This window comes from Ranitomeya variabilis, chromosome 1, assembly GCF_051348905.1.
Source record: "Ranitomeya variabilis isolate aRanVar5 chromosome 1, aRanVar5.hap1, whole genome shotgun sequence".
Classification (NCBI taxonomy): Eukaryota; Metazoa; Chordata; class Amphibia; order Anura; family Dendrobatidae; genus Ranitomeya; species Ranitomeya variabilis.
Genome location: NC_135232.1, coordinates 70,660,704 through 70,804,882, shown reverse-complemented (window position 1 = coordinate 70,804,882; position 144,179 = coordinate 70,660,704). Strand labels below are relative to the sequence as shown.

At 47.1% G+C, this 144,179-nt stretch overlaps 1 protein-coding gene across 1 annotated transcript; it reads left to right on the top strand.

The window, feature by feature from the left end:
• The first annotated feature begins 36,851 nt into the window (after nucleotides 1-36,851).
• On the top strand, nucleotides 36,852-117,927 carry LOC143793723 (granzyme A-like). Its single transcript, XM_077280741.1, has 5 exons — nucleotides 36,852-36,975; nucleotides 82,715-82,850; nucleotides 113,357-113,501; nucleotides 113,596-113,862; nucleotides 117,260-117,927. The coding sequence occupies exons 1-5, from the start codon at nucleotides 36,921-36,923 to the stop codon at nucleotides 117,416-117,418; spliced, it is 762 nt and encodes a 253-aa protein (XP_077136856.1). The 5' UTR covers nucleotides 36,852-36,920; the 3' UTR covers nucleotides 117,419-117,927.
• The last annotated feature ends 26,252 nt before the right edge of the window (nucleotides 117,928-144,179 follow it).

Genomic DNA, 144,179 nt, shown 5'->3' with positions numbered 1-144,179 from the left:
GACGGTTAAATGGTCACACAGAGGACACATTTCAGACGTGTTTTCAGTTCCACATGTGCGAGGAGAATACGTTTCTGAGCCACCTTGCACACATGCAGCATTACCGCTGTACAAGGTGGCTGGATAACGTAAAAACGCCTGGGGGAGGGGGGACAGGTTCCCTTCAATTTCAGTTCTTGTGTCTGCGTGGCTTTTGCAGGACACGTTGCCGGCTGCACAGCAGGGGAACAGCTGGCGGTGCTGGACCCCACTGACACATTGGCTGGTGTTTTTCTCTGTGCAGCTAGCACATCTGGGCCCCAACTGGCGGTGTGTTAGAGCCCAGGGACAGCAGGAGGAGGAGCAGGAGGAGGAGGAGCAGGGGGAGGGGAGTGTAGGCCGAAGCCTGCACTGGCGGCAGCTTTGGGTGTGTTGTGTCTGCGTGGCTTTTGCAGGACACGTTGCCGGCTACACAGCAGGGGAACAGCTGGCGGTGCTGGACCCCACTGACACATTGGCGAGGTGTTTGGCTCTGTGCAGCCAGCACTTCCGGACAGCAACTAGCGTTGTTGGAGCCCGGGCTCTGCAGGTGGAGCAGAGTGTAGGCCGAAGCCTAATTGAACCGATTTCAAAAGTCACCTTTAACCCCCCCTCAGGGGTTACAAAGTAGAAGAGCCACAGCTTATGCAGCAGCAGTGCTGCGCAAGTCAAAGGTTGCTCTTGTAATTTTTCTCCTTGCACACGCTGAATGGAACACGTATAACATTTAGCCCTTTATACAGTCAAACTGTGTAATGGAGGCGAGAGTTCCCTTTGTAATGAGACGCAGCACAGGTGTCAAGAATCCCACCTTGGTGCTGGGTGCAGCCTCCCGAGCGTTGTTATTTGCTGTACAGGAGTCTGCGCTGTCGTGTTATCCCCTGGCCTAGCGCCGTTAGCGCTGCCCATCTTCTGGCATCATGTAATGTCGGCCGGTGCGGTTCGCGATGACCATGAATCCCAGCCCCGCAGTGTCTTAACATTGTTAAAACACTGCGGGGCTGGGATTCAGGGCCTGGCGCAGCACATATGTTCGCCTCTCACACTCGGGTCCTTACACCCGCTTCAGACTGTGCGGCGTCATCTGATCCCTTATCGCATGCCACGGCCATGAAGCCGCACAGTCCGAAGAAGGCGGAAGGAGAGGAGGGACAGGCGAACTGATGCACTGATCCTGCCCATCAATCACACCCTCGCAGTCCCAATAAATAAGACACCGAGGGGCGTTGTGTGGGTCAGGGCGGCCGCAGAGGCGCAGCCAGCCAAACAATGATGCCAGAAGACGGGCAGCGCTACCAAGGGGGTTGCAGCGTGTCATTACAAAGGAAAGTCACACCACCGGGACGGTTAAATGGTCACACAGAGGACACATTTCAGACGTGTTTTCAGTTCCACATGTGCGAGGAGAATACGTTTCTGAGCCACCTTGCACACATGCAGCATTACCGCTGTACAAGGTGGCTGGATAACGTAAAAACGCCTGGGGGAGGGGGGACAGGTTCCCTTCAATTTCAGTTCTTGTGTCTGCGTGGCTTTTGCAGGACACGTTGCCGGCTGCACAGCAGGGGAACAGCTGGCGGTGCTGGACCCCACTGACACATTGGCTGGTGTTTTTCTCTGTGCAGCTAGCACATCTGGGCCCCAACTGGCGGTGTGTTAGAGCCCAGGGACAGCAGGAGGAGGAGCAGGAGGAGGAGGAGCAGGGGGAGGGGAGTGTAGGCCGAAGCCTGCACTGGCGGCAGCTTTGGGTGTGTTGTGTCTGCGTGGCTTTTGCAGGACACGTTGCCGGCTACACAGCAGGGGAACAGCTGGCGGTGCTGGACCCCACTGACACATTGGCGAGGTGTTTGGCTCTGTGCAGCCAGCACTTCCGGACAGCAACTAGCGTTGTTGGAGCCCGGGCTCTGCAGGTGGAGCAGAGTGTAGGCCGAAGCCTAATTGAACCGATTTCAAAAGTCACCTTTAACCCCCCCTCAGGGGTTACAAAGTAGAAGAGCCACAGCTTATGCAGCAGCAGTGCTGCGCAAGTCAAAGGTTGCTCTTGTAATTTTTCTCCTTGCACACGCTGAATGGAACACGTATAACATTTAGCCCTTTATACAGTCAAACTGTGTAATGGAGGCGAGAGTTCCCTTTGTAATGAGACGCAGCACAGGTGTCAAGAATCCCACCTTGGTGCTGGGTGCAGCCTCCCGAGCGTTGTTATTTGCTGTACAGGAGTCTGCGCTGTCGTGTTATCCCCTGGCCTAGCGCCGTTAGCGCTGCCCATCTTCTGGCATCATGTAATGTCGGCCGGTGCGGTTCGCGATGACCATGAATCCCAGCCCCGCAGTGTCTTAACATTGTTAAAACACTGCGGGGCTGGGATTCAGGGCCTGGCGCAGCACATATGTTCGCCTCTCACACTCGGGTCCTTACACCCGCTTCAGACTGTGCGGCGTCATCTGATCCCTTATCGCATGCCACGGCCATGAAGCCGCACAGTCCGAAGAAGGCGGAAGGAGAGGAGGGACAGGCGAACTGATGCACTGATCCTGCCCATGAATCACACCCTCGCAGTCCCAATAAATAAGACACCGAGGGGCGTTGTGTGGGTCAGGGCGGCCGCAGAGGCGCAGCCAGCCAAACAATGATGCCAGAAGACGGGCAGCGCTACCAAGGGGGTTGCAGCGTGTCATTACAAAGGAAAGTCACACCACCGGGACGGTTAAATGGTCACACAGAGGACACATTTCAGACGTGTTTTCAGTTCCACATGTGCGAGGAGAATACGTTTCTGAGCCACCTTGCACACATGCAGCATTACCGCTGTACAAGGTGGCTGGATAACGTAAAAACGCCTGGGGGAGGGGGGACAGGTTCCCTTCAATTTCAGTTCTTGTGTCTGCGTGGCTTTTGCAGGACACGTTGCCGGCTGCACAGCAGGGGAACAGCTGGCGGTGCTGGACCCCACTGACACATTGGCTGGTGTTTTTCTCTGTGCAGCTAGCACATCTGGGCCCCAACTGGCGGTGTGTTAGAGCCCAGGGACAGCAGGAGGAGGAGCAGGAGGAGGAGGAGCAGGGGGAGGGGAGTGTAGGCCGAAGCCTGCACTGGCGGCAGCTTTGGGTGTGTTGTGTCTGCGTGGCTTTTGCAGGACACGTTGCCGGCTACACAGCAGGGGAACAGCTGGCGGTGCTGGACCCCACTGACACATTGGCGAGGTGTTTGGCTCTGTGCAGCCAGCACTTCCGGACAGCAACTAGCGTTGTTGGAGCCCGGGCTCTGCAGGTGGAGCAGAGTGTAGGCCGAAGCCTAATTGAACCGATTTCAAAAGTCACCTTTAACCCCCCCTCAGGGGTTACAAAGTAGAAGAGCCACAGCTTATGCAGCAGCAGTGCTGCGCAAGTCAAAGGTTGCTCTTGTAATTTTTCTCCTTGCACACGCTGAATGGAACACGTATAACATTTAGCCCTTTATACAGTCAAACTGTGTAATGGAGGCGAGAGTTCCCTTTGTAATGAGACGCAGCACAGGTGTCAAGAATCCCACCTTGGTGCTGGGTGCAGCCTACCGAGCGTTGTTATTTGCTGTACAGGAGTCTGCGCTGTCGTGTTATCCCCTGGCCTAGCGCCGTTAGCGCTGCCCATCTTCTGGCATCATGTAATGTCGGCCGGTGCGGTTCGCGATGACCATGAATCCCAGCCCCGCAGTGTCTTAACATTGTTAAAACACTGCGGGGCTGGGATTCAGGGCCTGGCGCAGCACATATGTTCGCCTCTCACACTCGGGTCCTTACACCCGCTTCAGACTGTGCGGCGTCATCTGATCCCTTATCGCATGCCACGGCCATGAAGCCGCACAGTCCGAAGAAGGCGGAAGGAGAGGAGGGACAGGCGAACTGATTCACTGATCCTGCCCATGAATCACACCCTCGCAGTCCCAATAAATAAGACACCGAGGGGCGTTGTGTGGGTCAGGGCGGCCGCAGAGGCGCAGCCAGCCAAACAATGATGCCAGAAGACGGGCAGCGCTACCAAGGGGGTTGCAGCGTGTCATTACAAAGGAAAGTCACACCACCGGGACGGTTAAATGGTCACACAGAGGACACATTTCAGACGTGTTTTCAGTTCCACATGTGCGAGGAGAATACGTTTCTGAGCCACCTTGCACACATGCAGCATTACCGCTGTACAAGGTGGCTGGATAACGTAAAAACGCCTGGGGGAGGGGGGACAGGTTCCCTTCAATTTCAGTTCTTGTGTCTGCGTGGCTTTTGCAGGACACGTTGCCGGCTGCACAGCAGGGGAACAGCTGGCGGTGCTGGACCCCACTGACACATTGGCTGGTGTTTTTCTCTGTGCAGCTAGCACATCTGGGCCCCAACTGGCGGTGTGTTAGAGCCCAGGGACAGCAGGAGGAGGAGCAGGAGGAGGAGGAGCAGGGGGAGGGGAGTGTAGGCCGAAGCCTGCACTGGCGGCAGCTTTGGGTGTGTTGTGTCTGCGTGGCTTTTGCAGGACACGTTGCCGGCTACACAGCAGGGGAACAGCTGGCGGTGCTGGACCCCACTGACACATTGGCGAGGTGTTTGGCTCTGTGCAGCCAGCACTTCCGGACAGCAACTAGCGTTGTTGGAGCCCGGGCTCTGCAGGTGGAGCAGAGTGTAGGCCGAAGCCTAATTGAACCGATTTCAAAAGTCACCTTTAACCCCCCCTCAGGGGTTACAAAGTAGAAGAGCCACAGCTTATGCAGCAGCAGTGCTGCGCAAGTCAAAGGTTGCTCTTGTAATTTTTCTCCTTGCACACGCTGAATGGAACACGTATAACATTTAGCCCTTTATACAGTCAAACTGTGTAATGGAGGCGAGAGTTCCCTTTGTAATGAGACGCAGCACAGGTGTCAAGAATCCCACCTTGGTGCTGGGTGCAGCCTCCCGAGCGTTGTTATTTGCTGTACAGGAGTCTGCGCTGTCGTGTTATCCCCTGGCCTAGCGCCGTTAGCGCTGCCCATCTTCTGGCATCATGTAATGTCGGCCGGTGCGGTTCGCGATGACCATGAATCCCAGCCCCGCAGTGTCTTAACATTGTTAAAACACTGCGGGGCTGGGATTCAGGGCCTGGCGCAGCACATATGTTCGCCTCTCACACTCGGGTCCTTACACCCGCTTCAGACTGTGCGGCGTCATCTGATCCCTTATCGCATGCCACGGCCATGAAGCCGCACAGTCCGAAGAAGGCGGAAGGAGAGGAGGGACAGGCGAACTGATGCACTGATCCTGCCCATGAATCACACCCTCGCAGTCCCATTAAATAAGACAACGAGGGCTGTTGTGTGGGTCAGGGCGGCCGCAGAGGCGCAGCCAGCCAAACAATGATGCCAGAAGACGGGCAGCGTTACCAAGGAGCTTGTTGCGTGTGTCAATACAAAGTCAAATCACACCTGAGGGACGTTTTAATGGTCACAGAGGACACATTTTAGACGTGTTCACTTCAACATGGGCAAGGAGAATAAGTTTCTGAGCCACCTTGAACACATGCAGCATTACTGCTGTTCAAGGTAGCTGTAAAACATAGAAACACCTGGGGGAGGGGGGACAGGTTCCCTTCAATTTCAGTTCTTGTGTCTGCGTGGCGGTCGCAGGACACGTTGCCGGCTACACAGCAGGGGAACAGCTGGCGGTGCTGAACCCCACTGACACATTGGCTGGTGTTTTTCTCTGTGCAGCTAGCACATCTGGGCAAAAACTGGCGGTGTTAGAGCCCAGGGTCAGCAGGAGGAGCAGGGGGAGCGGAGTGTAGGCCGAAGCCTGCACTCGAGCAAGTTGAAAGGAAACCTTTAACCCCCCCCCCCCCCCCCCAGGCGTTTGTAGCTGAAAGAGCCATTGTGTACAGCACTAATGCTGGAAAAGGTAAACTTAGCTCTTTTAATTATGGTCCTTGTACATGCGGAACCTAACATTTATGAAATGTGTCTCCTCACAGCGTTAAACCGTCCGGTAGGTGGAACTTTCCTTTGTCGTGTGACGCAGCACAGCCATCATTTTTACCCCCTTGGCGCCGTGCGCCGCCTCCTCAGCGTTGTTTGAATCTGTCCCGGAGCCTGCGCTGTTAGGTTAGCCCTTGGCCATGCACACATGTTGCGCTGCCCGTCTTCTGACCTCATTTGGTGTCAGGCTGGCTGCGCCTGTGCGGGTGCGCTGGCCGAGATCCCGCCTCGCAGTGTCGTCTAATGTAATCCCACCGCGGGCCTGTGATCCGTGCCCGTGCGCAGTGCATATCCTCTCCTCTCACTCCCCTCCCTACGGCTTTTTCAGACTGTGCGGTGTCACGGCCGTGGCATGCTATTAGGGACCAGCTGACATCGCACAGTCTGAAGAAGCCGTAGGGAGGGGAGTGAGAGGAGAGGATATGCACTGCGCACGGGCACGGATCACAGGCCCGCGGTGGGATTACATTAGACGACACTGCGAGGCGGGATCTCGGCCAGCGCACCCGCACAGGCGCAGCCAGCCTGACACCAAATGAGGTCAGAAGACGGGCAGCGCAACATGTGTGCATGGCCAAGGGCTAACCTAACAGCGCAGGCTCCAGGACAGATTCAAACAACGCTGAGGAGGGGGCGCACGGCGCCAAGGGGGTAAAAATGATGGCTGTGCTGCGTCACACGACAAAGGAAAGTTCCACCTACCGGACGGTTTAACGCTGTGTGGGGACACATTTCATAAGTGTTTGGTTCAGCATGTGCAAGGAGCATCACGAAAAGAGGCACTTTTTCCCTTTGCATCATTACTGCTGCACAAGGTGGCTCCTTCAGTAACAAACGCCTGGGGGGGGGGGGGGTCAGGTTCCCTTACATTTAACTTGTTGTGCCTGCGTGGCGGTCGCAGTACACGTTGCCGTATACACAGCAGGGGAACAGCTGGCGGTGCTGAACCCCACTAACACATTGGCGAGGTGTTTGGCTCTGTGCGTACAGCACTTCTGGACGGCAACTAGCGGTGTTGGAGCCCAGGGACAGGTGGAGGAGGAGGAGGTTGGAGGAGGTTGGAGGGATTGCCACACACACAGCAGGGGAACAGCTGACGTTACTGAACCCCAATAACAGAGGAGGGACTGTTGACTGTGCGTACAGCACTTCTGGACGGCAACTGGCGGTGTTGGAGCCCAGGGACAGGTGGAGGAGGAGGAGGTTGGAGGAGGTTGGAGGAGGTAGGAGGGATTGCCACACACACAGCAGGGGAACAGCTGACGTTACTGAACCCCAATAACAGAGGAGGGACTGTTGACTGTGCGTACAGCACTTCTGGACGGCAACTGGCGGTGTTGGAGCCCAGGGACAGGTGGAGGAGGAGGAGGTTGGAGGAGGTAGGAGGAGGGATTGCCACACACACAGCAGGGGAACAGCTGACGTTACTGAACCCCAATAACAGAGGAGGGACTGTTGACTGTGCGTACAGCACTTCTGGACGGCAACTGGCGGTGTTGGAGCCCAGGGACAGGTGGAGGAGGAGGAGGTTGGAGGAGGTAGGAGTGATTGCCACACACACAGCAGGGGAACAGCTGACGTTACTGAACCCCAATAACAGAGGAGGGACTGTTGACTGTGCGTACAGCACTTCTGGACGGCAACTGGCGGTGTTGGAGCCCAGGGACAGGTGGAGGAGGAGGAGGTTGGAGGAGGTAGGAGTGATTGCCACACACACAGCAGGGGAACAGCTGACGTTACTGAACCCCAATAACAGAGGAGGGACTGTTGACTGTGCGTACAGCACTTCTGGACGGCAACTGGCGGTGTTGGAGCCCAGGGACAGGTGGAGGAGGAGGAGGTTGGAGGAGGTTGGAGGAGGTAGGAGGGATTGCCACACACACAGCAGGGGAACAGCTGACGTTACTGAACCCCAATAACAGAGGAGGGACTGTTGACTGTGCGTACAGCACTTCTGGACGGCAACTGGCGGTGTTGGAGCCCAGGGACAGGTGGAGGAGGAGGAGGTTGGAGGAGGTAGGAGGAGGGATTGCCACACACACAGCAGGGGAACAGCTGACGTTACTGAACCCCAATAACAGAGGAGGGACTGTTGACTGTGCGTACAGCACTTCTGGACGGCAACTGGCGGTGTTGGAGCCCAGGGACAGGTGGAGGAGGAGGAGGTTGGAGGAGGTAGGAGTGATTGCCACACACACAGCAGGGGAACAGCTGACGTTACTGAACCCCAATAACAGAGGAGGGACTGTTGACTGTGCGTACAGCACTTCTGGACGGCAACTGGCGGTGTTGGAGCCCAGGGACAGGTGGAGGAGGAGGAGGTTGGAGGAGGTTGGAGGAGGTAGGAGGGATTGCCACACACACAGCAGGGGAACAGCTGACGTTACTGAACCCCAATAACAGAGGAGGGACTGTTGACTGTGCGTACAGCACTTCTGGACGGCAACTGGCGGTGTTGGAGCCCAGGGACAGGTGGAGGAGGAGGAGGTTGGAGGAGGTAGGAGGAGGGATTGCCACACACACAGCAGGGGAACAGCTGACGTTACTGAACCCCAATAACAGAGGAGGGACTGTTGACTGTGCGTACAGCACTTCTGGACGGCAACTGGCGGTGTTGGAGCCCAGGGACAGGTGGAGGAGGAGGAGGTTGGAGGAGGTAGGAGTGATTGCTACACACACAGCAGGGGAACAGCTGACATTACTGAACCCCAATAACAGAGGAGGGACTGTTGACTGTGCGTACAGCACTTCTGGACGGCAACTGGCGGTGTTGGAGCCCAGGGACAGGTGGAGGAGGAGGAGGTTGGAGGAGGTTGGAGGAGGTAGGAGGGATTGCCACACACACAGCAGGGGAACAGCTGACGTTACTGAACCCCAATAACAGAGGAGGGACTGTTGACTGTGCGTACAGCACTTCTGGACGGCAACTGGCGGTGTTGGAGCCCAGGGACAGGTGGAGGAGGAGGAGGTTGGAGGAGGTAGGAGGAGGGATTGCCACACACACAGCAGGGGAACAGCTGACGTTACTGAACCCCAATAACAGAGGAGGGACTGTTGACTGTGCGTACAGCACTTCTGGACGGCAACTGGCGGTGTTGGAGCCCAGGGACAGGTGGAGGAGGAGGAGGTTGGAGGAGGTAGGAGGGATTGCCACACACACAGCAGGGGAACAGCTGACGTTACTGAACCCCAATAACAGAGGAGGGACTGTTGACTGTGCGTACAGCACTTCTGGACGGCAACTGGCGGTGTTGGAGCCCAGGGACAGGTGGAGGAGGAGGAGGTTGGAGGAGGTAGGAGGAGGGATTGCCACACACACAGCAGGGGAACAGCTGACGTTACTGAACCCCAATAACAGAGGAGGGACTGTTGACTGTGCGTACAGCACTTCTGGACGGCAACTGGCGGTGTTGGAGCCCAGGGACAGGTGGAGGAGGAGGAGGTTGGAGGAGGTAGGAGGAGGGATTGCCACACACACAGCAGGGGAACAGCTGACGTTACTGAACCCCAATAACAGAGGAGGGACTGTTGACTGTGCGTACAGCACTTCTGGACGGCAACTAGCGGTGTTGGAGCCCAGGGGCAGGTGGAAAAGCAGAGGAACACAATGTAGGCCGAAGCCTGAGAAAGTCGAAAGGGAACCTTTAACCCCCCCCCCAAGGCGTTTGTAGCTGAAAGAGCCAGCTTGTGCAGCACAAAAGATGCAAAAGGAAAAGGTGGCTCTTTTCATCATGCTCCTTGCAAACACAGAACCAAACACTTTTAAAATGTGTCCCCTGAAGCCGTGAAACCGTCCCGGAGGTGGGACTTTCCTTCGTAATATGACGCAGCACAGCCATCATTACTACCCCCCCGCCGCCGTGCCCCGGCTCCTCAGCGTTGTTTGATTCCGTCCCGGAGCCTGCGCTGTTATGTTATCCCGTGGCCAGGCACACTTAGCGCTGCCCATCTTCTGACATCATTTGGTGTCAGGCTGGCTGCGCCTGTGCGGCCGCGCTGGCCGAGAGCCCGCCTCGCAGTGTCTTCTGATGTAATCCCACTGGGGGCCTGGGATCCATGGCCATGCGCAGTGCATATCCTCGCCTCTCACTCCCCTCCCTACGGCTTCTTTTTCAGACTGTGCGGTGTCACGGCCGTGGCATGCTATTAGGGACCAGCTGACACCGAACAGTCTGAAGAAGCCATAGGGAGATGAGTGAGAGGTGGAGGTTCAGATATGCACTGCGCATGTCCATAGATCCCAGGCCCCCAGTGGGATTAAATCAGAAGACACTGCGAGGCGGGCTCTCGGCCAGCGTGGCCGCACAGGCGCAGCCAGCCTGACACCAAATGATGCCAGAAGACGGGCAGCGCTAAGTGTGCCTGGCCACGGGATAACATAACAGCGCAGGCTCCGGGACGGAATCAAACAACGCTGAGGAGCCGGGGCGCGGCGCCGGGGGGGTAGGAATGACGGCTGTGCTGCGTCATATTACGAAGGAAAGTCCCACCTCCGGGACGGTTTTACGGTATCAGTGGACACATTTTATAAGTGTTAAGTTTTGCGTGTGCAAGGAGCAAAACCAAAATAGCTACCTTTTTCCTTGTGCAGCATTACTGCTGCACAAGGTGGCTCTTTCAGTAACAAACGCCTTGGGGGGGGGGACAGATTCCCTTACATTTCAGTTGTTGTGTCAGCGTGGCGGTCGCATGACACATTGCCGGCTACACAGCTGGGGATCAGCTGACGTTACTGAAACCCAATAACACTGGGTCGTATGTTTTGACTGTGCAGACGGCACATCTGAGCCTCAACTGGCGGTGTTGGAGCCCAGGAATTTAAGTTCAGGTGGTAGAAAGATGAACACAACAGGAGACCTGGATAACGTATACAGTGACCTAATTATTTAATCAGGAGGAGGAGTGGCAAATTCCTGCGAGATCCAGGCCTTGTTCATTTTCAGGAAAGTAAGCCGGTCAACGTTATCGGAGGATAGTCGCATGCGACGGTCAGTTAGTACACCACCTGCAGCACTAAAGACACGTTCCGATAATACACTGGCCGCAGGGCAAGACAGCACCTCCAATGCATACTGGCTTAGCTCTGGCCATGTATCCAGCTTTGAGACCCAAAACTTGAAAGGGGAAGAGCCGTCTGGGAGTACAGCAAGAGGGCAAGACATGTAGTCTGTCACCATCTGACGGAACCGTTGCCTCCTGCTGACTGGAGCCGTCTGTGATGGTGTAGACTTTTGTGGGGGGCACAGAAAACTGTGCCACAGTTGGGCCATACTGGTCTTGCCTTGGGCAGAGGCACTGCTTCTGCTCCCTCTTTGTGCAGAGCCTCCACCACTGCCTGGACGCACTGAGCTGCTTTGGAATGCACTAGCAGCACTTCTCTCAGTTGGAATGGAGAAGATGATGGAACTGACCAGTGTGTCTTGGTACTCCCGCATTTTTCGCTCCCGGTTCAACGGTGTGATGAGGCTTTCTACGTTGTCCCGGTAGCGAGGATCGAGGAGGGTGAACACCCAATAATCAGACATGTTGAGAATGTGGTCGATGCGGCGGTCGTTTCTCAGGCACTGCAGCATGTAATCCACCATGTGCTGCAGACTGCCAACTGCCCAAGAAACGCTGTCCCCAGCTGGAGGCGTGATCTCTGCCCGCTCGTCATCACCCCACCCTCGCTGTACACACTGAGTACTGGACAATTCGGGAACTCCCTCCTCTGGACGGATGTCTTCCTCCTCCATTGACTCCTCCTCATCCTCCTCACAAACTGTCCCCTGCCTACGCGTTTGTGAGGAACCACGTGGCGCTGACTGTCCAGAAGATGATGGAAGTGGTGAATCCTCATCCTCCACCTCTTCCACAACATCATCCCTTAGCGCTTGCAGTGATTTTTCAAGCAGGCAGATAAGGGGGACAGTCATGCTGACTAGTGCATCATCTGCACTCGCCATCCGCGTGGAATAATCAAAGGGACGCAAAACCTGGCAGACATCCTTCATAGTGGCCCACTCTGTGGTTGTGAAGTCTGTACGGCGCTGACTGCGACTTTTTTGCGCCTGATACAGCTGGTACTCCATTACAGCTTGCTGCTGCTCACACAACCACTCCAACATATGTAACGTGGAATTCCACCTGGTAGGTAGGTCACATATGATGCGATGTTCCGGCAGGCGGTGTCGGCGCTGCAGAGCCGCAATGCGCGCTTTTGCCGTGCTGGAACGCCGCAAGTGAGCACACTCTAGGCGGACCTTGTGCAGCAGTGCATCAAGATCCGGATAGTCCCTCAAAAAACTCTGCACGACCAAATTGAGCACATGTGCCAGACATGGGATGTGAGTGAGGTTGCCGAGGCCCAGGGCTGCCACCAGATTTCGGCCATTATCACACACTACCATGCCTGGCTGGAGATTCGCTGGCTCAAACCACACATCGCTCTCCTGCTTGATGGCATTCCAGAGCTCCTGCGCTGTGTGGCTACGATTCCCCAAAAAAATTAATTTCAAGACGGCCTGTTGACGTTTGGCCACGGCTGTGCTCATGTCGGTCGTAACAGGTACACGTTCATCACGGGTCCATGTGGAGGTGGACTGTGACGGCTCCTGCAGCGATGATTCTGAGGAACTGGTGTAAGAGGAGGAGTCAATGCGTACAGAATGGATTCCTGCAATCCTTGGAGTGGGCAGGACACGTCCTGCGCCACTCGCACGGTCTGTACCCGGCTCAACTACATTAACCCAATGGGCAGTGAGGGAAAGGTATCGCCCCTGTCCATGTTGACTGGTCCACGCATCGGTGGTGAGGTGGACCTTGCTACTGACGGCGTTCAGTAGCGCGTGTTTTATGTGTCCCTCCACATGCTTGTGCAGGGCAGGGACGGCTTGCCTGCTGAAGTAAAAGCGGCTGGGCACACTGTACTGTGGGACTGCCAATGACATCAAGTCACGGAAGCTGTCAGTCTCCACCAGCCTGAATGACAGCATTTCCAGTGACAGAAGTTTGGCAATGCCTGCAGTCAGAGCCTGTGCTCGTGGGTGGTTTGACGAGAAAGGCCGCCTTTTCTCCCATGCCTGTACTACCGATGGCTGTAGACTGGGCTGGGAGTGTGTGGTTGACTGGGAAAGTGGTGCTGCGGGTGGAATGACAGCGGGTCTCTGGACAACAGGGCCAGAGGTTCTTCCACGGCGATCCTGGGAGGAAGCCGAACCAGCTGCGTGTGAGCTAGAGGAAGAGGCAACACGAGCTGAAGAGGTGGTAGCTGCCGCTGTTGGTTGGCCTAGCTCTTCAGTGTGTTTGTCTAACTCCGCCGGGTGCCTGTTGCGCACATGTTTCCACATGTTGGAGGTATTGAGGTTGGCGACTTTTTGACCTCTTTTGATTTTTTGATGACACACCTTGCATCTGACATAGCAAATGTCATCTGCAACTGTGTCAAAAAAGGACCAGGCACTGCAAGTCTTGGGAGCCCCCCTTTTGACTTTTGGAAGAGACATGCTCCTTACGGGTGCCAAAGCGGAGGCTGCAGGATCCGCAGTCTTCCCCCTCCCTCTCCCTCTTTGGGCCGTACGGGGAATCTCTTCCTCAGAGCTGCTCCCACCACCTTCCTGTCCCTGACGCCAAGATGGGTCAAGGACCTCATCATCTACACTACCCTCTGCCCCCAACTGCTCCTCCTGGGTAGTCTCAGCAGCAGAGCACGCACCAGTAAGTGGCACCTGAGTGTCATCATCAGCTGATGCGGCCTGCGAGGTGGTGACTGGAGCCACTGGCCCACCCGCCTCTTCAGAGGAAGACAGAAAAAGCTGTTGGGCATCACTGCACCCTGCCTCTTCTTCCATTTCTCCAATGCTGCTTGGCTGGCCCCCTGTTTCCAAGCCAAGAGATGATTCAGAGAACAGAAGTAGAGACTGCTCCTGTCCTGGGATCTCTGTCTGCCTGGGCAATTTTGCAGGTGGTGAAGAGACAGATGGCTGCTCTCCAGTGCTCTGTGTCTGAGAGGATGTGGCACTAATGGAAGTTGATGCATTAGCTGCCATCCATCCCACAACGGCTTCAATTTGGTCTTCACGCAGCAGCGGTGTACGGCGCTCGGCGACAAAGCTGCGCATGAACGACTGTTCCCTTGTGAAAGTGGGTGCTGATGACTCACCGGTGCCCGCAGCAGGCACAGAATCCCCACGTCCCCTCCCTGCTCCGCGCCCACGCCCACGCCCACGTGCCTTACTCACTGCCTTCTTCATCTTGGTTGACTGATAAAGATAAGCAGAAAAGTACTAACGGCTTTGTGTGCTTATTCCTGAGCAACTCCTCCTAACAGGTATAAGACACACTAATTTTCTAAAGTGTGGACTAGACTTGAATATGAGCTAATGTGGCCTACACAAATGTAAAGTGGTGTAACTGGTGTGTTTGGTGAACTTTATTATTTATTTATTTTTTTGGGGCTGAACTGACAACGGATAGAGCTGCAATCACAAGGAGACCGTGCAGACAGCCGTAAACGGCGCTGCAAGGCCCAAAAACCCTCCTCTACTTTATCCTATGTAGTGTTTTTCCACAAATTAGCTGGAGACGGGTGGAAAGACACTAATAGGATTTTTTAAAATAAATTAGCAGCAGACTACACTACTTTGAAAAAAAAGAAAATTGATTTGGCGGTATGACGCAGTGAAAAACCCTGAGCTGCAGACAACCAGGCTACGGCTGCTCACAGACTACAGGGCGAGCTGCAGTCACACGGAGACCGTGCAGACAGCCGTAAACGGCGCTGCAAGGCCCAAAAACCCTCCTCTACTTTATCCTATGTAGTGTTTTTCCACAAATTAGCTGGAGACGGGTGGAAAGACACTAATAGGATTTTTTAAAATAAATTAGCAGCAGACTACACTACTTTGAAAAAAAAGAAAATTGATTTGGCGGTATGACGCAGTGAAAAACCCTGAGCTGGAGACAACCAGGCTATAGCTGCTCACAGATTACAGGGCGAGCTGCAGTCACACGGAGACCGTGCAGACAGCCGTAAACGGCGCTGCAAGGCCCAAAAACCCTCCTCTACTTTATCCTATGTAGTGTTTTTCCACAAATTAGCTGGAGACGGGTGGAAAGACACTAATAGGAATTTTTGGAAAAAATGTGCAGCAGCCTGCACTACTTCAAAAAAAAAAAAAAAAAAGGACAGTATGAGGCAATGAACCACCCTCCCTGAACTGAATACAACCAGCTATGGATGGCCTATGTGGCTGCACTCAGACTAGAGAGTGGGCTGCACTCACACACACACACAGAGAGACCTTGCAGATCGCTGTGAAAACAGCGCTACAAGGCAAAAGGAAGGTGAATAGTAGGTGAACACAGCGGTTGCTAAATTAGCCTTTGGAAAGCACAAAGAAGCAAATCGCTATCTCTAAACTGTCCCTCAGTCAGCAAACAGCGTCCTGTCACTAACTGAATTCACAGCAGAGTGATCGCAAAATGGCGCCAGCGACTTTTAAACTGCATCATGACATCATTTCAGCAGCCAATCACAGCCTTGCCAGTAGTATCATGCCCTCCATGCTAAACAGGATGTGCCCACACTTGGAATCTTTCTCATTGGCTGAATTTCTGAATTTTGAATCATTGAACTTCCGATTCCGGTATCCGATACGCGCCAAGTATCGGAATCCCGGTATCGGAATTCCGATACCGCTAGTATCGGCCGATACCCGATACTTGCGGTATCGGAATGCTCAACACTAGTGATGATGTTATGGTGCTGTGCAGGTCGCAGTAAATAACAAGGACACCAGGTTGCAGTCTCTTTACCTCTTTACTGAAGGCTTCAGGATCCTCAGTCCGGAATACGGTTAACCAGGCTGCGCAAGTCCGGCCGGTCCGATGGCACCTCCAGAGTTCCCTTTGCAGGTGGAAATCTGTGCCTACCTTCTAGCGCTTGTGTGTTGTGGTCCTCCCCTGCTGTGCTTACGGGATAGTCCCCACAACTGTTGTGTCTGTTTCTGAAGTTCCCTCACAACTCGATTATGATGTTCTTCTTCGTCCCCCAGGTGATATGGCTAGGACGCACCCGCATGACGGGTAGGCTCGGAGCTCTTCCTGGACCCTAGTGTCGCCCTTCTCCTGTTGTTGCCCCCTGTGTCTTCGTAGGTGATTTGTGTGAGACAGCCCGCCTATAGCTGACTGTCCTGCCGTAGGTTTGAAGTATTGTTTGGAGCCTAATACTTCCTCAGCGTTCCGGCCACCGGCTACGCGCCTCAGTAGGATGTTGCCTCGTCTTACAGCACGACTCCTACTGGTATTTCTCCTTGTTGCGTTGATCTCGTTTCTCACTCAGCACAATATACCTCGCTTCTTGTCCTTTCTTAGGGCACTGCCGCTATCTCGTGCAGGCGTGGTCCCGTAACGTTCTCTCTGTTCGCTAGGCCTCTGTCAGGATCCCACCCCTGACAGGGACCCCCCTGAGTCTCTCCCCGCAACACCCTCTGCCACAGGATGTTGCATGTTCGATTCCCAGTCAGCTTCTCTCTAACTTCCTGCCTAACCCCCAGTTTTACCAGATTGTGAGGAGTGGCCTAATACATAGTACCCTTAGCTCCCCCTGGAGGCCAGACTGTGAAGTGTATTGGTGTCTGTGATACCTGGTCAGGTGAACTCCTTCAGTGCCATCAGACGTACCATAGCCCCCCTTAGCGGCGGAGCATCAGTACTGCAACGACCAGGACTCTGGTGCGCTGCACACTCATGCAGTGAAAAGAGACAGTTTATCAAGAATATTGCAGAGTATAAGACTGACCCAAGTTTTTCTTATGAAGAACCCAGCAGTCCTGGTTTATTTCCTCCTAAGTATGAGAGTCCACATTCTAACAACAGAAACCGCAGATTTCCAGTGCCAGTGTAAAAGATTGATATTCTTCCCACACCTACATCAGCTTTAGACAAGAGCAACAAAGGTGAAAAGGTTGAAATCCCAAATCATCTGTGTCCCATTCCTAAGAAGCCACATCCCCTCGGAAAGAAACCGCTCCAGGAATCAAAGGAGCTTCTAAATAAATTTTGGGTATGTTATAGATGTTGTGCTTCTACTGAACACTTGGCTAAAGCCTGTAAAATTACTATTAAATGTTTAGAGTTTGGCAGTGAGGACCACGTACAAGAGCTTCATCCAACCCAACCTAACTCTGCACCGTTTACGCCTTATCCCATCACAAAGCATGGTAGGGTGGATTAGGACCATGGTGCAAGTCCTACCACAATATCTTTTTCATTCTCAGAAGTCTGCGGGGACAAGTCCTGTGTAATATATTTCTGGTGAACATGTAAGGGGGTGAGAAGACGATGCCGTGTCAAGATGGAGTTGAATTGTGAAATAATTTATAGTAACGTTTGATAGTTATAGGTCTTGTATATAAAACTGTATTTTATCTTTATGTCCAGTTTGTGTCTTGGTTTCTTGGAGGTTTTACCTCACAGCCATCTCCGGGGATTGGAGAAGGCTGTTCTTAGAGGAACCATTTGGAGGCATAGGGCTATAGTTAGCAACATTCAGGGTAAGATATAGTTGACATCTTGGGAATAGCCCATATATTGGGAGGGGTTAGATCAGATAAAAAAGGGAAGCACTTCCTGACAGTATAGTTGAGTTCAGTCAGAAGTCTCAGAGAGAGTTAAGAGCAGAGACAGGTTCAGTGTCAGTGGCTGCTTAAGGCCTACCATGACTCTTTGTCCTCTAAGTGGAAGAGGTCGGTCAGGTCACAGCAAGATGGAAAGATGGTGTGCCTCAGAGACGCTGTACTGCAGGATAGAAAACTCCTGATACCAAGTCTGTTAAGGTGCTGGCAGGTCCAGCAGAGTGGAAGCAAGATCTGATAGTGCACCAGGCAAAGGGAACACCAGAGAGGCTCAGCCTCCTACTGTATGCTGCAGTCGAATGTATCCAAATTGCATAGTAAAGCCGAACCTGTTCAACCAGACCAAATGTCTCCCGTTATGTTGCAACCGTATCCGGTCCCAAGGACGGGGAGGTAACAAGAATTCCTGAATGACGTGAGTGCAGAATGAGTCCCGCAACACAACACACACGACAGTTTCCTGTTTAGAAGAGGTATTTCAGGGTGAAGAGAAGTCAGAACCGACCCATAGCACCGGCCCTGAGCCCCCAATTCAAATATGTTTCCCAAAGATCAACCAGAAAAAACTAAACGTGGATACCATCCTGGATGATCAAAGCAACCGATCACTTGCAGGGTCAGAACTCTTTGCTCTGTTCAACTTTAAAGGGGTTGTCTGGTTCAATTGGATAAGTCTGCAGTCAGTCTATGTGACTGCAGACTTATGAATTCCCCCAGTGAACGCACTGTGCGCAGCAGGGATTTGCTGGTTTCTGACCCGAGACTGGAGGGTAGCTATAAGTTATGCAAACTCCCAGCCAGTAGACGTGGCCTTGCTTCATACACTTTAAAGGAGAGATTCTTACCCCTACACTTTGGGCACTTGTAATGGTGTTATAGTGATCTCTGGCAGAAGAGCGAGAGGACTTATAGGAGCTTTTCTTGAAAAGTCTGTGAAGATACAAAACCCCCAAATGGTCATAAGCAAACATGCTCGGTGATAGTCGGATATCACTCGAGTATGTGGGTGCTTGGATATGCTTGGCACTCGCAGAGCATTAGCCGATGCTCAGATTTGAAGCTCGAATCTTCAACCCGCATGCTTGGCGCCTGTTACACAGCCAATAAACATGCTGAGAATGTCTGCCAGTCACTTTAATGTCGAATCCTTGGTAGTGGCATTACTGTGATTGGCTGTCCACATGACCTCATCACAGGTTATAAAAGGACAGGCGCTGCCACTCTCGGCACACTGACACCATTGCACCGCTCAGGGTCAATTTGTATTGGAGGGAGAGAGTGCTTGTCCAGGCCTGTGTGTGCACAGTTGAACTAATCAGAGTCCTCTAGCGTTGATACTGATGCTGATTCGGAACCATAATACCAACAGTCCTTCTTAGGGCTAATCCTGTTCTTTGTTGTTTGTATCAGATACATTCTGCATTAGCCTAAAGAGGGACAGTTGTGATTAGAGGGAGAGAGTTCTTGTCCATGTCTGTGTGTCCACAGTTTAAAGGGCCACTGTCACCCCCCTCCAGCCGTTATAAACTAAAAGAGCCACCTTGTGCAGCAGTAATGCTGCATTCTAACAAGGTGGCTCTTTTAGTTTTTGGTTCAAGTATTCCCAAAATAAAGCGTTTTGAAACTTTTCCAAAATACCTGTCTTTAGCCAGGGAGGCGGGTCCTCAATCCCCAGCTTGTACCGCTACTCTGCCGTCACTCCAATGTTCAGGGGCTTTCGGCGCCGCCCCCTCAGCGCTGTTTACGCTTCAAAACCGGCGCCTGCCTTGTGTACTACTGTGCTGCGCAGGCGCAGTAAGCTCTGGCCGTCTGACGTCCCAGCCAGGCTTGCAGACTGCGCCTGTGCGGGCAGTGCGGCCACCCACCTTTGGAATCCCAGCCCCGCACTGTGCATAATGCATAACACACAGTGCGGGGCTGGGATTCCAAAGGTGGGTGGCCGCACTGCCCGCACAGGCGCAGTCTGCAAGCCTGGCTGGGACGTCAGATGGCCAGAGCTTACTGTGCCTGCGCAGCACAGTAGTACACAGCGCAGGCGCCGGTTTTGAAGTGTAAACAGCGCTGAGGGGGCGGCGCCGAAAGCCCCTGAACATTGGAGTGACGGCAGAGTAGCGGTTCAAGCTGGGGAGTGAGGACCCGCCTCCCTGGCTAAAGACAGGTATTTTGGATAAGTTTCAAAACGCTTTATTTTGGGAATACTTGAACCAAAAACTAAAAGAGCCACCTTGTTAGAATGCAGCATTACTGCTGAACAAGGTGGCTCTTTTAGTTTATAATGACTGGAGGGGGGTGACAGTGGCCCTTTAACTAATCATAGTCCTCAAGTGTTCATACTGGTGCTGATGGTGAACTATCATACTAACAGTCCTTCTAAGGGCTAATCCTGTCCTTTTTATCTGATACATTCTGCATTTAGCCTAGGGACAGTTGCAGAAGCTGGGAGAGTGGTAGAATAAAGGCTGTAGGCAGGGCTGAGGGCTTCACAGTCTGTTGCAAAATATATAACAGCTGTACGCAGTGGCGGATTATAATGAGCTTAATCTGGGCGGTAGCCCAGGGCCCAGTGGTTTGGGGGGGCCCTGGGCTACCGCTCAGATTGACCGCCGCCATCAGGGCATTACTGCCCTGACTGGCGTATGGGCCCGGTGGGCAGAGGGGGCCCGCATCGGGCCCTGTCTCATCTGCTCACCGGGCCCCTACCGGCGCTGCGCCAGTTTAACGCTATTGACGTGCGGGAGCGTGCCCACACGTCAATAGTTAACAGCCACCAGCCAATTGGAGGCTGGCAGCTGACGTCAGCGGCAGCGCGCACATCTCCGGCGTCTGATGTCATTGTCAGTCGCCAGCGAGTGCTCGCTGCTGGAGGGAGCTTCGCCGAAGGAGCGCGGACAGGTGAGGAGAACTCTTTTTTTTTTTCTTTTTTTTCTAATTGCGAATGGCAATCCGGGGGGTCCCGGGCCAGAATGCTGGGCACTGGGGGCAGAGATGCTGGACACACTGGGGGCAATATGCTGGACACACTGGGGCAGAGATGCTGGACACACTGGGGGCAGAGATGCTGGACACACTGGGGGCAATATGCTGGACACACTGGGGGCAGAGATGCTGGACACACTGGGGGCAATATGCTGGACACAATGGGGGCAAGATGCTGGACACACTGGGGGCAGAGATGCTGGACACACTGGGGGCAATATGCTGGAAACACTAGGGGCAGGATGCTGGACACACTGGGGGCAGAAGAGATGCTGGACACATTGGGGGCAATATGCTGGACACACTGGGGGCAGAGATGCTGGACACACTGGGGGCAATATGCTGGACACACTGGGGGCAATATGCAGGACACACTGGGGGGCAGGATGCTGGACTCACTGGGGGCAACATGCTAGAGACACTGGCAATATGCTGGACATGCTGGGGGGGAAATATGCTGGAGACACTGGGGGCAATATGCTGGACACACTGGGAGCAATATGCTGGACACACTGGGGGCAATATGCTGGACACACTGGGGGCAATATGCTGGAGACACTGGGGGCAATATGCTGGACACACTGGGAGCAATATGCTGGAATCACTGGCGGCAATATGCTGGACACACTGGGGGCAATATGCTGGAGACACTGGGGGCAATATGCTGGACACACTGGGGCAGAATGCTGGACACACTGGGGGCAATATGCTGGACACACTGGGGGCAGGATGCTGGAGACACTGGGGGCAATATGCTGGACACACTGGGGGGCAATATGCTGGACACACTGGGGTCAATATGCTGGACACACTGGGGGCAATATGCTGGACACACTGGGGGCAATATGCTGGACACACTGGGGGCAGGATGCTGGACACACTGGGGGCAATATGCTGGACACACTGGGGCAGAATGCTGGACACACTGGGGGCAATATGCTGGACACACTGAGGCAGAATGCTGGACACACTGGGGGCAATATGCTGGAGACACTAGGGCAATATGCTGGATATACTGGGGGCAAAATGCTGGACACACTGGGGGCAATATGCTGGACACACTGGGGGCAATGTGCTGGACACACTGGGGGCAGGATGCTGAACACACTGGGGGCAATATGCTGGAGACACTGGGGGCAATATGCTGGACACACTGGGGGGGCAATATGCTGGACTCACTGGGGGCAGGATGCTGGAGACACTGGGGGCAATATGCTGGACACACTGGGGCAGAATGCTGGACACACTGGGGGCAATATGCTGGACACACTGGGGGCAGGATGCTGGAGACACTGGGGGCAATATGCTGGACACACTGGGGCAGGATGCTGGACACACGGGGGGACAATATGCTGGACACACTGGGGGGCAATATGCTGGACACACTGGGGTCAATATGCTGGACACACTGGGGGCAGGATGCTGGACACACTGGGGGCAATATGCTGGACACACTGAGGCAGAATGCTGGACACACTGGGGGCAATATGCTGGAGACACTAGGGCAATATGCTGGATACACTGGGGGCAAAATGCTGGACACACTGGGGGCAATATGCTGGACACACTGGGGGCAATGTGCTGGAAACACTGGGGGCAGGATGCTGGACACACTGGGGGCAGGATGCTGGACACACTGGGGGCAATATGCTGGACACACTGGGGGCAATATGCTGGGCACACTTGGGGGCAATATGCTGGACACACTGGGGGCAATATGCTGGAGACACTGGGGGCAATATGCTGGACACACTGGGGGCAATATGCTGGACACACTGGGGGCAGGATGCTGGACACACTGGGGGCAGGATGTTGGACACACTGGAGCAGAATGCTGGACACACTGGGGGCAATATGCTGGAGACACTGGGGCAGATTGCTGGACACACTGGGGGCAATATGCTGGAGACACTGGGGCAGATGGCTGGACACACTGGGGGCAATATGCTCGACACCCTGGGGCAGGATGCTGGACACACTGGGGGCAGGATGCTGGACATTGGGGGCAGAGATGCTGGACATTGGGGGCAGAGATGCTGAACATTTGGGGCAGAGATGCTGGACACACTGGGGGCAGGACTGGAGACAGATGGGTGTTGTGAAATTGGATTCTGGGCTCCCCCGGTGGCCACTTGTGGAATTGTACTCGTGTGCATCATCCCCTCTGTTCACCTGCTCCTATCAGGATGTGGGAGTCGCTATATAACCTTGCTCCTCTGTCAGTTTCATGCCGGTCAACAATGTAATCAGAAGCCTTTCTGTGCATGTTCCTGCTACTAGACAACTCCCAGCTAAGTTGGACTTTTGTCCTTGTGTGTTTTTGCATTTTGTTCCTGTTCACAGCTGCTGTTTCGTTACTGTGTCTGGAAAGCTCTTGTGAGCGGAAATTGCCACTCTGGTGTTATGAGTTAATGCTAGAGTCTTAAAGTAATTTCTGGATGGTGTTTTGATAGGGTTTTCTGCTGACCATGAAAGTGCCCTTTCTGTCTTCTTGCTATCTAGTAAGCGGACCTCGATTTTTGCTAAACCTATTTTCATACTACGTTTGTCATTTCATCTAAAATCACCGCCAATATATGTGGGGGCCTCTGTCTGCCTTTTGGGAAAATTTCTCTAGAGGTGAGCCAGGACTGTCTTTTCCTCTGCTAGGATTAGGTAGTTCTCCGGCTGGCGCTGGGCATCTAGGGATAAAAAAACGTAGGCATGCTACCCGGCCACTTCTAGTTGTGCGGCAGGTTTAGTTCATGGTCAGTATAGTTTCCATCTTCCAAGAGCTAGTTCTCATATATGCTGGGCTATGTTCTCTCGCCATTGAGAATCATGACAGTTTGACCGGCCAAAAAAAAGGTTAAATTACTGGCTGAGAAAGGAGAGAAAAAAGAAGTCTGCTACAATTTTTTTTTTTTTTTTTTTTTTTTTTTTTTTCCCTCTAGTTCTGAGTGTGCTCTTAATTGAATCACTTGCTAGTCTGCCTATACTGCAGCCTTCCTCTCTTTCTCTCCTTCTTATCCTTGAATGGCTCTGTGTTCACCTGTTTCAAATGGATCTTCAGAGTGTAGCTACAGGTTTGAATAATCTCGCCACAAAGGTACAAAATTTGCAAGATTTTGTTGTTCATGCACCTATGTCTGAGCCTAGAATTCCTTTGCCTGAATTCTTCTCGGGGAATAGATCTCACTTTCAAAATTTTAAAAATAATTGCAAATTGTTTTTGTCCCTGAAGTCTCGCTCTGCCGGAGACCCTGCACAGCAGGTCAGGATTGTAATTTCCTTGCTCCGGGGCGACCCTCAAGACTGGGCTTTTGCATTGGCACCAGGGGATCCTGCGTTGCTCAATGTGGATGCGTTTTTTCTGGCCTTGGGGTTGCTTTATGAGGAACCTCATTTAGAGCTTCAGGCGGAAAAGGCCTTGATGTCCTTGTCTCAGGGGCAAGATGAAGCTGAAATATACTGCCAAAAATTCCGCAAATGGTCTGTGCTTACTCAGTGGAATGAGTGCGCCCTGGCGGCGATTTTCAGAGAAGGTCTCTCTGATGCCATTAAGGATGTTATGGTGGGGTTCCCTGTGCCTGCGAGTCTGAATGAGTCCATGACGATGGCTATTCAGATCGATAGGCGTCTGCGGGAGCGCAAACCTGTGCACCATTTGGCGGTGTCTACTGAGAAAACGCCAGAAAATATGCAATGTGATAGAATTCTGTCCAGAAGCGAGCGGCAGAATTTTAGACGAAAAAATGGGTTGTGCTTCTATTGTGGTGATTCAACTCATGTTATATCAGCATGCTTTAAGCGTACTAAGAAGCCTGACAAGTCTGTTTCAATTAGCACTTTACAGTCTAAGTTTATTCTATCTGTGACCCTGATTTGTTCTTTGTCATCTATTACCGCGGACGCCTATGTCGACTCTGGCGCTGCTTTGAGTCTTATGGATTGGTCCTTTGCCAAACGCTGTGGGTATGATTTGGAGCCATTGGAGGCTCCGATACCTCTGAAAGGGATTGACTCCACCCCATTGGCTAGTAATAAACCACAATACTGGACACAAGTGACTATGCATGTTAATCCGGATCACCAGGAGGTTATTCGCTTTCTGGTGCTGTATAATCTACATGATGTTTTGGTGCTGGGATTGCCATGGCTGCAATCTCATAACCCAGTCCTCGACTGGAGAGCTATGTCTGTGTTAAGCTGGGGATGTAAAGGAACTCATGGGGACGTACCTTTGGTTTCCATTTCATCATCTATTCCCTCTGAGATTCCTGAATTCTTGTCTGACTTTCGTGACGTTTTTGAAGAACCCAAGGTTGGTTCACTACCTCCGCACCGGGAGTGCGATTGTGCCATAGACTTGATCCCGGGTAGTAAATACCCTAAGGGTCGTTTATTTAATCTGTCTGTGCCTGAACACGCGGCTATGCGAGAATATATAAAGGAGTCCTTGGAAAAGGGACATATTCGTCCTTCGTCATCTCCCTTAGGAGCCGGTTTTTTCTTTGTGTCTAAGAAAGACGGCTCTTTGAGGCCGTGTATTGATTATCGACTTTTGAATAAAATCACGGTTAAATATCAATATCCGTTACCACTGCTTACTGATTTGTTTGCTCGTATAAAGGGGGCCAAGTGGTTCTCTAAGATTGATCTCCGTGGGGCGTATAATTTGGTGCGAATCAAGCAGGGGGATGAGTGGAAAACCGCATTTAATACGCCCGAGGGCCATTTTGAGTATTTGGTGATGCCTTTTGGTCTTTCAAATGCCCCTTCAGTCTTCCAGTCCTTTATGCATGACATTTTCCGCGATTATTTGGACAAATTTATGATTGTGTATCTGGATGATATTCTGATTTTTTCGGATGACTGGGACTCTCATGTCCAGCAGGTCAGGAGGGTTTTTCAGGTTTTACGGTCTAATTCCTTGTGTGTGAAGGGTTCTAAGTGTGTTTTTGGGGTTCAAAAGATTTCCTTCTTGGGATACATTTTTTCCCCCTCTTCCATCGAGATGGATCCTGTCAAGGTTCAGGCTATTGGTGATTGGACGCAACCCTCTTCTCTTAAGAGTCTTCAGAAATTTTTGGGCTTTGCTAACTTTTATCGTCGATTTATTGCTGGTTTTTCTGATGTTGTAAAACCATTGACTGATTTGACTAAGAAGGGTGCTGATGTTGCTGATTGGTCCCCTGATGCTGTGGAGGCCTTTCGGGAGCTCAAGCGCCGCTTTTCTTCCGCCCCAGTGTTGCGTCAGCCTGATGTTGCTCTTCCTTTTCAGGTTGAGGTCGACGCTTCTGAAATCGGAGCTGGGGCGGTGTTGTCGCAGAGAAGTTCCGACTGCTCCGTGATGAGACCTTGTGCTTTTTTTTCCCGTAAATTTTCGCCCGCCGAGCGGAATTATGATATTGGGAATCGGGAGCTTTTGGCCATGAAGTGGGCTTTTGAGGAGTGGCGTCACTGGCTTGAGGGGGCCAGACATCAGGTGGTGGTATTGACTGACCTCAAAAATTTAATTTACCTTGAGTCTGCCAGGCGCCTGAATCCTAGACAGGCGCGCTGGTCGTTGTTTTTCTCTCGGTTTAATTTTGTGGTGTCTTACCTACCGGGTTCTAAGAATGTTAAGGCGGATGCCCTTTCTAGGAGTTTTGAGCCTGACTCCCCTGGTAATTCTGAGCCCACAGGTATCCTTAAAGATGGAGTGATATTGTCTGCCGTTTCTCCAGACCTGCGGCGGGCCTTGCAGGAGTTTCAGGCGGATAGACCTGATCGTTGCCCACCTGGTAGACTGTTTGTTCCTGATGATTGGACCAGTAGAGTCATCTCTGAGGTTCATTCTTCTGCGTTGGCAGGTCATCCTGGAATCTTTGGTACCAGGGATTTGGTGGCAAGGTCCTTCTGGTGGCCTTCCCTGTCACGAGATGTGCGAGGCTTTGTGCAGTCTTGTGACGTTTGTGCTCGGGCCAAGCCTTGTTGTTCTCGGGCTAGTGGATTGTTGTTACCCTTGCCTATCCCGAAGAGGCCTTGGACGCACATCTCGATGGATTTTATTTCGGATCTGCCTGTTTCTCATAAGATGTCTGTCATCTGGGTGGTGTGTGACCGTTTCTCTAAGATGGTCCATCTGGTTCCCTTGCCTAAGTTGCCTTCTTCTTCCGAGTTGGTTCCTCTGTTTTTTCAAAATGTTGTTCGTTTGCATGGTATTCCGGAGAATATCGTTTCTGACAGAGGGACCCAATTCGTGTCTAGATTTTGGCGGGCATTCTGTGCTAGGATGGGCATAGATTTGTCTTTTTCGTCTGCTTTCCATCCTCAGACTAATGGCCAGACCGAGCGGACTAATCAGACCTTGGAGACATATTTGAGGTGTTTTGTGTCTGCGGATCAGGATGATTGGGTTGCTTTTTTGCCTTTGGCGGAGTTCGCCCTCAATAATCGGGCCAGCTCTGCCACCTTGGTGTCCCCGTTTTTCTGTAATTCGGGGTTTCATCCTCGATTTTCCTCCGGTCAAGTGGAATCTTCGTATTGTCCTGGAGTGGATGCTGTGGTGGAGAGGTTGCATCAGATTTGGGGGCAGGTGGTGGACAATTTGAAGTTGTCCCAGGAGAAGACTCAGCTTTTTGCCAACCGCCGTCGTCGTGTTGGTCCTCGGCTTTGTGTTGGGGACTTGGTGTGGTTGTCTTCTCGTTTTGTCCCTATGAGGGTTTCTTCTCCTAAGTTTAAGCCTCGGTTCATCGGCCCGTACAAGATATTGGAGATTCTTAACCCTGTGTCCTTCCGTTTGGACCTCCCTGCATCCTTTTCGATTCATAATGTTTTTCATCGGTCATTGTTGCGCAGGTATGAGGTACCGGCTGTGCCTTCCGTTGAGCCTCCTGCTCCGGTGTTGGTTGAGGGTGAGTTGGAGTACGTTGTGGAAAAGATCTTGGACTCTCGTGTTTCCAGACGGAAACTCCAGTATCTGGTCAAATGGAAGGGATACGGTCAGGAGGATAATTCTTGGGTCACTGTCTCTGATGTTCATGCCTCCGATCTTGTCCGTGCCTTTCATAGGGCTCATCCTGATCGCCCTGGTGGTTCTGGTGAGGGTTCGGTGCCCCCTCCTTGAGGGGGGGGTACTGTTGTGAAATTGGATTCTGGGCTCCCCCGGTGGCCACTTGTGGAATTGTACTCGTGTGCATCATCCCCTCTGTTCACCTGCTCCTATCAGGATGTGGGAGTCGCTATATAACCTTGCTCCTCTGTCAGTTTCATGCCGGTCAACAATGTAATCAGAAGCCTTTCTGTGCATGTTCCTGCTACTAGACAACTCCCAGCTAAGTTGGACTTTTGTCCTTGTGTGTTTTTGCATTTTGTTCCTGTTCACAGCTGCTGTTTCGTTACTGTGTCTGGAAAGCTCTTGTGAGCGGAAATTGCCACTCTGGTGTTATGAGTTAATGCTAGAGTCTTAAAGTAATTTCTGGATGGTGTTTTGATAGGGTTTTCTGCTGACCATGAAAGTGCCCTTTCTGTCTTCTTGCTATCTAGTAAGTGGACCTCGATTTTTGCTAAACCTATTTTCATACTACGTTTGTCATTTCATCTAAAATCACCGCCAATATATGTGGGGGCCTCTGTCTGCCTTTTGGGAAAATTTCTCTAGAGGTGAGCCAGGACTGTCTTTTCCTCTGCTAGGATTAGGTAGTTCTCCGGCTGGCGCTGGGCATCTAGGGATAAAAAAACGTAGGCATGCTACCCGGCCACTTCTAGTTGTGCGGCAGGTTTAGTTCATGGTCAGTATAGTTTCCATCTTCCAAGAGCTAGTTCTCATATATGCTGGGCTATGTTCTCTCGCCATTGAGAATCATGACAGATGGGGCAGGATTGGAGACATGGGCAGAATGAAAGACAAGGGGCAGGATTGGAGACAGATCATGCAGGATCATGGGGCAGGAAGGATACGATGGAGACTGATGGGGCAGGATGGGGAGATCATATGGGGCAGGATGGATACTCATGAGGGCAGGATGGGAGAACATATGGCTGGAGCCAGGAATGAGATACACGGGGCCAGAATGGGGGATATTATTATTACCATAGGGGCTAATTAAGGGATATTATTACTGCAGTGATGTATTTATTTTATTTTTTGAGGACACTGTTTTAAATGGGGGGGCGGTCCTGTTACTGTGTAGAGTGCCACTATGTTGCCTCTTTTTCTTCATGTGGTGTAATGTAGAAGTTGGGAAAAATTAAGTAATGTGTTCTGCAAGCGGAGCTCGAGATAACTGTGTTATTTCCTGCAGAGACGAGTCCTGGCTGGATGAAGTGATGGCGGTCTGTGCTGGATGAAAGATGAAGGACTTCACCTAGAGACGTCACTGGTGAGTCAGTGTTACCTATACACTGACACTATACACTGTATACTATATACAGATGTCCTGTGTACAATGTCACCGGTGATCACTGTATTACCTCTACACAGACACTGCATACTAAGTACAGATCTCCTGTGAATACTGGCTCTTATGGTGATAGTATTGTGTTTTTTTTTGTTTTTTTCTTCCTAACTGAAGGGTAAATTGACTAGATCAATGGATGTTTGACAGGTTATAGTTTCACACAGCAACTATTTTTCTGGAATAACCTGGTTCAGGTATATGATGACCCCGTCACATGACCCCGTCACATGACCCCGTCACATGACCGGGGGGCCCACAGTGTCTGAACAGCCCGGGGCCCTGGCTACCCTTAATCCACCCCTGGCTGTACGTGACAGATTTTTTTTTTTGGGGGGGTGAAAAAATATACGTTATTGTCATCTACAGAATATTACGTGCTTTGTGGTACATTTCTGTGATATGTAACACTCCAAAAAAGCATAGAAATCTTTTTCTGAATTCAATTACTCACCCATAGATTATTATGTGATTTGTGGTACATAACGGTGGTATGAAGCTCCAAAAAAACGCTTTGACTGCTGTAGGTGAACAATTTTTTTTTATTAAAGATAAATTTGGTTTCAAGAGACCTCACATCTAGAAAATGCGTAAGACATGCGGTAACGGACAAGTAAGTAGAAGTGCTAATGATGGTGCATGCAGAAAACGAGTATGTGGGGTAGGTGCGGCTATGCTTGTTGCTGGAGCACAACAAACACGGCCATCCACGACACATAGGTTCCAGTCCCACTTTGCCAGGAGGCACAGTACACCACTTCCAAAGCCAAAGGCAGTGCGAACAGGTGGTCGGTTGGATAGCAAATAATTACCGTATATACTTGAGTATAAACCGACCCGAGTATAAGCCGACCCCCCTAATTTTGCAACAAAAAACTGGGAAAACTTATTGACTCGAGTATAAGCCTAGGGTGGAAAATGCAGCAGCTACCGGTAAATGTCAAAAATAAAAATAGATACCAATAAAAGTAAAATTAATTGAGACATCAGTAGGTTAAGTGTTTTTGAATATCCATATTGAATCAGGAGCCCCATATAATGCTCCATGCAGTTCTTTATAGCCCCATAAGATGCTGGGATCATCACGCACAGTTGCCATCAGGTCAGCCTAAAATTGCAACTGAGTTGAAGGATCAGATTGAGGAATTAGAAGATGACGTGGTCGATGGTGAGGCCACTGATCCAACCTGGCATGGTGGCACGCCTAGCAAGCACAGCAGTGCAGACAGGGATTGGTCTGTAGCACAAAAACAGGGAGAAAGAGGCACCACCAGCATGCAAAAGCACATGGCATCTAAGCTCCCCATGTAACTGTGCTTTTTTACATTTTTTAATTATTTCTCAATAAAATGGAAGTTTTATACAAATAAGACCTCTGAAGGTGCAGCGGATTCTTCATCACCAGGTCATACATTTTTTATCTGGATTTCGTTGTTGCGGCTGCCAAGCCACAATCCTGGCTGACGGACGGACCCCTGGAGTGAGACGAGGACGGTGAGCTAAAATATTTTTTTTCTTGTTATAAACATGCTGGGTGGGTTACTTGAATATACCGAGGCAAATACTTAATTACTCACCAAGTAACTAATAGCCCGAATACCGTACTATTTGTGTGGGTAACGAATAGTACCGAATGTACACTCACTGGCCACTTTATTAGGTACACCTGTCCAACTTCTTGTTAACACTTAATTTCTAATCAGCCAATCACATGGCGGCAACTCAGTGCATTTAGGCATGTAGACATGGTCAAGACAATCTCCTGCAGTTCAAACCGAGCATCAGTATGGGGAAGAAAGGTGATTTGAGTGCCTTTGAACGTGGCATGGTTGTTGGTGCCAGAAGGGCTGGTCTGAGTATTTCAGAAACTGCTGATCTACTGGGATTTTCACGCACAACCATCTCTAGGGTTTACAGAGAATGGTCCGAAAAAGAAAAAAAATTCAGTGAGCGGCTGTTCTGTGGGCGGAAATGCCTTGTTGATGCCAGAGGTCAGAGGAGAATGGGCAGACTGGTTCGAGCTGATAGAAAGGCAACAGTGACTCAAATCGCCACCCGTTACAACCAAGGTAGGCCTAAGAGCATCTCTGAACGCACAGTGCGTCGAACTTTGAGGCAGATGGGCTACAGCAGCAGAAGACCACACCGGGTACCACTCCTTTCAGCTAAGAACAGGAAACTGAGGCTACAATTTGTACAAGCTCATCGAAATTGGACAGTAGAAGATTGGAAAAACGTTGCTTGGTCTGATGAGTCTCGATTTCTGCTGCGACATTCGGATGGTAGGGTCAGAATTTGGCGTAAACAACATGAAAGCATGGATCCATCCTGCCTTGTATGGAGCATCTTTGGGATGTGCAGCCGACAAATCTGCGGCAACTGTGTGATGCCATCATGTCAATATGGACCAAAATCTCTGAGGAATGCTTCCAGCACCTTGTTGAATCTATGCCACGAAGAATTGAGGCAGTTCTGAAGGCAAAAGGGGGTCCAACCCGTTACTAGCATGGTGTACCTAATAAAGTGGCCGGTGAGTGTATTTACTCAATACTATTACAGTATATACCACCGAAATTTAACAGAAAGCACATAATACTCTAAGGATGACTAATTGAATCCAGAAAAATTTTTCAACTATTTTTGGAAGTAATATATACCACAGAAACTTAAAAGGAAGCAAGTAATACTCTATGAATGACTTATTGAATCTAGAAAAAAATTTCAATTCTTTTTTGAGTTTTTTATGCTCGCATAATATAACAAGAACTGCATTAAAGTGCATGGATGAATCATTGAATCCATCGAAAGTTTTGCAAGGTTTTTTCAGTTTTATATACCACCTTAATGTAACAAGAACCACTCTCCCTGCTCTTGCAACTGTCACTAGGCTAAATGCAGCAAAGCACAGGATTAGCTCTTAGAAAGATTGTTAGTATGATGGTTCACCATCAGCACCCGTATGAACACTAGAGGACTCTAATCAGTTACTGAACACACTGCCCTGGACAAGCACTTTCTCCCTCCAATCACAAATGTCCCTCCCTAGGCTAAATTCATGATCAGCATCAGTATCAACACTAGAGGACTCTGATTTGTTCAACTGTGCACACAGCCCTGGACAAGCACTCTCTCCATCCAATATAAACTGTCCCTGAGCTGTGCAATGGCATCAATGTTCTCAGTTCTCAGTTAGCACATAGCCCTCTCTTTGCATTTTAGACTGTTGTCCCTGCAGTGGCTAACTCCTCACTTGTTGTTAGGTCCCTGCTGGGTGGCATCTCTCCTAGCCTAGTCAGCTTCTCGTCCTTTCCTTCCAGGATGGTGTGGCCTCTCAGAAAATTCAGCCTCTGTAACTTATATTCACTCTACATGCTCTCTGCAACTGACCCAGAGTGGCAGGAAATCAGTCCCTAAATAACAGTGCCAGTACAGGGGTAGCACTGCTGCAGCCAGGCATGCCCTCTGAAAGCCGGAGGAGTGACTGTTCCAGTAAGGAGAGAAATAGGAGAGCAGGGCAGGCCAGACAGGTGCTGGTAGTGGGGGACTCAATTATTAGGGGAACAGATAGGGCAATCTGTCACAAAGACAGGGATCGTCGAACGGTGTGCTGCCTACCTGGAGCTCGAGTCCGACACATCGCTGATCGGGTGGACAGATTACTGGGAGGGGCTGGTGAGGACCCAGCGGTCATGGTGCACATTGGCACAAATGACAAAGTTAGAGGTAGGTGGAAGGTCCTTAAAGATGATTTCAGGGAATTAGGCTGCAAGCTGAAAGCAAGGACCTCCAACGTGGTATTTTCTGAAATACTGCCTGTACCACGTGCCACGCCAGAGAGGCAATGGGAGATTAGGGAGGTTAATAAGTGGCTCAAGAATTGGTGTAGGAAGGAGGGGTTTGGGTTCCTGCAGAACTGGGCCGACTTCTCAGTTGGCTACAGGCTCTACGCTAGGGATGGGCTGCACCTCAATGGGGAAGGTGCAGCTGTGCTGGGGGAGAAAATGGTTAGAAGGTTGGAGGAGTGTTTAAACTAGTGAATGGGGGGAGGGTATTCATTTTATAGGTGGGGAAGATAGTGTAGATAGAGACCTGTGCACAAATAAGGAAGTTGGGGGTGGCGGAGGCATGGGGGGTGGGGTTAGAACAGTTAGTAATTTAAGAAAGAATAGAGGTACAGAGAGGAACATCAAGTGCATGTATACTAATGCCAGAAGCCTCGCCAACAAAATGGACGAATTAGAACTAATGTTGTTGGAACATAATTATGACATGGTGGGGATATCTGAAACATGGCTGGATGAGAGCCATGACTGGGCTGTTAACTTGCAGGGCTATAGCCTTTTCAGAAATGACCGTACAGATAAGCGAGGGGGTGGGGTGTGTCTGTTTGTAAAATCGACCTTAAAACCCATCCTGCGTGATAATATAGGTGAATCTAATGAAAATGTAGAGTCCCTGTGGGTGGAGATAAGGGGAGGGGGAAAAAATAATAAATTACTGATAGGGGTTTGTTATAAATCTCCAAAAATAATGGAAGCAATGGAGAATATCCTTGTAAAGCAAATAGATGAAGCTGCGACTCAAGGAGAAGTCATTATTATGGGGGACTTCAACTACCCTGAAATAGATTGAGGAACAGAAACCTGCAGTTCCAGTAAAGGTAATCGGATTTTGACAACTATGAGAGACAATTACCTTTCACAACTGGTTCAGGACCCAACAAGAAGGGGGGCACTGCTAGACCTAATATTAACCAACAGGCCAGACCGCATATCAAATATAAGGGTTGGGGGTCACTTGGGGAATAGTGATCACAAAATAATAAGTTTTCATGTCTCCTTTAATAAGATGTGTAGTAGAGGGGTGACAAGGACACTAAACTTCAGGAGGGCAAATTTCCAACGGATGAGAGAGGATCTTGGTGCAATTAACTGGGACGATATCCTGAGACATAAAAGTACACAAAGAAAATGGGAGACATTTATTAGCATCCTGGATTGGACCTGTGCACAGTATATACCGTATGGGAATAAACATACTAGAAATAGGAGGAAACCAATATGGCTAAATAGAGCTGTAAGGGGCGCAATAAGGGACAAAAAGAAAGCATTTAGAGAATTAAAGGAAGTAGGTAGTGAGGAGGCATTAAATAAATACAAAAAATTAAATAAATTATGTAAAAAGCAAATCAAGGCAGCAAAGATTGAGACAGAGAGACTCATTGCTAGAGAGAGCAAAAATAACCCCAAAATATTCTTTAACTACATAAATAGTAAGAAACTAAAAAATGATAGTGTTGGCCCCCTTAAAAATAGTCTGGGTGAAATGGTGGATGAGGATGAGGAAAAAGCCAATATGCTAAATGACTTTTTTTCATCAGTATTTACAAAAGAAAATCCCATGGCAGCCAATATGACTAGTGATAATAATTCCCAATTTAATGTTACCTGCTTAACCCAGCAGGAAGTACGGCGGCGTCTAAAAATCACAAAAATTGACAAATCTCCGGGCCCGGATGGGATACACCCCCGAGTACTGCAGGAATTAAGTACAGTCATTGATAGACCATTATTTTTAATCTTTAAAGAGTCCATAATAACAGGGTCTGTACCACAGGACTGGCGTATAGCAAATGTGGTGCCAATATTCAAAAAGGGGACAAAAACTGAACTTGGAAATTATAGGCCAGTAAGTTTAACCTCTACTGTGGGTAAAATCCTGGAGGGCATTCTAAAGGATGCTATACTGGAGTATCTGAAGAGGAATAACCTCATGACCCAGTATCAGCACTGGTTTACTAGGGACCGTTCATGTCAGACTAATTTGATCAGCTTCTATGAAGAGGTAAGTTCCGGTCTGGACCAAGGGAACCCAGTAGATGTAGTGTATATGGACTTTTCAAAAGCTTTTGATACGGTGCCACACAAAAGGTTGATACATAAAATGAGAATAATGAGGATAGGGGAAAATATGTGCAAGTGGGTTGAGAGTTGGCACAGGGATAGGAAACAAAGGGTGGTTATTAATGGAGCACACTCGGACTGGGTCACGGTTAGTAGTGGGGTACCACAGGGGTCAGTATTGGGCCCTCTTCTTTTTAACATATTTATTAATGACCTTGTAGGGGGCATTCAGAGTAGAATTTCAATATTTGCAGATGACACTAAACTCTGCAGGGTAATCAATACAGGGGAGGACAATTTTATATTACAGGCTGATTTATGTAAACTAGAAGCTTGGGCTGATAAATGGCAAATGAGATTTAATGGGGATAAATGTAAGGTCATGCACTTGGGTAGAAGTAATAAGATGTATAACTATGTGCTTAATTCTAAAACTCTGGGCAAAACCGTCAATGAAAAAGACCTGGGTGTATGGGTGGATGACAAACTCATATTCAGTGGCCAGTGTCAGGCAGCTGCTACAAAGGCAAATAAAATAATGGGATGCATTAAAAGAGGCATAGATGCTCATGAGGAGAACATAATTTTACCTCTATACAAGTCACTAGTGCGACCACACTTAGAATACTGTGCACAGTTCTGGTCTCCGGTGTATAAGAAAGACATAGCTGAACTGGAGCGGGTGCAGAGAAGAGCGACCAAGGTTATTAGAGGACTGGGGGGTCTGCCATACCAAGATAGGTTATTACACTGACAGGGACAAGGGGGCATCCTCTACGTCTGGAGGAAAGAAGGTTTAAGCATAATAACAGACGCAGATTCTTTACTGTAAGAGCAGTGAGACTATGGAACTCTCTGCCATATGATGTTGTAATGAGTGAGTCATTACTTAAATTTAAGAGGGGACTGGATACCTTTCTGGAAAAGTATAATATTACAGGGTATATATATTAGATTCCTTGATAAGGCGTTGATCCAGGGAACTAGTCTGATTGCCGTATGTGGGGTCGGGAAGGAATTTTTTTCCCCATGATGGAGCTTACTCTTACCACATGGGTTTTTTTTGCCTTCCCCTGGATCAACATGTTAGGGCATGCTAGGCTATGGGTTGAACTAGATGGACTTAAAGTCTTCCTTCAACCTTAATAACTATGTAACTATGTAACATAGGCTGCACACGCTATTCAGGGACTGGAGTAAGGAATGCTGCTGCATGTGATAAATTTGATGAGCGGGCAGTTGCCACTCCCCGTCATGCCCCAGATCTACCCATTTTCTAAGAGCTGGGTGAAAATGGCAAGAAAACGCCAAAAGTCGCTAAACTTTTTTGCTGTCTCAAGTTGAATTCAGACTTAAAAGCTTTGAGAAATCATGGCCATAGAATTCAATGCAATAATTAAAAGAATCATATGATAAATGATATGTAGTGCACAAAACATAAGTCCAGGTGGGAGAGTTGAAAGCATACAAGTCATAGGGGCAGTCTCTTTTCTAAGAAAGTAACAGTCATTTTCAACCCTCTTACGTTCTGACCCCATACTTTACACCTACCAACAAAGTGCAGGTACATGTTACAAAACTCGTGCAGTATACCGGCAATAACAACTAGATTTGCCACAATATGGTGTCCTTTATTTTACTTGTATCCACAAGGTACTTTGCACAGACAATCGCCGATCCTTTTAATCATTAATAAACCTCCAGTGAATTTGGGAGAAAGGCAAATGCTTCGGCTTAGATATGAGTCCTCCAAACATTTTGGGAGAGTAAATGTATTAATAAATGTACAGTCACCAATTCAACCAACAAAGTGATTTAATACAATTTATCAAACTGGTAACACAAATGTAGTTTCCTGTACAAAACCTAAACCTAACAGCTTCTTATGCGCTAATATCCTGCCTGATGACAATGTGAAAGTGAAGGCTTCACCAAAATCACAACTCAGAAAACAATTGTATTCTTTTACCAAGAGGTCTCTTTCTCTACCACATTCTTCTGCAAAGTTTCGTGACTTCAGGACAATGCTTGCTTTTTGGAATTTTGTATTTCTAGCAGTCATTCTGCAGGATAAAAATTGTAAGTATCCTACACTTTCACCAGGTTTTCTAAGACTATGATCTGTTTTCTTTATGGTTTAAACTTAAAGGTGTAGTTTCATCTTATTAAATAGATACAATTGTAAAGTGCTTGTGTTAAAAGGTGGAGGTGTTGCCCTGTTTACCCATTTTGAAGAGCAATGTGTTTAGTGATGCATTTTTAAAAGTAACGTTATGCGTTACTTACATTACGCGTTTTTAAAAGTAGAGTTGTGTTCTGCCCAGCCACAGATAGTTAATAGGGACAAGTAAAGTTAATGGTTGGAACTAGCCCAGAGTGGGAGAGGTTAAAGTGAAAGGACAGAGGGAGTTTCCCATTAGGAAGGCAGATAAGGTCCAGCTTGCAGCTAAAGCAGACCTTCTGACCAGAGCCGCATGAATTGGGTGTCGATGAAGTGACAGGAGACCGAGATAACAGATAGTGTGATCGAGAATAGAGACAAGGAAAAGTAATAGAAGGAGTGAGTGATCTTCTGGGGGACAAGGTCTAGGGCAGGAAGCCTAGTGGGACGGTATGGAGTTATCTGACAGTCAAATGATGGAGCAGCTCTGAAAAGGAAAGCGGGACGAATAGAGAGTGCCTTTTGTAGTTGTTTCAAGGTGTCAGAGAAGCTACCCAACAGCCATAGTGGCATAAGTAGCTCCCCTAAGGGGAAAAGGATACGGAACCTCACGTTGAGAAATAGGACTCTCGCATACTGGTTAGTGGTGCTGCTGTTGGAGACTAGGGAAGCTCCTGAATTGTTGTGCTGGGTGGTGGTGAATATAGAGAGAGGTTAATGGACAGAGAGAGATGAACAAGTTCAGTAAGAAACAGCATGTGCATGAAAATGTTATATGCTCTAACATGAGGCTCCACATATTTGTGATCGAATACAAGTGAAGATAGGGTACATTCTTTCAGAAATACATCCTAGGGATACAGCCTGATGAAGCTGCTTTGCAGCCATACGCATGCAGCTCACACCCCTGTTACCCTGGAAAACCTTCCACCATGGTAACTCCTTCTTCCACTGATGTCCATGTGAAGTGGAGTCTGTCAACCTTGTCCCATAGTCTCTGCCCAGTAGATTAGATACCACACCATTGACCAGGTATTTTTGGCATACAGATTCTGGGTATTTTCCTTATACTCTCTATATGCATATTGTTTAGTGGTTGGTTACTCTCTAACAGCCATTTTCCGCATGCACAGTTGTATGCCTTGTTTTCATTACCATTAGTGCTATTATTGCACACTGTACATACCAAGGTTTTGATGGGGACATCCATTGACATGTACTGGTATTGATTTCATCAGGCACGGCTATATTTGCTTGTACTATTTTCATGTTTTCCTATATATATGCTCTGTTCTCATATATGTCTTCTCAACTGTAGTGGCATTAGAGCAAATCATATATGCATGTGTGGTACATGGGCCAGTTATTGTATTGGAGGGGAATGGGTTTGTAGACTTAATACAGTGTTCACGTTATAATTATTCTAAGGTTGCCCTGTCTATTGTAGGTCCAGTGGTGTTACTGCAATGTACATGTTTTCATGCTTTTAAAGGATTTTAGATTTTTCTTATATGTCTAACAGTGTCAGTGAAGTTTATTTTTTTATTTACTATCTGTATGTGCCCTTTTTCTTCTCTGTTTACATTTTGTTTCAATACATGATATAGCACTATTCTGTTTTTCAGATATAATTTAGGGTACTATTTGGTGCACCAAAATAATATATGCCATAGAGTTTAACATGCTTAGTGTTATATTACGGTTGTATATAAAAGGCAAAAAAAAGTTAAAAATTCTTTCTGGATTCAATTAGTCATCCATACAGTTTAATGCGGTTAGTGTTCCCTTATGGTGGTATATAAAACTTCACAAAACCACTTGACCATTTTTTTAATTAAAAATAAACTTGGTTTCCAGATACCCAGCAATAAGAAAATGCATAAGGCGGGCGGTAAGGGATTGGGAAGTGGAAGTGCTAATGATGGCGCACGTAGATGCCAAGGACGTGAGGTGAACAGGTGGTCGGTTGGATAGCAGATACTGCTTGCCAGCACCACCTGTTCTTCCACACCGTCCAGTCTCAACAGCCAACAGCCTGGAATGCTTAATCCTCACCCTGATCCTCCTTCCTCCCATGATGTTAGGTCCCAGGAGACCAGTGATCCCACACTAGGACTCTCAGAGGAGCTATATACAAAATCATTTCTTGATTGTGCCCTCCCACCCTGTATGTTCCAAGAGGGACAGGAGGAGATGCTATTTAGTGATGCACAAAACTCAAAACAGCCACGATCACAAGAAGATGATGGTGGGGAATGGCAAATTTTGTCTAATGAGGTAGATGATGATAAGACACAGTTGTCAATAAGTCAGGTTGTTAAGTTATCAAGTCAAGAAGACCAGGGTGGTGCAGTGAAAGACGAGGTGTGGATGATGAAGTTACCGACCCAACCTGGGAATCTGGCATGAAGTGCGAGGCCAGAGGCACTGAGAGGGAGGGTTCGGCTGGACCGAAGCAGGCAGGAAGAGGCAGTGGGGTCACCAAATGGAGAAGTGTCACACTGGGTGAGGGAGAAGCTAGGTGCACAATGACGGGAAGAGGGTGGGGAAGCCCAAACACTAGGAAAGGGGGGAGTGGAGATCCCTAGGCAGATCAGACAACACCCTGTATGCCCTTACATCCCTAAATAGGTTCCAAACCTATCGCCGAGCAGGAACCTAAATCCTGACTGCCCCTGGCGATAGTCCCTGGATAGGGAGGGGATGGGGTTACACTAGCCAGTTCCCACTACCACTAAAGACAAAGCAGGAAAACAGATGAGGAAATACACTTAGCTTGAGACAACACAAAAGAGCTCACACCAGCAATCCTCCAAGAGAACGCCAAGAAGACACTAGTCGACTACTAGTACTTCCAACCAGACAGACCAACTGTCGTATTATCGTGTAAAGGTTGGGGGCTTACTAAACCCAGGAATTATCTAAATTGACATTCTGGTCCACTGCTACCTAATTCAACAACTACCTAACTAATCATATGCTGATCCATTTATTAGAGGATCTCACAGTAATAACTGTAACTAATCTGAATCAGACACTGCTGCATGTGGCCACCGACCACATATTATTGCTTACTGTGTATTAGACCAGCACATTATTGCACCTGACCTTAAAAAGGGTCGGTGATGTCACTAAGTTCATCCAATCACTGCATGCTATGCAACTCCCAATCCTAAAATATGTTATTGCTTAAGTCAAAGGTACTGATAGGTCTATATACGACATGGATTCCCATAGGTGCCAGTGTTCACAGCATATTACCCTATCCATCCAATAACGGCCCTTATAATGCTAGAACTTACCAATCAAAATGCCCTTTCGTGTCATCCATTAAGACCTCATCTTAATATTTTTCTCAAGCTCCAATTGCCAGTAAATCAACAATTAACATCACTCTCAAGAACGATAGAAAATAATCATTAAACTCTAAAAATAAAAGGAGAGAAAGGAGCGTGTGTTATATCCTAACAGGACCTGTGAGGTCATATGACAGGAGGTGACGCACTGGTTAAGGTGGTAACAAAAAACGACCTGAGCGATACACACAAGAATATCGACTTTCACTTTTTAAGGGCATGTGACCATGTATCGCAACAGAACTTGCCAAGGTCATGTGACCAGAACTGACATCGCGAAAAGATTTTCTAAGCTAATTAGTTTACAAAAGAACCTGCTAAGTAGCCTAACAGGACCTGCCAGTATCTTATGCTTCTGCACAAATACGGATATCACTAACTACATTCAGCATGGATGGATTGCGCTATAGCTCATGTCACTGGCCACGTACTGCTATCACTACATACAAAAATAATAAATTACTTAATCAATTGATTTTATTCATAATAGCTGATATTTTATTGTTTCACTGGGGTTATTGATGATATCTTTAACATTATGAATATAATTTTTTTTCCTGCATCACGATCAGCCAAACAGTTAACAATCGTAGTTATATTATCTAGATAAAATATATTTCATCATTATTGACCCTTATATTTATTTAAGGTAAATAGAGCTAACATCAGCACCTTGCTGAAGGAACTCAGGGTATTTAAACATCCAGCAATGGTGGGTCAATAAGCAGCAGAAGGTGAAGGTTGCTTCTAAATCCTAAAGGGAGAAGGATATCCTTCCATGCAGAGATGAAAATCAAGAAGGTGCTTGCAAAGCCAAGTGCAATGATGTTCTACAGCCAGATCCAAAATGACAGTCTGTCGCACCTGACACACCCGTGACAAGAAGTAAGGCAACTGTTTTTCAGTGCTCCAACACTCGTTAATTTCTCCGTCAAGGAGTTACAGTAGGTGTTCTACACAGTGTAACTTTTTTAAAGAGAGTTCTGAGACAAAAAAACATGGTCATTTTTTACCTATGCCATGCCAAAATCAACAGGGCACTAACCACTAAGAGCCTAATCACCACCAGCATGATCGGGCACATGTCATTTAAGCACCCGACTTGGTTGGCTGAACGCCTGGGTCCGCGATTGGTACCAGCGGGTGACACCACTGACTCTTCCCCTGTGCTAGGTGCTTCCCAATCTACTGTCTATGACACTGTATGTGGAGCGGCCCCCAGGCGCAGGGCAGCGGGGTACTCGGTACCGGGTCTCTCTCTTGGTTCTGGGGATGTCACAGTGGCCTGACCCGGTCCGTGGCCCTGCTAAGGGGCGCCCAATTAAAGGTGTAGTTTGTCAAGGGTTCGTGACGCCACCTGTGGTGTTCGGTCAGGGTGACTGACGCTGCTTAGGGGTCCGCTGGGGTGATGTTATGGCAGCTAGATGGTATGAAAAAACAAAGTCCAGCTCACCATATCGACATTCCCGGAGGCTCGGAGCACGGAACCGCTGTGTCAGGGCGTAGGCAAACATAAAAGAAAAAGAATCCAGCTCAACGATGCAGTGAAAGATCCGTAGCTTTATTTCACTTCAAAATAGCGTGTGAGGACAAAACATCAGCACATTAAAACCAAGATCAACGCGTTTCCGGTGACTGAGCACCCTTAATCATGATTAAGGGTGCTCAGTCACCGGAAACGCGTTGATCTTGGTTTTAATGTGCTGATGTTTTGTCCTCACACGCTATTTTGAAGTGAAATAAAGCTACGGATCTTTCACTGCATCGTTGAGCTGGATTCTTTTTCTTTTAAGCTAGATGGTATACCTTCCCACAGGTGAAGTATGTCCCCAGGGCTTCCCAATAAAGTAGATGGTGATGGTGTAGGTCGCAGTAAATAACGAGGACACAGGGTTGCAGTCTCTTTACCTCTTTACTGAAGGCTTCGGCATCCGCAATCCAGAGCACTGCTAACTGGGCTGGCTGAGACCGGCCGGTCCGAAGGCACATCCAGAGTTCCCTTTGCAGGTGGAAATCAGTTGCCTACCTACTAGCGCCAGGGTGTTGTAGTACTTCCCTGCTGAGCACCATGGGATAGTCCTCACAACTGTCGTGTATGTTTCTGTTCTTTCTCTCTCCGTCCCCCAGATGATATGGATAGGACGCACCCGTATGACGGGGTAGGCCTGGAGTTATTTCATAGGGACCCTAGAGACGCCCCTCTCCCACAATTGCCTCCATTGTCTTCATTAGGTGTAAAAGGTGAGACAGCCAACCTAAAGTTAACTGCCCTGACGTTGGTTTCGTTCCGGCCACCAGCTACGCGCCTCAGTAGGATGTTGCCGATCTCAGGGCACGACTCCTACTGGTTCTATCGCCTTTGTGCTGTGATCTCGTTTCTGACTTCTCCACAATATCCTTCGCTTCATGTCCTTTCTTAAGATGCCGCCACAATGAGGTGCAGGCACGGCTCCATAACAATCTGTCCTTTCCCTAGGCCTCTGTCAGGATCCCACCCCTGACAGGGACCCCCCTGAATCTTCCCAAGCAACCTCTTCTCTCACTAGGTGCTACCTGGGCAAGACCCAGTCAGCTTCTCCTCTAACTTCCTATCCAACCCCCAGTTTTACCAAAGTGTGAGGAGTGGCCTAATACATAGAACCCTTTGCTCCCCCTGGTGGCCAGAGTGTGAAGTGTAATGTATGACTGTGATACCTGGTCAGGTGAACTCTTTCAGTGCAATTAGACGTAACATCACCCCCCTTAGTGGCAGAGCGACATTACTGCAACGACCAGGACTCTGGGGTGCTGCACTTGTATACTACACAAAAGATGATACTGAGGTCACTTATTCAATATAGAAAAAATACAAAAAACTTTATTGATAAAATACAGTGTATGGAGATACGAGAGGTACATACACATCATTGATCACACCATGAAATGCAATAGAAAATTGCCACGCCGGGGCCCGGTACCATATAAAGGGGATAACAATAATCACATATTTATAATAGAAATCTCTCCCTTATACTTAAACCTCCCAATCATGCCAAACAATACTGCTCTTATAGTGCCAATATATCCACAATCCTTACTACCTAGCCGTTGGGTGCTGCGTCATAAATAATGCGAAGCCACACTAATAGTGAGTTAGCTTAGTAACTACACAATATGCACAAGCAGAACAATCCCACGTTTGCGTCCCAGCCCAGCATGGTAGATGGCATTGGCAATAGTTGATAAATTTTACCGGCAGTTTACGAGGTAATGAGTGTGGACAGGTACCCAGCGCGTCCGCCCCGACGCGTGTTTCGGACCTTCCTTCTTCGGGGGGCCTGTGTTACTGAGTTCAAGCCTTTTTTATACTCCCACCGCGGCTGTAATCACCATCCCATAGATCGGAAGTGACGCGCCCGGCCTCTCATGACGTGCACATCCCCATGACAACCACAATGCCGGACGGCGTCGGCGTCACGTGACCGCAGGTCCTAACAGGACACTGCTGATCACGGTAAGACGCCGAAAGCCACTAGGGGCGGCGGAGGCAGAGGGAGATGCGCGTCTAGGCATGGGGCACGTCCGATCACTGCCTAGTAATCCACGGACTACAATGCCCTCACAGTGTTATAAAGAAAACAATATAATATAAGCAGACATATAATACAATAAACATAATATAACAGAACCTAACATGTGAAGCACTAAATAGCATAAATATCCAAGGTAGATATAATCTCTCCAGCAGGCCCTGCATTCATTAATTTCAGACTTCATCGCATAGACCAGAGATCCCTTTATGCTGGGAGGAGCAATTAACTCTTGATGCTCAGGGCTGAATAACGTGACATAACCAACAACATATTCACACAGTCACTGTAATTAAAAATAACATAAAAACAAGTTAGTACACAATTAAAATATTGCATTGGCATACAGATCACAACGATGTGAGCACCAAGCCCACAAAGTTGTTATAATAATCATGGCGTATTACCAGTCATATAAATGGGGTAAAACTTATATTTTCATTGAGTCCAGATGGATGGACCATGTCAAGGGTCCAAATCCATCTGGACTCCATTTGTGCCAATCTCTTAGACGCATCACCGCCCCGAATACCAACCTCCAACAAATCAATGGCACGAACCCTAAGGAGGTTCCCATCACAATTATGATACTCCTTAAAGTGATGTGGAAGCGTCTTCAACGTCGATATGTCTTCCTGGGTCGCTGCAGCTTCAATACCTCTAACATGCTCCCTGGTCCGTATTTTGAATTGTCTAGTGGTTAAGCCAACGTAAATTTTCTTGCAAGGGCACACCGCATAGTAGACGACATATCTATCGAAACAAGAAATCCTCTTCCTGATTTCGAATTGCCGGGAACCACTTGAATTTGTAAATGTACTACAGGAGTCCACATTAGGTCAAGCAATGCAGCGACCACAGGGAGCACATCCATTTCTCACGGCCGTCGCATCGAGGAAAGTGGTTCTGGGTTCCCCCACATAGTGGCTATGAACCAAATAATCAAGTAAATTTTTTGCTCATCTTGCTGTAATGGATGCTTTTTCTGGCAAAAACTTGGCAATGATGGGGTCAGCCCTTAAGATATGCCAGGACCTTTCTAGTGCTCCACGCATATGGGGAAAATGTGAGTGAAAGTTGGTCACAAACCGAACTATATCCTGATCCTTATTGTCCCTAGTTCCGTATAGGAGAGAACTCCTAGACGTATGTCTGGCCCTATTGAAAGCTTTCTTAATTTGCCGATTACTGTATCCACGTTCCACCAATCGATGTTTAAGATCCTCGGCCTGTATCATAAAGTCATTATCACTAGAGCATAATCTACGAAGCCGCAGAAATTGTCCAGTGGGGACTGACTGGATCATATGGCCAGGATGGGAGGAGGTAGCGTGCAGGAGTAAGTTAGTGGAGGTAGGCTTATGAAAGATATTCGTCTGTATTTCCCCCTGTCTGTCCCTTTCAAGTGTCACATCAAGAAATTCTATCTTTTCTTCATCGCATTTATAGGTCACAAATATATTGCGATCATTAGTGTTTAGAGATAACATAAAATCCTGAAGTTGTTTCCTTGAACCCTGCCAGATCAGCAAAATGTCGTCGATATACCTCGTCCATGACAGGACGCGGCCCACCGATGATGGCTGATCCGGCAGGGAGAGGTCCCTCTCCCACAGTCCCAGAAACAGGTTAGCATATGCAGTGGCAAAAGATGCCCCCATAGCTGACCTATATATGCGATGAAGAAAAGATAGAATTTCTTGTACCACCCGTGCTCTTATCAACGCGGTTACTGGGACTGCATACTTAACGACCGACATGTGGACATGCACTTGAGGCCAGGGATGCTACATTTCCCTGATGGCAAACTGGGTGAACAATATGGCCGAATCCCACCCTGGTATGACACATGTGCTACCGATGCAAAGGATTGCTGGCCCTACTTCTATCAGGGTTTACTCCACCTCCTACACCAGTTCCTGCACCCCCTCCTGTTTCTCCACATCCTCCATCTCTGATTTTTTATCTCAGAGCACATTGTTTACATTAGCCGAAAGCTGGAAGTTCTGCAACACTGCCTCAGCAAAGCAGCAACAGTCTCTGCTGAAGCTAATTTGTCTTAGAGACAAACCACACACTGCAGCAGAGAGATTGAAGGGAATAACAGAACAGACAGATAGGTGGCTCTCACCACTGAACCTACAACCAGGCATGGTTATGTGTGATAATGGCCTTAACCTGGTGGCAGCTGTGAAGTTTGGCAAGCTCACATCAGTTCTCCAAGTGCTAAACTCATTGGTTCAGTGGTTTCTGAAAACATATCCAAATTTCTCAGAGCTTCTGGCCATGGTACTCCACGTCAATGTCCATTTCCGCAAGTCAACTACGGCTGCTGCCGCTTTGGCAGTGCTGCTGCAGCACGTGCAAGTGCCAGCTCACTGGCTGATGTGTAACATGACCACGGGCTGGAACTCCACACTACCCATGCTGGCAAGGCTTTGCTAGCAGAAGCCAGTTTGGGAATACCAGCTCCAACATGCCCATTGGTGTTCTAGTCAGCCTCTGCACATAACAACTGAAGTGTGGACATGGATGTTTGACATTTGTGTGATTCTCCAAGGTTTTATGGACTCCTCAAACATGGTCAGCGGCAGAGGCGTAGCTAGGGTTTCGGTTCAGGGGGGGCGAAACTTCTGAGAGGGCCCCTAACTAGGTAACCTTGATTAGAGCTGGGTGACGCGCCCTAAGGCTGCCGTCACACTAGCAGTATTTGGTCAGTATTTTACATCAGTATTTGTAAGCCAAAACCAGGAGTGAAACAAATAGAGGAAAAGTATAATAGAAATATGTCACCACTTCTGCATTTATCACCCACTCCTGGTTTTGGCTTACATATACTGATGTAAAATACTGACCAAATACTGAACGTGTGACCCTGGCCTAATAGTTGAGGAGAACCTCAGCAGATAGCGGCACAGTTACTGAAGATAATCTCTATATAAAGACCAACATGGATATTACTGCCATATGGTCAGTGGTAGATACCAGTCCTACAGAACATATAAGAGATCACAGCACAGTTACAGATAATGTCTTACCGCTGATGTTCTTTATGATGGAATCGTTCACTTTTCCCGTCTTTTCCATCTGTTCCAGACCGACATGACAACTTCTTCCAGCAACGACACGTCTGCAGAGAATACAACAATGACACATTTCACTTCTCATATTCCAGCCATCACCATCTATTCCCAACCTGCACAAACTCCTCATCCTGCTGATACCCCAATACTGAGCCGCTGCTGCCGTATGTGTCCCTATTACTGCCCCTGATACCCCAATACTGAGCTGCTGCTGCCGTATGTGTCCCTATTACTCCACCTGATACCCCAATACTGAGCCGCTGCTGCTGTATGTGTCCCTATTACTCCACCTGATACCCCAATACTGAGCCACTGCTGCCGTATGTGTCCCTATTACTACACCTGATACCCCAATACTGAGCCGCTGCTGCCGTATGTGTCCCTATTACTTCACCTGATACCCCAATACTGAGCCGCTGCTGCCGTATGTGACCCTATTACTGCCCCTGATACCCCAATACTGATCCGCTGCTGCCGCATGTGTCCCTATTACTGCCCCTGATCCCCCAATTCTGAGCCACTGCTACTTTATGTGAACCTATTACTGCACCTGATACTCCAATACTGAGCCACTGCTGCCGTATGTGTCCCTATTACTGCCCCTGTTACCTCAATACTGAGCCGCTGCTGCCGTATGTGTCCCTATTACTGCCCCTGATACCCCAATACTGAGCCTCTGCTGCTATATGTGTCCCTATTACTGCACCTGATACCCCAATATTGAGCCGCTACAGCCGTATGTTTCCCTATTACTGCACCTGCTGTATGGTTCTCTGTGCCTTCTAAATTCTAAAGCACCCCTCTATAATATACAGTAGTAATGCCAGGTGCAAGTGCCCTTGAAAACAGTGCCCATATTTTGCCAGCTAGAAAGTAATAATGCCCTGTGTGCCCCTTTCATAGCCACAGTAACCTGAGTTCCCATATAGCAATAAGTGCCCACTTTACATTTAATAATGTCCCGAGTCTCCCCCTGTACAGCTCCCCTATACACAGTATAATGCCCCCTCACTGTTTAGTACCACCCACACAGAATACTGGCCCCTTAGTAGCCCCCAAACTGTTTGATGGCTCCAACACTGTAAGATGACTCCCTCACTGTAATCTCCACACTGTATGATGGCCTCCTAGATAGCCTCCATATACAGTAGCATAATGCGCCAAATAGTCCACAAAATAGTATAATGCACTCCCCATGGGCAGACTCTATAGCATACGGCAGGCCCCATAGGCAGACCCTGTAATAAGGCAGCACCCCCATATAGGCAGACCCTGTAATAAGGCAGTACCCCCATAGGCAGACTCTGTAGTATAAGGCAGCACCCCCAGAGGCAGACCCTGTAATAAGGCAGCAGACTCTGTAATAAGGCAGCACCCCCATAATCAGACTCTGTAATAAGGCAGCCCCCATAGTCAGACCCTGTAATAAGGCAGCACCCCCATAGTCAGACTCTGTAATAAGGCAGCCCCCATAGTCAGAACCTGTAATAAGGCAGCACCCCATAGTCAGACCCTGCCATAAAACAGCACCCCCATAGGCAGACCCTGTAATAAGGCGGCAGACCCTGTAATAAGGCAGCACCCCATTGTCAGACTCTGTAATAAGGCAGCACCCCATTGTCAGACCCTGTAATAAGGCAGCGCCCCCATAGTCAGACCTAATAATAAGGCAGCCCCCTTAGTCAGACCCTGTAATAAGGCAGTACCCCCATAGTCAGACCCTGAAAAAAGACAGCCCCCCCATAGTCAGACCAGTAATAAGGCAGCCTCCATAGTCAGACCGTGTAATAAGGCAGCACCCCCATAGGCAGACCCTGTAATAAGGCGGCAGATCCCCATAGGCAGACCCTGTAATAAGGCACAGACCCTGTAATAAGGCAGCCCCCCCCCCAATAGTCAGACCCTGTAAAAAGGCAGCCCCCCCATAGGCAGACCCTGTAATAAGGCAGCAGCACCCATAAAAATAAAAATAAATAAATACTCACCTCTCATCATCCTGGTTCCTGCGCTGCTCCTGCTGATCTCTTGATAGTGGGCGCCGGGCAGTGACGTTATCGCTCTCGCTGTCAGTGTCGGCGACATCAGACGCCGACACTGACAGGGGGATGATGGGAGAAGGAGTGTAGCGCTCCTTCTTCCATCAATGCGATCAGCTGTATAGGCTAAATGCAGGTACAGCTGATCTTCCGATAATGGCGGGGTCCCACTGCTGGCAACGGGCCCCTCCGCCTGCTCAGGGGCTGCACAGCAGCTGGGCGGCAGAGCAGGGAGATCGATTCTCCCTGCTCTTCCACAGATTGCTGCGTGCACCAATACAGTTACAGTAGCGTAGCTCTGGGTGGGCCCCCTCAGAGCACCGGGACCGGGGCGCCCGCACCCTCTGCCCCCCGGTAGCTACGCTACTGATCAGCAGCGATGACACCATAGTCAGCTCAACGATGCCGCTTTTGTTACTCAAACAGTTGCTGCTCACAAATAAAGCTGAAACTTTGCATGTGGACTAGGTTGAGATGGAGGAACACAAGAGACAGGGAGATACTACCCAGCCTCATCTTACCTGCTAAGTGCGGATTGGGTAACATGAGGAGGTAAAGGCTGAGGAGGAACAGGAGCTCGTTGATAGCATGACAGAGGCACGTAACCACACAAGCTTTGTCCCCTCTCTCCTATGTGGATGGGCTGAGGAGGGGAATAAGGAGGAATAGATGGAGGAGGAGAAGATGCAGAGTAGTCATCATGGTGGAGACAAGTGTTTGCTGTAGAGAGTTTGGCACGCATGGCACACTACGTACCTATGCCTTTCCCGTGACCCTCGCATTACATTCATCTTGGCCAAAAAAGAGTACTGGTTGTTCACCCTGCTAGACCCACGCTACAAGGAGAACCTTTCATCTTTCCTACCTGTGGTGGAGAGGTCTGCTAAAATGATGCTATGCCAGAAGGATATTGTGGAAAACATGTTGAACCAATCCCTTCCTTGCCCAACTAAGGAGGAGAGGCAGGGGAACACTGTCAAAAGCCTGTGCCAATTTCATGATACCCTTGCAGCATCCAGGTCTTGATGACCAGGTATTTTTGACAAGGAAGAAAAAAGTTTTTAAAGATGGTCAAGCAATACCTGGCCAACAGAACCTGCATACTCCCTAATTCTTCTGCGACCTTCAGCTATTGGGTCTCAAAGCTGGACACATTACATTAGTTGTCCCTCTATGCCTTGGAGGTGTTGTGCTACCCTGCTGCTAGCGTTTTGTCTGAGCAGATTTTTCTGGCTGCGGGGGGATATCATAACAGACAGTTGCTTTCGAAAGTCAACAGAAAATGCTAACAGGCTCACTCTGATAAAAATGTACAAAGCCTGGATTAGCCCCAACTTGTCCACACCTCCAGATGATAGCAGCACAAAAAGTGTTTTAATCTTAAATATTTTAATGAAGCCTACCAGTTGTTGGTAATATAATATATTTTATGATATGAAGGTTGGGGGCTTATTAAACCCAGAAATGATCTAAATTGACATTCAAGTCAACTGCTACCTAATTCAACAACTACCTAACTAATCATATGCTGTTCCATTTATTAGAAGATCTCACAGTAATAACTGTAACTAATCTGAGTCAGACACTGCTACATGAGGCCACGGACCACATATTATTGCTTACTGTGTATTAGACCAGCACATTATTGCACCTGACCTTATAAAGGGTCGGTTGTGATGTCACTAAGTTCATCCAATCGCTGCATGCTATACAACTCCCAATCCTAGAATTTGTCAAAGTCAAATGCACTGATAGGTCTATATACGACATGGATTCCCATAGGTGCCAGTGTTCCATCCAATAAAGGCCCTTATAATGCTAGAATTTACCAATCAAAATGCCCTTTCGGGTCATCCATTAAGACCTCATATTAATATTTTTCTCAAGCTCCAATTGCCAGTAAATCAACAATTAACATCACTTTCAAGAGTGATCCAAATAATCATTAAACTCTATAAATAAAAGGAGAGAAAGGAGTGTGTGTTATATCCTAACAGGACCTGTGAGGTCGCAAGATAGGAAGTGATGCGGGCACTGGTTAAGGTGGTAACAAAAAAGGAACTGGGTGTTACACACAAGAATATCAAAACAGGACTTTCCGCGGACATGTGCCCGGAACTCACAGCACTTTTTGAGGTCACGTGACCATGTATCGCAACAGGACTTGCCAAGGTCATGTGACCGGAACATAGTGACTGACATAGTGAAAGGATCTTCCGAGCTAAATAATTTACAAAAAGACCTGAGTGCCTGCTAACTAGCCTAACAGGACCTGCCAGTATCTTACACTTCTGCGCATATCACTAACTACAATCAGCATGGATGGATTGCGCTATAGCCCATGTCACTGGCCACGCTGTGGGATCAGAGTACATTAAAGCTGCTATCACTACATACAAAAATAATAAATTACTTAATCAATTGATTTTATTCCTAATAGCTGTTATTTTAATGTTTTTCTGGGGTTATTGATGATATCTTTAACATGATGAATATAATTTTTTTTCCTGGATCACGATCAGCCAAACAGTTAACAATCATAGTTATATTATCTAGATAAAATATATTTCATCATTATTGTCTCTTATATCACTGGCCAACAGTGAAAATGTTTCTGAAATGAAAATAGCTGGTTTGTAATAATTTTAGCATCCTAAAAACGAATATGTTACTTAAAAATCATTATTAGCTCTTGTTGCTGAGATACAGGTCATTTAAGATTATTATGCAGGAAAATAGGGAAATTTTGAATTTTCAACAAATGTGTATTGGTAAACCTGATTACAGACCTGTTGAACCAATGTCAGCCATTTTATTCATTGTGTCTGCATAGTTTGTACTAATTGAAGTCTCTTTCTCTTGTTGCAGTAATTTTGTGGAGAGAATTTACACTTTGAAAATGCCTCGTAAATGTGCAAATATTGTTAACAATTTTTGTTACGTGTGTGGTTATGTGACATTTGCCAACCAAAGAAGACCAATTACTCCACTTGTGAAGACTGCTTACCATCATTACTTTGCTTATACGTGGCACTTAAATACGTGGCACTTATACGTGGCACTTAAATACGTGGCACTTATATACGTTGCATTTTGAGACCTATAATTTTTCCACATTTTGGTCCACAGAGTCATGTGAGGTCTTGTTTTTTGCGGGACGAGTTGACGTTTTTATTGGTAACATTTTCGGACACGTGACCATTTTTTATCACTTTTTATTCCGATTTTTGTGAGGCAGAATAACCAAAAACCAGCTATTCATGAATTTCTTTATACCGTTCTGCGTTTGGTAAAATTGATAAAGCAGTATTATTCGTCGGGTCAGTACGATTACAGCGATACCTCATTTATATCATTTTTTAATGTTTTGGCGCTTTTATACGATAAAAACTATTTTATAGAAAAAATAATTATTTTGGCATCGCTTTATTCTGAGGACTATAACTTTTTTATTTTTTTGCTGATGATGCTGTATGGCGGCTCGTTTTTTGCGGGACAAGATGACGTTTTCAGCGGTACCATGGTTATTTATATCCATCTTTTTGATCGCGTGTTATTCCACTTTTTGTTCGGCGGTATGGTAATAAAGCGTTGTTTTTTGCCTCGTTTTTTTGTTTTTTTTCTTACGGTGTTTACTGAAGGGGTTAACTAGTGGGACAGTTTTATAGGTTGGGTCGTTACGGACGCGGCGATACTAAATATGTGTACTGTACTGTGCAATTTATACTCTTGTAATGAATTCTTATCGCTACCTACAGCACATACTTCCATGGCGTGTATCTAAAAAACGAGAGCTAATTAAACAATTCTGTGGGTATATTTGAGTTTCTCGACCCAAAATTAGTAATATTTGCCTATTTTCATCAAAGAAACATAAAAAAAGTTGTTTTTTGTTGGCCTGTGTATTTATTTAAGGTTATTAGTGATATCTCTTATGAAATCAAGATGAGAATATATTTATAATTTTAAAATGTCACCCCAGCCAACCAGTAGACAATCAATAAATATTGATTTGTTTACATATATCTCATCATCACTTGCCCCCTATCAGTATCAATCAAAAAGTCCCTTAAGATCATAGGTTAAAAAAATCATTGCACTTATTATTCCTAAGTAATTTTCTCAGTTACAGATTTTTATCTTTATTCCTTTTATGGCAGGTATGTGTAATTATGTCTCCCCTTATATACAGGAAAGATACAGGGCTGCCACTAGAAATTCCGGGGCCCAATACTGGCAAAATTTTCGGGGCCCCCTTGAGACTCTGCCCAGGCTCCACCCCAGCCCCGCCTCCACACTCCACCCCTCGGACTGTCCACAGTACCCCCTCTCTCTCTCTTGGAAAAACTCCACTTCTCACTATCACACATTAACAGTTCCCATCACCAGATCACATATATAGCCGGCAGCTTTTGATTTGGCCAAAAGATTTTTTAAGCCACCACCAAAACACGGTAGACACTTTTGGCCAGGCCCTACTCTACTGTAACCTACTAAATATTTGATAAAATATGCAATACAATTTAGGTATATTTTTATTTATTTTTCAATTTTTAAAATGACCAATAATATCAGATACAACGAACAAATACCACTGTACCATGTCCAGGCCACATATTACCACCAGTGACCGAATAATATCACATACAAGGAACAAATACCGCTACACCATGATCCGACACCAAACTACCACCACAGTGATCGAATAATATCAAATACAGGGAACAAATACCACCGCACCATGACCAGACCACATATTACCACCACAAAGTAACCAAATACCACATACAAGGGACTAATACAGTAACACTATGTCCAGACCACATATTACCACCACATAGTGACTGAATACTACAATACTGATCAGTAATAAAAAAAAACACAATACTAATATCATCAGTGCTATTATACACAGGAGATCTGTACTTAGTATGCAGTGTCTGTGTACAGGTAATAGTGATCACTGGTGATATTATACACAGGAGCTTTGTATATAATGTACAGGTAATACAGTGATCACTGGTGACATTATACAGAGGACCTCTGTATATAGTATACAGTGTATAGTGTCAGTGTATAGGTAACACACTGACTCACCAGTGACGTCTCTAGGTGAAGTCCTTCATCTTTGTTTTTCATCTTTCATCCAGCACAGGGCTCATCTCTGCAGGAAATGACAGTTATCTCGAGCTCCGTTTGCAGAACACATTACTTAATTTTTCCAAACGTCTACATTAAACCACATGAAGAAAAAAAGGCGACATAGTATCACTCTACACAGTAACAGGACCGCCCCCCCCATTTAAAACAGTGTCCTCAAAAAATAAAATAAATACATGACTGCAGTAATAATATCCCTTACTTAGCCCCTATGGTAATAATATCCTCCATCCTGGCCCCGTGTATCTCATTCCTGGCTCCAGCCATATGTTCTCCCATTCTGCCCTCATGAGTATCCATTCTGCCCCATATGATCTCCCCATCCTGACCCATCTGTCTCCATCGTATCCATCCTGCCCCATGATCCAATCAGGCCCCCATGTCTTTCATTCTGCCCCGTGTGTCCAATCATGCCCCATATCTCCATTCTTGCCCCACCTGTCTCCAGTCCTGCCCCCAGTGTGTCCTGCATTCTGCCTCAGTGTGTACAGCATTCTGCCTCAGTGTGTCCAGCATTCTGCCCCCAGCGTGTCCAGCATTCTGCCCCCAGTGTGTCCAGCATTCTGCCCCCAGTGTGTCCAGCATTCTGCCCCCAGTGAGTCCAGCATTCTGCCCCCAGTGTCTCCAGCATTCTCCCCCAGTGTGTCCAGCATTCTGCCCCCAGTGTGTCCAGCACTCTCTGTTATGATCCGGTGACCTTGGAGCCGCATGAGACTTTCTCAGGAGAGGTGGTACCTGTACTGACCGCAAACCCTAAACTGACACCGCAACTAGAAGTAGCCGTGGGGTGTACCTATCACATCCTAGACACCTCGACACAGCCGGAGGACTGTTGTGAACTATACTTCTCGGCTCCCTCTTGTGGTCACTAATGATTTGGCACTTGGATTGTCTTTTACCAGGTTGGTACTCACCTGCTTCGTTAGGCCTGGGGTGTTGCTATTTAAACTTCCTGGATTCTCAGTCCAGTGCCTGGCATCGTTGTAATCAGTTCATTTCTGTTTGCTCCTGTCTTCAGGTCCTGGTTCTTTGCAAGATAAGCTAAGTCCTGCTTTCTTATTTTTTGTTATTTTGCTTTGTTCATATTTTTGTCCAGCTTGTACAAAATGTGATTCCTGATATTGCTGGAAGCTCTAGGGGGCTGATATTCTCCCCCCTCACCGTTAGTCGGTTTGGGGGTTCTTGGATATTCAGCGTGGATATTTTGCAGGGTTTTTTGCTGACCATATAAGTCATCTTACTATTTTCTGCTATTAGTCAGTGGGCCTCTCTTTGCTAAAATCTAGTTCATTCTTACGTTTGTCTTTTCTTCTTACCTCACCGTTATTATTTGTTGGGGGCTTGTATTACTTTGGGGTCTTTTCTCTGGAGGCAAGAGAGGTCTTATTTTCCCTTATAGGGTTAGTTAGTTCTCCGGCTGGCGCGAGACGTCTAGGATCAACGTAGGCACGTTCCCCGGCTGCTGTTAGTGTTTGTGCTAGGATCAGGTATATGGTCAGCCTAGTTACCACGTCCCTATGAGCTGGTATTTATGTTTGCAGACTTTGCTGTAATCTCTGAGATCCTTTGCCATTGGGATCATAACAGTATGCCAGGCCATGAATAGTTAATGCATTGCAGAAGTGGGATTAAAAGAAAAGGAGTTCTGAGGGGTTTTTTTTTTCTCCTCTTTCTTCCTTCCCCTTTTTCTCAGAGTGGCTGTAAGCTTTGCTGCAGACATGAATGTTCAGACCTTGATTACTAGTGTGGATCAGCTTGCTGCACGAGTGCAGAGCATTCAGGATTTTGTTGTTAGCAGTCCTATGTCTGAGCCTAAGATACCTATTCCTGAGCTGTTCTCTGGAGATCGATTTAAATTTAGGAATTTTAGGAATAATTGTAAATTGTTTCTATCTTTGAAACCTCGTTCGTCTGGAGATTCAGCTCAGCAAGTTAAAATTGTTATCTCCTTTTTGCGTGGCGACCCTCAGGATTGGGCTTTCTCGTTAGCGCCAGGAGATCCGGCATTGGCGGATGTTGATGCGTTTTTTCTGGCGCTCGGATTGCTTTATGAGGAGCCTAATCTTGAAATTCAGGCAGAAAAAGCGCTACTGGCTATCTCTCAGGGCCAGGATGAAGCCGAAGTGTATTGCCAAAAATTTCGGAAATGGTCCGTGCTTACTCAATGGAATGAATGTGCTCTGGCCGCAAATTTCAGAAATGGCCTTTCTGAAGCCATTAAGAATGTGATGGTGGGTTTCACAATTCCTACAAGTCTGAATGATTCTATGGCGCTGGCTATTCAGATTGATCGGCGTTTGCGGGAGCGCAAATCCGCTAATCCTCTGGCGGTGTTGTCTGAACAGACACCTGTTTCAATGCAATGTGATAGAAACCCCGATCCAGCAATGCAATGTGATAGAATCCTGACTAGAACCGAACGACAAAATCATAGACGACAGAATGGGCTGTGTTTTTACTGTGGTGATTCTACACATGTTATATCAGCATGCTCTAAACGCCTAACCAAGGTTGTCAGTCCTGTCTCTATTGGTAATTTGCAGCCTAAATTTATTTTGTCTGTGACTTTAATTTGTTCATTGTCTTCCTACCCTGTTATGGCGTTTGTGGATTCAGGTGCTGCCCTGAGTCTTATGGACTTGTCGTTTGCCAAGCGCTGCGGTTTTGTCCTGGAGCCTTTAAAAATTCCTATTCCTCTCAGAGGAATTGATGCTACGCCACTGGCGGAAAATAAACCGCAGTTTTGGACACAAGTGACCATGTGCATGACTCCTGAACATCGGGAGGTGATTCGTTTTCTTGTTCTGCATAAGATGAATGATTTGGTCGTGTTAGGTCTGCCATGGTTACAGACCCATAATCCTGTTTTGGATTGGAAGGCTATGTCTGTGTCGAGTTGGGGTTGTCAGGGAATTCATTGCGATTCTCCGCCGGTGTCTATTGCTACTTCTACTCCTTCAGAGGTTCCTGAGTATTTGTGTGACTATCAGGATGTATTCAGTGAGTCCAGGTCCAGTGATCTTCCTGGACTCACTGAACTAGGACATGAACATAGGGACTGTGACTGCGCTATAGATTTGATTCCTGGCAGTAAATTTCCTAAGGGACGATTATTTAATTTGTCTGTACCCGAGCATGCCGCGATGCGTTCTTATGTCAAGGAGTCTTTGGAGAAGGGGCATATTCGTCCATCCTCTTCCCCTCTTGGTGCGGGATTCTTTTTTGTGGCCAAGAAGGACGGGTCTTTGAGACCTTGTATAGACTATCGGCTTCTGAATAAAATCACTGTTAAGTTTCAGTATCCTTTGCCACTATTGTCAGACTTGTTTGCTCGGATTAAGGGTGCCAAGTGGTTCACCAAGATAGATCTTCGTGGTGCGTACAACCTTGTGTGCATTAGGCAGGGAGATGAATGGAAAACTGCATTCAATACGCCCGAAGGTCATTTTGAATACTTGGTGATGCCCTTTGGGCTCTCTAATGCTCCTTCAGTGTTTCAGTCCTTTATGCATGATATCTTCCGGAAGTATCTGGATAAATTTATGATTGTTTATCTGGATGATATTCTGGTTTTCTCGGATGATTGGGATTCTCATGTAAAGCAGGTCAGGATGGTGTTTCAGGTTTTGCGTGATAATGCTTTGTTTGTGAAGGGCTCAAAGTGTCTCTTTGGAGTGTGCAGAAGGTTTCCTTTTTGGGTTTTATTTTCTCCCCTTCTGCTGTGGAGATGGACCCAGTCAAGGTCCGAGCTATTCATGATTGGACTCAGCCCACGTCTGTTAAGAGTCTTCAGAAGTTCTTGGGGTTTGCTAATTTCTACCGTCGCTTTATCGCTAATTTTTCTAGCGTTGTTAAACCTTTGACGGATATGACCAAGAAAGGTTCTGATGTGGCTAATTGGGCCCCTGCAGCCGTGGAGGCCTTCCAGGAGCTGAAGCGCCGGTTTACTTCGGCGCCTGTTTTGTGCCAGCCTGATGTCTCACTTCCCTTTCAGGTTGAAGTGGATGCTTCTGAGATCGGTGCTGGGGCTGTTTTGTCGCAGAGAGGCTCTGGTTGCTCTGTGATGAGACCATGTGCCTTTTTCTCTAGGAAGTTTTCGCCTGCTGAGCGGAACTATGATGTTGGTAATCGGGAGTTGTTGGCCATGAAGTGGGCATTTGAGGAGTGGCGTCATTGGCTCGAGGGTGCTAAGCATCGTGTGGTGGTCTTGACTGATCACAAAAATCTGATGTATCTCGAGTCTGCTAAGCGCCTGAATCCTAGACAGGCTCGTTGGTCATTGTTTTTCTCTCGTTTTGACTTTGTGGTCTCGTACCTGCCTGGTTCGAAGAATGTTAAGGCTGATGCTCTTTCTAGGAGCTTTGTGCCTGACTCTCCTGGAGTCTCGGAGCCAGCTGGTATTCTTAAAGAGGGAGTAATCGTGTCGGCCATATCTCCTGATTTGCGACGTGTGTTGCAGAGATTTCAGGCTGGTAGACCTGACTCTTGTCCACCCGACAGACTGTTTGTTCCTGATAAATGGACCAGCAAAGTCATTTCCGAGGTTCATTCCTCGGTGTTGGCAGGGCATCCAGGAATTTTTGGTACCCGAGATTTGGTGGCTAGGTCCTTTTGGTGGCCTTCCTTGTCACGGGATGTGTGGTCATTTGTGCAGTCCTGTGGGACTTGTGCTCGGGCTAAGCCTTGTTGTTCTCGTGCTAGCGGGTTGCTTCTGCCCTTGCCCGTCCCGAATAGAGGCCTTGGACACACATTTCCATGGATTTCATTTCTGATCTTCCGGTGTCTCAAGGAATGTCTGTCATCTGGGTGGTGTGTGATCGTTTTTCCAAGATGGTCCATTTGGTACCCTTGCCTAAGTTGCCTTCCTCTTCCGATCTGGTTCCTTTGTTTTTTCAGAATGTGGTTCGTTTACATGGCATTCCGGAGAATATCGTGTCCGACAGAGGATCCCAGTTTGTGTCCAGATTCTGGCGATCTTTTTGTGCTAAAATGGGCATTGATTTGTCGTTTTCATCTGCCTTCCATCCTCAGACTAATGGTCAAACGGAGCGAACTAATCAGACACTGGAGGCTTATTTGAGATGTTTTGTTTCTGCGGACCAGGATGATTGGGTGACCTTCTTGCCATTGGTGGAGTTTGCCCTTAATAATCGGGCTAGTTCCGCTACTTTGGTTTCGCCATTCTTCTGCAACTCTGGTTTTCATCCTCGTTTCTCCTCGGGTCATGTTGAGTCTTCTGACTGTCCTGGGGTGGATTCCGTGGTGGATAGGTTGCAGCGGATTTGGAATCATGTGGTGGACAACTTGAAGTTGTCACAGGAGAAGGCTCAGCGTTTTGCCAACCGCCGCCGCGGTGTGGGCCCCCGACTTCGTGTTGGGGATTTGGTTTGGTTGTCTTCTCGGTATGTCCCTCTGAAGGTTTCCTCTCCTAAGTTTAAGCCTCGCTTTATTGGTCCTTATAAAATTGTGGAAGTTCTTAACCCGGTTTCTTTTCGTTTGGATCTTCCGGTGTCGTTTGCCATTCACAACGTGTTCCATAGGTCTTTGTTGCGGCGGTACATTGTGCCTGTGGTTCCTGCTGTTGAGCCTCCTGCTCCGGTGTTGGTTGAGGGCGAGTTGGAGTACGTGGTAGAGAAGATCTTGGATTCTCGTCTCTCTAGACGGAGGCTTCAGTATTTGGTCAAATGGAAGGGCTATGGTCAGGAGGATAATTCCTGGGTGGCCGCCTCTGATGTTCATGCGGCCGATTTGGTTCGTGCCTTCCACGCTGCTCATCCTGGTCGCCCTGGTGGTCTTGGTGAGGGTTCGGTGACCTCTCCTTAAAGGGGGGGTACTGTTGTGAACTATACTTCTTGGCTCCCTCTTGTGGTCACTAGTGATTTGGCACTTGGATTGTCTTTTACCAGGTTGGTACTCACCTGCTTCGTTAGGCCTGGGGTGTTGCTATTTAAACTTCCTGGATTCTCAGTCCAGTGCCTGGCATCGTTGTAATCAGTTCATTTCTGTTTGCTCCTGTCTTCAGGTCCTGGTTCTTTGCAAGATAAGCTAAGTCCTGCTTTCTTATTTTTTGTTATTTTGCTTTGTTCATATTTTTGTCCAGCTTGTACAAAATGTGATTCCTGATATTGCTGGAAGCTCTAGGGGGCTGATATTCTCCCCCCTCACCGTTAGTCGGTTTGGGGGTTCTTGGATATTCAGCGTGGATATTTTGCAGGGTTTTTTGCTGACCATATAAGTCATCTTACTATTTTCTGCTATTAGTCAGTGGGCCTCTCTTTGCTAAAATCTAGTTCATTCTTACGTTTGTCTTTTCTTCTTACCTCACCGTTATTATTTGTTGGGGGCTTGTATTACTTTGGGGTCTTTTCTCTGGAGGCAAGAGAGGTCTTATTTTCCCTTATAGGGTTAGTTAGTTCTCCGGCTGGCGCGAGACGTCTAGGATCAACGTAGGCACGTTCCCCGGCTGCTGTTAGTGTTTGTGCTAGGATCAGGTATATGGTCAGCCTAGTTACCACGTCCCTATGAGCTGGTATTTATGTTTGCAGACTTTGCTGTAATCTCTGAGATCCTTTGCCATTGGGATTATAACAGTATGCCAGGCCATGAATAGTTAATGCATTGCAGAAGTGGGATTAAAAGAAAAGGAGTTCTGAGGTGTTTTTTTTTTCTCCTCTTTCTTCCTTCCCCTTTTTCTCAGAGTGGCTGTAAGCTTTGCTGCAGACATGAATGTTCAGACCTTGATTACTAGTGTGGATCAGCTTGCTGCACGAGTGCAGAGCATTCAGGATTTTGTTGTTAGCAGTCCTATGTCTGAGCCTAAGATACCTATTCCTGAGCTGTTCTCTGGAGATCGATTTAAATTTAGGAATTTTAGGAATAATTGTAAATTGTTTCTATCTTTGAAACCTCGTTCGTCTGGAGATTCAGCTCAGCAAGTTAAAATTGTTATCTCCTTTTTGCGTGGCGACCCTCAGGATTGGGCTTTCTCGTTAGCGCCAGGAGATCCGGCATTGGCGGATGTTGATGCGTTTTTTCTGGCGCTCGGATTGCTTTATGAGGAGCCTAATCTTGAAATTCAGGCAGAAAAAGCGCTACTGGCTATCTCTCAGGGCCAGGATGAAGCCGAAGTGTATTGCCAAAAATTTCGGAAATGGTCCGTGCTTACTCAATGGAATGAATGTGCTCTGGCCGCAAATTTCAGAAATGGCCTTTCTGAAGCCATTAAGAATGTGATGGTGGGTTTCACAATTCCTACAAGTCTGAATGATTCTATGGCGCTGGCTATTCAGATTGATCGGCGTTTGCGGGAGCGCAAATCCGCTAATCCTCTGGCGGTGTTGTCTGAACAGACACCTGTTTCAATGCAATGTGATAGAAACCCCGATCCAGCAATGCAATGTGATAGAATCCTGACTAGAACCGAACGACAAAATCATAGACGACAGAATGGGCTGTGTTTTTACTGTGGTGATTCTACACATGTTATATCAGCATGCTCTAAACGCCTAACCAAGGTTGTCAGTCCTGTCTCTATTGGTAATTTGCAGCCTAAATTTATTTTGTCTGTGACTTTAATTTGTTCATTGTCTTCCTACCCTGTTATGGCGTTTGTGGATTCAGGTGCTGCCCTGAGTCTTATGGACTTGTCGTTTGCCAAGCGCTGCGGTTTTGTCCTGGAGCCTTTAAAAATTCCTATTCCTCTCAGAGGAATTGATGCTACGCCACTGGCGGAAAATAAACCGCAGTTTTGGACACAAGTGACCATGTGCATGACTCCTGAACATCGGGAGGTGATTCGTTTTCTTGTTCTGCATAAGATGAATGATTTGGTCGTGTTAGGTCTGCCATGGTTACAGACCCATAATCCTGTTTTGGATTGGAAGGCTATGTCTGTGTCGAGTTGGGGTTGTCAGGGAATTCATTGCGATTCTCCGCCGGTGTCTATTGCTACTTCTACTCCTTCAGAGGTTCCTGAGTATTTGTGTGACTATCAGGATGTATTCAGTGAGTCCAGGTCCAGTGATCTTCCTGGACTCACTGAACTAGGACATGAACATAGGGACTGTGACTGCGCTATAGATTTGATTCCTGGCAGTAAATTTCCTAAGGGACGATTATTTAATTTGTCTGTACCCGAGCATGCCGCGATGCGTTCTTATGTCAAGGAGTCTTTGGAGAAGGGGCATATTCGTCCATCCTCTTCCCCTCTTGGTGCGGGATTCTTTTTTGTGGCCAAGAAGGACGGGTCTTTGAGACCTTGTATAGACTATCGGCTTCTGAATAAAATCACTGTTAAGTTTCAGTATCCTTTGCCACTATTGTCAGACTTGTTTGCTCGGATTAAGGGTGCCAAGTGGTTCACCAAGATAGATCTTCGTGGTGCGTACAACCTTGTGTGCATTAGGCAGGGAGATGAATGGAAAACTGCATTCAATACGCCCGAAGGTCATTTTGAATACTTGGTGATGCCCTTTGGGCTCTCTAATGCTCCTTCAGTGTTTCAGTCCTTTATGCATGATATCTTCCGGAAGTATCTGGATAAATTTATGATTGTTTATCTGGATGATATTCTGGTTTTCTCGGATGATTGGGATTCTCATGTAAAGCAGGTCAGGATGGTGTTTCAGGTTTTGCGTGATAATGCTTTGTTTGTGAAGGGCTCAAAGTGTCTCTTTGGAGTGTGCAGAAGGTTTCCTTTTTGGGTTTTATTTTCTCCCCTTCTGCTGTGGAGATGGACCCAGTCAAGGTCCGAGCTATTCATGATTGGACTCAGCCCACGTCTGTTAAGAGTCTTCAGAAGTTCTTGGGGTTTGCTAATTTCTACCGTCGCTTTATCGCTAATTTTTCTAGCGTTGTTAAACCTTTGACGGATATGACCAAGAAAGGTTCTGATGTGGCTAATTGGGCCCCTGCAGCCGTGGAGGCCTTCCAGGAGCTGAAGCGCCGGTTTACTTCGGCGCCTGTTTTGTGCCAGCCTGATGTCTCACTTCCCTTTCAGGTTGAAGTGGATGCTTCTGAGATCGGTGCTGGGGCTGTTTTGTCGCAGAGAGGCTCTGGTTGCTCTGTGATGAGACCATGTGCCTTTTTCTCTAGGAAGTTTTCGCCTGCTGAGCGGAACTATGATGTTGGTAATCGGGAGTTGTTGGCCATGAAGTGGGCATTTGAGGAGTGGCGTCATTGGCTCGAGGGTGCTAAGCATCGTGTGGTGGTCTTGACTGATCACAAAAATCTGATGTATCTCGAGTCTGCTAAGCGCCTGAATCCTAGACAGGCTCGTTGGTCATTGTTTTTCTCTCGTTTTGACTTTGTGGTCTCGTACCTGCCTGGTTCGAAGAATGTTAAGGCTGATGCTCTTTCTAGGAGCTTTGTGCCTGACTCTCCTGGAGTCTCGGAGCCAGCTGGTATTCTTAAAGAGGGAGTAATCGTGTCGGCCATATCTCCTGATTTGCGACGTGTGTTGCAGAGATTTCAGGCTGGTAGACCTGACTCTTGTCCACCCGACAGACTGTTTGTTCCTGATAAATGGACCAGCAAAGTCATTTCCGAGGTTCATTCCTCGGTGTTGGCAGGGCATCCAGGAATTTTTGGTACCCGAGATTTGGTGGCTAGGTCCTTTTGGTGGCCTTCCTTGTCACGGGATGTGTGGTCATTTGTGCAGTCCTGTGGGACTTGTGCTCGGGCTAAGCCTTGTTGTTCTCGTGCTAGCGGGTTGCTTCTGCCCTTGCCCGTCCCGAATAGAGGCCTTGGACACACATTTCCATGGATTTCATTTCTGATCTTCCGGTGTCTCAAGGAATGTCTGTCATCTGGGTGGTGTGTGATCGTTTTTCCAAGATGGTCCATTTGGTACCCTTGCCTAAGTTGCCTTCCTCTTCCGATCTGGTTCCTTTGTTTTTTCAGAATGTGGTTCGTTTACATGGCATTCCGGAGAATATCGTGCCCGACAGAGGATCCCAGTTTGTGTCCAGATTCTGGCGATCTTTTTGTGCTAAAATGGGCATTGATTTGTCGTTTTCATCTGCCTTCCATCCTCAGACTAATGGTCAAACGGAGCGAACTAATCAGACACTGGAGGCTTATTTGAGATGTTTTGTTTCTGCGGACCAGGATGATTGGGTGACCTTCTTGCCATTGGTGGAGTTTGCCCTTAATAATCGGGCTAGTTCCGCTACTTTGGTTTCGCCATTCTTCTGCAACTCTGGTTTTCATCCTCGTTTCTCCTCGGGTCATGTTGAGTCTTCTGACTGTCCTGGGGTGGATTCCGTGGTGGATAGGTTGCAGCGGATTTGGAATCATGTGGTGGACAACTTGAAGTTGTCACAAGAGAAGGCTCAGCGTTTTGCCAACCGCCGCCGCGGTGTGGGCCCCCGACTTCGTGTTGGGGATTTGGTTTGGTTGTCTTCTCGGTATGTCCCTCTGAAGGTTTCCTCTCCTAAGTTTAAGCCTCGCTTTATTGGTCCTTATAAAATTGTGGAAGTTCTTAACCCGGTTTCTTTTCGTTTGGATCTTCCGGTGTCGTTTGCCATTCACAACGTGTTCCATAGGTCTTTGTTGCGGCGGTACATTGTGCCTGTGGTTCCTGCTGTTGAGCCTCCTGCTCCGGTGTTGGTTGAGGGCGAGTTGGAGTACGTGGTAGAGAAGATCTTGGATTCTCGTCTCTCTAGACGGAGGCTTCAGTATTTGGTCAAATGGAAGGGCTATGGTCAGGAGGATAATTCCTGGGTGGCCGCCTCTGATGTTCATGCGGCCGATTTGGTTCGTGCCTTCCACGCTGCTCATCCTGGTCGCCCTGGTGGTCTTGGTGAGGGTTCGGTGACCCCTCCTTAAAGGGGGGGTACTGTTGTGAACTATACTTCTTGGCTCCCTCTTGTGGTCACTAGTGATTTGGCACTTGGATTGTCTTTTACCAGGTTGGTACTCACCTGCTTCGTTAGGCCTGGGGTGTTGCTATTTAAACTTCCTGGATTCTCAGTCCAGTGCCTGGCATCGTTGTAATCAGTTCATTTCTGTTTGCTCCTGTCTTCAGGTCCTGGTTCTTTGCAAGATAAGCTAAGTCCTGCTTTCTTATTTTTTGTTATTTTGCTTTGTTCATATTTTTGTCCAGCTTGTACAAAATGTGATTCCTGATATTGCTGGAAGCTCTAGGGGGCTGATATTCTCCCCCCTCACCGTTAGTCGGTTTGGGGGTTCTTGGATATTCAGCGTGGATATTTTGCAGGGTTTTTTGCTGACCATATAAGTCATCTTACTATTTTCTGCTATTAGTCAGTGGGCCTCTCTTTGCTAAAATCTAGTTCATTCTTACGTTTGTCTTTTCTTCTTACCTCACCGTTATTATTTGTTGGGGGCTTGTATTACTTTGGGGTCTTTTCTCTGGAGGCAAGAGAGGTCTTATTTTCCCTTATAGGGTTAGTTAGTTCTCCGGCTGGCGCGAGACGTCTAGGATCAACGTAGGCACGTTCCCCGGCTGCTGTTAGTGTTTGTGCTAGGATCAGGTATATGGTCAGCCTAGTTACCACGTCCCTATGAGCTGGTATTTATGTTTGCAGACTTTGCTGTAATCTCTGAGATCCTTTGCCATTGGGATCATAACAGAGGACTAAATATCCCTATAGATGGAAATGGGAAATCTATCTTGCCTCAGAGCAGAACCCCAAAGGATAGGCAGCCCCCCACAAATATTGACTGTGAGTATTAGAGGAAAGACATACGCAGGCAGAAAACAGGGTTCTGCAAAAGAGGCCACTCTAGCTAAATAGGAAAGGATAGGACAGAATGCTAAGCGGTCAGTATTAAAATCCTGAAAATATCCACAGCAGATAATACAAAAATTCCACCATCTAACTAAAGACATGGAACGTATATCTGCATCTCCTGAGAATCTAACTTGATTGAACAAATCCTAACACAGTCTGAGCTGGACAAGAAAAAACAATGAATAGCACTGATTATGAAGCACACAGCATGTGTGCTGAAGAAACAAAACCCAGACACTTATCTTTGGTGATTTGGCAGCAGGGCAGGAGGAACCAGACTGAGATCCATAACCTCCAAGAACAATGGGCAACTGGCAAGGACTAATGAATCCAGCAACCTTAAATAGCCCAGTCAGATCTGCAATCATCAGGAACACCTGCCCAGGATTGCAATCCAGAGACAACTGCATTACCACCAACAACCACCGGAGGGAACCCAAGAGCAGAATTCACAACAGTACCCCTCCTCCTTGAGGAGGGGTCACCGAACCATCACCAGAGCCCCCAGGCCGATCAGGACGAGCCAGATGACAGGCACGAACCAAATCAGCAGCATGGACATCAGAGGCAAAAACCCAAGAATTATCCTCCTGGCCATAACCCTTCCATTTAACAAGGTACTGAAGCCTCCGCCTCGAAAAGCGAGAATCCAAAATCTTCTCAACCACATACTCCAACTCCCCATCAACCAACACAGGGGCCGGAGGATCAACAGAGGGAACAACGGGCACCACATATTTCCGCAATAAAGATCTATGGAAGACATTATGGATAGCAAAAGAGGCCGGAAGGGCCAATCGAAAAGACACCGGATTAATAATCTCAGAAATCCTATAAGGACCAATAAACCGAGGCTTAAACTTAGGGGAAGAAACCTTCATAGGAACATGACGGGAAGACAACCAGACCAGATCCCCAACCCGAAGCTGGGAACCAACACACCGGCGACGGATAGCAAAACGTTGAGCCTCCTCCTGAGACAACACCAAAATGTCCACCACATGAGCCCAAATCTGCTGCAACCTGTCAACCACAGAATCCACACCAGGACAGTCAGAAGGCTCAACCTGCCCTGAAGAAATATGAGGAAGAAAACCAAAATTACAAAAGAAGGGCGAAACCAAAGTAGCCGAACTAGCCCGATTATTAAGGGCAAACTCGGCCAATGGCAAGAAAGCCACCCAATCATCCTGATCAGCAGACACAAAGCATCTCAAATAAGTCTCCAAGGTCTGATTAGTTCGCTCGGTTTGGCCATTTGTCTGAGGATGAAATGCGGAAGAAAAAGACAAATCAATGCCCAGCCTAGCACAAAAGGCCCGCCAAAACCTAGAAACAAACTGGGAACCTCTGTCGGACACAATATTCTCCGGAATACCATGCAGACGAACTACATGCTGAAAAAACAACGGAACCAAATCTGAAGAGGAAGGCAATTTAGGCAAAGGCACCAAATGAACCATCTTAGAGAACCGGTCACAAACCACCCAGATAACCGACATTCTCTGGGAAACCGGAAGATCAGAAATAAAATCCATAGAAATATGCGTCCAGGGCCTCTCAGGGACCGGCAATGGCAAAAGCAACCCACTAGCACGGGAACAACAAGGCTTGGCCCGCGCACACGTCCCACAGGACTGCACAAAAGAACGCACATCACGTGACAAAGAAGGCCACCAAAAAGACCTACCAACCAAATCTCTGGTACCAAAAATACCAGGATGGCCAGCCAACACAGAACAATGAACCTCAGAAATCACTCTACTAGTCCATCTGTCAGGAACAAACAGTTTCCCCACTGGACAGCGGTCAGGTTTGTCAGCCTGAAATTCCTGAAGAACCCGTCACAAATCAGGGGAGATGGCAGAAAGAACCACCCCTTCTTTCAGAATGCCAACCGGTTCAAGGACCTCAGGAGAATCAGGCAAAAAACTCCTAGAGAGGGCATCAGCCTTAATATTCTTAGAACCCGGAAGATACGAGACCACGAAATCAAAACGGGAAAAAAAACAAGGACCATCGAGCCTGTCTAGAATTCAGCCGTCTGGCAGACTCGAGGTAAATCAGATTCTTATGATCGGTCAAGATCACAATACGGTGCTTAGCTCCCTCAAGCCAATGTCGCCACTCCTCAAACGCCCACTTCATAGCCAACAATTCCCGATTGCCGACATCATAATTGCGTTCAGCAGGTGAAAACTTACGGGAAAAGAAAGCACATGGTTTCATTAAGGAACCAACAGGATCCCTCTGGGACAAAACGGCCCCTACGCCAATCTCAGAAGCGTCAACCTCAACCTGAAACGGAAGAGAAACATCCGGTTGATGCAACACCGGGGCAGAAGTAAATCGGCGTTTAAGCTCCTGAAAGGCAGAGACAGCCGCAGAGGACCAATTCGCCACATCAACACCCTTTTTCGTCAAATCGGTCAAGGGTTTAACCACGCTGGAGAAGTTAGCAATGAAACGGCGATAAAAATTAGCAAAGCCCAAAAATTTCTGAAGGCTCTTCACGGATGTGGGCTGAATCCAATCATGAATGGCCTGAACCTTAACCGGATCCATCTCTATAGATGAAGGAGAAAAAATGAAGCCCAAAAAAGAAACCTTCTGCACTCCAAAGAGACACTTAGACCCCTTCACAAACAAAGCATTATCACGAAGGATCTGAAATACCATCCTGACCTGCTTCACATGAGACTCCCAATCATCAGAAAAAATCAAAATGTCATCCAAATATATAATCAAGAATTTATCAAGATAAGTCCGGAAGATATCATGCATGAAGGACTGAAAAACAGATGGAGCATTAGAGAGCCCGAATGGCATCACAAGATATTCAAAATGGCCTTCGGGCGTATTAAACGCAGTTTTCCATTCATCACCCTGTTTAATACGAACAAGATTATATACCCCCCGAAGGTCAAACTTAGTAAACCAACTAGCCCCCCTAATCCTAGCAAACAAATTGGAAAGCAGAGGCAAAGGGTATTGAAACTTGACCGTGATCTTATTCAAGAGGCGATAATCAATACAGGGTCTCAAGGAGCCATCCTTCTTAGCAACAAAAAAAATCCCGCTCCCAACGGTGAAGAAGATGGCCGAATATGCCCCTTCTCCAAAGACTCCTTAACATAGCTCCGCATAGCGGTATGTTCAGGCACAGACAGGTTGAAAAGTCGGCCCTTAGGAAACTTACAGCCTGGAATCAAGTCAATAGCACAATCACAGTCCCTGTGCGGTGGAAGGGAACTGGACTTGGGCTCATCGAATACATCCTGAAAATCAGACAAAAACTCTGGAATTTCAGAAGAGGAAGAAGAAGAGATTGACATTAAAGGAACGTCATTATGAACCCCCTGACAACCCCAACTAGTCACAGACATAGACTTCCAATCCAACACAGGATTATGTACCTGCAACCACAGAAAACCCAGCACGATAGCATCATGCAAATTATGCAACACCAGAAATCGACACTCTTTCTGATGGGCTGGCGCCATGCACATGGTCACCTGTGTCCAAAACTGAGGCTTATTTTTAGCCAAAGGTGTAGCATCAATGCCCCTTAAAGGAATAGGGTTCTGCAAAGACTGCAAGGGAAAACCACAACGCCTGGCAAACTCAAAGTCCATTAAGTTCAAGGCGGCGCCTGAATCCACAAACGCCATGATAGAGAATGATGACAATGAGCAAATCTAGGACACAGATAACAGAAATTTAGGTTGTACAGTACTGATGGTAAATGAACTAGCGATCCTCTTTGTACGCTTAGGGCAGACTGAAATGACATGAGAAGCATCGCCACAATAAAAACACAACCTATTCTGACGTCTGAATCCTTGTTGTTCCGTTCTAGACAGAATCCTATCACACTGCATTGACTCAGGCATCCGCTCTGAGGACAACGCCACAGCGTGCACAGTTATGCACTCCCGCAAACGCCGATCAATCTGAATGGCCAGAGACATAGAATCATTCAGAACGAAAGGCATGGGAAACCCCACCATAACATCTTTAACGGATTCAGAAAGACCCTTTCTGAAAATTGCTGCCAAAGCATCATCATTCCATTTAGTCAACACAGACCATTTTCTAAATTTCTGACAATACAATTCTGCCGCTTCTTGACCCTGAGACAGGGCCAACAAGGTCTTCTCCGCTTGATCCACAGAGTCTGGTTCATCATATAATAATCAAAAAGGTGTCTACATTAAGCAAGGCCGGATTCCCAGATTCCAGGGAAAATGCCCAATCTTGAGGATCACCACGCAGCAGGGAGATGACAATTTTAACCTGCTGAATGGAATCACGAGAGGATCGAGGTCTCGGAGCAAAAAACAGTTTACAGTTGTTTTTAAAACTCAAAAATTTGGACCTGTCACCAAAAAACAAATCAGGAATAGGAATCTTAGGCTCTAAAACCGGAGTCTGGACAATATAATCAGAAATACCCTGTACCCTAGCAGCAAGCTGGTCCACACGAGAAGCCAATCCCTGAACATCCATGCTAGCACCAGACTCCTCAGCCACCCAGAGAAAAAGAGGGAAGAAAAGACAAAGCAGGATACAGAAAAAAATGGCTCAACACCTTTCTTCCCTTCTTCTGAGATGCATTTAACTCATTGTTGGCCAGTTGTACTGTTATGATCCGGTGACCTTGGAGCCGCATGAGACTTTCTCAGGAGAGGTGGTACCTGTACTGACTGCAAACCCTAAACTGACACCGCAACTAGAAGTAGCCGTGGGGTGTACCTATCACATCCTAGACACCTCGACACAGCCGGAGGACTAAATATCCCTATAGATGGAAATGGGAAATCTATCTTGCCTCAGAGCAGAACCTGTTGTGAACTCTATTTTTAGGCTCCCTCTAGTGGTCACAAGCGGTACTGTGTAGTGTTGTCTTCTGCAGGTTGGCTGCATCAGCTGGTTCGTTATCCTTGGTTCGTTTCCTATTTGACTCACCTGGATACTCAGTTCCTTGCCTGCTATCAATGTATTCAGTGCTCTTCAGATTCCTTGTGATTACCTTGCTCCCATACTCTCCAAGACAAGCTAAGTTTTTTGTCCGTTCATTTTTTGATTATCAGCATTCATCATGTTTCTTGTCCAGCTTGCTAAGATGTGATCTCCTCGCTGGCTGGTTGCTCTAGGGGACTGAGTTTCTCCCCCCACACCGTTAGTTGGTGCGGGGGTTCTTGAAATCTCAGTGTGGATATTTTGTTAGGGTTTTTTACTGACCGCACAGACTATTTTCTGCTGTCTAGTATTAGTGGGCCTCATTTGCTGAATCTGTTTTCACCCCTGTGTATGTGCCTTCCTCTTACCTCACCGTTATTATTTGTTGGGGGCTTCTATATCTTTGGGGATTATTTCTCTGGAGGCAAGAGAGGTCTTTCTTTCTCTCTAGGGGTAGTTAGTTCCTCAGGCTGGCTCGAGACATCTAGGATTTTTTAGGCACGTTCACCGGCTACTTCTAGTGTGTTTGGATAGGTTCAGATTTGCGGTCAGTCCAGTTTGCCACCTCCCTAGAGCTTGTCCTATGTTTGTTACTTAGCTGGAGTAATTCGTGATCCTCAACCACTAAGGATCATAACAAGAACCCCAAAGGATAGGCAGCCCCCCACAAATATTGACTGTGAGTATTAGAGGAAAGACATACGCAGGCAGAAAACAGGGTTTAGCAAAAGAGGCCACTCTAGCTAAATAGGAAAGGATAGGACAGAATGCTAAGCGGTCAGTATTAAAATCCTGAAAATATCCACAGCAGATAATACAAACATTCCACCATCTAACTAAAGACATGGAACGTATATCTGCATCTCCTGAGAATCTAACTTGATTGAACAAATCCTAACACAGTCTGAGCTGGACAAGAAAAAACAATGAATAGCACTGATTATGAAGCACACAGCATGTGTGCTGAAGAATCAAAACCCAGACACTTATCTTTGGTGATTTGGCAGCAGGGCAGGAGGAACCAGACTGAGATCCATAACCTCCAAGAACAATGGGCAACTGGCAAGGACTAATGAATCCAGCAACCTTAAATAGCCCAGTCAGAACTGCAATCAGCAGGAACACCTGCCCAGGATTGCAATCCAGAGACAACTGCATTACCACCAACAACTACCGGAGGGAACCCAAGAGCAGAATTCACAACAACTCTGCCTCCAGTGTCTCCAGTCCTGCCTCCCAGTGCTCCAGCATTCTGCCTCAGTGTGTCCAGCATTCTGCCCCCAGTGTGTCTAGTATTCTACCCCCAGTGTTTCCAGCATTCTGCCCCCAGTGTCTCCAGTCCTGCCCCCAGTGTGTCCAGCATTCTACCCAGTGTCTCCAGCATTCTGCCCCAGTGTGTCCAGCATTCTGCCCCAGTGTGTACAGCATTCTACCCCCAGTGTCTCCAGCATTCTGCCCCCAGTGTCTCCAGCATTCTGCTCCAGTGTCTCCGGCATTCTGCCCCAAGTGTCTCCAGCATTCTGCCCCAGTGTCTCCAGCATTCTGCCCCCAGTGTCTCCAGCATTCTGCCCTAGTGTCTCCAGCATTCTGCCCTCAGTGTCTCCAGCATTCAGCCCCCAGTGCTCCAGCATTCTGCCCCCCCCAGTGCTCCAGCATTCTGCCCCCAGTGCTCCAGCATTCTGCCCCAAGTGTCTCCAGCATTCTGCCCCAGCGTCTCCAGCATTCGGCCCCCAGTGTCTCCAGCATTCTGCCCCCAGTGCTCCAGCATTCTGCCCCCAGTGCTCCAGCATTCTGCCCCCAGTGTCTCCAGCATTCTGCCCCCAGTGTCTCCAGCATTCTGCCCCCAGTATCTCCAGCATTCTGCCCCAGTGTCTCCAGCATTCTGCCCCAGTGTCTCCAGCATTCTGCCCCCAGTGCTCCAGCATTCTACCCCAGTGTCTCCAGCATTCTGCCCCAGTGTCTCCAGCATTCTGCCCCAGTGTCTCCAGCTTTCTGCCCCCAGTGCTCCAGCATTCTGCCCCAGTGTCTCCAGCATTCTGCCCCAGTGTCTCCAGCTTTCTGCCCCCAGTGCTCCAGCATTCTGCCCCAGTGTCTCCAGCATTCTGCCCCAGTGTCTTCAGCATTCTGCCCCCAGTGCTCCAGCATTCTGCCCCCAGTGCTCCAGCATTCTGCCCCAGTGTCTCCAGCATTCTGCCCCGTGTGCTCCAGCATTCTGCCCCAGTGTCTCCAGCATTCTGCCACCAGTGTGTCCAGCATTTTGCCCCAGTGCTCCAGCATTCTGCCCCTCGTGTCTCCAGCATTCTGCCCTAGTGTGTCCAGCATTCTGCCCCCAGTGCTCCAGCATTCTGCCCCAGTGTGTCCAGCATTCTGCCCCCAGTGCTCCAGCATTCTACCCCCAGTGTGTCCAGCATTCTGCCCCCAGTGCTCCAGCATTCTGCCCCCAGTGCTCCAGCATTCTACCCCCAGTGTTTAGCAAACAAAACCTTTAGGACAGTATTAGCATAAATGCAGGTGACCTCAGGCCTAAATAACCCAGCCACCACATGCATTAGCCATGGAACCACTCCCAGCAATGTTTTAAACAAAAAGAAATTGGAGTGCCAAAATCCACCAAAGAGTAAGATCATAATAGTTTTTTATTGAAAATATACTGTACATATAAGGCACCGAAACATTACAACATAATCATGTCAGGACACAAGCTCTTTTGAAATTGAGGACTCAGGTGCAGCAAACCACGTGCAGACAGACAAAAGCAGCGAGGCAAGATAAAATCCATTCTAATAAAGTGCGAGTGCTTCAAATACAATCTGTATACTCATACCCGTAATAGGGATAACCATGAGTGTGCTGGTATAGTCAAAGTGACATATAATAGCATGTAATATTAGTTACATCATCCCATGGCACCCACTCAGAGTATTATGTGCAATCAGTTTTTCTTACCCATAGCTGCAATGTCCGCCGCAAGTGTAACCCTACGCTCGTTTCACGTGGGCTTCATCAGGGGGCTGTGATCTCCAGCTTTCTGCCCCCAGTGCTCCAGAATTCTACCCCCAGTGTGTCCAGCATTCTGCCCCCAGTGCTCCAGCATTCTACCCCCAGTGTGTCCAGCATTCTGCCCCCAGTGCTCCAGCATTCTGCTCCAGTGTGTCCAGAATTCTGCCCCCAGTGCTCCAGCATTCTACCCCCAGTGTGTCCAGGATTCTGCCCCGGGCCCCCCCGGATTGCCGCTCTCAATAATAAAAAAAAAAGCTCTCACCTGACCGCGCTCCTGCAGCGAAGGCGAAGCCCCCTCCACTCAGCTGAAGTGCGCACTTGCTGGCAACTGACACTGACGTCAGACGTCGGCTACGTGCGCGTTGTGGCTGACGTGAGCTGCCAACCTCCGATTGGCTGGCGGCTGTTAACTATTGATGTGCGGGCAAGGGCCTGCACCCGCACGTAAATAGTGTTGCCGCAGCTCCGCTAAGGGCCCGGTTTAGCTTGCCGGTAGGGGCCCGGTGAGCAGATGAGACGGGGCCCGATGCGGGCCCCCTTTGCCCACCGGGCCCCATACGCTAGTCAGGGCAGTAATGCCCTGATGGCTGCCCTGGAAAGATATATATCTTGGTACCGTGTTAGCCAGTAGATAGAAAAATATTTAGAATTGAGAGTCCTCAGTGGTTGATACCTTTTAATGGCTAACTGAAAAGATGGTAACAAATTGCAAGCTTTCGAGGCTACACAGGTCTCTTCATCAGGCAAAGACTAAAAGAAATTCTGAAGAATCACATATGTTGTGCATAAATATGTGATTCTTCAGAATTTGTATTAGTCTATGCCTGATGAAGAGACCGGAGTAGTCTCGAAAGCTTGCAATTTGTTACCATCTTTTCAGTTAGCCATTAAAAGGTATCAACCACTGAGGACTCTCAATTCTAAATATTTTTCCCCTTGTATACACATTTTGTTCTTCTCATAAAAATGCTGTACATGTAAAGCCCTCATTCACACCAGTTGAGTCTGAAGATCCACTTCGATTCTTCTTGCGGAAGAAGCTTTTTCAAATCTCCTCTCCTTGGACCCAAACTCAAATGTCACATACCACAAAACAGGAGATTAAGGGATTTGTGGTATGATAAGTTTTCATGTGCAACGAAAGTGGTGTATTCACTCCCATATTTATTGTACTCAGATATGTTGAAATTCTTCACCTCAATTCTTGAATAGTCTTCCCTATATATAATTTAGGGTGTGGACACATGGCTCCATATATCACCCCCTTCATTTTACAATTTATTTGACCCTTTATAACGAACTTTCGATCATCAAAGGGGTTCACATAGTCTATCATATCTGTTGTGAATTTGCTTTTTGCTCCCTCTAGTGGTTACTAGTTTTTTGACTCTGGTTTTTCTGTCATTCCTTTTATCCGCACCTGGGTCGTTAGTTAGGGGTGTTGCTATATAAGCTCCCTGGACCTTCAGTTCAATGCCTGGCAACGTAGTTATCAGAGCTAGTCTGCTGTGCTCTTGTCTACTATCCTGGTTCCAGTTATATCAGCTAAGTCTGCCTTTTGCTTTTTGCTATTTGTTTTGGTTTTGTATTTTTGTCCAGCTTGTTCCAAATCTATATCCTGACCTTTGCTGGAAGCTCTAGGGGGCTGGTGTTCTCCCCCCGGACCGTTAGACGGTTCGGGGGTTCTTGAATTTCCAGTGTGGATTTTGATAGGGTTTTTGTTGACCATATAAGTTACCTTTCTTTATTCTGCTATCAGTAAGCGGGCCTCTCTGTGCTAAACCTGGTTCATTTCTGTGTTTGTCATTTCCTCTTACCTCACCGTCATTATTTGTGGGGGGCTTCTATCCAGCTTTGGGGTCCCCTTCTCTGGAGGCAAGAAAGGTCTTTGTTTTCCTCTACTAGGGGTAGCTAGATTCTCCGGCTGGCGCGTGTCATCTAGAATCAACGTAGGAATGATCCCCGGCTACTTCTAGTGTTGGCGTTAGGAGTAGATATATGGTCAACCCAGTTACCACTGCCCTATGAGCTGGATTTTTGTATTCTGCAGACTTCCACGTTCCTCTGAGACCCTCGCCATTGGGGTCATAACAGTTTGCCAGGCCCGTATTAAATGTTTAATGCATTGCAGAAGAGGGATTATAAGAAAGAAGATTCTGAGTTTTTTTTTTTCTTCTTCCCCTTTACCTCAGAGTGGCTATGCTTGCTGCAGACATGAATGTCCAGACCTTGATTACAAGTGTGGACCAGCTGGCTACTCGTGTGCAGGGCATACAAGACTATGTTATCAGAAATCCTAGGTCAGAACCTAAAATACCGATTCCTGAACTGTTTTCCGGAGACAGGTTTAAGTTTAGGAATTTCGTGAATAATTGTAAATTGTTTTTGTCCCTGAGACCCTGTTCATCTGGAGATTCTGCTCAGCAAGTAAAAATTGTTATTTCGTTCTTACGGGGCGACCCTCAGGATTGGGCTTTTTCGCTGGCGCCAGGAGATCCGGCATTGGCTGATCTTGATGCGTTTTTTCTGGCGCTCGGTTTACTTTATGAGGAACCCAATCTTGAGATTCAGGCAGAAAAGGCCTTGCTGGCTATGTCTCAGGGGCAGGACGAGGCTGAAGTGTATTGCCAAAAATTTCGGAAATGGTCCGTGCTGACACATTGGAACGAGTGTGCACTGGCCGCTAATTTTAGAAATGGCCTTTCTGAAGCCATTAAGAATGTTATGGTGGGTTTTCCCATTCCCACGGGTCTGAATGATACTATGGCACTGGCTATTCAAATTGACCGGCGGTTGCGGGAGCGCAAAACCGCAAATTCCCTCATGGTGTTGTCTGAACAGACACCTGATTTAATGCAATGTGATAGAATCCTGACTAGAAATGAGCGGAAAATTCATAGACGCCGGAATGGCTTGTGCTACTACTGTGGTGATTCTACACATGTTATCTCAGCATGCTCTAAACGTATAGCTAAGGTTGTTAGTCCTGTCACCGTTGGTAATTTGCAACCTAAATTTATTCTGTCTGTAACTTTGATTTGCTCACTGTCATCTTATCCTGTCATGGCGTTTGTAGATTCAGGTGCTGCCCTGAGTCTCATGGATCTCTCATTTGCTAAGCGCTGTGGTTTTACTCTTGAACCATTAGAAAATCCTATTCCTCTTAGGGGTATTGATGCTACGCCATTGGCAGCAAATAAACCGCAGTATTGGACACAGGTTACCATGTGCATGACTCCTGAACACCGCGAGGTGATACGTTTCCTGGTTTTACATAAAATGCATGATTTGGTTGTTTTAGGGCTGCCATGGTTACAGACCCATAATCCAGTCCTGGACTGGAAGGCTATGTCAGTCTCAAGTTGGGGCTGTCGTGGTATTCATGGGGATTCCCTGCCTGTGTCTATTGCTTCTTCTACGCCTTCGGAAGTTCCGGAGTATTTGTCTGATTATCAGGATGTCTTCAGTGAGTCTGAGTCCAGTGCACTGCCTCCTCATAGGGACTGTGACTGTGCTATAGATTTGATCCCAGGCAGTAAATTTCCTAAGGGAAGACTGTTTAATCTGTCGGTACCTGAACATACCGCTATGCGTTCATATATCAAGGAGTCTCTGGAGAAAGGACATATTCGTCCGTCTTCTTCCCCTCTTGGTGCGGGATTCTTTTTTGTGGCAAAAAAGGACGGATCTTTGAGACCGTGTATTGATTATCGGCTTTTAAATAAGATCACTGTCAAATTTCAGTATCCTTTACCGCTGTTGTCTGACTTGTTTGCCCGGATTAAGGCTGCCAAGTGGTTCACCAAGATAGACCTTCGTGGTGCGTACAACCTTGTGCGCATTAAGCAAGGTGATGAATGGAAAACCGCATTCAATACGCCCGAAGGTCATTTTGAGTACTTGGTGATGCCTTTTGGGCTCTCCAATGCGCCTTCAGTTTTTCAGTCCTTTATGCATGACATTTTCCGGAAGTATCTGGATAAATTTTTGATTGTTTATCTGGATGATATTTTGGTTTTTTCTGATAATTGGGATTCGCATGTGGAGCAGGTCAGGTTGGTCTTTAAAATTTTGCGTGAAAATTCTTTGTTTGTCAAGGGCTCAAAGTGTCTCTTTGGTGTACAGAAGATTCCCTTTTTGGGGTTCATTTTTTCCCCTTCTGCTGTGGAGATGGACCCAGTCAAGGTCCGAGCTATTCTTGATTGGACTCAGCCCTCGTCAGTTAAGAGTCTTCAGAAGTTCTTGGGCTTCGCTAACTTCTACCGTCGTTTTATCGCTAATTTTTCTAGCATTGTGAAACCTTTGACGGATATGACCAAGAAGGGCTCCGATGTAGCTAACTGGGCTCCTGCTGCCGTGGAGGCTTTCCAGGAGTTGAAACGCCGGTTTACTTCGGCGCCTGTTTTGTGCCAGCCTGACGTCTCACTTCCCTTTCAGGTTGAGGTGGATGCTTCGGAGATTGGGGCAGGGGCCGTTTTGTCGCAGAGAGGCCCTGGTTGCTCTGTTATGAAACCTTGTGCCTTTTTCTCTAGGAAGTTTTCGCCTGCCGAGCGAAATTATGATGTGGGCAATCGGGAGTTGTTGGCCATGAAATGGGCATTTGAGGAGTGGCGTCATTGGCTCGAGGGTGCTAAGCATCGTGTGGTGGTCTTGACTGATCACAAAAATCTGATGTATCTCGAGTCTGCTAAACGCCTTAATCCGAGACAGGCCCGCTTGTCATTGTTTTTCTCCCGCTTTGATTTTGTTGTCTCGTATTTACCAGGTTCAAAGAATGTGAAGGCCGATGCTCTTTCTAGGAGCTTTGTGCCTGATGCTCCTGGAGTCGCGGATCCTGTTGGTATTCTTAAAGATGGAGTTATCTTGTCAGCTATTTCTCCGGATCTGCGACGTGTGTTGCAGAGATTTCAGGCTGATAGGCCTGAGTCTTGTCCACCTGACAGACTGTTTGTCCCGGATAAGTGGACCAGCAGAGTCATTTCCGAGGTTCATTCCTCGGTGTTGGCAGGTCACCCGGGAATTTTTGGCACCAGAGATCTGGTGGCCAGGTCCTTTTGGTGGCCTTCCTTGTCAAGGGATGTGCGGTCATTTGTGCAGTCCTGTGGGACTTGTGCTCGAGCTAAGCCTTGCTGTTCTCGTGCCAGCGGTTTGCTCTTGCCCTTGCCTGTCCCGAAGAGACCTTGGACACATATCTCCATGGATTTCATTTCTGATCTTCCGCTATCTCAGGGCATGTCCGTTATCTGGGTGATATGTGATCGCTTCTCCAAGATGGTCCATTTGGTTCCTTTGCCTAAGCTGCCTTCCTCTTCCGATCTGGTTCCTGTGTTTTTCCAGAACGTGGTTCGTTTGCACGGCATCCCTGAGAATATTGTGTCAGACAGAGGATCCCAGTTCGTTTCCAGGTTCTGGCGATCCTTTTGTAGTAGGATGGGCATTGATTTGTCGTTTTCGTCTGCTTTCCATCCTCAGACTAATGGACAGACGGAGCGAACCAATCAGACTTTGGAGGCTTATTTGAGGTGTTTTGTCTCTGCTGATCAGGACGATTGGGTGACATTCTTGCCGTTGGCTGAGTTTGCCCTTAATAATCGGGCTAGTTCCGCCACCTTGGTTTCGCCTTTTTTCTGCAACTCCGGTTTCCATCCTCGCTTTTCTTCGGGTCATGTGGAGCCTTCTGACTGTCCTGGGGTGGATTCTGTGGTGGATAGGTTGCAGCAGATCTGGAATCATGTGGTGGACAACTTGAAGTTGTCACAGGAGAAGGCTCAGCGCTTTGCCAACCGCCGCCGCGGTGTGGGTCCCCGACTACGCGTTGGGGATTTGGTATGGCTTTCTTCCCGCTTTGTTCCTATGAAGGTCTCCTCTCCCAAATTTAAACCTCGTTTTATTGGGCCTTACAAGATATTGGAAATCCTTAATCCTGTATCTTTTCGTCTGGATCTTCCTGTGTCGTTTGCTATTTACAATGTATTTCATAGGTCCTTGTTGCGGCGGTACATTGTGCCTGTAGTTCCTTCTGCTGAGCCTCCTGCTCCGGTGTTGGTTGAGGGCGAGTTGGAGTACGTGGTGGAGAAGATCTTGGATTCTCGCCTCTCCAGGCGGAGGCTTCAGTACCTGGTCAAGTGGAAGGGCTATGGTCAGGAGGATAATTCCTGGGTGGTCGCCTCTGATGTTCATGCGGCCGATTTAGTTCGTGCCTTTCATGCCGCTCATCCTGATCGCCCTGGTGGTCGTGGTGAGGGTTCGGTGACCCCTCACTAAGGGGGGGGTACTGTTGTGAATTTGCTTTTTGCTCCCTCTAGTGGTTACTAGTTTTTTGACTCTGGTTTTTCTGTCATTCCTTTTATCCGCACCTGGGTCGTTAGTTAGGGGTGTTGCTATATAAGCTCCCTGGACCTTCAGTTCAATGCCTGGCAACGTAGTTATCAGAGCTAGTCTGCTGTGCTCTTGTCTACTATCCTGGTTCCAGTTATATCAGCTAAGTCTGCCTTTTGCTTTTTGCTATTTGTTTTGGTTTTGTATTTTTGTCCAGCTTGTTCCAAATCTATATCCTGACCTTTGCTGGAAGCTCTAGGGGGCTGGTGTTCTCCCCCCGGACCGTTAGACGGTTCGGGGGTTCTTGAATTTCCAGTGTGGATTTTGATAGGGTTTTTGTTGACCATATAAGTTACCTTTCTTTATTCTGCTATCAGTAAGCGGGCCTCTCTGTGCTAAACCTGGTTCATTTCTGTGTTTGTCATTTCCTCTTACCTCACCGTCATTATTTGTGGGGGGCTTCTATCCAGCTTTGGGGTCCCCTTCTCTGGAGGCAAGAAAGGTCTTTGTTTTCCTCTACTAGGGGTAGCTAGATTCTCCGGCTGGCGCGTGTCATCTAGAATCAACGTAGGAATGATCCCCGGCTACTTCTAGTGTTGGCGTTAGGAGTAGATATATGGTCAACCCAGTTACCACTGCCCTATGAGCTGGATTTTTGTATTCTGCAGACTTCCACGTTCCTCTGAGACCCTCGCCATTGGGGTCATAACACATATCCAGAAAATATTTGCAAAAAGGTTCAAGACCTGCAGGGGGAGGAACCAACTTGTTCTTGAAGCTTTTTGGATATAAAATGACTGCGTGTCAATTGTTCTAGTAAATTGCTGCCTCTCCGGTAGGTCACCAATGGAAAAGTACCGGGTCAGCTCTCAAGATTGGCCAGTATTTGCATAATATGTTTACTGCTCCCCCTGCCTGTTCATCAAATGTGCCAACAAATCTCACCAGTTGATCTTCACTTTCCTTTTAAACAGAGTACAACAGGACATCACTATTCATAGATTTGGCTCTACGGAATGATCTGTGTAGGATCCTCTTGGTGGAAAATCTTTGGAATAGATTTGTACACTCTTTACCAACGCTATCATTGTCATAACAGTTCTCTTCTGACTCTCAAATACTGTCCAATTGGAATGCCTGCCTTCAGGGCTGGAGGGTGCCAGCTGTCCCAATGCAAGAAGACATTAGTGGCAGTTTGTTTCCTTTACTCCTGAAAAATTAGGGTTGAAATCGATATCCAATTGACTGTAGTAGATCTGAAGCCTCGGTCACTCCAGTTCTATTACCAGTCCATTACCACCTCCTTCTGCTGGACTGACAGCCTCTATGCTTTGTGATTTCAGTCAAAGATACCATCAGTCAATCAGGAGGAGGCGTCGCTGGGCTGAGAATAGAACTGGAGTGACAAAAGCTTCAGATCCACCATAGTCTTTCAGCCTCATTTGTATATCAATTCAAACACAGATTTCTTAGTAATAGAGAATGGACTGGCCTTGTAAAGGTATTGCTGGACATACATGCGCATATAAATAGTTTGGGGTGTGAAACCCTGCTGACAGATTTCCTTTAAATTCAGATAAGCGGACGTTACTGACTCCATTTGCAGCTCTGCAGGCTCATCGATAATTGGGATGATGTAGCTACCTGCTATTTACATGCCCTATTATGATTTGTAAGTTGGACCAAACTAGAACATGCTGCAATTATTTTTCACGAGAACGTGAGATTCATGGGGAAAATTGCCCTTTCGCATACTCTAAAAATGGTTTATGTGCTGTTCCTGCGTGGTCCATTGTGCCCATGGATAGAAAATATGTTTGTGTGTATGGACCTTCACAACGTGTAGAAATAATGGGGCTATATACAATACAATGGCTGGCTCTATGACTTATGAATATACCCTGAATATGGAAATCATTGACAGATAAGCCCCCTTTTTCCCTGTGCTATAATCAAGGACTAAACATACATGGCTTCAAATCGAGGACCACTTTGATATACTGATTGCCTATACTGATATACTTAGTCCATAGACCACTTCTGTAGTCTGTGGCTGCTGAGAGCCCTGAGAGCCGCTTCTTGCTCGATGGCATCGCCAGCAACTTTGTTAATTATCCCGCCGGGTACAACATCCTTCTGACACACAAGTAACATCGCGCCATGACGGCTAATCGAAAATCACTTTGCAGATGACGCCAGGTAAAAGGCAGTTCTCATGGTTCATGTCCATCAACTACAGATTACTGACGTGACGGATGGATTAGCACCAACGTTAACCATTACACATCATAAGAGAAAGCCAACAGTGAGTTCAGCTGGATCGTATGTTGCAAAGATAAAGAGTAACATGTCTTTGGTTTTATCTTATTAATTATTAATTTATTTAATTATTATTTCCATATTATTGTCATTTGCAGGTAATTCTGCAGATATTGTAGGAGGTAAGGAAGCTCGTTCAAGTCCATACATGGCTTTAGTGAGAAGTGGAAAAACCTTTTGTGGAGGAGCATTAATTAAATCAGACTGGGTATTAACATCTGCAGAGTGCTTCATGTAAGTACCGTAACTTTCCTACTTTTACATGTACAAATCTCTTTAAAAAATCCAGGATTTGAGAAGACCACAGGAATATCTGACCATCAGCACACAGATTTGAAATTGTTAGAAGGGACTGCGCCATTTGAAAAGAAATATCCTTTTAACATTGGAGATGTCATAACTAGGGTCACTGAAATGTTTTGTCACAACTAGATCTGTCCTTTTTTATCATATGACACCAATGAATGTCCATTTTTTATCTAAGTTTCTGCTTCATCTCCCCTGTTGAGGTAAATCCTCAAAGCCCATGGGTCTGAAAGGACAGCTGAAGAGCTGCAAGGACAGGTGTCACTGGAGCAGCAGGATGGAGAAGTGGGCTATAGAGGAGATGTAGTAAAGTAAAGCTGGGTCGGTGAAGCAAACCGGTATAAAAAAGTTGCAGATTTGGTCCAATGATGTAGCAGAGTCAATTACATGATGCAGCAAAGTTGTCGCCACGATATAGGAAAGTGGGTATCACATTGTAGCAGAAGTAGAGCACCCTTGCCCTTCCGGTAGAGTGGACGATCTATGGCCCTTATACTGGCACAGCTAGGATCACATGACAGTGATTTTGCTGTGCTTGGACCTACACTGAGCAATTCCAAATATTACTTTACGCTATACATAAAAGGTGAGCGAAATTAAAATTTGTCAGCCTTGTTGACTTAAAAAAATTAATAAACAAATCTGTGACATATCGATTCATATCACCGTTTTCAGGCTTTATCTATATCTTTTGCTACACTGAGAGCTGTGACACCTTCTCTCTATACAGATTTATAACAAAATGGCTGCTGCATTCCTGCCTCTGCTTTTAAACAGGCTATAATAGTCCATTATGATTGGCAGTGCAATACCTTCTGATGTGATAGCTGCACGACATATTGGAGAAGCCAATATGGCTGCACATGAGGTCATGAAATCTTTCATTGGCTCATGCAACATTTTGCTATGTGTAAAATGGAGTTTGACATTTCTAGGGCCATTTGTGAAAATTGACTCTAATATTGTTCAAATTGACCGGGACCTGTGAATTTCCGAGCATTCGATTTGCATAAAATCGGTTTGCTCATCTCTTCCATATAACTGTAGACTAGTTCTAGTTTTATGACATATGTGTTACATGGGACTTAATTGACTGCATTTTTAAATGTCACCGAATGTAACACAAGTTATTTGGGTAGGGTACTGCTGATCAATCCCTGGACTTCTTGGCATCTGACTTCTAGTGTTCCTGACAAAGAAGCCAGACTTTGCTCTGAAATGTGTTGTTTCAAACAAAAAAAAGTTTTCACCAACTAACCTTTTCATAGTTAGTAAGTGTTAACGTTACTTCTGCAGGTGTTAAGAAAACAACTTCACACCCACACAATCAGCTTTTTTTAAAGGGAACCTGTCATCATGAAAAATGAAAATGAAAATGCTGCCCAATCTGCAGGCACAATGTTATAGAGCAAGGGAACGGAGTAGATTGTTATATAATTTTGAGAATTATGAATTTTGACAAAACATTCAGTGTAACCTGTATGTTAATCATTTAAGCCTCTGTTCCTTCAGGTATTATCAGTCCAGTGAGCGGTCCTATCAGTGACTGACAGCCACTGCCAGGTAACTGCCAGTCACTGTTAGGACCGCCCACTGGACCAAAGATCCCAGAAAGAGCAGACTTAAATGATGAAAACACAGGTTATACTGAATCTTTTTTCACAAAACTGTATATCAATCTACTCTGCTCCCCCTGATTTAAAACATGATGCCTGCAGAAAGGACTGCATCTTCATGGTGACAGGCTCCCTTTAACTATTCTCATGGTTCTTTGCAATCTCCATCAGGTCTAAATGACCTCTGCATATGATGTTATATGTGCATCACACTTTTTTGTGTTTTTATCTGTAATTTCTCAAAGTATATATCGTTATTACATGTTTGTGTCATATTATTTACTAGGACATATACACTGAGCGCAAAATTATTGGGCAGCATCATTTTTATGCATATTTTCCTCCTCCACGCTGTGCAAACTTGACTGCTTATTGGATGAATTGGATTAGATGATGTGCATTTTTTTAATGAGGAGAAATGAGGTCTAAGGATACAACGCCTTTTACAAAGGTGTGCAGAATTAATAGGCAGCTTGTTTTCCTCAGGCAAAATGGGCCACAGAGATCTAATTGACTCTGAAAACTCAACAATTGTTTATAAAAAAGGGATGCAGCACTCTTGAAATTGCTAAGATATTGGGGTGTAATCACAGAACCATCAAAAGTTTTGCTGCAAATAATCAACAGAGTCGCAAAAAACGGTTCAGAAAGAATCAAACGTGAAGTGACCAAGAAGCCATTATTTTCCATTGTGGACATATTCCAGAATTATAATCTCCCTGGAGGCCCAGAACAACTAAGTGTTCAGTGCACAGAGACAAGGCGGAGGTGAGGAAGGCTGAAACCCAGTCACTACTGAACAAGACTGGGCCAAGAAATATCTGAAGACAGATTTCTCAAAGGTTTTATTGACCAATGATATGAATGACTCTTGATGGACCAGATAGATGGGCCATGGCTGAACTAGTAACGGGCACAGACCTCTACTTTCACTCAGATGCTAGCAAGGTGGAGGTGGTGCACTGCTGTGGGCTAGTATTTTTAAAGAGGAGCTAGTTGGATCTTTTTGGGTTGAAGTTTGCCCAAACTTTTGATTTCCAGCTAATAATTTGCATGAATTTCAATACTGGAAAGCTTGTAATTGCTCAAAAAATACATATGGGGGAGGTAAGAGATAGGACCTCGCTGACCTTAAGAGCGGAAAAGATAGACTGACCCAGTGACTCTGGAGATAAAAAATGACTCTGCGTAGACTGCTCCACTTGGAACCACTAGTCTCATCTCCAGCAGCCGCATACAATGGGGAAAACAAGTAGTTAATCAGCCATCAATTGTGCAAGTTCTCCCACTTAAAAAGATGAGAGAGGCCTGTAATGGACATCATAGGTAGACCACAACTATGAGAGTCTTGCCAAATCAGACAAGGTGATTTTCTGGATTTGTTTTCTAATTTTGACTCTCAAGGTTGTGGTCTACATATGATATCAATTACAGCCCTCTCATCTTTTTAAGTGGGAGAACTTGCACAATTGGTGGCTAAAATACTTTTTTTCCCCACTGTATTCACTTTAGTTCTCAGTGATTCAGTGTGGGGTGCATAGATACACAGGTTTATGTTTTGTTCACTTAACCTTTTTCTTTTATTTCTCTATATTTCATCTGTAAAAATGTTTCACATTCCTTTACTGACGTCTTTCCTTTTCCACACTTCTATTGTACCCTAATACACTTTCACTAGTCTCTTTATTCATTATATCTTACAATAAAATGTTACATTTGCATATATAAATATTATCCAATACATTACTTATTTTACTCCACTTCTAAAATGGCTTTGATAATTTTTTTGAATTATAGAAGAAATATATTTTTGATTTATTTTTATATCTCACTGTTTAGTTTTTATCAGTTCGGATCTTTTTCTCTTTTTATTTTAAGTCTAATCAAATATTGCAATTATATTGTGCTGAGGAATGTGACGGAGCTATATAAATAAATTTATTAGTGAACTATTGGAGTTGATATTAATTCACACTTATCAATTACAGCAATACTGCTATTTACAGTATATGTCTTTTCGTATTCTCACAAGTTCCGAGTTCTGAAAGAGTTTTCACCAATTTTCTGATGTAAAACACCTTCAAATGTCACAATTTTTTTTGCAGAATTTGGAAGTTGAGTAAAAATGTGGCAGCTTTTGGCGTTTTCACAAGAGTCTCGGCCAGCTTTGTCAAAAAGGGTAAACTGGGCAGGATGGACTTTGATAAACCCGCCTGCCTAATTCATGAAAATTTTAGTAGCGAATATTTTTCCAGAAATGGAGACTGGAGTGATATGTCTGGATGAGGTGCAGTTGTTAAGGTACCGTCACACTCAGCAACTTTGCAACGAGAATGACAACAACCCGTGACGTTGCAGCGTACTGGATAGAGATCTCGTTGTGTTTGACACGGAGCAGCGATCTGGATCCCGCTGTGCCATCGCTGGTCGGAGCTAGAAGTCCAGAACTTTATTTCGTCACCAGGTCGGCGTGTATCGTCATGTTTGACATCAAAAGCAACGACGCCAGCAATGTTTGACATGGAGCTAACAACCAGCGAGAACGAGAAGTGAGTCGAGTTACGTCACTGGATCGCTCCTGCATCGTTCTGGAGTTGCTGTGTTTGACGTCTCTACAGCGACCTAAACAGCGACGCTCCAGCGATCTAGTTTAGGTCGGCTCGTTGTCTATATCGCCGCAGCGTCACTGAGTGTGACGGTACCTTAAGATACACCTAAATCACTAAGTGACATGCTCCTCTTAATGAATTAGATTTATCTCGCTCCAGCTATCCCGTTCATAAAGACTGACATGCACGATGCCAATCATAATGAATCGAGGCCTATATCTCATCCTGGATGCTAATTTAATTTTTTTATTGGCATATTTTGTGACTTGTTTCTTTGCACTTGCACTTTATCATTGGGGCCTAAGTGCCTGTATTAGTATAATTCCATTGACAACAGCTATGTGTTGTGTTTGTGATAATTGTTGGTCGGTACTATATTTATTGCATTCAGGAGATAAAGATTTTTTATTATATTGCAATTAAGTATTTCTCCGTGATTATTGCTCTCCTGTTTTGTGTAAATCGTGATTAAATACATGGGGTCAGTGATATATGAATGCGAATAAGTTGATATTTATTAGCTCATGTGACTTATATGACAAGTATGTTTCTTTTGTTGTCCTGTATTTTGGTTTTAAGGACCATCTTATACTGGCACAGCTGGCATCTCATGGCTGTGATTCTTCTGTGCCTGGACCTCCACTGTTGGTAATGCTACCAAAAATGACCATAAACCATGTATCTGTTGACTAGTTCTTGGGAGTTTCATTACATGGGATTTGTATGACTTCTGCTTCAAATTTCACTGCATGCAAAGCCATTTAGATCAGAGCTACTAGCGTTGATGGACACTTTGGCTTCTGTCTTATTGTAGATCTATAGAGGGTGAAAGTAAGATAATAGTGGAACTACCTCTGGTCCATCCATCGGAAGATGGTGAAAAAGAAAAGTCTGGAGAACTTGACAAAGAAGTTGATTTTGGTTCAGAATTGTGTTATTTCAAACAAAAACAGTTGTCGCCAATCAGTCTCATCACCAGTGAGAACTGTGAACTTTCCTTCTGCAAGTGTGAAGAAAACAAGTTCACACCCACAGAGTCATCACATTAATATCAAAAGCTCATAAAGCTCTAGAAAATATCTATATCACATCAGCTTAGTACATTCATACACGACAAACATTACAATGTATTGGCCCCAATGTAAAATCTGTACTGGGGTCATCACCTCTAACTCATTTACATAGGGCTTCTACCATTGCAATCTGTACAACTAGAGCCATGTATAATATCTCTTTCCTGTTTTCAATATATATTAAAGGGGATGTGTTGAATTCTCTGCAAAATATGTCAACCAACATCTTGTGTCCATGAAGTGATGAAGGGCATCCCCTAGCATCTCCCTTTCCCAGAGACCAGGTGGTGGCATTGAATATTTATGGAGAGCCTTACCTCTGCTAGTTATACTTCCAGCAATACAACAGAGCAGTCATTAAAGGGGTTGTCTATTACTTTCATATTGATGACGTAGTCTTATGATTGGTCATCAATTTCAGATCAGTGGATGGTACCCTCACCAATCAGCTGATCCTTGTGCCGGTGGCAGTCGGATGTGATCAGTTGAGGAGCTGCACCGCACAGCTCTGTCAACTGTACAGTGCTTGCAGCTGGATGCACAGCTGTCTCTATTCAAATGAATGGGCGTAGATCTGCAGTACCCACTGTGGCCATTTAAGGCTAGGTTCACATTGCGTTTACAGCAGCCTGTTCAACATATATGGTAATGGGCTGCTGTAAACGCAAGTGCCGGTATGGCAGCACGCTAGCGCAGATAGAGCATCTAGCTAGCTCTATCTGCGCTAGCAGTGACGGACCCGGAAACACTGCAGCCCGCGTCTCAGGGTCCGTCACTTAATGATGGCACATCCCTAGCACACGCCCATTGTGGGCGTGCGCTAGTGATGCGTCCGACATTGGAGTCAATGGCGGCGTTAAACAGACTACATTACACCGCGTTATGCTGCTGCGTAACGTAGTCCGTCTAACGGACGCCACTAACGTAATGTGAACCCAGCCTAACAGTTGACATAACTGCGTATTTCTGATCACATCCGATTGCTGCCAGCACCAGAAACAGCTAATCAGTGGGGGTGCAAGGTGTTGCACCCCCAACAATCTGACATTGGTGACCTATCCTGAGGAGAATAGGTCATCAACATAAAACTAATGGAAATCCCTTTAACTGGTTCATCCTTTGTTAAAGGGACTCTGTCACCAGGTTTGTCCCATATGAGATAAGACCACTACCTTTCAGCCCTGATATACAGCATTCTAATATGCTGCATATATGCCCCAATCCGTCCAATGATGCCCATCTGACTGGACCACCCTGTAGGTGAGTATAATAAAAGCTCTTATTCTTGTCTTGCAGGCCGAATTGGGGAAATATATACAGCATATTAGAATGCTGTATATCAAGGCTGAAAGGTGGTGGTCTTATCTCATATGGGACAAACCTGGTGACAGGTTCCCTTTAAACTTGTCCTAGTCTACTCAACAAAGCTGACAAATGACCTGCAGTAAATATAAAATGTCAATATATTGTGTTTGGCGGGGGACTTTGAAAGCCTTAAGGTACCTTCACACTAAACGACTTTGCAACGATAACGATAGCGATCCGTGACGTTGCAGCGTCCTGGATAGCTATATCGTTGTGTTTGACATGCAGCAGCGATCTGGATCCTGCTGTGATATCGCTGGTCGTTGCTGAAAGTTCAGAACTTTATTTGGTCGTCAGATCGGCGTGTATCATTGTGTTTGACAGCAAAAGCAACGATGCCAGCAATGTTTTACAATGGTAACCAGGGTAAATATCGGGTTACTAAGCGCAGGGCCGCGCTTAGTAACCCGATATTTACCCTGGTTACCATTGTAAAAGTAAAAAAACAAACAGTACATACTCACCTTCTGCTGTCTGTCACACGTCCCCCGCCGTCTGCTTCCCGCACTGACGGTGAGTGCCGGCCGTAAAGTAAAAGCAGAGCACAGCGGTGACGTCACCGCTGTGCTGTGCTTTAGGGCCGGCACTCACAGTCAGTGCGGGAAGCGGATGGCGGGGGACGTGTGACAGACAGCAGAAGGTGAGTATGTACTGTTTGTTTTTTTTACTTTTACAATGGCAACCAGGGTAAATATCGGGTTACTAAGCGCGGCCCTGCGCTTAGTAACCCGATGTTTACCCTGGTTATCCGGGGACTTCAGCATTGTTGGTCGCTGGAGAGCTGTCTGTGTGACAGCTCCCCAGCGACCACACAACGACTTACCAACGATCACGGCCAGGTCGTATCGCTGGTCGTGATCGTTGGTAAATCGTTTAGTGTGAAGGTACCTTTACCTGTGTGTACTATGCTATTATCTACACCACCTATTTACACATAAACATCAAGAGTACAAAGGAGAAATAAGGGTCCATTAGAAGCACTCCTCCTCCAATCAAGGTTTTTCTCATCCTAATATATTGCATCATATTATATAGCACTGTGTACTTACAGTTGCTTATTTTGCCTTTCTACCTAATTAATTCTTCTTTTTTTCATTAGTTCTGTGACATCATGTGATTAAAAACCAACTAGCCAAATCCTTTACACGGGAAGATTGTGCTTTCCAATGCGCACTGAATGATCTGTAATAGATTGTTCTGCGTGCATAAGGCTGCCAGCCATTGTTTTTGATAGTGCAAGAAGTCCCCGTTCCATAGGACGATGCTCTGCCGAGAACGATTATCTGTTGAACAGTACAAGAGATTATTTCACCCAACAAACAAGCATTTTTTTCATTCGTAGGGTGATTGGTAGCCTGTTTACACTACAACATTGTCATGAAACAAGCATTCCTAGGAAATCTCATACATGATTTTCTTGTAGTCCAAATGGACCTTTACCAATGTAGTAATGACAAACTTAAAACGCTCGTCCTTACTTTACCAGTATTATGTTATACTAGATGGCAGCCCGATTCTAAAGAATCGGGAGTCTAGAATCCACATATACTTTATTTATTCAAATGTAAGAATAATACAATTAATAAATAATAGTAAGAAAGAACAAAAAATGGCTGCACTCACCAGCTCTTGACAATTCTTGTTATTTAAGGTACAGTTACACAGGATCCATGAACATGCTTATGAGGGGAGTGATGAAAGACATCAGACAACAACTTTGCGTGTTGTGGCAAATGCCACAACAATGGTTCTTTGCTTAAGAACAATAATGTAAATAATAAATAATATGTATCAATAACTATGTATATTGGTATGTTCTTTCTTGGCACAAATTGCAGGAAGTAGTATTCTAGGCAATTATATATTAGATGGGCATTTCCTGAAGGAAATACATGGTGCTTGAACAGCGCTACCAGCTTTACAGCAGCACTTTTCACACACGGGACTGGGGGGCGCGCTTACTTTTGCACCCGGGGCCGGGGGCGCGCTTACTTTTGCACCCGGGGGCGCACTTACTTTTGCACCCAGGGGCGCACTTACTTTTGCACCCGGGGGCGCACTTACTTTTGGGGCCGCACTTACTTTTGGTGGGCGGGGCTCCTCGGCCTCCGATTTGGTTGGTGGGGCCCCTCGTCCTCCGATTTGGTGGGTGGGGACCCTCGGCCTCCGATTTGGTGGGCGGGGACCGGCCTCCGATTTGGTGGGCGGGGACCCTCGGCCTCCGATTTGGTGGGCGGGGACCCTCGACCTCCGATTTGGTGGGTGGGGACCCTCGGCCTCCGCTTTGGTGGGCGGAGCCCCTCGGCCTCCGATTTGGTGGGCGGGGTCCCTCTGCCTCCGATTTGGTGGGCGGGGACCCTCGGCCTCCGCTTTGGTTGGCGGGGCCCCACGGCCTCCGATTTGGTGGGCGGGGTCCCTCTGCCTCCGCTTTGGTGGGCGGGGCCGCTCGGCCTTCGATTTGGTGGGCGGGGCTCCTCGGCCTCCGATTTGGTTGGTGGGGCCCCTCGGCCTCCGATTTGGTGGGCGGGGCCCCTTATCCTCCGATTTGGTGGGCGGGGACCCTCGGCCTCCGATTTGGTGGGCGGAGCCCCTAAGCCTCCGATTTGGTGGGCGGGGCCCCTCGGCCTCCGATTTGGTTGGCGGGGCCCCTCGGCCTCCGATTTGGTGGGCAGGGACCCTCGGCCTCCGATTTGGTGGGCGGGGCCCCTCGGCCTCCGATTTGGTTGGTGGGGCCCCTCGGCCTCCGATTTGGTGGGCGGGGACCCTCGGCCTCCGATTTGGTGGGCGGGGACCCTCGGCCTCCAATTTGGTGGGCGGGGACCCTCGGCCTCCGATTTGGTGGGCGGGGACCCTCGGCCTCCGATTTGGTGGGTGGGGACCCTTGGCCTTCGATTTAGTGGGCGGGGCCCCTCGGCCTCCGATTTGGTGGGCGGGGACCCTCGGCCTCCGATTTGGTGGGCGGGGACCCTCGGCCTCCGATTTGGTGGGCGGGGACCCTCGGCCTCCAATTTGGTGGGCGGGGACCCTCGGCCTCCGATTTGGTGGGCGGGGACCCTCGGCCTCCGATTTGGTGGGTAGGGACCCTCGGCCTCCGATTTGGTGGGCGGGGACCCTCGGCCTCCGATTTGGTGGGCGGGGCCCCTCGGCCTCCGATGTGGTGGTCGGGGCCCCTCGGCCTCCGCTTTGGTGGGCAGGGCCGCTCGGCCTTCGATTTGTTGGGCGGGGCTCCTCGGCCTCCGATTTGGTTGGCGGGGCCCCTCGGCCTCCGATTTGGTTGGCGGGGCCCCTTATCCTCCGATTTGGTGGGCGGGGACTCTCGGCCTCTGATTTGGTGGGCGGGGACCCTCGGCCTCCAATTTGGTGGGCGGGGCCCCTCGGCCTCCGATTTGGTGGGCGGGGCCCCTCGGCCTCCGATTTTGTGGGCGGGGACCCTCGGCCTCTGATTTGGTGGGCGGGGCCCCTTGGCCTCCGATTTGGTTGGTGGGGCCCCTCGGCCTCCGATTTGGTGGGCGGGGACCCTCGGCCTCCGATTTAGTGGGCGGGGCCCCTCGGCCTCCAATTTGGTGGGCGGGGACCCTCGGCCTCTGATTTGGTGGTCGGGGACCCTCGGCCTCCGATTTGGTGGGCGGGGACCCTCGGCCTCCTATTTGGTGGGCGGGGCCCCTCGGCCTCCGATGTGGTGGGCGGGCCCCTCGGCCTCCGCTTTGGTGGGCGGGGCCAGGCCCCTCGGCCTCCGCTTTGGTGGGCGGGGCCGCTCGGCCTTCGATTTGGTGGGCGGGGCTCCTCGGCCTCCGATTTGGTTGGCGAAGCCCCTCGGCCTCCGATTTGGTTGGCGGGGCCCCTCGGCTTCCGATTTGGTTGGCGGGGCCTCTCGGCCTCCGCTTTGGTGGGCGGGGACTCTCGGCCTCCGATTTGGTGGGCGGGGACCCTCGGCCTCCGATTTGGTGGGCGGGGCCCCTCGGCCTCCGATTTGGTGGGCAGGGACCCTCGGCCTCCGATTTGGTGGGCGGGGACCCTCGGCCTCCAATTTGGTGGGCGGGGACCCTCGGCCTCCGATTTGGTGGGCGGGGACCCTCGGCCTCCGATTTGGTGGGTGGGGACCCTTGGCCTCCGATTTGGTGGGCGGGGCCCCTCGGCCTCCGATTTGGTGGGCGGGGACCCTCGGCCTCCGATTTGGTGGGCGGGGACCCTCGGCCTCCGATTTGGTGGGCGGGGACCCTCGGCCTCCAATTTGGTGGGCGGGGACCCTCGGCCTCCGATTTGGTGGGCGGGGACCCTCGGCCTCCGATTTGGTGGGTAGGGACCCTCGGCCTCCGATTTGGTGGGCGGGGACCCTCAGCCTCCGATTTGGTGGGTGGGGCCCCTCGGCCTCCGATGTGGTGGTCGGGGCCCCTCGGCTCCGCTTTGGTGGGCAGGGCCGCTCGGCCTTCAATTTGTTGGGCGGGGCTCCTCGGCCTCCGATTTGGTTGGCGGGGCCCCTCGGCCTCCGATTTGGTGGGCGGGGTGTTGTGAATTTGGATTCTGGGCTCCCCCGGTGGCTACTGGTGGAATTGAACTGGTGTTGTCATCTTCTCTGTTCACCTGTTCCCATCAAGATGTGGGAGTCGCTATATAACCTTGCTGCTCTGTTAGTTGCTTGCCGGTCAACAATGTTATCAGAAGCCTCTCTGTGCTTGTTCCTGCTCCTAGACAACTACTAGATAAGTTGGACTCTTGTCCATGTTTGTTTTTGCATTTTTGTTCCAGTTCACAGCTGAAGTTTCGTTACTGTGTCTGGAAAGCTCTTGTGAACAGGAATTGCCACTCTGGTGTTATGAGTTAATGCCAGAGTTTTAAAGTAATTCCTGGATGGTGTTTTGATAGGGTTTTCAGCTGACCATGAAAGTGTCCTTTCTGTCTTCTGCTATGTAGTAAGTGGACCTCAAATTTGCTAAACCTATTTTCATACTACGTTTGTAATTTCATCTTAATTCACCGCCAATACATGTGGGGGGCCTCTGTCTCCTTTCGGGGTATTTCTCTAGAGGTGAGCTAGGACTAATATTTTCCTCTGCTAGCATTATTTAGTCCTCCGGCTGGTGCTGGGCATCTACAATCAACGTAGGCATGCTACCCGGCCACTGCTAGTTGTGCGTTAGGTTTAGTTCATGGTCAGCTCAGTTTCCATCTTCCAAGAGCTAGTTCCTATATATGCTGATGCTATGTTCTCTTGCCATTGAGAACATGACAGTTTGACCGGCCACTAAAGGGTTAAAATCCTTGGCTAAGAAAGGAGAGAAATAAGAAGTCTGCTGAGAATTTTTTTTTTTTTTTTTTTTTTTTTCTCCTTCTAATCTTTGAATGGCTCTGTGTCCACCTGTTTGTAATGGATCTTCAGAGTGTGACTGCAGGTTTGAATAATCTCGCCACGAAGGTACAAAATTTGCAAGACTTTGTTTGTCATGCACCTGTATCTGAGCCGAGAATTCCTTTGCCGGAATTTTTCTCGGGGAATAGATCTGGGTTTCAGAATTTTCTAAATAATTGCAAATTATTTTTGTCCCTGAAATTTCGCTCTGCCGGAGATCCTGCACAGCAGGTCAGGATTGTGATTTCCTTGCTCCGGGGCGACCCTCAAGACTGGGCTTTTTCATTGACACCAGGGGATCCTGCGTTGCTCAATGTGGATGCGTTTTTTCTGGCCTTGGGGTTGCTTTATGACGAACCTCATTTGGAGCTTCAGGCAGAAAAAACTTTGATGTCCCTATCTCAGGGGCAAGATGAAGCGGAAATTTACTGTCAAAGATTCCGTAAATGGTCTGTGCTTACTCAGTGGAATGAGTGCGCCCTGGCGGCGACTTTCAGAGAGGGTCTCTCTGATGCCATTAAGGATGTTATGGTGGGGTTCCCTGTGCCTGCGGGTCTGAATGGGTCCATGACAATGGCTATTCAGATCGATAGGCGTTTGCGGGAGCGCAAACCAGTGCACCATCTGGCGGTGTCCACTGAGAAGTCGCCAGAGAGTATGCAGTGTGATAGAATTCTGTCCCGAAGCGAGCGGCAGAATTTTAGACGGAAAAATGGGTTGTGTTTCTATTGTGGTGATTCTACTCATGTTATATCAGCATGCTCTAAGCGCACTAAAAAGCTTGATAAATCTGTTTCCATTTGCACCTTACCGTCTAAGTTTATTCTATCTGTGACCCTGATTTGCTCTTTGTCATCTATTACTACGGACGCCTATGTCGACTCTGGCGCCGCTTTGAGTCTTATGGATTGGTCCTTTGCTAAACGCTGTGGGTATGATTTAGAGCCTTTGGAGACTCTTATTCCTCTGAAGGGGATTGACTCCACCCCATTGGCTAATAATAAACCACAATACTGGACCCAAGTAACTATGCGTATTAATCCGGATCACCAGGAGATTATTCGCTTTCTGGTGCTGCATAATCTACATGATGATTTGGTGCTAGGATTGCCTTGGCTGCAATCTCACAACCCAGTCCTCGACTGGAAAGCTATGTCTGTGTTGAGCTGGGGATGTAAGGGGGCTCATGGGGATGTACCTGTGGTTTCCATTTCATCATCTATTCCCTCTGAAATTCCTGAGTTCCTGTCTGACTATCGTGACGTCTTTGAAGAATCCAAGCTTGGTTCATTACCTCCGCACCGAGAGTGCGATTGTGCCATAGATTTAATCCCGGGTAGTAAATACCCAAAGGGTCGTTTATTTAATCTGTCTGTGCCTGAACATGCTGCTATGCGAGAATATATAAAGGAGTCCTTGGAAAAGGGACATATTCGTCCATCGTCATCTCCCTTAGGAGCCGGTTTTTTCTTTGTGTCAAAAAAAGACGGCTCTTTGAGACCATGTATCGATTATCGGCTTTTGAATAAAATCACTGTAAAATATCAATACCCATTGCCGTTGCTGACTGATTTGTTTGCTCGCATAAAGGGGGCCAAGTGGTTCTCTAAGATTGACCTTCGTGGGGCGTATAATTTGGTGCGTATCAGGCAGGGGGATGAGTGGAAAACCGCATTTAATACGCCCGAGGGCCACTTTGAGTATTTAGTGATGCCTTTTGGTCTTTCAAATGCTCCGTCAGTTTTCCAGTCCTTTATGCATGATATTTTTCGCGATTATTTGGATAAATTTATGATTGTGTATCTGGATGATATTCTGATTTTTTCGGATGACTGGGACTCTCATGTCCAGCAAGTCAGGAGGGTTTTCCAGGTTTTGCGGTCTAATTCTTTGTGTGTGAAGGGTTCTAAGTGTGTTTTTGGGGTACAGAGGATTTCCTTTTTGGGATATATTTTTTCTCCCTCTTCCATTGAAATGGATCCTGTCAAGGTTCAAGCTATTTGTGATTGGACGCAGCCCTCTTCTCTTAAGAGTCTTCAGAAATTTTTGGGCTTTGCTAACTTTTATCGTCGATTTATTGCTGGTTTTTCGGATATTGCTAAACCATTGACCGATTTGACTAAGAAGGGTGCTGATGTTGCTGATTGGTCCCCTGACGCTGTGGAGGCCTTTCGGGAGCTTAAGCGCCGTTTTTCCTCTGCCCCTGTGTTGCGTCAGCCTGATGTTGCTCTACCTTTTCAGGTTGAGGTCGACGCTTCTGAGATCGGAGCTGGGGCAGTGTTGTCGCAGAAAAGTTCTGACTGCTCCGTGATGAGGCCTTGTGCCTTCTTTTCCCGTAAATTTTCGCCCGCTGAGCGGAATTATGATGTTGGGAATCGGGAGCTTTTGGCCATGAAGTGGGCTTTTGAGGAGTGGCGCCATTGGCTTGAGGGGGCCAGACATCAGGTGGTGGTATTGACTGACCACAAAAACTTGATTTATCTTGAGACCGCCAGGCGTCTGAATCCTAGACAGGCGCGCTGGTCATTATTTTTCTCTCGGTTTAATTTTGTGGTGTCATACCTACCGGGTTCTAAGAATGTTAAGGCGGATGCCCTTTCTAGGAGTTTTGAGCCTGACTCGCCTGGTAACTCTGAGCCCACAGGTATCCTTAAGGATGGAGTGGTATTGTCAGCCGTTTCTCCAGACCTGCGGCGGGCCTTGCAGGAGTTTCAGGCGGATAGACCGGATCGTTGCCCACCTGATAAACTGTTTGTTCCTGATGATTGGACCAGTAGAGTCATCTCTGAGGTTCATTCTTCTGCGTTGGCAGGTCATCCTGGCATTTTTGGAACCAGGGATTTGGTGGCAAGGTCCTTCTGGTGGCCTTCCCTGTCACGAGATGTGCGAGGCTTTGTGCAGTCTTGTGACGTTTGTGCTCGGGCCAAGCCTTGTTGCTCTCGGGCTAGTGGATTATTGTTGCCCTTGCCTATTCCTAAGAGGCCTTGGACGCACATCTCGATGGATTTTATTTCAGATCTGCCTGTTTCTCAGAAGATGTCTGTCATCTGGGTGGTGTGTGACCGTTTCTCTAAGATGGTCCATTTGGTTCCTCTGCCCAAGTTGCCTTCTTCTTCCGAGTTGGTTCCTCTGTTTTTTCAAAATGTTGTTCGTTTGCATGGTATTCCTGAGAATATCATTTCTGACAGAGGGACCCAATTCGTGTCTAGATTTTGGCGGGCATTCTGTGCTAGGATGGGCATAGATTTGTCTTTTTCGTCCGCTTTCCATCCTCAGACGAATGGCCAGACCGAGCGGACTAATCAGACCCTGGAGACATATCTGAGGTGTTTTGTGTCTGCTGACCAGGATGATTGGGTTGCTTTTTTGCCATTGGCGGAGTTCGCTCTCAATAATCGGGCCAGCTCTGCCACTTTGGTGTCCCCGTTTTTCTGTAATTCGGGGTTTCATCCTCGATTTTCCTCTGGTCAGGTGGAAACTTCGGATTGTCCTGGAGTGGATGCTGTGGTGGAGAGATTGCATCAGATCTGGGGACAGGTGGTGGACAATTTGAGGTTGTCCCAGGAGAAGACTCAGCTTTTTGCCAACCGCCACCGTCGTGTTGGTCCTCGGCTTTGTGTTGGGGATTTGGTGTGGTTGTCTTCTCGTTTTGTCCCTATGAGGGTCTCTTCTCCTAAGTTTAAGCCTCGGTTCATCGGCCCGTATAAGATATTGGAGATTCTTAACCCTGTTTCCTTCCGTTTGGACCTCCCTGCATCCTTTTCTATTCATAACGTTTTTCATCGGTCATTATTGCGCAGGTATGAGGTACCGGTTGTGCCTTCCGTTGAGCCTCCTGCTCCGGTGTTGGTTGAGGGTGAGTTGGAGTACGTTGTGGAGAAAATCTTAGACTCTCGTGTTTCCAGACGGAGACTCCAGTATCTGGTCAAGTGGAAGGGATACGGCCAGGAGGATAATTCTTGGGTGAATGCATCTGATGTTCATGCCTCTGATCTGGTTCGTGCCTTTCATAGGGCCCATCCTGATCGCCCTGGTGGTTCTGGTGAGGGTTCGGTGCCCCCTCCTTGAGGGGGGGGTACTGTTGTGAATTTGGATTCTGGGCTCCCCCGGTGGCTACTGGTGGAATTGAACTGGTGTTGTCATCTTCTCTGTTCACCTGTTCCCATCAAGATGTGGGAGTCGCTATATAACCTTGCTGCTCTGTTAGTTGCTTGCCGGTCAACAATGTTATCAGAAGCCTCTCTGTGCTTGTTCCTGCTCCTAGACAACTACTAGATAAGTTGGACTCTTGTCCATGTTTGTTTTTGCATTTTTGTTCCAGTTCACAGCTGAAGTTTCGTTACTGTGTCTGGAAAGCTCTTGTGAACAGGAATTGCCACTCTGGTGTTATGAGTTAATGCCAGAGTTTTAAAGTAATTCCTGGATGGTGTTTTGATAGGGTTTTCAGCTGACCATGAAAGTGTCCTTTCTGTCTTCTGCTATGTAGTAAGTGGACCTCAAATTTGCTAAACCTATTTTCATACTACGTTTGTAATTTCATCTTAATTCACCGCCAATACATGTGGGGGGCCTCTGTCTCCTTTCGGGGTATTTCTCTAGAGGTGAGCTAGGACTAATATTTTCCTCTGCTAGCATTATTTAGTCCTCCGGCTGGCGCTGGGCATCTAGGGATAAAAAAACGTAGGCATGCTACCCGGCCACTGCTAGTTGTGCGTTAGGTTTAGTTCATGGTCAGCTCAGTTTCCATCTTCCAAGAGCTAGTTCCTATATATGCTGATGCTATGTTCTCTTGCCATTGAGAACATGACAGCGGGGCCCCTTATCCTCCGATTTGGTGGGCGGGGACTCTCGGCCTCTGATTTGGTGGGCGGGGACCCTCGGCCTCCAATTTGGTGGGCGGGGCCCCTCGGCCTCCGATTTGGTGGGCGGGGCCCCTCGGCCTCCGATTTGGTGGGCGGGGACCCTCGGCCTCCGATTTGGTGGGCGGGGCCCCTTGGCCTCCGATTTGGTTGGTGGGGCCCCTCGGCCTCCGATTTGGTGGGCGGGGACCCTCGGCCTCCGATTTGGTGGGCGGGGCCCCTCGGCCTCCAATTTGGTGGGCGGGGACCCTCGGCCTCTGATTTGGTGGTCGGGGACCCTTGGCCTCCGATTTGGTGGGCGGGGACCCTCGGCCTCCTATTTGGTGGGCGGGGCCCCTCGGCCTCCGATGTGGTGGGCGGGCCCCTCGGCCTCCGCTTTGGTGGGCGGGGCCAGGCCCCTCGGCCTCCGCTTTGGTGGGCGGGGCCGCTCGGCCTTCGATTTGGTGGGCGGGGCTCCTCGGCCTCCGATTTGGTTGGCGAAGCCCCTCGGCCTCCGATTTGGTTGGCGGGGCCCCTCGGCTTCCGATTTGGTTGGCGGGGCCCCTCGGCCTCCGATTTGGTGGGCGGGGACTCTCGGCCTCCGATTTGGTGGGCGGGGACCCTCGGCCTCCGATTTGGTGGGCGGGGACCCTCGGCCTCCGATTTGGTGGGCGGGGACCCTCGGCCTCCGATTTGGTGGTCGGGGACCCTCGGCCTCCGCTTTGGTGGGCGGGGCCCCTCGGCCTCCGCTTTGGTGGGCGGGGCCCCTCGGCCTCCGATTTGGTGGGCGGGGTCCCTCTGCCTCCGATTTGGTGTGCGGGGACCCTCGGCCTCCGCTTTCGTGGGCGGACCCCTCGACCTTCGATTTGGTGGGCGGGGCTCCTCGGCCTCCAATTTGGTTGGTGGGGCCCCTCGGCCTCCAATTTGGTGGGCGGGGACCCTCGGCCTCCGATTTGGTGGGCAGGGACCCTCGGCCTCCGATTTGGTGGTCGGGGACCTTCGGCCTCCGCTTTTGTGGGCGGGGCCCCTCGGCCTCCGATTTGGTGGGCGGAGTCCCTCTGCCTCCGATTTGGTGTGCGGGGACCCTCGGCCTCCGCTTTCGTGGGCAGGGCCCCTCGACCTTCGATTTGGTGGGCGGGGCTCCTCGGCCTCCGATTTGGTTGGTGGGGCCCCTCGGCCTCCAATTTGGTGGGCGGGGACCCTCGGCCTCCGATTTGGTGGGCGGGGACCCTCGGCCTCCGATTTGGTGGGCGGGGACCCTCGGCCTCCGCTTTGGTCGGTGGGGCCCGTTGGCCTCCGATTTGTTGGGTGGGGCCCCTCGGCCCCCGATTTGGATGGTGTGGACCCTCGGCCTCCGATTTGGTGGGCGGGGCCCCTCGGCCTCTGATTTGGTTGGCGGGGCCCCTCGGCCTCCGATTTGGTGGGCGGGGACTCTCGGCCTCCGATTTGGTGGGCGGGGACCCTCGGCCTCCGATTTGGTGGGCGGGGATCCTCGGCCTCCGATTTGGTGGGCGGGGTCCCTCGGCCTCCGCTTTGGTGGGCGGGGCCCCTCGGCCTCCGATTTGGTGGGCGGGGTCCCTCGGCCTCCGATTTGGTTGGTGTGGACCCTTGGCCTCCGATTTGGTGGGTGTGGACCCTCAGCCTCCGATTTGGTGGGCGGGGACCCTCGGCCTCCGATTTGGTGGGCGGGGACCCTCGGCCTCCGATTTGGTGGGCCGGGCCCCTCGGCCTCCGATGTGGTGGTCGGGGCCCCTCGGCCTCCGCTTTGGTGGGCGGGGCCGGGCCCCTCGGCCTCCGCTTTGGTGGGCGGGGCCGCTCGGCCTTCGATTTGGTGGGCGGGGCTCCTCGGCCTCTGATTTGGTTGGCGGGCCCCTCGGCCTCCGATTTGGTTGGCGGGGCCCCTCGGCCTCCGATTTGGTGTGCTGCCTGGGGCCCCTGTGCTCTGCCTGGGGCCCCATATGCTGCCTGGGGCCCTGTGCTCTGCCTGGGGCCCCTGTGCTCTGCCTGGGGCCCCATGTTCTGCCTGGGGCCCCTGTGCTCTGCCTGGGGCCACTGTGCTCTGCCTGGGGCCCCATGTTCTGCCTGGGGCCACTGTGCTCTGCCTGGGGCCCCATAAGCTGCCTGGGGCCCCTGTGCTCTGCCTGGGACCACTGTGCTCTGCCTGGGGCCCCATATGCTGCCTGGGGCCCCTGTGCTCTGCCTGGGGCCACTGTGCTCTGCCTGGGGCCCCATATGCTGCCTGGGGCCACTGTGCTCTGCCTGGGGCCCCATATGCTGCCTGGGGCCCCTGTGCTCTGCCTGGGGCCCCATATGCTGCCTGGGGCCCCTGTGCTCTGCCTGGGGCCCCTGTGCTCTGCCTGGGGCCCCATGTTCTGCCTGGGGCCCCTGTGCTCTGCCTGGGGCCACTGTGCTCTGCCTGGGGCCCCATATGCTGCCTGGGGCCCCTGTGCTCTGCCTGGGGCCCCATATGCTGCCTGGGGCCCCTGTGCTCTGCCTGGGGCCCCTGTGCTCTGCCTGGGGCCCCATATGCTGCCTGGGGCCCCTGTGCTCTGCCTGGGGCCCCTGTGCTCTGCCTGGGGCCCCATGTTCTGCCTGGGGCCCCTGTGCTCTGCCTGGGGCCACTGTGCTCTGCCTGGGGCCCCATATGCTGCCTGGGGCCCCTGTGCTCTGCCTGGGGCCCCATATGCTGCCTGGGGCCCCTGTGCTCTGCCTGGGGCCACTGTGCTCTGCCTGGGGCCCCATAGGCTGCCTGGGGCCCCTGTGCTCTGCCTGGGACCACTGTGCTCTGCCTGGGGCCCCATATGCTGCTTGGGGCCCCTGTGCTCTGCCTGTGGCCACTGTGCTCTGCCTGGGGCCCCATATGCTGCCTGGGGCCCCTGTGCTCTGCCTGGGTGTAGGACACTGGTGACGTCACTTATCTCCGGACATTAGCTCCGGACATTAGCTCCGGACATTAGCTCCGGACATTAGCTCCGGACATTATCTCCGGACATTAGCTCCGGACAAAGCCACGGAAGTTGGCACAAATTGCAGGAAGTAGTATTCTAGGCAATTATATATTAGATTGGTAGTGCAGCTGCAGCGCCCCAGAGTCCTGGTCGTTGCAGCAATGTCGCTCTGCCGCTAAGGGGAGTGATGTTGCTTCTGATGGCACTGAAGGAGTTCATCTGACCAGGTATCACATACACCAATACATTTCACAGTCGGGCCTCCAGGGGGAGCTAAGGGTGCTATTTATTAGGCCACTCCTCACCTGGTGGGTAAAACTGGGGGTCAGGCAGGAAGTTAGATCAGAAAGCTGACTGGGTTGGAACCAGGCAACACCTTGTGGCAGAGGGTGTTGTGGGGGAAGATTCAGTAGGGTCCCTGTCAGGTTTGGGACCCTGACAGAGGCCTGGCAACGAGAGAGAATGTCATGGGACCATGCCTGCTCAGCATAGCGGTGGTGCCCTAAGAAAGGATCAGAAGCGAGATATATTGTGCTGAGTGAGAAACGAGATCAAAGCAACAAGGAGAATACCAGTAGGAGTCGTGCTGTAAGACCGAGGCAACATCCTACTGAGGCGCACAGCGGGCAGCCGGAACGCCGAGGAACTATTTCTATATATAGCTTCAGGCAATACTTCAAACCAACGGCAGGACAGTCAGTCATAGGCGGGCTGTCTCACCTAAATCACCTAAGAAGACATAGGGGGCAACCTGTGGAGAGGGGCGACTCTAGGGTCCCGGAAGAGCTCCAAGCCTACCCGTCATACGGGTGCGTCCCAACCATAACACCGGGAGGGACGGAGGATTAGCAGAACATCATCTAATCGAGTTGTGAGGGAACACGAGAAACAGACACAACAGTTGTGGGGACTATCCCGTAAGCACAGCAGGGAAGGACTACAACACATAGCGCTAGCAGGAAGGCACAGATTTCCACCTGCAAAGAGAACTCTGGAGGTGCCATCGGACCGGCCGGACTTGCGCAGCCTGGTTAACCGTATTCCGGATTGAGGACTCAGAGATCTTCAGTAAAGAGGTAAAGAGACTGCAACCTGGTGTCCTCATTATTTACTGCGACCTGCACAACACCGCAACCTCACTACCACACTTTCACTGGACGCCCCTCAGCAGGGTCACGGACCGGGTCTAGCCACCATGACAACCCCCAGAGCAGAGGCTCAGAGGCCCGGTACCGGGTACCCCTCGGCCCTGTGGCAGTGGGGGCGCTCCACAGCTCTATCACCTTATCGTTATGAGGCACTAGTTGTGACAGTTCCTTTTATTCCGTATCTCATTGCTATTACCTCTGTTGGGTGTTAGCTTGTATTCTGTGCATAATCCAAATGAAACAAGAAATATAATAGTTGACTGAGGAGCGCTCCAGTCAGTATTGTTTACGCTGAATGAAAGGTGTCTGAGATGGTGTCTGTTTGTTCTTACATCCTATAATAAGGGGTTGTTGTTAGTCATCAGACTTTTAGTGATTTCTAAATTAGAAAACAAAACCTTGAATGCTAGAAATTTAGATTACTGGTAAATGGGTATGCTCATTTTTTTTGTTTTAGATAGTTAGGCAGAATTAAAATAAGCAAGTCTGCAATTGATTTGCTTTTTCTTTCTGATTTCATTTTCTTGCTGTGAGAGCTTTTGTCTTACAGAGTGTAGAACTTCCGTTTCCATGGAGCTCAGCCTACAGACCCTGTCTAAATATGCTCAGTTGTTACATTTCAGGAGAGAAGTTAACTCCTAACATCCCGGTTATCTCTCTCCAGCCCCTTGATTTATATACAGCAGTTACAGTGGGTACAGAAAGTATTCATACTCCTTTAAATTTTTCACTCTTTGTTTCATTGCAGCCATTTGGTAAACTCAATAAAGTTCATTTTTTTCTCATTGATGAACCCTCTGCACCCCATCTTTACGGAAAAAACTGAAATGTAGTAATTTTTCCAAATTTAAAAAAAAGAAAAATTGAAATATCACATGGTCATAAATATTCAGATCCTTTGCTCAGTATTGAGTAGAAGCACCCTTTTGAGCTAGTACAGCCATGAGTCTTTGTGGGAATGATGCAACAAGTTTTTCACACCTGGATTTTGGGATCCTCCGCAATTGTTCCTTTCAGATCCTCTACAGTTCCATCAGGTTGGATGGTGAATGTTGGTGGACAGCCATTTTCAGGTCTCTCCAGAGATGCTCAATTGGGTTTAGGTCAGGGCTCTGGCTGGAGCCAGTCAAGAATGTTTACAGAGTTGTTCTGAAGCCACTCCTTTGTTATTTTAGCTGTGCTTAGGATCATTGTCTTATTGGAAAGTGAACCTTCGGTCAAGTCTGAAGTCCAGAGCACTCTGGAAGAGATTTTCATCCAGCATGTCTGTGTACTTGGCCACATTCATATTTCCTTCAATGACAACCAGTCGTCCTGTCTCTGCAGCTGAAAAACACCCCATAGCATGATGCTGCCACCACCATGTTTCACTGTTGGGATTGTATTGGGCAGGTGATGAGCAGTGCCTAGTTTTCTCCACACATACCGCTTAGAATTATCACCAAGAAGTTCTATCTTCGTCTCATCAGACCAGAGAATCTTATTTCTCATAGTCTGGGAGTCCTTTATGTATTTTTTAGCAAACACTATGCGGGCTTTCATGTGTCTTGCACTGAGGAGAGACTTCCCTCAGGCCAATCTGCCAATGGTGGAGGGCTGCAGTGATAGTTGACTTGTGGAACTTTCTCCTATCTCCCTACTGCATCTCTGGAGCTCAGCCACAGTGATCTCGGGGTTCTTCTTTACCTCTCTCATCAAGGCTCTTCTCCCACGATTGCTCAGTTTGGCTGGACAGCCAGATCTAGGAAGACTTCTGGTGGTCCAAAATTCTTTGGCCAGATCGGTGCCTTGCCACAATTCTTTCTCTGAGCTCCTAGGCCAGTTCATTGGATCTCACGATTCTCATTTGGTCTGACATATACTGTGAACTGTGAGGTCTTACATAGACAGGTGTGTGCCTTTCCAAATCAAGTCCTATCAGTATAATTAAACACAGCTGGACTCCAATGAAAGAGTAGAACCATCTCAAGGAGGATCACAAGGAAATGGACAGTATGTGACTTAAATATGAGTGTTTGAGCATAGGGTCTGAATACTTATGACCATGTGATATTTCAGTTTTTCTTTTTTAACCCCTTCCTGACATCTGACGTACTATCCCGTCGAGGTGGGGTGGGCCCGTATGACCACCGACGGGATAGTACGTCATACGCGATCGGCCGCGCTCACGGGGGGAGCGCGGCCGATCGCGGCCGGGTGTCAGCTGCATATCGCAGCTGACATCCGGCACTATGTGCCAGGAGCGGTCACGGACCGCCCCCGGCACATTAACCCCCGGCACATCGCGATCAAACATGATCGCGATGTGCCGGCGGTGCAGGGAAGCATCGCGCAGGGAGGGGGCTCCCTGCGGGCTTCCCTGAGCCCCCCGCAGCAACGCGATGTGATCGCGTTGCTGCGAGGGTCTTACCTCCCTCCCTGCCTGCTTCAGACCCGGATCCAAGATGGCCGCGGATCCGGGTCCTGCAGGGAGGGAGGTGGCTTCACAGAAGCCTGCTCAGAGCAGGCACTGTGAAGCAGCGTGCACTTCTCTCAGATCGGTGATCTGTCAGAGTGCTATGCAAACTGGCAGATCACCGATCTGTATTGTCCCCCCCTGGGGCAAAGTAAAAAAGTTAAAAAAAAAATTTCCAAATGTGTAAAAAAAAAAAATATTCCAAAATAATGAAAAAAAAAAAAATATATTATTCCCATAAATACATTTCTTTATCTAAATAAATAAAAAAACAATAAAAGTACACATATTTAGTATCGCCGCGTCCGTAACGACCCGACCTATAAAACTGGCCTACTAGTTAACCCCTTCAGTAAATACCGTAAGAAAAAAAAAAAAAAAACGAGGCAAAAAACAACGCTTTATTATCATACTGCCGAACAAAAAGTGGAATAACACGCGATCAAAAAGACTGATATAAATAACCATGGTACCGCTGAAAACGTCATCTTGTCCCGCAAAAAACGAGCCGCCATACAGCATCATCAGCAAAAAGTAAAAAAGTTATAGTCTTGAGAATAAAGCGATACCAAAATAATTATTTTTTCTATAAAAGAGTTTTTATCGTATAAAAGCGCCAAAACATAAAAAAAATGATATAAATGAGATATCGCTGTAATCGTACTGACCCGACGAATAAAACTGCTTTATCAATTTTACCAAACGCGGAACGGTATAAACGCCTCCCCAAAAGGAAATTCATGAATAGCTGGTTTTTGATCACTCTGCCTCACAAAAATCGGAATAAAAAGCGATCAAAAAATGTCACGTGTCCGAAAATGTTACCAATAAAAACGTCAACGCGTCCCGCAAAAAACAAGATCTCACATGACTCTGTGGACTCAAATATGGAAAAATTACAGCTCTCAAAATGTGGTAACGCAAAAAATATTTTTTGCAATGAAAAGTGTCTTTCAGTGTGTGACGGCTGCCAATCATAAAAATCCGCTAAAAAACCCGCTATAAAAGTAAATCAAACCCCCCTTCATCACCCCCTTAGTTAGGGAAAAATAAAAAAATTAAAAAATGTATTTATTTCCATTTTCCCATTAGGGTTAGGGTTAGGGCTAGAGTTAGGACTAGAGTTAGGGCTAGGGTTAGGGTTAGGGCAAGGGTTAGGGTTAGGGTTAGGGCTAGGGTTGGGGCTAGAGTTGGGGCTAGGGTTGGGGCTAGGGCTAGGGTTAGGGTTGGGGTTAGGGTTAGGGCTAGGGTTGGGGCTAGGGTTAGGGCTAGGGTTAGGGCTAGGGTTAGGGCTAGGGTCAGGTCTAGTGTTACGGCTAGTGTTACGGCTAGTGTTACGGCTAGTGTTAGGGCTAGTGATAGGGCTAGGGTTATTGCTAGGGTTAGGGCTAGGGTTGGGGCTAGGGTTGGGGCTACAGTTAGGGTTGGGGCTAAAGATAGGGTTAGGGTTTGGATTACATTTACGGTTGGGAATAGGGTTGGGTGTGTCTGGGTTAGAGGAGTGGTTAGGGTTACTGTTGGGATTAGGGTAAGGGGTGTGTTTGGATTAGGGTTTCAGTTATAATTGGGGGGTTTCCACTGTTCAGGCACATCAGGGGCTTTCCAAACGGGATATGGCATCCGATCTGAATTCCAGCCAATTCTGCGTTGAAAAAGGAAAACAGTGCTCCTTCCCTTCCGAGCTCTCCCGTGTGCCCAAACAGGGGTTTACCCCAACATATGGGGTATCAGCGTACTCAGGACAAATTGGACATCATCTTTTGGGGTCCAATTTCTCCTGCTACCCTTGGGAAAATACAAAACTGGGGGCCAAAAAATAAGTTTTGTGGGAAAAAAAAGATTTTTTATTTTCACGGCTCTGCGTTGTAAACTGTAGTGAAACACTTGGGGGTTCAAAGTTCTCACAACACATCTAGATAAGTTCCTTGGGGGGTCTAGTTTCCGATATGGGGTCACTTGTGGGGGGTTTGTACTGTTTGGGTACATCAGGGGCTCTGCAAATGCAACGTGACGCCTGCAGACCAATCCATTTAAGTCTGCATTCCAAATGGCGCTCCTTCCCTTCCGAGCTCTGTCATGCGCCCAAACAGTGGTTCCCCCCCACATATGGGGTATCAGCATACTCAGGACAAATTGGACAACAAATTTTGGGGTCCAATTTATCCTGATACCCTTGTGAAAATACAAAACTGGGGGCTAAAAAATCATTTTTGTGAAAAAAAAAAAAAGAATTTTTATTTTCACGGCTCTGCGTTATAAACTGTAGTGAAACACTTGGGGGTTCAAAGTTCTCACAACACATCTAGATAAGTTCCTTGGGGGGTCTAGTTTCCAATATGGGGTCACTTGTGGGGGGTTTGTACTGTTTGGGTACATCAGGGGCTCTGCAAATGCAACGTGACGCCTGCAGACCAATCCATTTAAGTCTGCATTCCAAATGGTGCTCCTTCCCTTCTGAGCTCTGTCATGCGCCCAAACAGTGGTTCCCCCCACATATGGGGTATCAGCATACTCAGGACAAATTGGACAACAACTTTTGAGGTCCAATTTATCCTGATACCCTTGTGAAAATACAAAACTGGGGACTAAAAAATCATTTTTGTGAAAAAAAAAAAAGAATTTTTATTTTCACGGCTCTGCGTTATAAATTGTAGTGAAACACTTGGGGGTTCAAAGCTCTCAAAACACATCTAGATAAGTTCCTTAGGGCGTCTACTTTCCAAAATGGTGTCACTTGTGGGGGTTTTTAATGTTTAGGCACATCAGGGGCTCTGCAAACGCAACATGGCATCCCATCTTAATTCCAGTCAATTTTGCATTGAAAAGTAAAATCCCTTCCGAGCTCTGCTATGCGCCCAAACAGTGGTTTACCCCCACATATGGGGTATCGTCGTACTCAGGACAAATTGCACAACAATTTTTGGGGTCCAATTTCTTCTCTTACCCTTGGGAAAATAAAAAATTGGGGGCGAAAAGATCATTTTTGTGACAAAATATGATTTTTTTATTTTTACCGCTCTGCATTATAAACTTCTGTGAAGCACTTGTTGGGTCAAAGTGCTCACCACACATCTAGATAAGTTCCTTAGGGCGTCTACTTTCCAAAATGGTGTCACTTGTGGGGGGTTTCAATGTTTAGGCACATCAGGGGCTCTCCAAATGCAACATGGCGTCCCATCTCAATTCCAGTCAATTTTGCATTGAAAAGTCAAATGGCGCTCCTTTCCTTCCGAGCTCTGCCATGCGCCCAAACAGTGGATTACCCCCACATATGGGGTATCAGCGTACTCAGGACAAATTGTACAACACATTTTGGGGTCTATTTTCTCCTGTTACCCTTGGTAAAATAAAACAAATTGGATCTGAAATAAATTTTGTGTGAAAAAAAGTTAAATGTTCATTTTTATTTAAACATTCCAAAAATTCCTGTGAAACACCTGAAGGGTTAATAAACTTCTTGAAAGTGGTTTTGAGTACCTTGAGGGGTGCAGTTTTTAGAATGGTGTCACACTTGGGTATTTTCTATCATATAGACCCCTCAAAATGACTTCAAATGAGATGTGGTCCCTAAAAAAAAATGGTGTTGTAAAAATGAGAAATTGCTGGTCAACTTTTAACCCTTATAACTCCGTCACAAAAAAAAATTTTGGTTCCAAAATTGTGCTGATGTAAAGTAGACATGTGGGAAATGCTACTTATTAAGTATTTTGCATGACATATGTCTGTGATTTAAGGGCATAAAAATTAAATTTGGAAAATTGCGAAATTTTCAAAATTTTCGCCAAATATTCATTTTTTTCACAAATAAACGCAAGTTATATCGAAGAAATTTTACCACTATCATGAAGTACAATATGTCACGAGAAAACAGTGTCAGAATCGCCAAGATCCGTTGAAGCGTTCCAGAGTTATAACCTCATAAAGGGACAGTGGTCAGAATTGTAAAAATTGGCCCGGTCATTAACGTGCAAACCACCCTTGGGGGTGAAGGGGTTAATAAATTTGCAAAAATTACTTTACTTCTGTTTTTTTTTCAGTTAAGATGGAGGGCAGAGTGAACATTAATGAGAAAAAAATGAACTTTTTTGAATTTACCAAAAGGCTGCAAAGAAACACTGAGTGAAAAATGTAAAGGGGCCTGAATACTTTCCGTACCCACTGTATATGATTATATTCCTCCTAACCCTCTCAGCTCCTGACACTTCTTTAGAACTACAATCCCCCAACACCAGCAGTTTCCAGAGCAGTTCTCCTAATCATAGCTCTCACTTTCCTGAGATGCATGCATGATCAAAGACCCTGTTATGTCTATATGTAAATATAGTTATAACAGTCTAAGTATGTAGAAAGCAGAGGTGGCACTCACCAGTCTAGAAAATCCATGTTTTATTGAAGAAACACAAGCGGTTAAAACATCTTCAAAGGGAGATGGATTATGCAAATGACAATGGCCATTTCGCGCTGTTGCTCTTCTACATGTCAACGGGTTGACTCGCAGAAGCGCAACAGCGCGAAACGGCCGTCGTCACTCACATACTCCATCTCACATTCTCCCGTTGAAGATTTTTTAACTGTTTGTGTTTCTTCAATAAAGCATGGATTTTCTAGACTGGTGAGTGTCACTTCTGCTTTCTACATACTTGGACTTACAGTACTGTGTTTCCTCTTGGTGAGCACCCAACATCTCAGGTTTTTTGTTTTTTTCTTTCATTGTGATAGTTATAACAGTGTGAACAAGCATTGACAGTCCATTAACAGTGTGAACAAGCATTGAAAGTCCATTAAAGCTTTTGGATCACTACTGTCATTCAAGGAGCATTGCAAACCAGGAAATAAGGAGATTGCAAAACTCTGAACTGCTTAAGAATGTTTTGCATCTTAGTTATAGTATGTCTTTTTATTGTTGGATTTCCAACAATTCCAATATTTGTGGCTTTAGTAAAAACAAACTCTGGATTAGGGTTCCTCCAGTTGAGCATATAAGTGGTCCGTATCCTTTCCATGTACGAGATGGACCGCACACGGAGAGCATGTGGACCCATCATAGCCACTGTTAAAGTGCATGTGGAAAAATTGTTTGCATGGAGAAAAATCACAGTATATCTTATTTGGGTCCATTTTATGGACCAGAATAATGCATTCAATATAAAGGTAGCTCCTTCTTCTGACCACAATGTGGATGAGCACACGGAGATGCACATTAAGACAGTCACCACTGCAATTTGCTGTCACGACTGGTCCAATTTGCAAAACGGCTGACTGAATTCGGCCTTATGTCTTAATTTCTCTCCAATAATTTTATTGTCTCTAAGGATGACCAGATGTTTTCTTATCATTCTTCTAAAATATTCCTATATGGGAAATATACTGCATGGCTATAGAAATTGTTAAAACGCCCTTTTTTTCCACAAGTGTTTCAAAGATGTAACCATTAGTCGGTGTATCAAGATTTTCAGTTGTAAGGCTATGTGCACGCGTTCAGGTTTTTTCGCGTTTTTTTCACATTTTTGTGTGATAAAAACGCTATAAAAACTCATTAAAAACGCATACATTATGCATCTTATCATTTAGAATGCATTCTGCATGTTTTGTGCACATGATGCGTTTTTTTCCACAAAAAAAACGCATCGTGGTAAAAAAAAGCAGCATGTTCATTAATTTTGTGGATTTTTCGCGTTTTTACAGAAGTGTCCAGTTTTTGTCAAGAAAATTTCTGCAAGAAATCCTGACGTGTGCACATACCCTAATAGTTTCTCTGTAGATAATTACTTAACTGTAAAGTCAGCCTGTTTTGTTTTTCATAGTCAATGAATTTACAATTACTGCATGTACGCATACATTTTCTTTTGGGAACAATTAGCAGCCATCTAGGAAGGTGACAACTAGAGATAAAGCTCTAACAGTCAGTTGGTTCATTGTATATGCAAGTAATTAGCCATTCTATTTGTAGATTGTCAGATCTGAAAAAAAGGTGACTTTGTGGTTTACTAAAATAAGATGTGAATTGTCAATAAAACTCATTTTTATTAATATCTTTAAAAAACAAAGTGTTGTGAGACTATTTCGTTCACCAGATCACAAAAAACTGTTGTGTTTGGTAGATCCATAGAACCAATTTGCTGAAGTTTATTACTGTAAGTAACTTTGAAGTAAGTAGTGCCGAGCGTGGTTTTCTGTTGTATTGATTTTAGAAATAGAGCGGAAATTAACTTTTCACCTCTCCGCTAAACCTGTCCCAGTCTACACAACAAAGCTGAGGAAACAGGATGTTAGGAATGTCATTTTGTTGCGTGTACTCTTGTAGTCAGTGTGGAAATGGCAATATTTTAACACATGCCACTTAATGAAGCGAGAGCGCCTAACTAATGGCATGTGCCTCTGTGTGCTCCACACCAGAAATCTTAGTCTACACCATACTGGAGTAAGATTTGTGGCATAATGAATTTCGCTGATTGTCATGAGTTTAGCGGGTGGCGGTCACACCTGTCCCGCTCTGCCTATTTTGTCAGAGCTGGATGAAAATGGCATGGGAACTCTAAGGCTGCCGTCACACTAGCAGTATTTGGTCAGTATTTTACCTCAGTACTTGTAAGCCAAAACCAGGAGTGGGTGATAAATGCAGAAGTGATTCATATCTTTCTATTATACTTTTCCTCTATTTGTTCCACTCCTGGTTTTGGCTTTCAAATACTGATGTAAAATACTGACCAAATACTACTAGTGTGACGGCAGCCTAAAAGTCCCAAACTTTTTACAGCCTTAAGTTATGCCAAAATTTTGCGACTATTCAAAGCTTTTTACCCTTAAATTCTTGTGTAAAAACTTTGATGAATAGGGCCCTTTGATAAAATATAACCTTGTTTTAAATAATCTATGGTTATTTCAGAATACCTTCCCTAGATCAGTGCATGGATTCTTTGAGAGTGTTTAGACGTAAACGTATATTTCTTAATTGAACATTCATCTAGTCCTTCGCTCATCTGCAGAAAAAAATAATAATTACTTAGATTTAAAATTTTAATTGCATCTTTATAGAGATAAGACGACAACTGTTGATCTCGGGGTTCACTCCATCAAGAATACTAAAGACGACCGAAGACAGCAATTCAAAGTTGTGAAAACAATCTCACATGAGAAATTTAATAAAGACAAACACATTAATAACCTCCAACTTGTGAAGGTGACAATTCTGAGCAGTGTTTTAGTGTATAAATCATTGTATATTTTAGCATTCTTGCCACCTGCATATCACTGATATCTGTCTCTGGATTTAGTTGTCAGGTAAAGCGAATATAACTAAAGCGGTCAACACTGTTCATTTTCCCGAGAAGTTTGATGACGTTAAGCCCGGGAGTGTCTGTACCATCGCAGGGTGGGGAAGGACTGACAACAAAAAACCCAACACTGCTGACAAACTGATGGAGGCTAGAGTGACCATCATAGATCGGAAGTCATGTGCTTCCCAGTGGAAACCAGTTGTGAAGATCACAAAGGACATGATGTGCACCATGGAGAAGGATGTTGTACGGGGGTTCTGTAATGTGAGTGTTGAGTCTCTATATTGGCAAACCATTGATGTGAATTCCAACCTGAAAATTGTAGCTGCTATTTCATCAACCTTTGCATAAATCAATAGTATAGGTAAAATAGAAAACTTTGTAATATATCTCCCAAGAGAAATATGTTCTTTTCCTGCTTATCAGCCACTTGTTCGACTCCCAAACCTCCTGAACTCAACAATCACTCACACAATCTGCTAAAATATATTCTACCAACTCTTTGAGGGATCAGGTTACTGTGGCCTATTAAAGTACAGTGAAAAAAGACGGAATTGATATTTCTAGTTCTAGTGTTTTATCTAATCTCAGAGCTAGATTCACAGTTACACTGCTCAGTACACTGTTTCACATTTTCACTGCTCAGTATGAAGTCGTCAATGCTGCTACAGATTCTGAATATGTGCTACATAAGGACAGGAGAGCAGGAATACCATATGTATGTGTGTCTAGTGTTTGGGAGGAGACATAGCAGCTAGCCTCCACACACTAGCTCAGTGACAACTGAAAATTAGTGATACAGTGTGTAAAGAAAAAATGGTGAAAAATGCAGGTTATAAATCATATTACGGACAGAAATAGTGATATTCCCCACAACATACAAATGACAACTTATTCTGAAAAGTGGCTTGAAGGCATGGATACTTTTTAATCTATGAAATCCTTCAAAACATTTCAAGCTAGCTTTCTACTGAGGGGGGGTGAAGTCTTTAATGTAAAAGACAACCTTCAATGATCCTTAGTCATCATGGTTATATTATGCTCTTAAGACAAGATACTTCCAGCAGAGGTTTTCTTGAATTTTATGAAAGAGCAGGCAATGTGATACTGCAGTAAAATCCTTCCCTTATGGTCCTCACCAGTCAATCAATATTGTATGGCATGTGACCATTGACACCAGTGATGACAGATGGAATCACGTCATCTGTTATGTCATCCATGGTTTCCCATGTTTTTTAGGGTAAAAAAAACCAGACAGTTTTTTGCAACATCTTTTGCTCCTTATTTTGACGTAAAAAAAATATAAACAGGTCAGTTCAAAAATGCTGAACAAACTGAATTCCACTCTTTTAATCTGGTATTTTCCAAACTTTGGGGTGTTTTTTTGGTCTTTTGCATTCTTTATCCAAACAAGTATGTTGCAATTATCAAGACTTTTCAAACATATGGCAAATAAAAAAAAAATACTTGCACTAAATGTATGAAAATTATCGATTCGTTATAAAGCACAAAGAAAAAAAAGCCACTAGTGGAAAAAAAACTGAGACTGAAGATGTATAATGAATTAGTTTCCGGTTACTGGTTCTGATCTCCAAAAACTTTAAAGCAGATTTGTCATCAGGTTTCACAATAACAAAAACTGCATATATCATTAAATAGATGTTAGACCTGATGAGACTGGTGTATTTACTTTGAAAATCTATGACAGAATGGCTGTATTTTATTTGTCAAACTATAGGATTAAATAGCTATGAGTCCAAGTGTATCCAATCTCCATCCACTCTGCCTGGAAGCTGCAGCTTGTACTGAGCAGTGTGAGATCTCAGCAGCAGGGAGGAGGTCACTGAGGAGCTGTCAGTCAGGCATAGTGGGCAGGGAATGAGTTATCTACTATATAATTGACTAAGGATCACTTCCGTCTGTCTGTCTGTCCCGGAAATCCTGCGTAGCCTAGCGGCCGCGACCAATCAGCGACGGGCATTAGTCCCTCCCTACTCCCCAGTCAGTGCTCAACAGGGTTAATGGCAGCCGTGGTGTAACGCAGTCCGTTAACGCTGCTATTAACCCTGTGTGACCAACTTTTTACTATTGATGCTGCCTATGCAGCAACAATAGTAAAAAGATCTAATGTTAAAAATAATAAAAAAAATAAAAAATAGTTATATACTCACCGTCCGTCGGCCCCCCGGATCAGGAACAGGCCTTTCCCGCTCCTCGCGACGCTCCAGTGACAGCTCCATGCATTGTGATCTCGCGAGATGATGACGTAGCTGGACCGCTACATCATCATCTCGCGAGACCGCAATGTACTCTTGGGACCGGAGCGTCGCGAGGAGCTTTGGTAAAGGCCTCGCTGGAATCCGGGGGGACGTCGGAGGGTGAGTATAGAACTATTTTTTATTTTAATTTTTTTTATTGACAGGGATATGATGCCCACATTGCTATATACTACGTGGGCTGTGCTATATACTACATGGGCTGTGCTATATACTACGTGGGCTGTGTAATATACTACGTGGGCTGTGCAATATACTACGTGGCTGTGCTATATACTACATGGCCGGCCGCGAACAATCAGCGACAGGCTCAGTCCGGCCGCGAATTGGCGCGGGATTTGAACCACGCTTCGCTAATTGGTCGCGCCCGGCCGGCCGAATCCTGGGTATTCAATGTATTATTCTAAAATCTTCATAAATAAACTACATACATATTCTAGAATACCCGATGCGTTAGAATCGGGCTACCATCTAGTAATGTTATAAAGGGTTTCATAGCCATTCTCATATGGATTATCAAAGTAAGGACATCAGCCTCATATATTTAATAATGTTTAAATCCAAAATTAAAACATAATAAGCAAATACTCTGCAGTAACTATATAAACTCCTATGTATTTATTTACTGCAGGGTATTTGCTTATTATGTTTTTATCTTGGGTTTTGTCTGTTTAGTGGACAGGGTGACCATGCGGTTACATTCTGTGTGCATACCAACTTACTGTATATTCCAGTTCATCTCCTTATGTTTTTTTTCCGGGGTGGCCTGCCTTTTCTTTGAGCTGCACATTACATTCATGTAGTTCCCAATATCTGCCTGTCCACTAACCAGGTCAGTCCTTCTGAGCCCTTATGCATATGCACGTCACTTAACAAATGGTAAGCTTTTAATACTAGAGGCTAGGACCATCCCAAATAGGGTCACTGTGACGTGGCGGGACGGCATTTACACGGTTTTGATTAAAAAAAATTATGTTAACGAAGTATCCTATATTATTTTCACACACTATTATTGTTTACTTACTGCAGGGTATTTGCTTATTTTGTTTTTCTCTTGGGTTTTGTCTGTTTACTGGCCAGTGTGAACATGTGCTTACATGCTGCATGCACACCAGCTTATATTCCAGATCATCTCTTTAGGTTATTTAATACTGTTTCTAGTTTGAATTGTAAAATCTGATGACAAGTCCACTTTTAATGGTAGCCTGTGTTTTTTTTTTACCTTTGTACTTCAAAATAAATTCTCAGCACCTCATAGTTCTAAAACAGAACACAGATTTTTTTTCTACAGTTTTTAGATAATATACAGAAATGTTTGCATTATTTAAGAGATGCTTCTATACATGCATAGGGAAGTTTAACGAATCTAAATTTGTACATTGTAGGGTGATACTGGAGGACCATTAATTTGCGGAGGATTTATTAAAGGTATCATTTCTTTTGGACCTATATTATGCGGGACTCCAAGTGGTGCAGATGTCTACACCCGTCTTACAAAAGACTACATGAAATGGATTAATAAAAAGACCAAGAGACTGCTATAAATTATTTATTTTACAGACATGAAGCCATGCTAGTATTCTTTTTTTCCTCACTTTGCAAGCCTTAACTGTCTTGGATATTTCTTTCTATATCTATTTTTGCTTTACTCTTTCATTTATCAGAATGTCACCAATGATAATGTGAGCTAGTTACATTAAAATAAAAATTAATAAATGTGTCAGCAAATTCTAACAACTGTTAACTGGCTGAACTGATTTTTACATAATTTGTGCTATTAAATTAACTTTCTTCTGTATACATTGTCAGCATAGGACTGGAACAATTAGGTCCACCAAATAGAATTATTCCCAGGGTTCACCCTTCATCTATACAGGTCATGTGGACATCCACCCTTACTTACATCGTATTCTTTTGTTATTGGTTCCAAATTAACATATACCGTATTTTTCGGACTATAAGACGCAAGGGACCATAAGACACACCTAGGTTTTAGAGGAGGAAATTTGAAAAAAAATGTAAACAAAAAATGTGGTCAATTCTGTACCTAAAATCCCCTATCCTGGTATGCATGGTCCCCTCATCCCTACCCTGGTATGCATGGCCCCTTCATTTCTATCTTGGTATACATGGCCCCCTTATCCTTATCCTGGTATACATGGCCCCTTCATTTCTATCTTGGTATACATGGCCCCTTTATCCTTATCCTGGTATGCATGGCCCCCTCATCCCTACCCTGGTATGCATGGCCCCCTCATCCCTACCCTGGTATACATGGCCCACTCATCCCTATGCTGGTATGCATGGCTCCCTCATCCCCATCCTGGTATGCATGACCCCATCAGAAAAACATTAAAAAACCATAAACCATTATACTTACTTTCCTGCGCTCCCTCGCAGTGTTTTGTTCCGATGACAGCAGCTGATTTTTGCTTGTAAGCAGTGCATGGCATGGACATCATGCGCATGCTTACTAGCCATGGACAGCTGCTAGAATACTCACTGCTCCCCATGCTAGGACTATGTGCATGGAGACCAGTGAGTATTCATTGCTCTTTAGTAGAGAGCACAGTGTTAGCGGCAGTCGCTGGCTTCCTGCAGCTGCTGGGCTTTCACGTGTGCCGTTACTAAAAGGAATGAATATTCACTGCATTCCACGCCTATGAGAAGTGGAAAGCAATGAATATTCATTGCCTTAAGCACACGCGAACACCATGCAGCTGCAAGAAGCCGGCTGCTGAGGCTAACAGCGTGTCTGCTATTTAAGAGAAATAAATATTCACTGCTTTCCACGCCTATGGGCGTGGAATACAGTGAATACTCATTTCTCTTTAGCAGCAGGCACCGGAGTCAGCCTCAGCTGCCAGCTCCTGCCTCCTGTGACCCGCTACTCCGCCGCTGCCACTCTCCCACCTCCCCACCACAGCCAGAGCAGGTACATCTGGACTATAAGACGCACCTTCCATTTTCCTCCACATTTTTGGAGGAAAAAAGTGCATCTTATAGTCTGAAAAATATGGTAAATGGGGTTCCACTTGGTGAGACAGGAAAGAGAAGCCCTTGAGGGGTGAGATCTATATAAAGGAGTCTTTTCATTGACGTTCCTCATACAGTGGGGTTCTAATCTGATGTCTCTAGAAAGAACTATGCTGGAGTCATTTTTTTCATTTAGAAGCTTCTAATGTGTATTTTTAGGGTGATCTGCTAAGCTTGGTATATACTAATTGGCATTCACATGATGTTGTTTAGTGGTATATCTCAAAAAATAGATTGGTAAGACATAAGGAAAACATTTTTCTTTTTAATTCCACCTTTAAAATTTTCCTAACATCTCATGAAAAAGGGAAACAAAACCACACATAAAAATATTATTCATTGATCCACTGCGGCTAAGCAAACATTTTCAAAACTTAACATGAGATTCTTAGTTAGCATTTTGATCAACATGAATAAGCCCACTGCTACATCATAGTGTCCTCTGTAGGTGGTCCATCTCTATTAGGTCTATTAGGTCTATTACATCATTTCACTATCTGATCAGAGGTATGAGAACGCTGAAATGATTCTGATACTGTTACTTTTTTATCAATTATTTTTATACTGTTATTCGAACTAGAAAAAAGGTGTTAAAATGTACATGTAATGAAATTGTATCATTACTAATATGACTGCTATGATTCATAAAATCCTTCATACAATCCTTAGCCTTAACTGAACAGTTATTTTGTCTGCTTTATCTGTATCTTTTATCAGCATGAGTGCTGGGAAGTTGATTCTGTGTCAGATACTATAGGCTGTACTTTTCATGTATAAGAACTTGATTTTGTGATATATTACCCAAGAAGCAACATTTTTAAATTCCTTTTTTTCTTGTGGCTTGTTAAGAAGTAGAAAATTAGTCTAGAGTGCAATTACGTGAATCTGTAAAGCTCCCAATCTTTCATCTGGTCACTCATTTGTCCTCTTATAAATCTGATACAGTCCATCAAATATACAGCATGCTTTCACACTAACACCCCCTCTAAGTTCCCTGTATCTTTGGTTCCTCCATGGAGCTGGCACATATCTCCCCTCTTTAGTGCAGCACCGACACTAGCGTGAGGAGATGAACTCATCGCACTACTATATGGTTGATGCTGTTGATATCTTCAACTGTATTTTCAACTGAACGATAATGTTTGATCACGGAGCTTCAGCAAAGGCCAAGTTTGAGGATCTAAAGCTTAATGATTTTTTTTGAGCCATTGTAAGAAAGCCTGATAAGTTGCTGTGTTATGAGTTATATTTTTGGCATTTAAAAGAGCTTTTTAAGTAGCAAATAATATTTGTTTTGACTAGGGACGTAAAACTATAGAGTTACAATAGCTACCGCATTATTGCACAGACAGAAAGCTGTCTTAGGACCCATTTAGATGGCCGTATAAATCGGACAGAGATCGGATGGCAATGCACTTACAGACCTCAGCTCTCCAGACCCGAGCGCAACATCTGCATAGACATATATGAAGATGTTATACTTAGGTCAGGAGAGCCGCCGGCCAGTATGGACATAGCGGTCTGATTTATACAGCCGTCTGACTGCACCCTTAGAATGTTAATAGTCTGTGCCTGTGAGGATGTGCAGTAAGTATTCAGCTCCTCTCTTGAAATATAATACTGAAGATACCACATTACCATCCACACTATCTATCTGTTCTACTACTGGAGACACCAGGGGTGCGGAGGTAAGACTAGGCCGCTCACACTGCTGTCCACCATGTCTATCTGGTCTCATACTGGAGGCACCAGAAATCCTGAGGTAAGAAGAGTCTGCTCACTCTGCTGTCCATCCTGTCTATCTGACCTAATAGTGGAGATACCAGGGGTGCTGAGATAAGAAGAGGCTGTTCACACTTCTGTTCACCCTGGTGCAGGGCTACAGTTTTGTTTCTGGTGTCCTTCGACAGCTCTTTGGTCTTCACCATAGTGGAGTTTGGAGTGTGACTGTTTGAGGTTGTGGACAGGTGTCTTTTATGTTGATAACAAGTTCAAACAGGTGCCATTACTACAGGTAATGAGTGGAGGACAGATGAGCCTCTTAAAGAAGAAGTTAAAGGTCTGTGAGAGCCAGAAATCTTGCATGTTTTTAGGTGACCAAATACTTATTTTCCACCATAATTTGAAAAATAAATCTTGCCAAATCAGACAAGGTGATTTTCTGGATTTATTTTCTGGATTTATTTTCTCATTTTGACTTTCATAGTTGAGGTCTGCTTATGATGTCAATTACAGGCCTCTCTCCTCTTTTTAAGTGGGGAGCTTGCACAATTGGTGGCTGACTAAATACTTTTTTCCCTACTTTTGATGCCCGGGGGTAGACTTATTATTCTGGAGGGTCTAATAAGGGGTAATCCCATAACTTTATGTAATCTCTATGCGCCCAGCCCCACTGAGTTGCACTTTATGTGTAAAGTATTCTATCTTTTGGAGAAATTACCTAATGGGGCCTTGTAAGTGGAAGGTGACTTCAGTGTCAATTTTCTGAAAAATCTAATAGGCTCTTAGTGTGAGCTAGCACCCATCCACCGGAGAATGTTTGCAAAGTTCAGGAAACAAATTAGGTCCAATTCCCTTTTTGATTTATGGAGAATAGATCAACCTAAGGAAAAGACAGACTCCTTTTACTCTAATCCTCACTGTAAACATACAAGAATAGACTTTTTCTTTACAAACATTTTAACTTTCAGAATGATGGAGGGAGCTGAGGTGGGGTCTATTATTGACTCTTCCCTCATCGCAGTCTTGTCATTGGTAATTGAATGAATTTTTACTTGCTTGGGTACACTTCAATACATTCCATTGACTATTTCAAATATCTTTCTTAACTTTTATAAGAAACGTTATATTCTTCAGGACTCCCTACCAGCGAATTTGTCTCAATGGACATTATTCCTTACTTGCTTCTCTGGACTTGGTTTACCAGTCCTCCCTCCAGATGCATTGAACTCTCTTAATAAATGGATCACTGATTAAGAGATATCTGACATTTTAAAGGACCTCCATCTTGGTAAGTCTCCAGGATGTGGCAGTTTGACAGATTTGCGCTCCAAAACATTTGCAGAGAAATTAACTACATATATGGTCAAGTTGTTTAATTCCTATACCTAACATTCTATCCCATTCTTATCTGATTCTAATTCCTAAACCAAGTAGGGATCCTTTGGATGGCTCTAATTATAGACCAATTATTCTTCTTGAATGCAGACCTGAAGATATTTACTCCCTGTGGAGACACACGGTCAATGGCTGTCCTCGCCCTCTGGCCCGGCTGTCTTTAGAAAGACTGCATGGACCAGGGCTCATACCATTGAACGCCCACTCTGTCATCCTGTGGGCAGAACACTACTCAGACAACACAGGATGAGGGTAAAACAATATGGCAGTAATTTATTGAATCACCAACAAACAATTGCAAATAGAACAGTCCTAGCAAATACCCAAAGTGGTGCAAATTACAAAGTCTCACACTTCTGCTGACTCACCGGGATTAGAGCTGCTTCCAGGGCCGACTACCCCCTCCAATGGTAGCCTACTTTTGGCAGGCCCCCACATAGATGAGGGAATGACAAGCTTAGGAAGCTAACCGAGGCCAGTGAAGTACTGTATGTGGCCAGGTGACCTGATTGTCCCAACCTGGATTCTTCAAGACGTTTCTGGGGGTTCAGTGATGGTCAATGAAGCAGTCATGTGTTCTTCCAGCTGGGGCCGTGGTCCCCTAAGCTAACATCCTGTAGAGTCTCTTGGAACAGAGGATAAAGTTTCTTTACATAGTTCACAACTGTCCTTCCAGCCAGCATCCTGAAGTCAAGAGAAAGGTGTGATGAGGTTAACTCGCATTGTTTATTTATTTATAGTTTATCCTTCATTGTTTGCAAGTCAATAAACTGCATTTGTTGCCTCTCAGGCTGTACACTTTATATTCCTCTGTGTATTTCCTTGAGAGAATGTGTGTGATTCATCTTCCCTTTCTGAACTGTCTGTTTTGTTATGTATTTCCCCATACACTGTACAGACTTATGCTACCTTGGAGCATAAGAAGGAATGAAGCTCAGGTATCTTCACGTTCTAGGGTAATCCAGAGACAGGGATAACCAGGGACCCAAGCCTGAGGGTCAGTATAGGTGCACATCTTTTATCTCACAGTCACAACATGACAGCTTCACCCGAAAGGTGATAGGCAGAAAAATGAAAACACCTGTCTTAAGCTAAATAGAGTGCAGACAGAATAGCCGAGCCCTCTCAGAGGAAAGGTGTGTCTCCTGTGGCTCAGCAGAAAGAGAAGCCGATCAAAGAACACAAGCTCAAGGGATTACAGGAACATGACAGTACCACTTCTACGAGGGGCCACTGATGCTGCTAACAGAACCCCCTCACTAGGCAGCTTGCATGCAAATCTTTTGCATCAACCCTGGCAATATCCTCCAGACCTAAACCTTTCCATTTAACATGATGTTGTCATTGACGTTTGACATATCTGGAATGCAACCCCCGTTCACCCTCATACTTATTGTCACACAAATTTTTCCGCCGCAACATTCTCAGTATCAGGGAGATGTGTCACAGAGAAATAAACATCGTGTTGACTGAGTAAAGGAACTTTAGAAAAATCTGCCTTGAGGGCAGAGCAGAGTGAATTTTACTTACAAGAGAAGTGTGCTGAACTAAAGAAAGATCCCAGAATGTGTAAAATAAAAAACAAAATACCAAATAAAGAACAAAAAAAGTACTGTAAAGAAATAAACTGCCTGCATTGTAAAGAGAAACAGAAGATAGGTTCAAAGTACACCAAAGCAAAAAACCTTAGCTGAAAGCTCACAGACTTGCTCCAAACATCAACAGAATTTCAGGACATCTAAATGAATCTGTCACCAGCAGGAAATGGCTGCTAGGGGGCAGAATATAAGGCTGCATCCAAGAGGTGATAGGCAGAATAATGAAAACACCTGTGTTTAGCTAGGCAGACTGCAGCCAGCATAATAGAAACCAAACACCCAGAGAAAAGGTGTGTTTCCTGAGACTCGGCAGAAAGAGAAGCCAACCACAGAACACAAGCTCAAGTGATCGAATCCTGGAGCATTACAGATAAAGAAGCTGTGGCTAGCCCCTATTCATGCAAACTTTCTATTGGGATCTCGGAGTCCAATTAAGATATGAAGACCTTTATTGGGGCCTATTCAGTTCACTAGCAATATCTTGGCATTCATGTCTGACTCGATTTGGGTTGGCATCCTTAAATTCACCAATTATATCATTTATATATCAGCCATTAATTCTGATTAACACCAAAAAAGGAACAATTCAAGAAAACACACCAAAAACAGGCAGAGATGCTTACCTGTCTGAATAGGCCTCAATACAAATGCACAAGCAGGGTGCAGCGGACCCAAATAAAATAGCAAATGCACAGGTGCAATACCTAATGAAACAGCCAGCCTTCAATCAGGGATTGGCCGTGTGGTACACCAATGCACTAAGATAAAAACTGTATGTGGCGTGTTCACACAAGGAATGCAAGCATCAGGCACCAGCCTATTAATGACGCCCTATGGCGGGCTGCCCAGTGCTAAAATGCATCACACAGGATTGATTGAAGGCTGGCTGTTTCATTAGGTATTGCACCTGTGCATTTGCTATTTTATCAGTAAGTGGGGATGGAATTTATTAGGTTTACTAAATTCATGTATGTCACTGTGAGGTGAATGTGAGACAATTCGGGTATTGTGGGGGCTGAAAGTGGGTGAGGGGGGACAGGGTACTGGGGGGGTGAATGTGAGACCATGGGGGTATTGTGGGGGAGGGGAGACAGGTCACTGGGGGGTGAATGTGAGACCATGGGGGTATTGTGGGGGAGGGGAGACAGGGCACTGGGGGGGTGGTGAATGTGAGACCATGGGGTATTGACGGGGAGAGGAGACAGGGCACTGGGGGGAGAATGTGAGGCCATGGGGGTATTGTGGGGGAGGGGAGACAGGGCACTGGGGGTTGAATGTGAGACCATGGGGGTATTGTGGGGAGGGGAGACAGGGCACTGGGGGGTGAATGTGAGACAATGGGGGTATTGTGGGGGAGAGGAGACAGGGCACTGGGGGGTGAATGTGAGGCCATGGGGGAATTGTGGGGGAGGGGAGACAGGGTACTGGGGGTGTGAATGTGAGGCCATGGGGTATTGCGGGGGAGAGGAGACAGGGCACTGGGGGGTGAATGTGAGGCCATGGGGGAATTGTGGGGGAGGGGAGACAGGGTACTGGGGGGTGCATGTGAGGCCATGGGGGTGTTGTGGGGGCTGAAGTGGAGGTGGGGGGACAGGGCACTGGGGGCTGAATATTATAATGTTTTGTTATGATATTATATGTACTCCATCACATGTAATATTTGCTGTCTGGGGAGGCTGGAGATGGGGGGGTGGTAGGGGAATTTTGATAAGTAACACCTTGGTCTTTTATGTGTATTAGTATAAGAAGCCCCCATACAGTAACCAAGAGCTGCATCACATTCACAGCACCACTCCAGTATTTCTTTTTTTATTTCACTGCTGGAGCAGTGTTGAAAATCCAAGTCCCCTGCCCCCTGTCTGATACTCACCTTCCAGCGTTTTCATATGTTTTTGTCTCCGCTCGGCTCCGTCTCCTGCAGCTTCTAACTTCTGGCCAGTGAAAAACTGCGCTCACAGGTTTGAGCCGCGGCACTGCAGCAGTGCCGCAAAATAGTGAATACGCTGGAGGATGAGTAAATGACCAGGGACGGGGACTTGCTCTTAAAGCACCACTCCAGCGATGGGAAAAAAAACCCTGCTAGAGTGGTGCTTTAATAATTTAATAATAAGCAATTTATTACTATAAAGTTGATAAAGGCTTGGAATAAACGTCTACAGTCACTTTATGTGACTGCAGACTGCCAAATCATGATCAGGAGCTGCGGGCCCATCATACTGTGTATAAGGGAGCTGTGGGCCCATCATACTGTGTATAAGGGAGCTGTGGGCCCATCATACGGTGTATAAGGGAGCTGTGGGCCCATCATACTGTGTATAAGGGAGCTGCGGGCCCATCATACTGTGTATAAGGGAGCTGTGGGCCCATCATACTGTGTATACAGGAGCTGCGGGCCCATCATACTGTGTATAAGGGAGCTATGGGCCCATCATACTGTGTATAAGGGAGCTGCAGGCTAATCATACTTTGTATAAGGGAACTGTGGGCCCATCATACTGTGTATAAGGGAGCTGTGGGCCCATCATACTATATATAAGGGAGCTGTGGGCCCATCATACTGTGTATAAGGGAGCTGTGGGCCCATCATACTGTGTATAAGGGAGCTGCGGGCCCATCATACTGTGTATAAGGGAGCTGTGGGCCCATCATACTGTGTATAAGGGAGCTGTGGGCCTATCATACTGTGTATAAGGGAGCTGTGGACCCATCATACTGTGTATAAGGGAGCGGAGCTGTGGGTCCATCATACTGTGTATAAGGGAGCTGTGGGCCCATCATACTGTGTATAAGGAAGCTGCGGGACCATCATATTGTGTATAAGGGAGCTGTGGGCCCATCATACTGTGTATAAGGGAGCTATGGACCTATCATACTGTGTATAAGGGAGCTGTGGACCCATCATACTGTGTATAAAGGAGCGGAGCTGTGGGCCCATCATACTGTGTATAAGGGAGCTGTGGGCCCATCATATTGTGTATAAGGGAGCTGTGGGCCCATCATACTGTGTATAAGGGAGCTGTGGGCCCATCATACTGTGTATAACGGAGCGGAGCTGTGGGCCCATCATACTGTGTGTAAGGGAGCTGCGGGCCAATCATACTGTGTATAAGGGAGCTGTGGGCCCATCATACTGTGTATAAGGGAGCTGCAGGCCAATCATACTGTGTATAATGGAGCTGCGGGCCAATCATGCTGTGTATAAGGGAGCTGCAAGCCCATCATACTGTGTATAAGGGATCTGCGGGCCCATCATACTGTGTATAAAGGAGCTGTGGGCCCATTATATTGTGTATAAGGGAGCTGTGGGTCCATCATAGTGTGTATAAGGAAGCTGTGGGCCCATCATGCTGCGTACAGGGGAATTGTGAGGGACATCATACTGTTTGACGGGAGCTGCCGGCCCATCATACTGTGTATAAGGGAGCTGTGGACCCACCATACTGTGAAGGCATTAAATTGTGCATATGGGAGCTGTTGGCCCATTACACTGTATATAGGGGGGCAATGGGGGGCATTATACTTTCTACAGCATTATACTGAGTAAAGGGGAGCATTGGGCTCATTCTGTCTATAAGGGAGCAGTGGGAACATCATATGGTGTAAAGGGGAGCAGTGGGAACATCATACATGTATAGGGGAGATGTAGGATCACCATAGTGTTTATAGGGGAGTTGTGGGGGCCTTAAACTGTATATAGGGAAGCTTTGAGCTCACCATACTGTGTATAATGGAGCAGTACATTGGGGAACTTAGGGGACATTATTAAATGTTTAGTGAGCACTTAAGCATTATTGTTATGGGGCACTCAGAGTATTGTGACCATCAAAGTTGCATATGGGGTATTATTACTTTCTAGAGAGAAAATGTGACACTAGCAAAGGGCATTAATATTTTCTAGGGGGACAATTTGACTATCTAGAGAGTACAAACGAGTCATTAGTACTATGTAAGGGGAACAGTGATGGCATTATTATGTGGGGCGGTAAGAGGAGCCGTTATTGTACCACACAGCAGGTGCAGTAATACGGACACATATGACAGCAGCGGCTCAGTATTGGGGTATCAGCAGGATGAGGAGTTTGTGCAGATTGGGGATAGATGGGGACAGTGCAGGAAATGTGAGGAGTCAGATGTGTCGCAGACAAGTCATGGCTGGAGAAGTCGTCATGTCGGTCTGGGCCAGATGGAAAAGACGGGAAAGTGAATGACTCCATCAGAAAGAACATCAGCTGTAAGTCATCATCTATAACTGTACTGTAATCTCTTATATGGTCTGCAGAACTGGTATCTACCATTATATGGTCACTATGTGGCAGTAAAATCAATGTTCGTTTTTGCATATAGATTTATTTTCAATAACAGAGAAGTCATATTCTGAGGTTCCCCTATATTCACAATTAGAATGCGCAACCGTAGTTGTAATCAGGGTTAGCTGGTTAGGGGCCCACTCAGTTGTTTCGCCCCCCCTAAGTTGAAACCCTAGCTACACCTCTGTCTGTTGGGCTATTTAGGTTTGGTTGATGGAAATTCTCTGGAAATTCATACGTTTTACTATATTAAAGCAAATTTTTCTATATCTATCCGTGAATTTTATCACTACTTGCAAATTAAACAATTAGCCTTTACATTATTTGACTCTACAGGAGTTTCCTAAAATTTGAAAAGCTCTGTAGGTGAGGTTCTTCAACCAAGAGTTTATGTAGCGCTGTTACTAAAATCCCTGCACGATGTCCCCTTCCCCCTCCATGCAGGGACGCCAGCTTAATCACTGCCCCAGCCATGTGGAGTTTTTCCCGACGTCCTCCTGCTTCCCTGTTATTTCCCGGTCTGAGTGGGTGCACCACAGTCCGGCGGCGTGCCTGGTATTCACGTGCCCGCGCTTCCCCGTTCTTAAATGGGCTGCGCGCATTATGCTAAATGCTCTCAGCCCTTTGCTGAGAGGCATTTGGCATAAGTAGTACACCTGCCAGATGGAAGGCATCTTATATAAAATAATCCTTCTCCCCTAGGGAATAGCCAAGCAACGTACTGAGTCATTATCATTAGTTAGTAAGGTGTACAGCTAATGAGTTGTGAGGTCCTCTGGTCCTGGTGTGTCCAGAGCCTGAACATTATCCCCTGGTCCCAGTGTGGCCACTCCTGTTGCCGAAGTCCCCTAGTCCTGGTGTGGCTAGTGCCTGAACGTCGTCCCCTGGTCCTGTAGCGGTCAGCGCCTGAACCTCATCCCCTGGTCCTGGAGCAGACAGTGCCAGAACTTTTTCGCCTGGTCCTGAAGTGGCCAGTGCCTGAACTAAGCTCTAAAGTAGTGTCAGCGGGAGAGTTTGTGCTGCAAGCTGTGAAGAGTCAGTGTCAGACTCCCATCTGACAACTCCAAAATCTGGTGAGGGTGTTGTCAGGTGAAGGAAGAGAACTACTCAGAAGCAGTCAAGTCATGTCTGAACAAGTTAAGCTCCTGCTTGGAACATTATACATGTAGAAGATCGCCTTCCATGTGCTGTCTGGCATTACTATCGGTCATCCATAGCTGAGAACTAGGTGCCCCCTCTAGTCTGGAGACCCCGAGTGATGCTTCGTTTGGGACAGTCGAGTCACAAGAGGTGTCTGGTCCCCATACATCCAGGAGAGTCAGCAATGTTGTCATCTTCTTCACCACATCTCTGAAGAAAGGGAAATGGAGGCAATGTCCACACACAGTCCCTACGATCATTCCAATGACCTCCTCACCTCGAGGACGTGTCGCCTTGGAGCCCTGACGGAAGACGGACCAAGAACAGGTATCTTCAGTTTCTAGTAGGTCTGGTGAAAAGTCTCCATTTCACCAACTAGGCGGAGGACCTCTATTATTAGTTAGTAAGGTGTACTGCTAGTGAGTTGTGAGGTCCTCTGGTCCTGGTGTAGTTAGTCCTGTGTCCACTGATTCCAGTGCAGCCAGCGCCTGATCCACATCATCTGGTCCTTGAGCAGTCAGTGCCTGAACCTCGTCACCTGGTCCTGAAGCAGCCAGAGCCTGAGCCTCATCCCCTGGTCCCAGAGCAGCTGGAGTCTGAACCTTCTCCTCTGTTCCCGGAGCATCCAGTGACTAAACCCTGTCTCCTGGTCCTGGAGCTGCCAGTGCCTGAACCCTCCACAGAGATATAGATTTTAGTCCTTCCTCTAGTGTTAGCTTTCAGTTACTCTTTCTTATGTTAACGGGTTGGATTTGTCTTAAATCACCCCTAGGATACCCTAAAAACAGTTATTTATGATCCAATTTGTTTCTTACCTCTTAGTTACCTTGTTAGGGTTTCTCATCCATGGAAGGATTGATTTTAATATTTTTGTTGTGGCCCCCTGGGCCTTTCATTTGAGAGCATACCCTTCATTTTCAATATAAAAATATTGTCAAATGAACCTCAAGAGAATAATATAAACTTTAAAAAGTTTGTTATATTACCTGAAGGGTTTTAGAACACATTTCTTAAATGTAAAAAAATATACATATATATATTTTATATTATTAACTCTAGTAACAGCTATGGTGTTACGGGTCAATTTTGACCCATATCTAACTACTTTATGAAAAAGGCAAAAAACTGATTTTTTTTTAATAGAACTTTAATACAAATAAAAGATGAAAATTATATTGACATTAATAGCAATAATAATAAAAAGTAGCTTTTCTAGGTCAAACAAACAAACAACAATCAATCAAGCAAATCAAATCAACAGAAATCAAATCAACAGAAATCAAGAACTAGTTTTTAGATGCATTAGTATTTAGATGCATGTGTGGCAAAAAGTGACACTTTTTGTGTGTTCTTTGCAGAGGTATTTTTTGCAGGTGAAGCACGATGTGTTTGTCTTTCTGTCCTTATTGCTAGTGCAGACCTGACACCTCTTTCTTTTAGAATCAGGTGGTCTCACTGGGGTTGTGGCTATTGTGGTGATGTTGAGGCAGGGCTGGTTGAGGAGGATGCTGGTGATGATGCTCTTTGTGTTGCTGTGGGTGTGGACGAAGCAATTGTTGAGCTCTGGAGTTGTCGGACCAAGGCTGCAGCGGCTGGTTCTCGGGGCACTCGTTCCCTTTGGTCAATGTGCGCCTTGACAAGGGATCTTCCTAGTTCCTCAAGAAACATCCTCCGTTTGTTTTTTTTCTTTGAATTCCATCCTTGGTGAATGTGGGTCCACAACACAAATGAATTGCATGCTGACACATCAAGGATGTTGTAAAATACAACCATTGGCCATCTCCTAGTCATTCGCTGGCAAGTGTAGGTGGTAGTCAGCTTGTCCAGGTTGTCCACTCCTCCTTTGTTTTTGTTATAGTCCAGGAAGATTCTGGGCTTTTTGGCACTTCCTGATGACACAGCTGCATCTTTGTGAAGTGTGGACATCAGTACCACATTCCGTAGTTTTTTGGGGCAGTATGAAACAGCAGTGGTGGTGTCTGTAAAAACAAACTTTGAGGAAAGTGGAGCCCTGTCCTTCATCTGCAACAATTCAGCGGGCAGCTCAGGTTTGTTTTTTTTCACTGTGCCCACCATGGTGATTTTCCTCCTGAGAAGTTCTTGTCCAAGGTCATAGCTGGTAAAAAAAATTGTCACAAGTAATGTTGTGACCCTGCAGTCCAGTAGTAATATCGAGGATTACACGTTTTCCTTGTTTTTTTTCAGGGATGCCGCTTGCAGACTTGCCTGTGTAAATCTGTAGATTCCATGCATAGCTAGTTTTTGCATCACAGGCTGCCCAGATTTTTATGCCCTATTTGCCTGGTTTACTTGGCATGTATTGCCGGAAGGGGCATTTTCCGCGGAAAGGGAGAAAACGTTCGTCTACTGTCACCTCTGGCCCTGGGTTGAACATCAGTGGAAGGAGCTGCACCCATTTCTCCCAAACATCCCTGATGGGAGCAAGTTTGTCAGATTTTGTTCTGGTGTCTCTGTTGTCAAATCTGAGGACTCTTGATATCATTTGAAACTTTTGAAGTGACATTGTTGCCCGGAAAATATTCCTGCCTGTCGATGCGTCCCAGAGACTATCAGTGGCCTCATTGCAGGATTTGTACACTCCAGCAAGGAGAAGAACACCAATGTAGGCATCCAGGACATCATCACGAAGGTCATTCCACATGTTGCCGTGGACTTTTTTTCCTTAAGGTTTGTCATAGCAATAATGACTTTTTTTATTGACAATGGCATAAACAGATCAAAACATGTCTTGATGTCACTTACTCTTGTCACAGCAAACCTTGTGATCCCAGGGGTCATTTTTATGACATTTGCAGCATCTGCCCTGCCATGTACATCTGGAGGTACTGAGCTCCAACTGATCTTGCCACTTTTGGATTTGAATCTTTCAGCGGGAGCAGCTTCAGCACCAGTGACCTCCTCATCAGACTGATCAGAACTGTCTGTGTCTTCCGGTTGATACTCCACATCATCTTCCTCCTCAGAAACCTGATCATCTGTCAGTTTGCTGTGTGTCCTCTGATTCATTATCATCTAAGATATAATCCAGAATTTGGCTTACATCAAATCTTCTCCTCATTGTTGCATGTGTAAACTGGAGATGTATTGTTGTGAAATTGGATTCTGGGCTCCCCCGGTGGCCACTTGTGGAATTGTACTTGTGTGCATCATCCCCTCTGTTCACCTGCTCCTATCAGGATGTGGGAGTCGCTATATAACCTTGCTCCTCTGTCAGTTTCATGCCGGTCAACAATGTAATCAGAAGCCTTTCTGTGCATGTTCCTGCTACTAGACAACTCCCAGCTAAGTTGGACTTTTGTCCTTGTGTGTTTTTGCATTTTGTTCCTGTTCACAGCTGCTGTTTCGTTACTGTGTCTGGAAAGCTCTTGTGAGCGGAAATTGCCACTCTGGTGTTATGAGTTAATGCTAGAGTCTTAAAGTAATTTCTGGATGGTGTTTTGATAGGGTTTTCTGCTGACCATGAAAGTGCCCTTTCTGTCTTCTTGCTATCTAGTAAGCGGACCTCGATTTTTGCTAAACCTATTTTCATACTACGTTTGTCATTTCATCTAAAATCACCGCCAATATATGTGGGGGCCTCTGTCTGCCTTTTGGGAAAATTTCTCTAGAGGTGAGCCAGGACTGTCTTTTCCTCTGCTAGGATTAGGTAGTTCTCCGGCTGGCGCTGGGCATCTAGGGATAAAAAAACGTAGGCATGCTACCCGGCCACTTCTAGTTGTGCGGCAGGTTTAGTTCATGGTCAGTATAGTTTCCATCTTCCAAGAGCTAGTTCTCATATATGCTGGGCTATGTTCTCTCGCCATTGAGAATCATGACAGTTTGACCGGCCAAAAAAAAAGGGTTAAATTACTGGCTGAGAAAGGAGAGAAAAAAGAAGTCTGCTACAATTTTTTTTTTTTTTTTTTCCTCTAGTTCTGAGTGTGCTCTTAATTGAATCACTTGCTAGTCTGCCTATACTGCAGCCTTCCTCTCTTTCTCTCCTTCTTATCCTTGAATGGCTCTGTGTTCACCTGTTTCAAATGGATCTTCAGAGTGTAGCTACAGGTTTGAATAATCTCGCCACAAAGGTACAAAATTTGCAAGATTTTGTTGTTCATGCACCTATGTCTGAGCCTAGAATTCCTTTGCCTGAATTCTTCTCGGGGAATAGATCTCACTTTCAACATTTTAAAAATAATTGCAAATTGTTTTTGTCCCTGAAGTCTCGCTCTGCCGGAGACCCTGCACAGCAGGTCAGGATTGTAATTTCCTTGCTCCGGGGCGACCCTCAAGACTGGGCTTTTGCATTGGCACCAGGGGATCCTGCATTGCTCAATGTGGATGCGTTTTTTCTGGCCTTGGGGTTGCTTTATGAGGAACCTCATTTAGAGCTTCAGGCGGAAAAGGCCTTGATGTCCTTGTCTCAGGGGCAAGATGAAGCTGAAATATACTGCCAAAAATTCCGCAAATGGTCTGTGCTTACTCAGTGGAATGAGTGCGCCCTGGCGGCGATTTTCAGAGAAGGTCTCTCTGATGCCATTAAGGATGTTATGGTGGGGTTCCCTGTGCCTGCGAGTCTGAATGAGTCCATGACGATGGCTATTCAGATCGATAGGCGTCTGCGGGAGCGCAAACCTGTGCACCATTTGGCGGTGTCTACTGAGAAAACGCCAGAAAATATGCAATGTGATAGAATTCTGTCCAGAAGCGAGCGGCAGAATTTTAGACGAAAAAATGGGTTGTGCTTCTATTGTGGTGATTCAACTCATGTTATATCAGCATGCTTTAAGCGTACTAAGAAGCCTGACAAGTCTGTTTCAATTAGCACTTTACAGTCTAAGTTTATTCTATCTGTGACCCTGATTTGTTCTTTGTCATCTATTACCGCGGACGCCTATGTCGACTCTGGCGCTGCTTTGAGTCTTATGGATTGGTCCTTTGCCAAACGCTGTGGGTATGATTTGGAGCCATTGGAGGCTCCGATACCTCTGAAAGGGATTGACTCCACCCCATTGGCTAGTAATAAACCACAATACTGGACACAAGTGACTATGCGTGTTAATCCGGATCACCAGGAGGTTATTCGCTTTCTGGTGCTGTATAATCTACATGATGTTTTGGTGCTGGGATTGCCATGGCTGCAATCTCATAACCCAGTCCTCGACTGGAGAGCTATGTCTGTGTTAAGCTGGGGATGTAAAGGAACTCATGGGGACGTACCTTTGGTTTCCATTTCATCATCTATTCCCTCTGAGATTCCTGAATTCTTGTCTGACTTTCGTGACGTTTTTGAAGAACCCAAGGTTGGTTCACTACCTCCGCACCGGGAGTGCGATTGTGCCATAGACTTGATCCCGGGTAGTAAATACCCTAAGGGTCGTTTATTTAATCTGTCTGTGCCTGAACACGCGGCTATGCGAGAATATATAAAGGAGTCCTTGGAAAAGGGACATATTCGTCCTTCGTCATCTCCCTTAGGAGCCGGTTTTTTCTTTGTGTCTAAGAAAGACGGCTCTTTGAGGCCGTGTATTGATTATCGACTTTTGAATAAAATCACGGTTAAATATCAATATCCGTTACCACTGCTTACTGATTTGTTTGCTCGTATAAAGGGGGCCAAGTGGTTCTCTAAGATTGATCTCCGTGGGGCGTATAATTTGGTGCGAATCAAGCAGGGGGATGAGTGGAAAACCGCATTTAATACGCCCGAGGGCCATTTTGAGTATTTGGTGATGCCTTTTGGTCTTTCAAATGCCCCTTCAGTCTTCCAGTCCTTTATGCATGACATTTTCCGCGATTATTTGGACAAATTTATGATTGTGTATCTGGATGATATTCTGATTTTTTCGGATGACTGGGACTCTCATGTCCAGCAGGTCAGGAGGGTTTTTCAGGTTTTGCGGTCTAATTCCTTGTGTGTGAAGGGTTCTAAGTGTGTTTTTGGGGTTCAAAAGATTTCCTTCTTGGGATACATTTTTTCCCCCTCTTCCATCGAGATGGATCCTGTCAAGGTTCAGGCTATTGGTGATTGGACGCAACCCTCTTCTCTTAAGAGTCTTCAGAAATTTTTGGGCTTTGCTAACTTTTATCGTCGATTTATTGCTGGTTTTTCTGATGTTGTAAAACCATTGACTGATTTGACTAAGAAGGGTGCTGATGTTGCTGATTGGTCCCCTGATGCTGTGGAGGCCTTTCGGGAGCTCAAGCGCCACTTTTCTTCCGCCCCAGTGTTGCGTCAGCCTGATGTTGCTCTTCCTTTTCAGGTTGAGGTCGACGCTTCTGAAATCGGAGCTGGGGCGGTGTTGTCGCAGAGAAGTTCCGACTGCTCCGTGATGAGACCTTGTGCTTTTTTTTCCCGTAAATTTTCGCCCGCCGAGCGGAATTATGATATTGGGAATCGGGAGCTTTTGGCCATGAAGTGGGCTTTTGAGGAGTGGCGTCACTGGCTTGAGGGGGCCAGACATCAGGTGGTGGTATTGACTGACCACAAAAATTTAATTTACCTTGAGTCTGCCAGGCGCCTGAATCCTAGACAGGCGCGCTGGTCGTTGTTTTTCTCTCGGTTTAATTTTGTGGTGTCTTACCTACCGGGTTCTAAGAATGTTAAGGCGGATGCCCTTTCTAGGAGTTTTGAGCCTGACTCCCCTGGTAATTCTGAGCCCACAGGTATCCTTAAAGATGGAGTGATATTGTCTGCCATTTCTCCAGACCTGCGGCGGGCCTTGCAGGAGTTTCAGGCGGATAGACCTGATCGTTGCCCACCTGGTAGACTGTTTGTTCCTGATGATTGGACCAGTAGAGTCATCTCTGAGGTTCATTCTTCTGCGTTGGCAGGTCATCCTGGAATCTTTGGTACCAGGGATTTGGTGGCAAGGTCCTTCTGGTGGCCTTCCCTGTCACGAGATGTGCGAGGCTTTGTGCAGTCTTGTGACGTTTGTGCTCGGGCCAAGCCTTGTTGTTCTCGGGCTAGTGGATTGTTGTTACCCTTGCCTATCCCGAAGAGGCCTTGGACGCACATCTCGATGGATTTTATTTCGGATCTGCCTGTTTCTCATAAGATGTCTGTCATCTGGGTGGTGTGTGACCGTTTCTCTAAGATGGTCCATCTGGTTCCCTTGCCTAAGTTGCCTTCTTCTTCCGAGTTGGTTCCTCTGTTTTTTCAAAATGTTGTTCGTTTGCATGGTATTCCGGAGAATATCGTTTCTGACAGAGGGACCCAATTCGTGTCTAGATTTTGGCGGGCATTCTGTGCTAGGATGGGCATAGATTTGTCTTTTTCGTCTGCTTTCCATCCTCAGACTAATGGCCAGACCGAGCGGACTAATCAGACCTTGGAGACATATTTGAGGTGTTTTGTGTCTGCGGATCAGGATGATTGGGTTGCTTTTTTGCCTTTGGCGGAGTTCGCCCTCAATAATCGGGCCAGCTCTGCCACCTTGGTGTCCCCGTTTTTCTGTAATTCGGGGTTTCATCCTCGATTTTCCTCCGGTCAAGTGGAATCTTCGGATTGTCCTGGAGTGGATGCTGTGGTGGAGAGGTTGCATCAGATTTGGGGGCAGGTGGTGGACAATTTGAAGTTGTCCCAGGAGAAGACTCAGCTTTTTGCCAACCGCCGTCGTCGTGTTGGTCCTCGGCTTTGTGTTGGGGACTTGGTGTGGTTGTCTTCTCGTTTTGTCCCTATGAGGGTTTCTTCTCCTAAGTTTAAGCCTCGGTTCATCGGCCCGTACAAGATATTGGAGATTCTTAACCCTGTGTCCTTCCGTTTGGACCTCCCTGCATCCTTTTCGATTCATAATGTTTTTCATCGGTCATTGTTACGCAGGTATGAGGTACCGGCTGTGCCTTCCGTTGAGCCTCCTGCTCCGGTGTTGGTTGAGGGTGAGTTGGAGTACGTTGTGGAAAAGATCTTGGACTCTCGTGTTTCCAGACGGAAACTCCAGTATCTGGTCAAATGGAAGGGATACGGTCAGGAGGATAATTCTTGGGTCACTGCCTCTGATGTTCATGCCTCCGATCTTGTCCGTGCCTTTCATAGGGCTCATCCTGATCGCCCTGGTGGTTCTGGTGAGGGTTCGGTGCCCCCTCCTTGAGGGGGGGGTACTGTTGTGAAATTGGATTCTGGGCTCCCCCGGTGGCCACTTGTGGAATTGTACTTGTGTGCATCATCCCCTCTGTTCACCTGCTCCTATCAGGATGTGGGAGTCGCTATATAACCTTGCTCCTCTGTCAGTTTCATGCCGGTCAACAATGTAATCAGAAGCCTTTCTGTGCATGTTCCTGCTACTAGACAACTCCCAGCTAAGTTGGACTTTTGTCCTTGTGTGTTTTTGCATTTTGTTCCTGTTCACAGCTGCTGTTTCGTTACTGTGTCTGGAAAGCTCTTGTGAGCGGAAATTGCCACTCTGGTGTTATGAGTTAATGCTAGAGTCTTAAAGTAATTTCTGGATGGTGTTTTGATAGGGTTTTCTGCTGACCATGAAAGTGCCCTTTCTGTCTTCTTGCTATCTAGTAAGCGGACCTCGATTTTTGCTAAACCTATTTTCATACTACGTTTGTCATTTCATCTAAAATCACCGCCAATATATGTGGGGGCCTCTGTCTGCCTTTTGGGAAAATTTCTCTAGAGGTGAGCCAGGACTGTCTTTTCCTCTGCTAGGATTAGGTAGTTCTCCGGCTGGCGCTGGGCATCTAGGGATAAAAAAACGTAGGCATGCTACCCGGCCACTTCTAGTTGTGCGGCAGGTTTAGTTCATGGTCAGTATAGTTTCCATCTTCCAAGAGCTAGTTCTCATATATGCTGGGCTATGTTCTCTCGCCATTGAGAATCATGACAATGTATACTCTGCAAAGTACCAACTCTAAGCTGATTTGGCCATACATGCCTGGACATGTCCCTAACTCAAGTTGTTGGAGGTAGAGCTGGCTGTGGGCTGTTGGTTTATATTGTGTTTATGAGTTCAGTTTTGGGACTTATTATTGTTTTTTTACTCTTATTATATTAGACCTGGGTCGAAACTGACCCCAACAACACAAATGTTATAATTTTAAGAAGAGCATTTTACAATTTAGTAAAATAGTTTATTTTATTGTATTTTGTTTAAAAATAAGTTCCTGAAAAAGTCAAAAAGTCTTCATACAATAAACAAATGTATGTAGAATTTGTATGCATTTAAAACCTAAAATGGGTCGGTCACGACCCTAACACTAGAGGAAGGCTAAGAGAGGATTCACAGGCTCAGCTTTGTTCAGTGGAGGAGAAAAGCAAGGAGCGGCAGACACCGTTAGTAGGCCCAACCAAACAAGTAGGCCAAATGCAGTTTAATATTCAAAACAGGATGAAAATTGAGGCTCAGCTTTGTTCAGTGGAGGAGAAAAGCAAGGAGCGGCAGACACCGTTAGTAGGCCCAACCAAACAAGTAGGCCAAATGCAGTTTAATATTCGACACAGGATGAAAATTGAGGCTCAGCTTTGTTCAGTGGAGGAAAAAGCAAGGAGCGGCAGACACCGTTAGTAGGCCCAACCAAACAAGTAGGCCAAATGCAGTTTAATATTCGACAGGATGAAAATTGAGGCTCAGCTTTGTTCAGTGGAGGAGAAAAGCAAGGATCGGCAGACACCGTTAGTAGGCCCAACCAAACAAGTAGGCCAAATGCAGTTTAATATTCGACACAGGATGAAAATTGAGGCTCAGCTTTGCTCAGTGGAGGAGAAAAGCAAGGAGCGGCAGACACCGTTAGTAGGCCCAACCAAACAAGTAGGCCAAATGCAGTTTAATATTCGAGACAGGAGGAAAATTGAGGCTCAGCTTTGTTCAGTGGAGGAGAAAAGCAAGGAGCGGCAGACACCATTCGTAGGCCCAACCAAACAAGTAGGCCAAATGCAGTTTAATATTCAAAACAGGATGAAAATTGAGGCTCAGCTTTGTTCAGTGGAGGAGAAAAGCAAGGAGCGGCAGACACCGTTAGTAGGCCCAACCAAACAAGTAGGCCAAATGCAGTTTAATATTCGACACAGGATGAAAATTGAGGCTCAGCTTTGTTCAGTGGAGGAGAAAAGCAAGGATCGGCAGACACCGTTAGTAGGCCCAACCAAACAAGTAGGCCAAATGCAGTTTAATATTCGACACAGGATGAAAATTGAGGCTCAGCTTTGCTCAGTGGAGGAGAAAAGCAAGGAGCGGCAGACACCGTTAGTAGGCCCAACCAAACAAGTAGGCCAAATGCAGTTTAATATTCGAGACAGGATGAAAATTGAGGCTCAGCTTTGTTCAGTGGAGGAGAAAAGCAAGGAGCGGCAGACACCGTTAGTAGGCCCAACCAAACAAGTAGGCCAAATGCAGTTAAATATTCGAAACAGGATGAAACTGGAGGCTCAGCTTTGTTCAGCGGAGGACAATTGTAAGGAGTGGCGCAGGCAGACTTAGTAGGCCTAAAATAAAAAAGTAGGCTCAATGCAGTTCAAAATTGGTTACAGGAGTACACAGGTGGCATAGCTTTGTTCAGTGGAGGACAGCTGTATTGAGTGGCGCAGACAGACACAGATAGTAGGCCTAAAATGAAAAAGTAGGCTAAATGCAGTTCAAAATTGGTAACTGGAGTACAAAGGCGGCATAGCTTTGTTCAGTGGGGGACAGCTGTATTGAGTGGGGCAGACAGACACAGGTAGTAGGCCTAAAATAAAAAAGTAGGCTAAATGCAGTTCAAAATTGGTAACTGGAGTACACAGGCGGCATTGCTTTGTTCAGTGGAGGACAGCTGTATTGAGTGGCGCAGACAGACACAGGTAGTAGGCCTAAAATAAAAAAGTAGGCTCAATGCAGTTCAAAATTGGTAACTGGAGTAAACTGGCGGCATTGCTTTGTCCAGTGTTGGAAAATTTTAATGAGTAGCAGACAAAGTTAGTAGGCCCAAATAATAAAGTGGGCTAAATGTCTGCCAAAAAATTGTTCATACGTAAAATGGTCGCATAGCTAGGTACAGGGGTGGGCTCCTCTGCTGAGTAGCAGACAGTGGTAGTAGGCGCAAAGTATTAACTGGTCTAAATGGAGGCCAGGGCCCCTGTATATTTTAACTATTATCTATCATTTCAACAAATTTGTATTGGCAGTGCCATTGAAGGATTTGCCAGCACAGACTACACAGTGGTGTAGCAGGGAGAGGTAAGTATTGCAAGTGGTAGAGCACTGTTTGAGCAGGGGGGAACACTCTCTCGTGGGCGGCAGTACTGGCACAGGGCCCCTCATATTACGACGATGTGTCTGACATTGGTTGTGCACCACCACCGTCAGAGACACTTCTTTGTACTATGAGGGACCCTGTGCCAGTGCCATTGCCCAAGAGTGGGCACACCCACCTGTCCAAGCATACGGCACTCCCACGGGTGCTTGTGCCACGTTGTGACCATGGCCCTGTGGGGGGAGTCAGCTCAGTTAGGGAGGTATACAAATGGCCTATGGTGGACATTCAGCAGCTGCAAATGGAGGAATTGGAGCAGTCAGTAAGAGGAGGCCAAAAGCAAGACATTTTTCAGGCAAGCTACGTGTCAGCAGGGGAAGGTGGGGCAAAATAATTTGAAATCCATGATTGGTTCATTTTAATGAAGGTTAGATCATCAACATTTTGGGTAGCCAGACGAGTCCTTTTTTCGGTCAGTATTGAACCAGCAGCACTGAAGACTCTTTCTGATAGCACACTAGTAGCTGGGCAAGTGAGCTCCTGTAATGCATATTCAGCCAATTCAGGCCAGGTGTCTATTTTAGATGCCCAGTAATCAAAGGGGAATGACCTGTGATCGAGAACATCGATAAGGGAGGAAAAATAGTTCATAACCATACTGGACAAATGCAGTCTCCTGTCGCTTTGAATCGATGCAGCAGTTCCTGTCATGTCTGCGGTCATTGCGAAATCATTCCACAACCTGGTCATTAAACCCCTCTGTCCAATGCCACTTCTGATTTGTGCACCTCTACCACCTCTGCCATGTTGCCCCCCCCAGCTCGTGTGAGAACCATCACAGCCGCTGTGTGCTGGGAATGCCTGAACCAAACGGTCTACATGAGTTGCTTGTTTGGTAGCCAATATTTGCTCAAGGTTCTCATGTGGCATGATATTTTGTAATTTTCCTTTATATCGTGGATCCAGGAGGCAGGCCAACCTGTAATCATCATCGGTCATCATTTTGATAATGCGGGGGTCCCTTTTTAGGATACGCAAGGCATACTCAGCCATGTGGGCCAATGTTCCAGGTGTCAATTCACTGCTTGTGCTGGGTTGAGGAGCACTTTCTTGCAAATCAACATCACTTGTCTCCCACAAAAACCCTGTACCTGACCTTGCAACACCACCAGTTTCTATTGCCCCCTGAGAAGCATCATCCTCCTCCTCCTCTTCATCCACCACCTTGTCCAGGAGAGTTCCCTGAGCAGACAATGGCTGACTGTCATCAAGGCTTCCCTCCTCGGCTGCAGACACCTGCTCCTTAATGTGCGTCAAACTTTGCATCAGCAGACACATTAGTGGGATGTTCATGCTTATGATGGCGTCGTCTGCACATACCAGCCGTGTGCATTCCTCAAAACACTGAAGGACTTGACAGAGGTCTTGTAGCTTCGACCACTGCACACCTGACAACTCCATGTCTGCCATCCAACTGCCTGCCCGTGTATGTGTATCCTTCCACAAATAAATTACAGCACGCCTCTGTTCGTACAGCCTCTGAAGCATGTGCAGTGTGGAGTTCCACCTTGTTGCAACGTCGATTATTAGGCGGTGCTGGGGAAGCTTCAGCGATCGCTGATGGTTCAGCATACGGCTGGAGTGTACGGGCGACCGGCAGTTGTGCAAGCAAAGTCTTCGCACCTTCAGGGCTGGTAACCCCGGATAATTTTTCAGGAAGCACTGCACCACCAGGTTCAAAGTGTGAGCCAGGCAAGGTATGTGTTTCAGTTCTGAAAGGGCTATGGCAGCCATAATTCCTTCCGTTATCACTGACTACCTTGCCTGCCTCAAGATGTACACTGCCCAGCCATGACTGAGTTTCTTGCTGCAAGTACTCGGCCAGTACTTCCGCGGTGTGTCTGTTGTCGCCCAAACACTTTCCAACACAGCCTGCTGACGCTTACCACTAGCTGTTCGATAATGGGACACCTCGTGTGCAACACTGGCAGCTACGGATGGAGTGGTCGTGCGACTGCGCTCTGGACGAGCTTTCGCTTCTGGAGGAGCAGGAGGAGGAGGGGTGGCGAACGCCTACAGCCAACTGTTTCCTAGACCGTGGGCTAGGCAGAACTGTCCCACTATGGCTGTCCCCTGTGGACCCTGCATCCACCACATTAACCCAGTGTGCCGTGATGGACATGTAACGTCCCTGGCCATGTCTACTGGTCCATGCATCTGTTGTGAGGTGCACCTTTCTACTTACTGATTGCCTCAGTGCATTGACAATGCGGTCTTTGACATGCTGGTGGAGGGCTGGGATGGCTTTTCTCGCAAAAGAAGTGTCGACTGGGTAGGTCATAGCGTTGTGTTGCGTAGGCCATCAGGGCTTTGAAAGCTTCGCTTTCAACCAACCGGTAGGGCATCATCTCTAACGAGATTAGTCTTGCAATGTGGGCGTTCAAACCCTGTGTACGCAGATGAGAGGATGAGTACTTTCTTTTCCTAATGAGAGTCTCTTGTAGGGTGAGCTGGACTGGAGAGATGCATATGGTGGAACAAGCGGTGGTGGTGGTTGTGGACATGGCGGATTGAGAGAGGGTTGGTGATGGTATTCTTGAGGTTGACCTACATACAGTGTTTCCTACCAAAAACCTTGTGATTCCCTGACTGCTTTGGCCTTGTGACGATACCTCCACATTTGCTGCTGGTGGTGTCCTAACCGGTGGACTTACAGTGAGGGAAGCAATGTAGCATTGCTGACTACCTTCATTCTGAGCAGGTGCACCAACGGTACGGGATGTTTGGTAGTTAGTCCAGGCTTGCAAGTGCATGCTGGTTAAATGTCTACGCATGCACGTTGTATTTAAATTTTGAGTTTCTTCCCTCTGCTTAAGGTCTTTGAGCATTTCCTACAGATAACTTTGCACTGATCATTCGGATCTTGGTTAAAAAATTGCCACACTCCACTATTCCTACTATGGAATACCTTTTCAGGCATTGGACGCTGTGCTACTTTCACCGGATGGCCACGCTGTCCTAAAACTGCTTTTTTGGTTGACAAACGTTTTTGGCCTGAGACGGGCCTGCCAGATGAAAGCTGTTGCCATGTAGTTGGCTGCTGCGGATCATCCTCCTCCGCTTCTGAGCTACTGGCAGCGGCACCCTCTTCCCCCAATGGCTGCCAATCTGGGTCAACAACTGGGTCATCTATCACCTCCTCTTCAATGTCATGTGCACCTTTCTCTGTGTCACTGTGTAAGGTGCTATAGCGTTCGGGATGGGGCACCATAGTCTCATCAGGGTCAGATTCTGCCTCAGTACACTGCGAGGGCAATGCAGTGATCTGAGTCAATGGAACAGCATCATAATCTAGCTGTGGCTGTGCATCAGTGCGCTCCATGTCCGATTCATCTTGTAATGGGTTGTTAACAGCCCATCTTGTAATGGGCTGTTAACAATTTCTCTTTCTAACCCAGGCATGGTATGTGTAAAGAGCTCCACCGAGTAACCTGTAGTGTCGCCTGACGCATCCTTCACTTTTGGTTTGGGTGAAGGACACAAGGAAGCGACTTGTTCCTGACCGGGAGCATCCACTGACGATGCGCTGCTTTTAAATTTGGAACTTTCTGCACAGGAGGTGAAAGAGCTAGAGGCTGAGTCCGCAAGGAAAGCCAAAACTTGTTCCTGCTGCTCCGGCTTTAACAGCGATTTTTCTACTCCCAGATAAGGGAGCTTTCGAGGCCTTGTGTAGCCAGAAGATGACGCTGGCTCAACAACTCGACCCTTAGCTGCTATTTTGCTTTTCCCACTACCAACAGATGCTCCACCACCACCATCATTACCAGCTGGCAACGACCGCCCACGGCCTCTTCCACCACACTTCCTCATTTTTGGGAAAATGTAACCAAAATAACAACCGTTATATGGTACTGTAAAACAAGGTAGAAGGT

Coding starts and splice junctions, on each gene's coding strand:
- LOC143793723 (XM_077280741.1), top strand. CDS start 36,921: ATGCTTGCTTTTTGGAATTTTGTATTTCTAGCAGTCATTCTGCAGGAT. Junction 82,851..113,356: donor ACATCTGCAGAGTGCTTCAT/GTAAGTACCGTA, acceptor GCATCTTTATAG/AGATAAGACGACAACTGTTG. Junction 113,502..113,595: donor ATAACCTCCAACTTGTGAAG/GTGACAATTCTG, acceptor CTCTGGATTTAG/TTGTCAGGTAAAGCGAATAT.